The sequence below is a fragment of the Xenopus tropicalis genome, chromosome 4 (genome assembly GCF_000004195.4).
Source record: "Xenopus tropicalis strain Nigerian chromosome 4, UCB_Xtro_10.0, whole genome shotgun sequence".
NCBI classification, from domain to species: Eukaryota; Metazoa; Chordata; class Amphibia; order Anura; family Pipidae; genus Xenopus; species Xenopus tropicalis.
Window position 1 is genome coordinate 123336130 of NC_030680.2, and position 107047 is coordinate 123443176.

Here is a 107047-nt window from a genome sequence, read left to right on the forward strand (position 1 = left end):
GAAATCAGGTAAGAACACAGTTCAAATGAAACTAAGGTGTCTAAAGAGTAAATCAAAGACATGGTCAATATTCAAGCAATGGCCATGGGCAGTAAGTGGTCACTGTAATCAGGAACCAAATAATCAGGCAGAAAGAGCAAATTATACCACACCCAGGAACTAAGTAAGACTTAAGCAGTCATCGAACCAGGATCCTTAGATTTTTTTATTTCAAATTTGACACCAAACCTCAAAGTAATGACGTCACGCACCTGAGTTCTTCCATATAATAATGACATTGCAGCCATGGCTGTCACCATCTTTGGACTGGAGAATGGTTAAAAGTCTGACAGCTATTTGACTTATATGCCTAGTGCCCAAGTGTGGCTCCCTTGTTTGCAATTTAATTCAGAACTACAGAAGTGTGTCTGGGTAGCCTTCTGTTCACTTAGGATGTCTGAGAAGCCCTTTGGTGTCTCTGTCCTGAACCTGCTCCTGACTTGTTTTGTTGAACCCTTGGACAGCATATTCCAAGAAGGGCCAGTCTGACCGTCTCTGCTTAGATGGTACACAGGATAAAGGCTTCCTTGACTGTACTCTCAATCTCAGTTAAAATACTCCCTATACTCTTGCAATGCCTTAATGCCTAAATTATTTGGAAGGCCGCCGCCGATTGTAGTACAACATCAGAGAACCCAAGGGTAAGAGCCAGTGCTTTATTGGCTGGAATGCCATGTAACAGTGTAAGCATTTTAACTGGATGAGGACTTTTTCTTCTAGGTCTAAGTAAGAATGAAGTACATGAAGCTGCACTATACGGCCCACATACTGTTCTGTATAACAGTGCAAAAGAAGTCTGTTTCCATCAAGACACTAATGCTACAATATGGAGTTCCAATTCAATATTTACAAATGTTATTTAATATTCGTCTGTCCAACAACATGCATTTTATCTATAGTTTTTTAACTGGCCCAGTCATGCAGCTCTGAATAAACTAATTTGCCAGAATGAGAGATTTCGAATTTAGACGAGAAAATCAGGGACCTAAATCACACAAGTGAGAATGGGGATTCCATTTAATAGGAAAGAGATATCTTACAATAAATAGTGAATTACACAATAAAATGTGTGAAGATTGTAAAACACTGATACGTGATGAGTGCTGTTAACACACAGATTTTAGGGTTGCAGCATTGATAGTACAAGAAAAGTGTTAATCACTGGAGGGCACCATTCTGTAAGGCACAATTATAATTACCGACCCCGGGCCAGCACCAGCGGGGTACTATTCTATTGAGCACTGCCATCTTTGTTGTTCTGTTGCGCCAGGGATCCCTTGTGGCTACCCTTGGACGTGTGCATGCACAGTAGACTACAGGTTTGGATTTTACTCTAAGTTCCAATCATTTTCTGCCGGCCATACACACTGCCCAGGGCAGCCACAAGGGATCCCTGGGACAAGAGACAAGTTGGCATATTCTGAATGAGCAATGATCGAATGAGAAAGCAGGGAAAATATTTGTTCCAGCATTTCAGCATCTAATTAACCTGCATTGCATTTATTATTGTGGGTTATTGATTTGGTGGGGTGTTAGAGCTCAGTGGTGCTGATGAATTCTACCATGCCATAGAAGAGAATGGTTTTCGACATTTTAAAGCAGTCAGTAACATTCTGACAAATTGATATACTGATCTGATTTGATAAATGTGCCACATTGTCACTTTCTGTACTGTCAGGAATTTGTTGGGTAACTGAGCTAACTGTTACTGAGATTAACTTCTGGGAACCCTTTCAGATTTGCCCCTAAATTTTTAAGCTTTCAAAATTGCTCATGCCTCAGTCTTGTACGCCTCCAAATCATCCTCATGGGTTACATGCAACTCCCACGGAAAGTAGTTTTTTGCCCGAGGTGGCCGTTTCCCCCGTGTAATGAGAAACTCCATGTCACTGTTGTCCAGCAGCCGGATCAGCTCTCCATCTTTGTCTCTCATATTTAGCGCTACCTCAGCATCAGGAAACTGGTTTCTGCAAGAGAACCTATAGTCAGTATCTGATCAAACAGTGACAGTGTCAGGCATTCCGAAATAGCAACTAAAACTCTATTTTTTATAATTGGGTAGTTTATGTTATTTTATAGATTAAATGCTTGCAGTGTACTTACATGTGTATATGGTATTTGCAGTAAGTGGCATTTTGGCCTGATAATTTCTCCTTGGGAGGTGGGTTAAACTTCTTCATGCCAATTATTTATAAGCAATTTATTTATAAACATGTTATAGTATATTCTAACAAGTCTATCTGATAATATTCTAACAAGCGTTTAACTTGCATTTCATGTTTTGTGTTTTTAATGCGTTCGAAAGCACTGAATATTACCTAGATAATTTGGCTGGAAAAAAGCCAATAGTATACGATGTTAAACACTCCAAATGATCCCCAGTGGATATATACACATACCATACAGAGCTATTGACATACTCACAGTTATAGATATTAATATACTGTACATACACATTCATATCCAAAACTGTTTCTTTTAAGATTACTAAAACCCTGAATATTATGATTGTCCAGGAGTCACCCAAGCCAGTCCTAAAGGTATTAACAGAATCTGCCATCCCAATATCTCCACAACCTCATTGCCCATACTAAACTGTATGTTCAATTGTTCTAAAAGTCTAAAGGGGCGGCCTTTTCTATGTATAAAAATGATCTCCCACTATCTGTCTATAATGTACTTCTCAAGAGTAATCATATCCCCTTGCAAGCATCTTTTTTCCAGAGAAGACAACAATCTATAAATATAAGTCACTACTATTGTCACGCTTGGTATCTTAAAACCCAGAATTAATGCCAAGGTTTCAGAGCTCATGTTTCTGGCAACAGGTCAGTACAGGCAGCGAAACAGCAAAGTTCAATGAACAGGCAAAGGTCAGGAACACTAGATCAGATAGGAAGCGCATCCAGGAACTATACAGGATAGACCAGGTTGGGCAATGGTAAAAAGTTTGTGGCTCCTTTAATATCCCAATTTTGCGTACGCATGTAAGGGTGTGCCCGAGTGAGTGCTAATTCCCTGGCATAGGTTTTAGCTATTGTAGAATGTCTTTTTGCAGATTAGCCTCTAGGTGGCAGGGTTTTGCAAGTTTCGCAAAATTAGGTGTAATGGAGCCTCCAGCCACTAGAGGGAAACAGAGGGCAGAAAGTAGATAAGCAGAGTACCACACCCAATTCGGAGCTTTTTGAGGACAGATTGGCAGGATAGACAGAGAAGGTTTTACAGTGAAAAGCTCTGTGTTTCAGGCAGACAGTTTGTTTAGCATGGGTAGCCCACATCCCAACCAGGAGTTAGATGGCTTAGGAGCCTTGGCTATGCCACAGTAAGGCTTGAAGTGTCAGTGTTGGGAATAGCAGAAAAGGCCCTTGGCAAGGGATGCCACCAGAAAATTCCTGTTCAGAGAAGGGCAGAGGGGCGTTGGAGGAATGCCGGACTGTCAAGCGGACAGGTGGGGAGTGAGCTCCCAGCGGGGGTGACATGGAGGAAAGCTAGTCGGAGTAAAAAGTATGTGAGGGATCCATCTATGGTTGGGGAATTTAGTTGCATTATGGTGTAAACCTATATGTGTTGCCCTGTGAAATTGAATGCTGATATGTACAGTACTGTTGGATGTATGTGACTGGCTGGAAACCTGAATAAATAAATCCATATGTGTCGCCATTCATCTATCTGTGCTACATGCAATGATGTCACAATGCAGCACATCATAACCCACATCAGAAATAAATACGCGTATATCCGGCTTGCGTGCCAGCAAACACAGAGAACGCCAAAGACTTACTAGGTGAGTGGCTGGTGTCCCTGCTGGCGAGGCAGTGGGCGTTACCACCACCTCACCATAGCAACTCTATTCAGCTTGGTACCTAACGACTGCCAACTTTCTTAAACCTTTCTGCATAATCTCTCTGCAAAGCAGCAACATCTTGCATGGACCTCACAGTTTTACACAATTTAGTATCATACTAATTCCACTAACATTGGTCCAATTAGAAAATATTTTGTAATCTATCCTTCAGCCAGTTCTCTATCTAAGTACAAATATTATATTCCAGGCTGATATTCCTTAATTGAATCAGTAACCTTTTGTGCGGTACTGTATGAAATGCTACAGCAAAGTCTAAGTAGATCACATCCACTGCCATCCCAATGTCTAGGTATCTGCTTACCTCCTCATAGGACAATTTGTCTGGAAAAGTCTGTTTTGCATAAACCATGCTGGCACAAATTTATAGTATTGAAATTTATTTCAGCATCTTACCCATTGTTATCCCCTCCAAAAGATTTCCTAGGGCTGATGTCAAACTAACAGGCCTATAGTTTACAGGCTGAGAACAGCGGCACCACATTAGCAATTTACCAGTCTCTCAGTACCATGCCAGACCTCAAGGAATCCTTGAAAATTAGATAAAGTGGTTTGGCAATCTAAGAGCTGAGCTCTTTAATGCACTGGGATGAATACAATCATGTCCTGTTTACTTTTATGTTCTACTCTATTTAGCATTAACCATCAATCTATTTGATCTGTTAAAAAGGAACCCTGTATTAAATGGTTTCTCAGTTATTTTAATTAAAGAAAAATATTTTCTCGGCTTTTTCCCTACTTTCATTAACCACTTTTTCTTTCTCTGATACCAGGGATCCCACACTTTGTTGCTCATTTTGTGTATGTATATACAGTATGTATATATTCACTCTTCACTGCAATGGCAATTTCATTATCTATTTTAGCTTGACTGTTTTTTACATGCTTCATTGCCCTCCTTGTACTAAGGTTCCTATTCGTCCCTGTTTCAAGGGGATCGCACCTCCTTGTACTAAGGTTCCTATTCGTCCCTGTTTCAAGGGGATCGCACCTCCTTGTACTAAGGTTCCTATTCGTCCCTGTTTCAAGGGGATCGCACCTCCTTGTACTAAGGTTCCTATCCGTCCCTGTTTCACGGGGATCGCACCTGTTTCAGGAACTTGGTCCCAGTGGAAAAATGCACAAATGTAAGTGTAAAAGAAAACTGACAAACTTCTAAAACCACAAAGTAAAGAAAGATCTTACACTTTTAAAACTACAGCTGCCATTAACATCTACATGAACTCGGCAGCTTTTTCTTTTGTCACAGTTTTGTCGCATAATAAATGGCGAAAAAATAAACTTTTTTCCCTCAACAAAATCATATTTTTGCGCAAAAAAATATGAATCGTGAAAAACACAGGACCTTTAGCAAATGCCCCTTTAGTGTCTTAGTCACTCCCTTAGAGAGTTGTCTGCTACATATTCTCAGAGGAGACCATGTTATGACCCAAAATTCTTACCCACACTAGTGATTCCATTCGAATCCCACGGCCCTACCTTCTCTGGTTTGATGGTACATGTATATTGTGTGACTCCAGTCAGTTTATCATAAATGGAGATTATTTTAGATGAAATAAAAGGCATGAGATATACCTGATTAAGTCTAGCAGCTCTTTATAAGAGGGGCATTTCCCCACATCTTCCTCTAAAGAAATGTCTCTGTGAAAAAAATGTACGTAAATTACCGTATATAAAAACATATTGTAGGTAAAGGAGGAAGATAATGAAGATTTTACAGAGCCCATTACCTGATCAGGCATCTGTCATGGTCATGAAAATAGCAACGCAGCAAGCTGACCTGATACAGCAATTCTGGGAGATTCTTGATTATTCTCACAAATGATGCTGGGAAAATACCTGTCCTGTTACCCACAGTCCCCTGGCACAGAATAAGCACATACCTGAGTTAAGTACATAAGCACAAGTACTTACATGTATACAAATTCATATGGTCTTTCCATACTCACAGTTAACCATATGAATAGGTAAGTGAAAAAGGTTATACTGTATATGTAGATGTGCAGAAGCAGGGAGATAATATGAACCTTTTTTAATCTTATCTTTGTGTATAGCCTGGCCAAGTTTGCATCTTCACATAGTACAGGTATAGGACCCGTTATCCAGAATGCTCAGGACCAAGGGTATTCCGGATAAGGAGTCTTTCTGTAATTTGGATCTCCATACCTTAAGTCTACTAAAATAAAATATTATAAATAATAATATAAAATATTATTTAAACCCAATAGGCTTGTTTTGCATCCAATTAGGATTATTTACAGTATATCTTAGTTGGCATCAATTACAAGGTACTGTTTTATTACTAGAGAGAAAAAGGAAATCCGTTTTAAAATTCTCAATTATTTGATTATAATGGAGTCTATGGGAGACAGGCTTTCTGTAATGGATTTCTGGATAATGGGTTTCCGCATAAGGGATCCCATACCTGTATGCTGTAACTGTGCAAGCTGGCCCTTTCAGTGGAGAAATAACATGATGGAAAGTTGACTGAAACAAGTAGTATACACCCGTGTTCATGGAAAAAAAATAGCTGTGACAGCTGGTGGGGCCAGATAAATTTTAGACCCGGAGGGAAGACAGCAATATTTGGGCTGGTAGCAATTACAAGTTGTCCAGAGGGGGGTAGTTTAATCAATTAGTTGGACAAGGATAGACTTATAATGATAGCCCTGGAGCCCTGATACATCACTACGTAGGTAGTCTGTGGGCTTTCACTCTGACTGGTTCCTTACCCATACACCCACACCAACCTGTAGTCCAGGGCTACTCACTGCAGCTGGAGCACAAGGAAGGATAACAAGTCAGCTCCAGAACTGAAAGAATTGGGGGACATCTGGGACATTATCTCTACAAAGCCACTGTGCCTGGCATCAGTACAGTAGAGATGTACAATATTTCTGAAACCTAATCCATTATTATTCCTGAGCCATGATTGACACATAGACAGCTTCTGATGCAATAAACTATAAAAAAGACTAAAAAAGATTAGGTGAATATTTACATTGACCAGAGGTAGATTTGATGCCACTCTTACCTCCAGCCATTCTCTGTTGACCCAACTCAAGAGATATATAAGGTCACCACACTTTAGATTTAGCTCCATAGGTGCATTCCCCTTAAAATCAAATAGCGCCTGACAATAGAATAGACACAAATGTGAAAAGATATTAATGCATACACAGAGAACAGTTGTGCACTTTCAGTTTAATTATAAGATATATGTGACTAATTATGTTTTACTACCTTCTTCTTTTCATTTCAGTATTTATGGAAACCGAGGAGTGTGCCCATAAACATGACTTTTATCACACAAACAGCGAGAAATAAGGGATATTCCTACCTCTGCTCTTGGTCTGTCTACATCAGAGATGGGTTGGGAGTCTTTTTTGCTGGGAAAAAAATGCAGTAAGCAGAAATCATTAGAAAACAAAAAGTGTCATGACAAATCATGGGAAAATATCTATTTTGCTAATAGTAAAATATCATCTAACATGGGTAATTACATAAAAGTGTTATGTACGTTAGTACGTTAAATTACGTTAGAACTCAATAGAAATGATGACCGGCAGAAAACAGAAAATTTGCTTTGCATAAACCATCTACTCTGTCACCTTTCATGCAAAATTGATAGATATCAAAGCAATTCCTTCTCTTACCACCATCTGTATGGGAGATTATTTAATGATCTGAATCATTAACGTTTCATCTCATCAACAGATATTAGTCAAGAAATATAAGTATTTGGCCCAGAATGTAAGGATGATAGGTCAGTTCATAAAATATTTGATGGGTCTAACCACAAGCATAGGACAATAGCTAACCTATAACTCGTACATTAACTTACAGTTTGCGTGTCTGGGGACGTAGTCTCCGCAGGGCTCGGGGGATCCCCTCGCTATCAGATAATGTCTGGTAGTAAAACATCCGCAGATCTTCATCCAATAAGAGCCAAGTAGGAGAGTTCAATAACCCCTAAAAGAAAGCATATTCTATGAGTGAAAGCCCATGTATTATCTCATTTCTGATGGAAGATAGGTGAAAATGGGTTGGAAGATAATGAGCGCTATAGTTATAGTTATAGATCTATTATCCCAAGTGCTTGGGATCCAGCTTTAATGGACAAGGGTTTTTTTCTGCAGTGAAGCACCACAGCACATGTGTTTATTCCTTAGAGAAACTCAGACAACATGGACTTATGTTGGGTTATTGAAAATTGTTTACATCGTTCATGTATAGTTTATAGTCTTATAAAAGCAATAAGAGACAAAGAGCTGAAAACTGCTGATTTAAACAACACATTTTAGTAAATGGTATGGCTGGGTTTTAAAGTATTCTGTGTAACTAGGGTTCCAGATAATAGATCCCATAGCTGTTGTAAATACAAAAGTGTATAACAAAGTACACTGTAAAACTATGCAATGTTGCAAAAATACCTTGGGTAATGATGAGCGGTAAAATGATGAACAGTAAGCAAATATAACCGGTACTAAGGGAGATCACGAATGGAATGCAGCAGGAATACCATACCTTCATGTAGCCATTAAGAAGGGGGATGCGAGTCTCTGCAATGTCTTTCTTGTTTCCAACAAAAATCTTTGCTGCAGGACACAGACATGAATTTATTGAGTTGTACCCCCCATGGGTGCACAGAGGAAAATGTGTAACAAATTGTGTCAGGTTGTTCTACTTTTATCTGAGAGTCTCAATAGATGGAGGGATGGAGGCTCATCCCTAAGTCCTTGAACAGGCAGAACACAACAGAGGTCATTGTGAAGGTACCAGAAAGTAGAGGCTACAGACATTCCACCATTGGGCAGAAGGGGAGAAAGTTTCCCTGCCCCCTGTAGTTAATATTCCCCTAAGGCTAGAGACTGCAGGAAACATCAACATGACAGTCAAGAAGTGGAACAGTGATACTCACGCGGCAGTTCCGGAAGGGTGCAGATGTACGGGGCAATGCCATTGTCAGGCCCATAGTTTTCTTCAAGCTTTGCGTGCAGAGTGAAGAATTGGCTGTACCGCCGGTATATAAAATACTTACTGCTGCCTTTCGTTTTTACTTCAATTACAAATGTCTGACAAAGGAGAAGGGACATCGTATTGAAAGCATAGCAATGGGCAGATTTGTCACGGGGAGTGATCAGTGGGGTCAATCAGACATATAAACAAATAAACATAGCCCACATATGTAATAAAAGGCAGTAAGTTTGCCAAGGAGCTGTAACCAATAGCAACCAATAAGATGTTTGCTTTTAAACAGGTGACCGGTAAATGCTTCCTGCTGATTGGTTGCAATGGAAACTGCTCCTGGGCAAGTGCCTTTTATTACACAACCCCCTAATATATAGCAATTAACTATACAGTAGGATAAGGGGGCAGCTGTAATAAGTAGCTTTAAAAGGTTTATTAGGAGGTTTAGGGAAATGTGGAAAAGCCCAATCAGTTGCAAAGCTGAAGGGGTGTTACAGTAAAAGCTTCATCTGATAGCAGGCCTGCACTGGGATTCAAAATAGACCCTGGCATTTCAAGTACACAGAGGCCCAAACTGCCTCCCCCACCAACCCAATAAATAGTGAGTGTCTGTGGCATCTTACAGCAGCCCCTCTGGCATTTGCCAGAACCCACAGGTTGTCAGTCCAGCCTGCCTTGTAGTAATCACCATCCCAAATTTCAGACTTGATTTACTGGTGACTTGGGTTCCTTCTGCTTCTGGGCCCATGTCCAAGCACTGTACATGTAATTGATAGATATGGAAATCACTCTCTTGCACCCCTTAGTGCTCTTGCACCTCTGCCCAGATGGGTAATAAATGCCATCCATTCTTACTTTGAGAAAATGGAAGTAATAAAATAAGCATTATGGAACAGCTGAAGCTAAAATGGGATTATATGTATCAGATCAAAATGAGCAATATAAAGAGCAGTTGCAATGTTGTTTAGTGCAACAGTTCTCATAAACTGTACACTTGCCACAGGGCTAGTATTTTACCTGTCCAACCAGTAAATTCGTCACTTGGTGCTGGTGTTATAAGTGGTTAAGGGAAATATGAAAGGCCCATATTTAGTTCCAGAAAAGGTGGCAACCTTAATTACATGGCAAAGGGGACTATTGAATGGTGTTTATCATATTCTAAGAGAGTGTTTCATGTGAATTAAGTGTTTGGTAGGCGTTTAAAAAAAGGAGTTTGTTACTCTGTTACTCCGCTGTTGCTCTGTTACTCTATTACCCTGATACTCCATTGTTACTCTGGTGCTCTGTTATTGCTCTGTTACTCTGGTACTCTTTTACTCCGATGTTACTCTGGTACTCTGTTGTTGCTCCATTGTTACTCTCTACTCCATTGTTACTCTGTCACCCTGGTATTCTGTTGTTACCCTGTTCTTTCTCTGTTACTCCGCTGTTACTCTGACACCCTGTTGTTACTCTGGTACTCTGTTGTTGCTCCGTTGTTACTCTGTTACTCCATTGTTGCTCTGTCACTCTGGTACTCTGTTCTTGCTCTGTTACACCGCTGTTACACTGGCACCCTGATACTCTGTTACTCCATTGTTACTCTTGTACAATTGTTACTCTCTCTATTGTTGCTCTCTTACTCTGGTGTTACTCTGGCATGCCACTGTTAATTTGATGCTCTGTTGTTACTCTGTTACTCTGTTGTTACTCTTATACTCATTCTGTTACCCTGATACTTTATTGCTTTGATACTCTATTGTTACTCTGTTGTTGCTCTGCTACTCAGTTCTTAGCTGTTACTCCATTGGTACTCTGATGTTCTGTTATTGTGATACTCTGTTGTTACTCTCACACTCTGGTACTCCCTTTTTACTCTGTTGCTCCGTTGGTACTCTGTTACTCCATTGCTCTGATACTATGCTGTTACTCTGGTACACTGTTACCCTTACTCTAATACTCCTTTTTACTCTGTTACTCTGATGCTCTGTTGTTACTCTGTTGCACCACTGTGCTCTTTTACTCTGATACTGTGTTACTCTGTTGTTACTCTGGTATTCTGTTGTTACTCTGTTACTCCATTGTTACTCTGGCACTCTGGTGCTCTGTTACTCTGCTGTTGGTCTGATACTATTTTGTTACTCTGGTACTCCGTTGTTGCTCTGGTATTCTGTTACTCTGATACTCGATTGCTCTGATACTCAATTGTTACTCTGGTACTCTGTTGGTACTCTGGTACTCTGTTGTTGCTCTGGAACTCCGTTGTTACTTTGATGCTCCGTTGTTGCTGTCACTCTGGTATTCTGTTACCCTGATACTTTATTGCTTTGATACTCTATTGTTACTCTGGTATTCTGTTACTCTGCTGTTATTCCATTGTTGCTCTGGTACTCTGTTGTTACTCTGTTGTTGCTCTGTAAATCTGTTGCTACGCTGATACTCAGTTGTTACTCTGGTACTCTGATACTCTGCTGTTGCTCTATTACTCTGTTATTACTCTGGTACTCAGCTGTTACTCTGGTACTCTACTACTCCGTTATTACTCTGGTACTCTGTTGTTGCTCTCTTACTCTGTTACTCTGGTGCTACTCTGATACGCCGCTGTTACTTTGATGCTCTGTTGTTACTCTCATACTCTGTTGTTGCTCTGATACTTTGTTGTTGCTCTGTTACTCCGCTGTTGCTCTGTTACTCTGATACTCTTATAATCTATTACTCTGACATTCCATTGTAACTCTGATACTCTGTTGTTACTCTTTTACTGCTCTGTTACACTATTACGCTGATACTCTGTTGTTCCTCTGGTATTCTGTTGTTACTCCGGTACCCTGTTACTCTGATACACCATTATTTCCCTGTTATTCCGTTGTTACTCTGATACTCTGTTGTTACTCTCTTACTACGTTGTTGTTGTTCTGATACTCTGTTGTAACTCTGTTACTCGGTTGTTGCTCTGTTAGTCTGATACTCTATTACTTCAGTACTCTGACATTCTGTTGTTACGGTGATACTCTGCTGTTGCTCTGTTGCTCCGTTGTTACTCTAATACTGTTTTTACCCTGTTACTCTGATGCTCTGCCGGTATTCCATTGTTACTCTGGGACTCTGGTTCTCCGTTGTTACTCTAATACTCTGTTGTTACTCCATTACTACTCTGGTAGTCTGTTGCTACTCTGATACTCCATTGGTACGCTGGTACTCCGTGTTTACTCTGGAACTCTGTTGTTACTCTGATACTCTGTTACTCCACTGTTACTCTGGTGCCCTGATACTTTGATACTCTGTTGTTACGCCATTGTTACTCTAACACTCCATTATTACTCTCTTACTCTTACTCTGGTGTTTCTCTGATACTCCACTGTTACTTTGATGCTCTGTTGTTACTCTGTTACTCTGTTGTTGTTCTGCAGTTATAACTCTGTTGCTCTGATACTCTGTTGTTACTCTGATACTCGGTTACTCAGTTGTTACATCGGTGCTTGGTTACTCTGGTGCTCGGCTGCTACTCTGTTACTCCATTGTTACTCTGGTACTTGGTTGTTACTCTTATAGTCTGTTGCTACTCTGATACTCTGTTCTTGCTCTGTTACTCCGTTGTTACTCTGGTACTCTGATCCTCTTTTACTCTGATACTCTGTTGTTGCTCTGGTACTCTGGTACGCCGTTAATACTCTGTTACTCTGCAGTTGCGCCATTGTCACTCTGTTGTTCCGTTGCCACTCTGTTACTCTGGTGTCACTCTGTTACTCGGGTGTTACTCTGGTACTCTGATGCTCTATTGCTCTGATACTATGTTGCTACTCTGGTCATCTGTTCCACTTACTCTGATACTCTGTTGCTATGTTACTCTGTTTTTACTCTGTTACTCGGTTGTTACTCTGATACCCTGTTGTTACTCTGTTACTCTGTTGTTACTCTAAAACTCTGTTGTCATTCTAAAACTCTGTTGTTACTGTGGTACTCTGTCGTTACCCTGTTACTGTGCTATTCTGCTGTCACTCTGTTACTCCACTGTTACTCTGATACTCTGTTGTTACTATGTTACTACATTGCTGTCCTGTTACTCTGGTACTCTGATACTCTACAGTTACTCTGTTACTCCGTTGTTACTCTGGTACTCTAGTACTGTGTTGTTGCTCTGGTGCTCTGTTGTTACCCCATTGTAACTATTACTCCAGTGTCACCCTGTTGTCACTCTGTTACTCCGGTGTTACTCTGGTACTCTGTTACTCTGATGCTCTATTGCTCTGATACTATGTTGTTACTCTGGTAATCTGTTCCACTTACTCTGATACTCAGTTGCTATGTTACTCTGTTTTTACTCTGTTACTCTGATACTCTGCTGTTGCTCTGATACCCTGTTGTTACTCTGTTACTCCATTGTTACTCTAAAACACTGTTGTCATTCTAAAACTCTGTTGTTACTGTGTTACTCCGTCGCCACTCTGTTACTCTGATATTTTGCTGTTACTCTGTTACTCCGCTGTTACTATGTTACTCCACTGTTACTATGTTACTCCATTGCTGTTCTGGTACTCTGTTACTCCGATACTCTGCAGTTACTCTGATACTCCGTTGTTACTCTGGCACTCTGTTACTCTGTTACTCTATTTTTACTCTATTACTCTGGTACTCGGAAACTCTGTTGGTACTCTAATACGCTGTTGTTTCTCTATTGTCACTCTGGCAGTCTGTTACTCTGGTTCACTGTTGTTACTCTGGTACTCTTTTCTCAAAGCACTGGGGAATAAAAAATAACTATTGGCACATTCTAGAAAACATTTATTTCGTTACTTATCAAATTCATAAAATAGTTATAATAAAAAAAGAATTTTCAGTTGCATAGTGGGGCACTGCTATAGAGAGAATCATGCCTTTTCTGACAACAGATGGTAGAGAATCTGTAATAAAGTATTAATAATTTACAGAGTCCTCCCCAAACTCCAAAATATTGCTGAATATTAAGACAATGCAGCTGCTGTATTATATTAATACATATTCTTTTGGCATGAATATACCCCATCTCTGCCATACAACACACACATCACTACATGAATGTTCTTCTTATGGAGACTAGTCCAGGCTTATGGAGGGAAATTAATGTCATAGATCTTCATCCTTGAGGGTACAGGGATATGAATTAGCTGAAATGACTACATGGGTTGGTCACAGAAACCACAGAACTAAAGATTCAACCTGAAGAATTTTTTTTTTTAAAAACCAGTAAAAAAAATGAATGTCCAATTTCTTTTTTACTAGTTATTAAATATGGTATTCGGAAGCCCTCAAACAGAAGTGACCTATTGAGCATGTTTGCTGGAAGAGATACATTCTCCTCCCTATAAAGTGAATTCACAAAGGTACATTTAAATGTGTTATTGCAAAAAACCCTCAATTTTATCTACAGTTATAGAGTTTTTATACCATCTTCACAGATGCCAGTATTTTTAGGAAGCCATCCTGAATTAACCCTCCTGCCCCTCACCTGGTCACCTGCAATTACTGTACCATCATCCATTTTATTGAAATATATAAAATAATTACCCAAAATCCTCACGCTAAGTAGAGCAGAAAGGAAAATTGGGGTGCAGGAATGGGCAGGACAGAAGGAGACAAGGTGCACCCAGATCATTTGCATCCATGTTGGCATCCTTGCATCCTACATCATTGTTTAGCAAACTCAGTACTTTTGAAAGTATGTGTCCTGTGTCCACAGTTTAATACAATTATAGGATCTATTATCCAGAATGCTTGGGACCTGGCATTTTCCACAAATGAACCCAATAGGATTGTTTTGCCCCCAATATGGGTTCATGCAGCTTAGTTACCATCAAGTCCAAGGTTCTGCTTTATTATTACAGAGAAATGGCAATTATTAAAGAACAATCAGAAATAATTGCTTCAAATGTAGGGTGTACCATGCGTCTCTGAGCGCAGGGGATCTACCCCATTTCAAAGCTGCTGTCCCTGAGCCAATTTCTCCCCATTGGCAGTCCCATTTATAGCTGAAGGCCCTGTGAATCCCCTGGATCGTCGGACATTCAGACAACTTAGCAGGTCCTTCGGCACAAAGGACTTCACTAAGCAAATTGGCCAATTAGGAGCCAGGAGCAGCACCACATTTAATACCCTGTAAAACGTTACGTGCCTCCCTGATTGGCCAATTGTGCCACAATTTTATTCTAATAATCTTTATTACTCCTTGCGCCACCTTTCTGATTTCAGCCACCTGTAAAATCTGTCCCCACCCATAGAACTACTGACTAGTGTGACCAGATCGCTTGAAAATTTAGGAACACGTTTAGAAAATATAGCCAACAGGACCACTCTGGTTGCAGTTAAATTTAAATTACACATACCATTATGGATTTTATATTTAACAGCATCAATCATGGGGTGAGACCAAATGGAGCAACAGAAGGCAATCGGTTTTGTGGAATAACAGATAGAAAAATTGTTAGTGGTACAAAGAGAAACAGTGGGAAGTTATGCGCTTTGGGGCACAGATTCTCATTAACACATGAAATTATTACTGTGGCTAATGATGCTGTATTGTCATGGAGACATGGAAATGGATGAACTCACATAGTACAAAGAGAAGCCTCTCCTTTCCTCCACGTCTGCAATATGAGCAAATACAGGAACGTCTTCTGGTAACTGCTCAAAATCACTAGGAAACAAAGAGAACATTGAACAAACACAGTAATATTAGATTAGATCAATTCAGATTAATAAAGGGGTTGACCGCCTTTAAATTATCTTTTAGTATGGCATAGACAGTGATATTCTGAGACAATTTGCAATTGGTTTTCATTTTTTATGTTATTATCAGTTATTATCAGTTAGCTTTTTGTTTTGCAGCTCTTCAGCATTGAATTTCATCAGATTGTAAGAAAAACATTATTTATCAGCCATACAGAAGCATCTGAATAATGCCAGTGTAGCATTTTTTATCATTATATACAGAACATATAGCAGCATCTTCAGCACCTACACCTCCATCTACTGTAAATCAAACACCATGTGTTGGGATATTGGCGCAAGTGAGCTGTGACCTTTATACATGCCATTGACCACCTGTTAAACCCAGGGCTCCATCTGCGCAGTTTTTTAACTGACTGAATAGCACGCAAATGGATGGCATCTAAGCAAGAACCCCCATGATGCCCGTTCTGATATGAATTATGAGTGAGATGTACAATAGACACAAATTTCTGTGCCAATGTTATCACATTGCTTTTGGTATATGATATACAGGTATGGGACCCCTTATCCAGAAACCCATTATCCAGAAAATTCAGAATTATGGAAAGGCCATCTCCCATAGACTCCACTTTAATCAAATAATTCACATTCTTGAAATTTTTTTTCTTTTTTGTCTCTATTATGACAGTTGCTTTTATTTGATCCCCACTAAGATATAATTAATCCTTATTGGAGCCAAAACAGTCCTATTGAATTTAATTATTGTTTAAATAATTTGTAAGTAGGCTTAAGGTATGGAGATCTGAATTACAATAAGATCCCTTATCCGGAAAACCACAGATCCCAAGTATTCTGGGTCCGATAGCAGTGACCAGAGCTCCCCAAGCATTCTGGGAATAGTCAAGTAAAAACCCATAATAGTTATTGCTTCTGCATACTGGTGTCAGACCCTGTGATATATTAAAACTTTTTAAACAGGGGGCCAGTTCATGGTCCCTTAGACTGTTGGGGTCCTCAAACTACGCCCCCCCCCGCGCGCGCGCGCGCTCCCTGCTACATTACCAAACTACGCCCGCTCCTGCTGCATGCTCAAACTATGGTCCGATACCCGCTGCGTTCTTTTGCTCCCCGCTGAGTTCCCCCGCAACCTGTTCCCCCGCTCCCCACTGCATCCTCCTGCTCCCTGCTGTGTCCTGGCGTCACGTCACCCCAATGAGGCAGACAGGTAGTAGCCAGGATTGAGGACGCAGCAGGGACCAGGTAAATTACCTAGGGGGGGGCAGATCCGGCCCGCAGGCTGTAGTTTGAGAATCTCTGTTTTAGAACCTCAGCATGAAGTCTAGATTTGCTCAGCACCTATTCTACCTAAATCTAAAAAACCCTAGTGGTGAGTCTCACTGTGTAGGATATTTCATGGAAATGGAACATTTTAACAGAAAATGTTGTTTCTTTCCCAGAATGGTCACAGTTTTGCTTGAAAAGAATTAGAGGCTTTGGTCACTTGATCGTGTGATTATACTTTACCCGAGGACGCAGCTAAATATTGCAATTGGCAGATGATAAGGTGCTATATATTGTGGTCACGGTCGCCATGATAATTCACTTGTCGTACAGTTGTGTAACTTACCTTTCATCCCTCAGCTGGCGTGGAAGGGACATTGTCAGATTCTCTGGACTGGAGAGGAAATGCTTTTAAAGTCCTGCTTCCTGGCAGCCAGTTATTGGCACCCACCTGAGCCAAGACATGGGCAAACGTCATTACCTTCTATTTTCTTTCATAAAATGGGAAAAAACACTTAGGAGCACATTTACTAAAACTCTAACATTTCTCATATCTTTATTTTTAAAAAATTAACCAAACTCATTTCCACAAACGTCTGACATTTACTAAAAAATCCTAACGGAAAAGTCCACATGGGAAACAGTTGCAAAAACTGCAACCTTCTCGTATTGTTGCATTAAGTGTTGCAAAAAAAACAGCATCTGAAACCTCTAAAGTAATTTTAGCTCCTGTTTTGCGGAAAAACCCGCCAATGGCAAAACGTGGAAAATTCGCTATGAATCCATGCCTGGCGAAAAATTTTGCTCATCACTAAGCACCATATACTTCATGGCATACAAGATATTTAGGGGTATATTTATCATGCTGTGTAAAAAGTGGAGTGAAGCATTACCGACGATGTTGCCCAGGGCAACCAATCAACAATTAGATTTCAACAGTTAGAAAACCAAAGTAAAGCATCTGATTGGCTGCTATGAGCAACATCACTGGTAATGTTTCACTCCACTTTTTACACAGCATGATAAATTTACCCCTAAGTGTCCATGTCTATCTTCAACACCCACAATTATAGTTCCGTGCCAGATTTCATTCAAAATGGACACTCAGACAGTAACTGGAGCCAGGGAGTAACAGAGATGTGATCCCATAATTCTGTGCTTTGCTCATTATAAGGTTTCTAGTAATAGCACCTTTGTCTGATCTGTGATATTACCCATAGTCATTAGTCTGAGCAGATAATACAAGTCAAGTCATATCTACAGAATGCTGAGCCTACAGGAAGCTGAAAAAGTCCCTGTAAGTTTATAGTTATAGGGCTGCCTCTGTCTGCAAATCTGTCAACTGGGTCCAACAGAATGGAGTATTAGTAATGTGACTGCAAGTTTACCCCAGTGTGCATTAGCAAATAAGCACCAACATGTCTACAGTGTGCTCAGATATATCAATTATAGCATTCTCTCTATCTGCATTTTTTTAGCTTCACAGACACATTCCAATCACACCTGCAATAAACTGCTACAGAGACAGTCTGACCCCACTAGCAAGAACCTGCTACAGAGACAGTCTGACCCCACTAGCAAGAACCTGCTACAGAGACAGTCTGACCCCACTAGCAAGAACCTGCTACAGAGACAGTCTGACCCCACTAGCAAGAACCTGCTACAGAGACAGTCTGACCCCACAAGCAAAAACCTGCTAAGGAGACGGCCTGATACCACCACTAAAAAGCTGCCACAGAGACAGCCTGACCCCACTAGCAAGAACCTGCTACGGAGACAGCCTGATCCCACTGGCAGTAACAAATCACATAGAGAGTGTGATGCCATCACCAATGACCTGCCACAGAGAAAGTCCAGTCCAGATTCAACCAGCAATAAACTTCCATAAAGACCTTTGATCCCACCAGCAATGACCTGACATAGAGGCAGTCTGATACTTCCAGCATTAAACAGACACAGAAATACTCTGATACCGCTAGACCGATAAAGTCCCACTATAATGTTTAGCCCTTTAAAAAAAACATCTGTATGCCCAGTAATCTAACCTGTGACAAAACGATAAGTGCCAGCGCCAAAGAGTCAGAGAGTGTAATGTGGATATGATGGGTGCAATTCCCTGTAACTCAAAGCTCCTGTTGTGGCTTCCGTGGCTCCGTAATGACATACTGTACTTTTGCTGTTTCTTCACAAAGGGGAAGTTGAATTATGAAAAGCAGAAGGAGAGGAGCAGGAAGTGGTGACAGTTAGAGCTAGCCAATTAGGCTCAGGCGGCTACGACGTGACATGAAAATGCTATATTTCAGTTTCATTACAAATAAAAGCAGTGACAGGGTTATTTATATATATTTATATACGTCTCTTGTAGAGTGCCAAAGCAACCAATACAGTTCCAGTTCAAGCATACTAAATATAGCAGAAATGAAATGCTGTTCAGTACTGGAGTTTTATGTTATTTTTGGGAAAATTAAGTTGAGTTTTTACAGCCAATGAAAGTGAGAAGACAACTGTGTTTGGCAGATGGTTTGTTCAGACACGACTCAATTTCACATTTTCTTATTAGTAGTAGAGATCAGTTAGTGGCAAAAGGCAAGTGAGGGTAAAGGAGAGTCAAGGTGAGGCAGATACAAGGTTGAAAGAGGGGGCATAGGGCAGGCAGAGTATGGCACACACAGGCAGCATATGGCAGGCAGAGTATGGCACACACAGGCAGCATAGGGCAGGCAGAGTATGGCACACACAGGCAGCATAGGGCAGGCAGAGTATGGCACACACAGGCAGCATAGGGCAGGCAGAGTATGGTACACACAGGCAGCATAGGGCAGGCAGAGCATGGCACACACAGGCAGCATAGGGCAGGCAGAGCATGGCACACACAGGCAGCATAGGGCAGGCAGAGTAATGCACACACAGGCAGCATAGGGCAGGCAGAGTATGGCACACACAGATCTGAGGTGTGAACAATAGAGGGGCTTACATATGTGAACAATACAGGGTCTTACTGCCTGAATCTGAGGTGTGAACAATGCAGGGGCCAGTTAATCTCAGTACTGATACCATTTAAAGCTTATGCAAAGGTAAGCAGTCAGAGCAGCCAGACAGATGGGGGGCACACAGGGGGCCGCCAGTTGGGCAGCCCTGCATTATATCATTCCCATCAGTCCCTGCCCCAGAGGAGCTTACAATCTAAGGTCCCCATCACATTCACACACTAGGTTCAGTTTCATCAGTAGCCAATTAATCTACCTATATGTTTTTGGAGTGTGGGAGCAAACTGGTAGAAATACAAACATACAGACATGACCTTTAGTTTCAAATCATTTCCCTCCACTCTATCCCCAGCAGGATAGGGACAGAAGGTGCAAATATCAAAAAGAGATTATGGAAAAAAAGTATTTAAAGGGGATGTGCACCTGATAATAACATTTTGTCTAATGAAAGACAATATAATTCCAAGCAATTGTCCAATAAGCATTCATTCATTATTTATTCATTATTTGTAAATGTAATTAGAAAGTAAAGCTGCTACGTATATAACTATAGGAATGGGCTGCTATTTTTAGCAGATAAACATTGTAATAACATTATGCCTAAAACCACTGGGCAAAACTATGCAGCCCATAGTAATATTAGCTTGCTGTTTGATGCCCTGAAAAGATTAAATGGAAGCTGTAACAGACATCTATTTTATGTTGCGAATGAGCAACATATGGCCTGAAATGTCTAACTCCTAATGTAAATCATAAAGACGCAAGCTGCCTACCAGAGCTGGGGCTCCGCCAGCAGTGCCATTATGCAAACACATTCCCAGGTCTGTATTACACAAACACATGTGCCCATTTGCAAAATATCACTATTGCATTATTCATGCCAGTGGCCAATAGCAGTGAGCCAGTCCCACAAAACCTTATGTTTCACACATTATATTATCCCCGCTATTAACCATTTAATATCAATTTATCGGTGAGGGCAAATAAATAGTAGTAAATTTTGTATTCATAATCTTCTTTCTATTAAACCTCAGTTATTTTTAGTTTTCTAACCAGTCTTGGTTCAATGGGATAATGTCATAACTGTATTTGCTCCTTTTGCAACCTTTCAATTTTTTGCTTTGAGACAGCAGAGAAGTAAATGCTGCCTGCTAAATGGTTGCTCTGGGTTACAGGAATGGTTTGTAGTGTGATCTAAGTATCCCATGTGAACGTGTAAAGGAAAACCAATGCAACACTATTCATACATTTCCCTGGATCCTATATATTCTGGTAGTACAGTCAGGAATTACAAAAGGATGCACTGGGGCCCAGCGACCTTGCTGGTCCCATGGATCTCATGGAAGCCCAAATAATTACACAAATATAATTATTATTATTATTATTATTAACATTTATTTATAAAGCGCCAACATATTCCGCATCGCTGTACAATAAGTGGGTTTCATACATTGGACATACAGAGTAACATATAAAGCAATCAATAACCGATACAAGAGGTGAAGAGGGCCCTGCCCAAAAGAGCTTACAATCTACAAATAATTCCAATTCACCATAGACTTTTACTGTTAACTATAGAATGCATTATAGAATACATAGCAAGACAAGGGCGGGTGGACAGTTGCAATTTTCAACCAGGGCCCTAGTTCCATATTGATGCCACTGGGTATAGTTGGGGAAAGAGAAAAATCACCCGTACTCAGCAATCACCTATAGACAGATACACAGGGAAATCACATTCTATCTACCCTTTCGTTCATGCCTTGATTTTGTCTTCATTTATGTCTTGAATTCATCTCAAAAACTCAACTCTAGAACTAGACTGAATTTCAAAAATACAACTCCGATTGATTCTACACAACCTCGCCAGCTATTAGCTGCTGATTATTTTATAATCAAGTTTTCTAGTTATTTGCGCTTACAAGTTACATTTACAAAACATAGCAACTGCATTTTTTTATACCGAGGAAACACTACATCACAGCGAAAACTTCAATTTGAATGTTGATAAATCGTGGAGGCAGATTTACTAAAACTTGAATTTTCTAATTTTTTTTTAATTCAAATAAACTCATTTCCACAAATGTCTGACATGTATCAAAATAATGGAACTGAAAAAGCATGTACAGGGAATACAGTAAGTTTTGGAAAAGTCACGAAAACTGCCTGATAACTGCGACTTTTTCGTATAGGTGCACAAAAAGGAGGGACATCTGGCAATAACTTCTACATAATCTTGCCAAGTTTTAGATGGCGTATTTTCGGATTCAGAATTGTCGCAGTTTTGTTGCATAGTAAATCTTAGAAAAGTTGCAACTTTTATTCATCGACTTTAAGCACAAAAACAATGTGGGCATTAGTAGTACTGTAGATGTATTGTGTGTGTGTGCGTTTCCTAAACCATTCCAGCATTGCATCACTTCCCATTGCACAGGCTTTCTCAATAAACTTTCCTAGAAAGGGATGATTTCACACTGGCACGTAGCTACAGTTAGCTCATGTAACATGCTCATCCGTTTATGGCTGCTTTATATACTATAGAGTGCCACTCTGCAGTAGAAACAATGCAAAAATCCATGTGAAAACGTTCAAGGAGGTTGGAAATTTCCTCCCTGCCTTTTATAAAGCCCTCATATCCATACATACAGATGGACCAACATGCTTGCTACCGCCAGTCAATGAGGATTGGGTCCAGGCAGCACAAAATGGTATTGAATTGCTTTTTGGTGTGCTTGGGGACCCACATATATCCACCTTAGCTGGGAAGAATTGGGTGCTGCTTCAGATGGTCAGTTTGATAAGGCCTTTCAAAATCAGAGATGTTGGAGTGGGTACGATACTACATTGGATGCAGAAGAACTATCTTTCTTTTCATGCCAAGATAATTGACCACATTTATATATACAGTAGCTTAATTTATATTTTCATGCAATGGTAGAGTCTTATTCAACACTACTGTACTTTACCAAATCATGGCTCTCCATATGGTGTCCATAAAGGTTTATAGTTAGTTAAAACCAAGACCAAGGCTACAGCATGGTGTGCTGGGATTGCTGACCACCTAAAGCAATGAACATTGCCATCTAAGAGCTAAGAGGCAAGGGAAATGAGATTACCCCTGCTTGTTTAGCTAAAGGAGATGCAGTTCATCAGTGTTGAGGCTGCCGCACAGAGATGTGACAGTGACATAAACCTCTAGCAGGAATATAAGCAGGAGCTCAAGTTTCTATTGCAACATGAAATGATCCAGCCCTGCAGTAGAGGATTCCACTTTGGGAATTCCCTTAGGCCTGTGATCCTGTTACTCCCCTAAATGAAAGGCACTTGGCACCGGATCAGCTCGTCGCCACCCAGCACAGTGCTGAGTTAATGTGTCGAAACAATATTTTAACACCTCTTCTGCCAGAGGTCTTCCACATCATCCACTACATGGAGAAATGTTTTTAATATTATGTAATATACTGCCGCTGAAATGAAACATCACAATAGAGTCCCATTTTCTCCTTTTGTTTTTATTATTCCCTAAATTTCTCACGCTCTTGAGTGCCTAGTTCCACACCTGTCGCATTGCCATTTGTGGGCAGCAGATGGAAGCAGAGAGGGAATTTGGCCACAGGCAGTGTCTAAACTGCTGAAAATGGGAAATTTAATCAAAGTGCCCACCTAGATCTCTTAGCCACACACTGGCAAAAGAGCGTGACATATGCAGGCAGACACAATATTACTAATCTATGCAAACTGTATTACTAACACGCACAGTAGTAGATTGTTGTACTGTGTTAGCCATAGGTCAGAAGATACTTTTTGTGGTAATGTGATATGGTTTTTGGCTAACTGTTACATGTAAAAATGCAAGCTTTCGAGAAAAAAATGACATCTCTTTATCAGGTATGATGTTACCAACTAGCACACACATACACTGTGTCACGTACAGACAGGAGAACTAATGCAAACAGCCACAGGACACTTAATATACACAGTATAACCAAAGCAAACAAGCACTGAATATAGCATTGTTGCCTGACAGATCAGACCTCTGATAGATATCACCATCTCAAATATACGCAGGCAGACATGCATTAAGGTTAAGTGTCTCAAAACCACAAAGAAAGGTTAAATTAGGGGATGACAATGAAGCATCAGACTAGGGTGTGTGAGGCTAACCAGGCTTCTACCCCAGCGGCCCCCACACCCCGCAACCCGTCTGCCCACCCACCCACTCGCTGACCGCCAACCCCTTTCCCCCAAGTGTACCTTATGCAATCTTCGCCATGATCAGGGGATGAAGGAAGCAATGGCAACAGGGCAGCAACCATTCTTGTAGGTGGGAATTGGGTCTAGGTCAGACATGCCCACTGGGTTTTTTACCACCAGACCAGTTTTTTAGTCCTCCCTTATTGATAAACATAAATAACCTTCTGCCTCTGGTTCTACAACTGACTGACGCCATCCCAAACCTGCACATAAATAATAGCAGTGTACAAAGATTACTTTGGGGAGAAATCAAACAGAACTGAGCTCATTTGTTCTCATAGAGACTCCTGAGCTAAGGATACTCTTGGCCAAAGTTTGGAACTTCAAGGAGGAACTTGAACTGAAAAAGTCTGACAACCAATGCACCGGCATGCCTGGCAGATTATACCCTGGCATACCTATCTGGCAAAACATATATATATACAGGATTAAATTTGTCCTATAATGGAGGAACTGGATTACAGCAGTAATTACGTTCTTGTAGCTGTTTTTGTAGCTGTGGGTCAGGAGCTCAGTGTGGCTTGCCTGGAACCTTTGCATGTGTTTCATTGTGCAAAACTGGTGCTACCTCCTCACCAATTCTCCATCTCAAAAGGGAACTTGTTTAGTAAACAGATTTTAAAGGTATACTGTGATGGAAAAATATGTTTTAAACATATTTTTTTATATTTAATTTTGAAATTTCACATAGGGCAAGCCATATTCTTCATTTTTCAGAGTGCCACAGCCATGTGACCTGTGCTCTGATAAACTTCAGTCACACTTTACTGCTGAGCTGCAAGTTGGAATGATATCACCCCCCTCCCAGCAGCCGATCAGCAGAACAATGGGAAGGGAGTAAGATAGCAGCTCCCAGTAGATATCAGAATAGCACTCAATAGTAAGAAATCCAAGTCCGGCTTGGGACTCCTCCAGTTACATGGGAGTAGGAGAAACAATAGATTACCTGAAAGCAGTTCTAATGTGTAGCGCTGGCTCCTTCTGAAAGCTCAGACTCAGGCACAATGCACTGAGATGGCTCCTACATACCAATATTACAGCTAAAAAAATAATAAAACAAAATTTTAATTGGTAGAGTGAATTATTTGATATGTAAACAGTGTAATTTAAATATAAAAACTATACCATAAAGATCATGACAGTATCCCTTTAAACACTCGTGGTAAAAGCATACAGCCCTGAGATTATCTATAGCAAGTATTTATTAGTGTCCTCTAAGCACCAGGAATATGAATGGAGAGCTTACAGTTCATAAATAAGCATTTACTGCTCAAAAGCACAAATCTACACATTAGGCCCTGTGGGTTAAGGCACACTAGAAAAGGCATTGGTAATAGTATGCAAATCCATACGGAGCAGAGTAGGGATAATGGAATATGCTGAGCTGTACACGGCACACAGAGAGCAGCTGAAGGGCAAATGAATAGGACGCTGATGTAGTCGGTGTTCTCATTTGCATTTTATCGCCATGAATTCTGTAGTGCCGATTACTGATTGATCTATTACAATGGGATCTGAGGGAGGCATAACTGCAGTGTTAAGTTCTGTGCATCATTTTTATGCCTAAAGCCTTCTATACAGCACCATGCTCTTGTGTTGCAGGATATTCTAGCTTTTAATTATACGGGTTTCATGAAAAGCTCTAAAGGCCATTACTCTTAAAAACAGCAACCAATTAGCAGCCTGTCACCAAACCTCCCCACTCCCAAACAGCTGCAGTACTAGCACAGAAATGGGGATAATTTGTCAGAGGAAGAAGGGGAAAGCAGGACCAAGAGCTCTGTTTATACAGGTACAAAGGGATCTGACTGCTTCCTACAGAGGGGCACAGAATGCAGCCTATGGGCTCCATGTAGAACTAGAAGGAAATATTATCCTGGCCCTGGGGTAAGAATTAGTGCTAAAACATCATAGCCCAGTTCTGCTGCTTCTCTTTATAAATGATTGGGAAGTTCATTTATCTGAATAATGAATAGCATGTATTATTGATTGAGAATATATGTGAGATGTATGACCACAGGGCGGTCGTACTAAAATGGATGAAAATGTTGCACATATGGATAATTAACAGTACTTTCTTCCAAACCTTGTATTTCCATATAGTTGTGCTAAGTGTCCCTGTGTCTGTCCAGCAGGGGAGCTGAGTTGAGGAACCCGCCTTAGGTGGCCTCGCCCAGCAAGTTACCAGGGGCGCCAGAAAGCCACTCCTGATCATTTAAAGAGCCGCAATTTTTTAAATCAGAATTTTGGTTCTTCTAGTACAGAGAGAGCTATTGTGCGCGCTGCACTAGCGATGTGCCCCCCCCTCCCTCTCACGGAGGGTGGCATCAACTTGGCCACCTTAGGCGGCTAGGGCGCTGCCGTCCAGTCTACTGTTGTCTATTGTCTACTACAATTGCACCTTTTAACACAGGAGAACTCCTTTTCCTCATTACCTTTTACTTCTCCTTCCCTCTCGCATCTAGGCAGGCATGATTCTATGACCCCCAGCGCTTACTTTTCCTGCGCCAGAGGTGGGGCTGCACAATAGCGCTCTCTGCACTAAAAGAGTTTAACAGCCACTGGCAGTTTTCAGCTCTTGGGGTTCACACTGGATGAATGGGTGTATTTTAAGAAATTAAAGATAAATACATGGCAATGAATTGCAAATGCTACACCCCCTTAATATTATGAAATATATTTAAAATTCAAGTACAGGAATGAACCATAGGCATAAAATAATGTCTACAGGCTTTGGAGTCACTGTAATGGGCAAGATGGGCACCTGTGTCCCTTTAGGAACTATTTGATACTAAACAGATATATAGGCATTTCCTTATCTGCAAATATATTGCTTCCCCAAACCTTATCATTCAACCAAGGACCTTTAAAACTGTCATGTGGAAAGGGCACTTGTTTTTCAAAACAATAAACCTGCTCCAGCATGGCTGCAATGGTCCCTGTGCAAGAGCTTCATCACAGTATGTGAGCTTGTCTCCTTGCAAAATACACCCCAGCCTAAAGAGGACACAAACTGAATCCACATGCTGCATGACTGATTAGCAATAATTTAGATGCAACCTATGTGGCTTGACATGAAGCAGTGCAATGCATCATTCATCTTAATTAATTTCTAATTAACCCAGCAGGATGTGAATTCAATAAATGTCTGATTTTGATGTGGGAACCACACCGACATTCCTGAAAGCCCCAGTGTGCCTACCATAAACACTGCACACCTCTTTCCCCTTCCAGCCGGAAAGAATATTCTCCAGCATTTCATTTTACCTCTAAAAATAAAGGAATTTTACAAATTAATTTGCAATAGCAATGTCACATGGGGCACATAGACCACAGCTTGCTTCCCTTTCACATCCACTTTAGATGAGAAGGAACCGATCTGAATGCCCTTGAAAGTAATGGTGGTCAAAATGTCTTATTTGATATCAAGATAAAATGATAGTCTGGCTGCAATTAAGGTTTGCAGTTTGGCAGGTTATCATACATCATTGTTTTTAACAAGCAGAAAAAACTTGCCCTCTGGACATCATCTCATCTCATCTATATATATATATATATATATATATACAAGGTGCAAACTTTGTACCCAGTCTTGTAACCTGTAGTAACCAAATCATTTTTTTTTCAAAGAGGCTACCAAAGCTAACTGCTGATTGGTTGGAATGGATGACTGACCAACCCACTAAGCATCAGTGGTACAATGGTATAGCTTTTCATTGCATGAGAATCGCACCAATGTTTTGCTTAGCAACAAGCTAAAAAGAAATCAGCTACTGGGTGGTGGAAAATGAAAGGCAGCCTATGAAGAAGAAATAGGGCAGTGCTTGTGATCACTATAGCAAACCAAAAAAAATACACTTTTGTCTTATGAAAGAAACAATACTTTACAGCAACTTTGCATTATACATTAATTATACATTTTATATGGTTTTAATGTTATATTGCTATAGAAAACAGCACCCCTGTGTCCCTTCCTATTCTTTGCCTTGGTGTTTCAGATGAGAGGTGCCTCAATTAGTTTATCGTCTAATAGTAATGTCTAGTAATAACCAAGTTCTTTTATTTCTGGGACATTACCTTGGAGGCACTGGGGAATTTGCTATAAGGAGCCATAACATTTTGCAGAGGCAGCAATAACTACAGGCATGACAGTTTTAAGATGCAAAAGGAAACACTGCATCTGTACCCAGAATTGCTAGACATTATCTGCATCTTCTTCTCTGTATCCTGGGATTCTGCATCACCTTTCAAGGCAAGTCAGGATGCTTTGCTTGTCAATGTTCCTCCCGCCCTAAGGCTCCTTTTAAGGGCCTCTCCTATCTTTTGGGCTCCTTAATCCCCAACTAAATTTATCAGCACCCGCCGTGTGGCCAAGACTGAGTCTAAATTAAAACTTGGAGCCATTGGAAGCCCAGATCAGGTGTAACGGTATGTCTAGTAGCCAGGGAGATAGCCTGACTCTGGGGCGGACTGTAACAAGCTCCTGGCTCATAAGTGTCTAGGTTTTTAATCTGTCTCTTTTACAAGAGGGAAAAACCAAGATATATATATATATACAGAGAAAGAAACACTCACACAAACATATATATGTATATACACAAGTCTATTTGTATACAGGTTGTTTTGAAGCTTTTGGAAGCACATATGCTAAGCCTGTTCAGACATGTTTCTGACAATGCTGCTACTTGCAATTAACAAGCCTACTGGATTTATTTCCGTCACTAGTGCTTCCCAGTTTAGCTCCAGATTTGTTACTGTGATGCAACATAAATTCTCAAGTCATGCACTATCTGCGGCTAGGGTTGCCACATCAGCCCTTTAAAACGAAACATCTGTAAAAGGCTCATGTTGTGCGGCTGTTAGATGGATGTCGGTACTGCTGCATAGAAATGTCTCAAAACTAAGAAAAATGCACAAATGTGGTAACAAGGGTTAAATATTTATAAATGTACAGTATATAATATATATATTACACAAGAGCCATGAATACCCTGTAAAATATATCCTTATAAATGGTGCTCAGTGCTTAGTGATGTCAACAGTTATTTGACATCAACAGTGATCAGTGATGTAATTTTTGTCACATGACTCACTATAATTAGTATATTATAATAAATAAGGTACCCCCTGTTGAAAAATATGATGATATTAGAAGTCACAACAGGATGCACAGAAATCTCCAGCGTGCCTTGAACCCAGTGCTCTGTATGTAAGCAAAGTTCAGATTTGGCTGGGCGGCCACTCCTAGATTTGTGCTGCCCTAGGCCCCGGCCTTTGTGGCCTTGCCACAGATACAGGTCTGTGCTTAGCTGCTGTTGGATGCCTTAAAGGAGAATGCAAGTCAAAATGTAAAAAGCATACTGCCCAATAGTCCTCCTATTGTTTAGTAACAACGCCACACTTTTGGCTCCCCTAATCACATATTTACTCAGTCACACTTACTTCACATTTTCTAGAACAGGCAGCCATCTCTAAAAAGTTATTCTCCTTTCCTTTCCCTCCTTGCTTCATACTGCACATGTGTTTCATTCCCTCCCCCCCCTCCCCTCTGCCAGATCCACTTCTGATTGGCTGGTGGGCATGTGTAGCTCAGAACAGGAGACAGGATCAAGTTACACACATGCTCAGAGAATAGGAAGGCTGCCGCTGGCACCTACAGGAAGGGGAGAGAGATTTCAGTGATGTCACTGTAGTCTTCACACTGCTGTAGGCTGCCAGCACCATATCTCAGAGAAGCAAGCAGGGATCTGGGAATTTAGATATGCAGTAAGTACTTAAAAAGAATGCCTTTGGACTTACTTTTAATTTATATTAACCTTTAATTGTCCTTTAACCACTGTGTGAGTCCCCAGTCACCCGGAGTGCAGTGTGGGTCCTGGGAGAGACTGTGCCAGAACTTTAATATATAACAGGGGTTCCCCAGTGCAGGGTTTATATAGTTGTGATTGTATTTAATGCTTACTGCATTTCATTTCTTTATATAAACTTATCTTTGTTACTACAAATTGTTTGTGATTTATTTTTCCTAGTGGAATTCCCCTGAGGTGTAGGCAGTGCTGTTGTATATCATTACCTGCCCTTAACCCTTCCATGTAAGAGATAACACCCAGCAACTACCAGTACAACAAGGAAACATGCAACTTTCAAGCCCAGGTTGGGCTCTCACAGAGTTAGCGAGGTATGATGTTGTTGAATTTGAACTCTGGGAGTAAATAATTAATTGACAGCAGTTAAACAGGTACTTTTTATATCACCGATCTGCACTAAAATTGTAATTGCTCCACCCCCTGCCCAGACATAGAAAATTCAGAAGGTGACAACACAAATAGGGAGACACAGTGGAGGTGAAGCAGCAGAAATAAATAAATACATGAAATTACTGAGGCAGCTGCATGCCTGGTGCATATTTTCATAAACATACAGGCAGAGACAAGACATGAGTGCATTTATACCCCCTTACTCAGCATGAGTGTAATAAACAGGGCTTGTGCTGGGCATACTTTTTACCTATTGTTAGAACAGGTGGGTTTTTGTTATTTTTTTAACTAAACAGGACAAACAGGAAAACTTAAGCTGTTCCATGTTTGGTCCTTGCAAATTAGATAACAGCAGTGTATGACCCTTTCCTTTCACCCTTTGTTGTGACTGTTTTGTTAACAGAATCCCATTATGCAGGGGATTATCTGTGCACAGGGAATCATCTACCAAATTAGACCAAACATGGAAGTGTTTCAGTTTCTCTATTTTCCCTGTTTTCCCTGTTTAGCCAAGAAAAAACAAAAAAACCTGCAACCAGTGCATTGGGTCATCCGTGGTCCATCCATCCTGTTTTGTGGTGCCAGCTTAAAGGACCCTAAGGAAAATAGGATATCTGCTTTTCCTTAGGGTCCTTACAGTTGGCACCACAAAACAGAATGGATTCATTACTTGAGCATTGCTAAAAGGAGAGGAATGATATAAAAATGATATACGCCATCCCATTCAAATAACTCCATACACATAGGAACGGCCATCTCATTTCTAACTGAGTATAATTTTAATTATATTACTTACTAGAAAAATAGGCTTTCTTTTAACATTGTATTGGTGGTGGTATATTTTATGAGATGTGAAACAATATCCCAGTGAGATATATTTTTGTGTGTACATTATATATAGCACATAACTGACTGAGAGGCATTCAGAAGTGTCTGTTCCCCACAATAAGCAAGGAGTTAATGAAGGCCATTATTTTGTATCTATGAATGAAGTCATCCATTAGCTGAGTTGTGTTTAACCATGCATGCTTGCACAAGCTCTTCTCCACTTACTATAGGTAATTCCCTCATCGATTTCTGTTGCAAATGATGGATGTTATGGGACCTGCTTGTCCATGTTTGGAATTCATTACACAATGTACTATTACTGGTGGAGTTCAGGACTCCTAGAGGATTCCAATCACGGGGGCAGAGAATGTGATTATACCAACAAAGCACAGAACACCCACTTATGTGCCATTCTTGTCGATTTGGCCTTATTGTCACTCTGGACACCAACCAGGACATTAAAGGGATTCATTATCCAGAAACCCATTATCCAAAAAAGTTACGAATTACAAAAAGCCTGTTTCCCATAGACTCCATTTTAATCAAATAATTCAGATTTTTAAAATGTATTTTTTTTTTCTCTGTAATAATAAAACAGTACCTTGTACTTGATCCCAACTAAGATATAATTACCCCTTATTGGGGACAAAACAAGCCTATTGGATTTAATTAATATTTTATTGTTTTTTTAGTAGACGTAAGGTATGGAGATCCAAACTGCAGACAGACCCCTTATCTTCAATACCCTTGGTCCTGAGCATTCTGGATAATGGTCCTATACCTGTATTTCCAACCAGTTATGCAACTCATGTTGGATATTTTAATCCTTTCATTCATTACTTTTACAGCAAACATCATTCTTCAAAACAAGTACACTTCAAATATTCTTCCACATCAGAACATTTCATATATGGGTATGCGATTTGTTATCCAGAAAGCTCCAAATTACGGGAAGCTCATCTCCAATAGGCTTCATTTTAAGCAAATAATTTTAAAACATATTTCATTTTTCTCTGTAATAATAAAACAGTAGTTTGTACTTGGTGGTAACTGAGCTGCATGAATCCTTATTGGTGGCAAAACAAGCCTATTGGGTCTATTTAATGTTTAAATGATTTTTTTTAGTAGACCAGGTATGGAGACTGAAATTACAGAAAGACCCAACTGGATAACTGATCCAATACCTTTGTATGCATGTATGTGTTTATATGCTTGGATACAGATATGTGAGGGGTAAAAAGAAGGTAATTTCCCATAAAGTTCCTTTTAATCAAATAATTCAGATTTTAAAAATGTATTTCCTTTCTCCCTGTAATAATAAAACAGTACATTTTCTTGATGGTAGCTGAGCTGCATGAATCCATATTGATGGTAACTCAATCCTATAGGGTTTATTTAATGTTTAAATGATTTTTTTGGTAGATATAAAGTATGGGGATCCCAATTACTGAAAGACTTCTAATCCAGAAAACCCCAGGATCCATGCATTCTGGATAACAGGTCCCATACTTTTAATCCTATTATTGTGCTGTGACAGGGCTAAAATCAAACTATAAGCAATGCCTATGTGAGGTTATCCAGGGTGAGCAAATGCACACTGCAGCACTCCCTGCCAAGTGATATAATAATAACAATGCAGCATTGCACACAGTTTGCAGGCCAGTTTTTAGCATCAGAAAGACTGAATTTAGCAAGGCAAAACTAAATTACTGGGGCTCCATTATTTATGTAAAATCTGACTTTCCAGCCTTTGGTCCTTCATCTGTTATGAGACTGCAGTTCCCAGCATGGATGATTATCACCCTAATTACAAATGAGTATTTGGGCATTTCTCTGCAAACCAAGAATCAGCCCCATTTGGCATTAGCCCGGGGCGCTGTGCCATTAGGCGGCAGCCCCTAACAAGTTACCAAAAAAAACACCTCATGCGGCATTAGGGCTAGAAACACTGCTGCATAAACCTAACAAACTAGCAAGGCAGTTGCAAACACCCGTGTGGAAAAGAAGCTAGCTGGCAAGCAGTTTAATTATGATTTATACAGGTTTGGGGTTACTGACAGGATTTACCCCCAGAGGCTTACGCGGTAGGGTAAAGTATATAAAAAAAACCTCAAAGTAATAAAAAAATGCATACACATGTAGTGCAAATGCTTCTGATTCACATGCTACAACCCTCATTATCTTTTGTATTGGTAAATGGTTGTTTTGTATTTTACTTGTATATTTAACGAATACACCGATTTATTGTACATTTCTGCAGAATATGTCAGTGTTTTATATGATATACGTTTTAATAATAGTAGTAATTGTGTATAAGAATATAAAACATAAATACAGGCATGGGACCTGTTATCCAGAATGTTTGAATAGAAGTGTTTTCCTAATTTGGATCTCTTAAGTCTAAAAAATAATTTAAACATTAAAAACCTAACTGTTTTATTATTACAGAGAAAAAGGAATATATTTATAAAAAATTACATTTTTCGATTAAAGGTGGATCTATGGAAGGTGGCCTTCCCGTAATTTGGAACTTCCTGGATAACGGGTTTCTGGATAACGGATCCCATACCTGTGCATTTGAGATGAACCTTACTGTATAGACACATCTCCCCTGTACGATTAAAATACAGATTTCTGTGCTATGCTGCAATGCCGGTAAGAACAGTTAGATTGATAAATAATGCATGTAATATGTATATACTCTTTTAATAGCTGCATCCTGGCAAGAAAATAGATAAGGTTTCATTTGGCAGACATTAGAGACAAGCTTTATTAGCTCTCAGAATCCTGAAGTGTATTTGTCCAGGTATACTGGTGTTAACAAAAACAGCTCTGTAGCTATAAAACCTCTTGGGGGTAGCGCTGGCAATCAAATATAAGTGCTGTTTCATGTTCCATACATTGCTCACTCCATGGTGCTCAATAAACAAATAAAAGTTTTCTGCATTGGGGTACCAAGTTAGTGATTACAATCACTGGGGGTGCTGTATATTTGCTGAAACTTTCCTTCTCCATTAATAAATTGTAAATCATTAGCCTATTGCGGCATAAGAATTTCTTACTGAATTGGTGTGTGAATGGTGCTACCTATGACATTAGCCTTCAATTCACTAGGTGCAATTTGCATGTGTAAGTGCCACACAATACAGGAGCCCCAGGTGTTACTTCCAGTGTTCCCTTGTGTCTGTGTGCACCGATAATCTATTTATCACCCTCACAAGAACCAAACATGGAGTAGCTTCTCCTTCAGTTCCCGTTTGCCCTGTTGAGCTCAAGCAATAACGAAAAACATAGATTTTTAGTGATTAAAGAAGAATTAAAGCTGAAATCACTGGGCGGTGCCTAAAATGGTAGGCACCCCCAAGTGATTAAAATTGCTTACCTGATACTGTGGGCCAGTGCTCCTGTTTGTTGAAATCTGCACCAACCTGGGGTATTTCTACAGAAGAATCTCGGCGCCATCGTCTTCTGATTTTTCTGCCTAATCTTCCCTCCAGGCCAGGCAGGCGCATGTGCAGAAGAGTGCAAGCTTGCTTTCCCTGGGGAAAAGAAGAGAGAAGAGGGAGAAAGATCGCTCCGAATAACTTCTGTGGAAATGAATGATTCAACATCTCTGTTAAAACAATAGAGAAAAAGTATAACCCTATTCTTTTCACTAGAACAAGGAGTATACTGCCCCTTTAATAAAAGATGATGTCCGGACACTTTCACACATTTATTTAATATAACCCTCACAGGTGTTTAGAAAACGACTACACTTTTTAAGTCTGTGTAATTTATATAAAAGCACTTTTTACTGGCATATGCAATTTTTCTGTTGTGGCAACTTTACTAACTTTTTAATCTACAATGTGACATAATATATAATGTTGAAGTTCAATCTTAAATAACACTTAATGGGGTTTTGCCAATATTGATGATGTGGATGTGTTGGTGAGTGTGCAAATGTAATAAGAAACTGTTCAGAGTTCATGAAGCAGTATTTTGCCCACTGTTCCATCAATGATTTATAGCTCTCTTCCTCCACTATTGGCTGGACATAGCTTCCTTACATAAGGGGACTCAAAAAATTTCAGGTTACTGTAACTGGGGACTGACTGGCCGTATCTCTTTTAAAGGAACGGTATACACCCCTTTTTAAAATGTCCTCAACAATTAGGGTTTCTGCTGAACAGACCTTTTGCCTATTGTTATGATTAAGAAATATCTATGGTTTCTGGTATTTCTAACACCAAACAGTATTATATAAAAACCAGTTTCACTTTACCACTTTAGCACTTCCTGAAAGAGCTGATAAAACTAATTACCTGGTTACTGAGAAGGCCTCTGGTATTGAGCTTCCCCGAACCGACTGCGCCCTTAACAGTCGTTATAATTTGATTGTTTGGCCCCAGGGCCAAAGGACTGAATTAGCCTAAGTTCCCCCGATATCGCCCACCCGTAGGTGGGGATATCGGGAGAAGATCTGCTCGCTCGCCAACCTGGCTGTGACAGACAGGAAGATTAGTCGCCGCGTTGCAAATCTCCCTTGTTGCGGGCGACTAATCTCCCCGAAATGCCATCCCACAGGCTAGGATGTAAATCGCCGGTGGGATGGCATATGGGGCACCGAAGTTTCCTCTCAAGGCAACTTTGGCAATTCCGGCAAATCACACCGCGTATGCCATCCCACTGGCGATTTACATTCTAGCCAGTGGGATGCCATTTCGGGGAGATTAGTCGCCCACTACTAATCTCCCTGTCTGTCACAGCCCTAAAGGGCGACAAATGTTCAGTGAAAAATAAAACAACTTTCAAAAAAACTTTTAAAAACAACTTTTAAAAACAAGCTTTAAAATGGCAACAAAATTAGGAGAATATGGATTTTTTAACTAAAAGGAAAAGTATAATTCATTTTAAAAACAAGTCTTATTTATTGGGCTTTTAAGTGTTTTTAGGTGTATATTGTCCCTTTATGAAACACACTGCACAGGGATGTTATTCCTTTTCATGCACATTACAGCCAGCAGCGCACACAGCACTATATCAAAAAGGCAGACTAATTATTGCAAGTGTAATCCTGGACTTATAACCTGCCTTTTACAAGTAACTACATTTTTTATGCATTTCATTTTGTTCTTAGCTCCTCCTTTCCTCTTAATAAATGGTGCAAAGGGTAAAAACCCTATGCAAGTGAAAGTGCTGTGTGTGTGAATTTGTGCTGTGTGAATCATTTACAACTTTGTTAAAATTACACCTATGGTATTACATGGTGTCTCTGTGATTAGCATTGCTGCTTTGCAGCACTGGGTTCTCAGGTTCAGTTCCAGCCAGGACACTATCTGAAAGAGAAGTATGTTTCCCCTGTGTCAGGATGGGTTCCCTCCGGTACTCAATTTTCCTCCGACATTCCAGAAAAACACACAAAGTTTAACTGGCTCCTGATACAACAGACTATAGATTCTATTTAAATGCATTACGGACTTTAGATTTTAAACATAAAACAAAGAATAACTTACAAACATCTTCTCATAACCTTCAAAGCCCTTCATTCCTCTGCGCCTCACTACATCTCTTCTCTTTTGTCTCCACACGTTCCTGGCTGACTCCCAACTCCTCTCAGAGCAAATGCTTGGTTGTACCCCCCAGTACTATTTCTGTTTCCTTTCTGCCGATCCCTGAATTTCTCCAGAGAATCCTCCCTCAGTGTCTTCAGAACTAAACTCTCTAAAATACTCTAAAGACTACCTCTTGGGGCACTAGCATAGCACCTGAACTGGGAACTGGTACTTATACTGCAGTGTCACTGACCTGTAACCTGCAGCACTAAATGCTCTCCTATTTGTGTCTGTAAGTTACCCTTCCATTAAGACTGTTAGCTCTGCAGGGCAGGGACCTTCCATCCTCTTGTCTCTTGGACACTTAAGCTCTGGGCAATCTAGCAACTGTATTGTAATTATATGTCATTATTTTAGTGACCCCCTGTTTGTTCTGTTAATTTATTTTTTTGCTGTACAGTGCTGCAAACATAGGTAGCGCAATATACATAAAATATACATACATACATGCAGGGATTCTAGGGAATGAACTGTATATAAAAAGCACTGCAGAATATGTGGGTGCTATAAAAATGAAGGATAATACTAATAAATTACATAACTTATGGCATTGGGTGAGGGATATTTTGCATGTTTGTATTTTAATTCATTAATAAATATGATCCATAGTTAAACACTCTAGCAGAGAGTTCATTACAGGTGTGGGTACTTACAGAATAGCGAAATATAGGAGATATTGATTTTAGAACAGTCAGGGTGATTAAGAAAATAATTTCCTGGACATTATATGATCAATCAAATAGTCTTGCCCTTTACTCTTGCACCTTGGACGGGAAGTCATAAAAAGTTTATATGTCACTAAATAAAGAAGAGATAAAAAGAAACGCCTGTGAGATCTGTGCCAGATTGTTTAATCTATTATTGGTAGATGGGGAAACACTATGAACTATTTATCCTATTATTAACACATGGGAACAGGCCATAATTTATGGCTATATAGATACAAATGTTTCTGGCAAACAAGACATTCTGGGAACCAGGTTAAGAACAAGAAACACCACTGAAACTGCAGTAAATTGCTATACTTTAAAGCTGTCTACAGCAATATAAATCATGTCCTCAGTTTATTATATTGTATTCTCCAATGGGCCATTCCACAATTGCATTTAATTCTATTGCATTAATAATGAACAGGTACTATGTGTATGTCTGTGATACGTAATCACCAAGTGAGCTTAGGTTTACAATACAGGATTCCACCAATTCTTGGATCTGAGAACCATACCTGTAATATCAACAATCTTATGTGTGTGTCCTGTTTTATTCATTCACTAGTCCTGGCACGATGCAGAGAACAGGAGGGGCAAGTGACTTGTGGTTAATCCATGGCATTTCCATTCCTAGCCGCATTCATGTTCACCATTCAGGACAGCAGTCTGCCTCTTTCAATTAGAATCCAAAGAAAGGCAAATACAAAGGGCAATTTCCCATTGCTGTTTAATTATTCGATGACATTTCAAATTGAAAAGCAAGTCCTTTATAAGTGAATGAAAGCAAAGTAATGACCATTATTGATAAGTGAATTCCAGGGAATCTTGAAATTGTGAATCATTTCATTAGGAATCCAAGGAAAAGTTTGGGTAAAAAAGAGTACCCAGAGCTGTGACTTTGCATTAAAAAAAATAGCTGTTTATAAAAAATATACTTCAGCCGTACTTGCAGGTTATGGTCTGTATTAATGTATTCCAGTATATCCACATCTTGCAAAAGCTGTTTCATTTGGGATATAAGTAAGGCCCACTCCTGTCCTGGTTGCCTTGCATGATGCTGTATAGATATTCTTTGAAACCATTAAGCTGCTGATTAAAATGGTTTTAAATGTCTCAGTATGAGTCTCTGTGTTAATTTAATCTAAAAGTACAAATAAGCAAGCTAGGGGTCTTCCCCACCCCCACCTTTTAGTTTGCAGACAGATTCTCCTTTTCCCAGTCCTCCTTCCTCCTATGGCCTCAGACGACCAAGTCCAGGAGCTGAGCCTCTGCCAGGCGTATTAATAGAGTTTCTTGATGAGTTACTTGTCAATAAACATGATCCCTTTCCTGCTGTCTCAGGGTATCTGACACCAAGGGACCAGGATGAGAAGGTTGAGGGGATGAACCTTCCCAAAATAGAACAGATAGATAAAGTATTTAAGAGGGAATTCCTCCTCTGGAGCATCTCATCGTTGGCTTTTGACAGTCTCCCGTCAGCCCTTCCCACGGATCCTGATCCATCCCTTAGTGAGTACCAGCGAAGGGGCATAGGGTATAAGGTAGATGTAGGAATTGACACATTCAATGATTTTGTCTAAGGCTGAATATTGACAGATGAAAATCTCAGGCTAAAGTGGAAAAGGAAAAAGAGATACCAGAATTACCCAAGACAAAAATGGGTAACAGGTACTAGGTATTATTTGGTAGATGATGTGATCATTATAGCACCAGTGATAATAATGGCGCCTCCATGCTTACTAGCAAGAATAGATCTTAATGGTGATGTTTTTCTTGTGAAATGGTGTGCTTGAAAATGAACCAAGGAGAGAAATAAAGCTTTGAGAAAGTGCAAAAAAATGGAATAGTAAATGTTGGGAATTAATAGGACTAATAGGACAAATGATTGCTATCAAGAGGATTGTGTTTAGATCTGGCACAAAGATGGTAGATCTCTTTCTGCAGCTGCAATGGGTAGAAGATAGAACATTCTGTCATGTCCCAGTGCTAAAAAGATACACATTAAACACCACTATTATATAGCACATTGGCATCTCTGTTTGTGACATAGCTGCCAAAGGCTTAAGGGGCCAGAAGTACCAAAAAAGAAAGGGGTTTGTATGAATTTAAATGTAATGTTTTGTTATCACTACTTTAGAAGCTTTAATATAGTTTTATAGTATGTAGCAAAAGGGGATGCTATTCAAGCTCTTTTTGAGCTATTTGGAATACATTAATCTATTTAGAATACATCGCTTTAAAGGAACAGTAACACCAAAAAATAAAAGAGCTTTAAAGTAATAAAAATATAATGCACTGTTGCCCTGCACTGGTAAAACTGGTATGTTTGCTACAGTAACACTACTATAATTTATATAATAAGCTGCTGTGTAGCCACGGGGGCAGCCATTCAAGCTGGAAAAAAGGAGAAAAGGCACAGGTTACATAGCAGATAACAGATAAGTTCTGTAGAATACAATAGTGTTTTATCTGTTATCTGCTATGTGCCTGTGCCTTTTCTCCTTTGAATGGCTGCCCCCATGGCTACACAGCAGCTTATTTATATAAATTATAGTAGACTTTCTGAAGTAAACACACAACTTTTACCAGTGCAGGGCAGCAGCACATTATATTTTAGTTACTTTTATACACTTTCATTTTTTGGTGTTACTGTTTCTTTAAGTACATTGGTTTAAGTGGAAATAAGCAAGGGTCACATGTCAATAGTTCCCTACATAACTGTAGGACGAAAACATTGATATATTAAATTGAACAGTTCATGTTAAGAAATATATTATGTTAATATGCTAGACAGACATACTTTGTACATTGTTTCACTTCATTGTATAATTGGCTGTTTAAATTTGAAGTCAGTGTTATTTGAATGCATGTTGCCTTTATTATTTAAGAGAAAGGACAAGTATGGGATCTGTTATCTAGAATCATAACATCCAGAAAGCTTTAGATTCCATGGAGTCCTATTTAAGTACACAATTCCTTTTTTTACTGATTTACATTTCTGTAATAATAAGACAGTACCTTGTACTTGATGATGGCTATGAATGCATAAATTCAAGGTGATCCTGTCCTGTTGGGGTTTTACATTTAAGTTTTTTGTAGCCTTAATTAATGGTGCTCCAAAATATGAAAATATCTTTTGTCTGCAAAAACCCAGGTCTCCATAATTCTGGATAACAATGTCCATACCTGTATGCCCCTAACTAATCCAATTAAGTCTGGAAAAAATAAGTTACAATGGTTCCTTTAAGCATTTCTGTTTTGCTGCATGTTTTGAAAATGGCCTCATTGGCAACCATGATGTTTCAAGAATGCATGATGTACTAGTTAGAACCTACAACTTGCACCTGTATATTCAATGGTAGGGCTTTAATGAGGACAGTAAATAAAAGATATGTGATGATATGAAATGATATGCGATGAAAATGTGTTTATAGTTCTCCTTATAAACACATAATATGTACAGGCAGCTGGAGCACAAGCAATGTTAGAGACTGCAGCTGGAATAGTAAGGTACAAGGGGGGAATAAAAAGCAGACTGAACATAGAAGTTAATGGGAGACTTCTGTGTCGTTTGACAAAGGGTTCAAAGTTAAGTACAAGTCTGACAAAACTGAAGAAGAGGACAACTGACATTGGGGAGGAATAGGGTAGTGAATCTTGCCACAGAACAAGGTGCAAGCCGGGAATATATTCGGGAATGTGCAGAGAAGTAGTGTTGTCAGTATTGTCATACGGTTTTGTACATGACTGTGATACCAAAGTCAGAAAAGTATTTGGCGAAGTGGAGCAGCACAAACTCATGACTGGTTTATTATCCTGACAGTAGATATATCAGTGTTATATAAGTATAAGTGTTATACAATCTTTCTAGGTAGGTACTTTTTTTCTAAATTCTACAAATGTATTGCAAAAATAAACCAGGCACAGCTATATTTATATTGATATTTGTGTGTAGCTGGAAACAAGGGAAGAGCACTTTGCCGTTAGAAAAAAATTGTTGGCTTTGACAAGTTGCTCTAATTTAAAATGCTGACATATACTGATAATTTAATGGTTTCTTGTGGGCCAGGAATATGGATATTCAGCTAATGTAATTAGAAAGCAAAATATATGTCTTTATATATAGTTTGCTTTAAATAATGGCAAATGAATGAGCGAGCAATGGTGACTCCAGAAAGCAAGTAAAGATGACAGATCGATCGGTGTTAGACATGTTGATAGATGGATGAGCTAAGGATCGTAGAACAAAACACAAATAGTTCTGGACTAAGAATGGAACAGAGCAGAATGACTAAACTAAATATGGAGAAAAACCAAGCACAACTGACTTTACTTTAGATTCTGAAATCCTAGAAGTTTTGGGGCAGCCAAAATCTAAAGGGGGGCATAGCAATTGACTGGGTGTGAATAAAAGGCGGGTATAGATTAAATTCCCATTAAACATTGTCAGCTGGCACTCTGTGAAAGATCTGAAGAGAATGCAGTTTGTAGTGAAAGCCATAGCATAGCAAAGGAGGAGTTGGCAGTATATGTGAGAGATTGTCAGGGTGGCAAAAGGGCAATGTCGTGATTTGGATTGATTTACGAGGCTTTTCCCCATTGCAGATGTCTGGAGGGAGAACAGTGCCTGATGTAATCACTTGATAAATAAAACTACCAATTCTGCGATTTGTTTATGTATTCAGAGAAGCAGTTCATACCTTAATATGCATACGGGTAACTGACAACATTGCTTTGCACCATGTTCCCACTTAGTCCCTGTGTTTGACCAGTCACTTGCAAGGTTGTTCTGGCTCCTTAAAAACTTCATGTCTACTGATGGATTGGTTCTGATAAAGAGATAAAGCAGGTGCCTAAAATAGTGTAGTCTTCAACTCTACCCAGTGGCGGCTCTAAGTGCAAGCACAGTAAAGTAATACAAGATATAAAAACACACATATAATAGAAAGGGCCCTGGGGAATATGAGTGGAAAGAAAGGCAGATGCTTAAGTGCTTTTACTGTGAGATACATCTAAAAGTCAATGATATTTACGATCTTCCCATCATGATGTTATGTATCATATTATTTGCTTAATAAAAGGCCACACGTGCAGCAGGGCATACAAAGTCTATTAAAGCCTTTGATCTGATTTAAATTAATTCAGATTAGATGTAATGAAAGAAAAGGATATACTAAATTCACTGATTAAACCATATGGCAGCAGATTGTTGGTGGCTAATGCTATTGCCTAAATGTAGATGCAGAAGTTTTCAATCTAATAAAATAATTTGTTTAGCAGCATTTATGTGATCTGTGTTATGGGGATCATAGGACACCTGTAAATTGGGTTAAATTGGGCAGTTTTAGTTTGGTTTGTCTGGGTGTTAGTATGTTTGAATCAGTCTGAACCAGGATCTGGTTGCTTACTCAATTCCAATTTCACACTGGGGAAAAGGTGCTCCTATAGAGGCTGTGTGCCCATGTGAATGCTTTGTCCAGGCAAAGATATAAACTAGGTGACTGCACTGAAACCGTGCAATGAAATCCCTGCTACTTTACACATACCAGATGATTTCCACACATATTAATTATAGAATGCTATGCACTCTCTTGTGTGTCAACTGCTACAACAGTTTCTGCATCTGCACCCTACTTGTATATTACCCCCATAATGAATTTGGCCCTTTGATTAGACAGGCATCGTCACAATTTCATTCCCTTAGTACTTACTTTGCCCATAATTTCTGCACAGGTATTTTCTGTATAGATATGTCTTTATTAAACAACTGGTTTTGCTGTTATTTCATCCCTAGTGCCATTTTTTATTAACTGGCAGTCTGATAATTAGTAATTGTTTAGCTATAGAGCATGACCTCTTACTCTATTACTTCTCTGCTCTATAGCACATGCCCCCTGAACTTTAAATCCATTAGTGTACCTGACACTTTAAGTCATATCTCCTCTCTCTGATCTTTTCATTTACGCTATGAATATTAAGGACCCTAAAGCTCTCCTAATCCATTTTCTACTTAAAATAATAGACTATTCTATTAGCCCGTACATAAATCACATTGACAGGAAACAGTTAAGATCTTGGAATAATTTAGTATCTTTAACCCCTCAGTATCATATTCAGCAGAGCAATATTTTCCATCTGCAATGGGTGAGGAGATGTTGGCATGGGTGTATCCAGCAAGAGCAAGATGACCAATACCTGAAATATGTTAACACTGTTAAAACCAAATATAACCAACCAAGAAACCTGCTGATTATAACCAAAGCTATGGTTGTATCACTTTGGTTTTGCTTATCAACAGCACTTTTTGTGTCACTATGATAAAAAGTTTAATTACAATCCATAGATGCAAATAGAACAAACATATGTGGAAACTTGAATAAGCCACTAACCTTTAAAAGAGGTGCCCTAATCTCAAAGGAACAGTTCAGTGTAAAAATGAAGCTGGGTAAAACAGACTGCGCAAAATAAAAATATTTCTAATATAGTTAGTTAGGCAAAACTGTAATCTATAAAGACTGGAGTAAGCAGATGTCAGAACACTACTTCCTGCTTTCAGCTCTCTAACCTCTTAGTTAGTCTGCGACTTGAGGGGGGACGCATGGGACACAGTTGTTCATTTAGTTTGCTTTTGAACCTGACCTGCATGTTCACAAACTAACTGAACAGTTATGTCACATACAGTATGGCCCCACCTAAAGTCACTGATTGACTACTGACTGCTAACAGCTTAGAGGGCTGTAAAGGAGGAAGCAGAGTTCTGGCTATTATGTTAGACATTTGCTCACTCCAGCCTTTATAGATTACATTTTTGGCTGATTAACTATACTGAAAACATTTCTTATTTTGCGCAGTCTATCTATTTTCCCCAGATTCATTTTTACAATAAACTTTAAAGCTGAAATACTTGGCAATTATCTCTTCAGAAGCAGACGTGAAAAGGCCCTAGTTAATGCAGACAGGCTTGTGGAGTTTCACTGTGTAGATTTCATTATCAGCGAGTGAAAAAAAAGCACTAGAAGTGGAGAAAACTTGCTGAGATTCTGCTAGTTCCCCGTATATCTACTGCTCACATCCAGATGCTTCTGCCAGGGAACAGTGCATGAGGGATCTGTGCCAACTCCATAAAGAGAAGGGGAAAGCTTACAGTTACCAGCAACACTGGAGGGGCGGGTGTATGCAGAATACCCAGTGTTCTGCACAGTCAGCAATTTGTTGGAGAAGAACTCTCCAGTTGGCAGAGACCTGCAGTACAGAAAGACCTTTGGCATTTCTCATAGCTCTGAGTCACTGTCTGTCATCTCTCTGCTTATCCAGCAGAAGACCACTGCATATGCTATTTGGTTTATGGTTTTTCTCTTAATACATCATGGCTAGTCCATATATTACATTCTTTGCTGTCAGCTTTCCATGTGGGAAATAGCCGCATTAGCCAGAATTTCTTCTCTAAGATTATGCCTAATTAGATTTCATTTTAGTTCTCTTTCAAAAGTACTCTCCGGATATAAAATAAAAAAGCAATAAAACAATGTAAAGCTGTATAATTTGCATGAGGAAAATAAAAAATAATACAAAAATGGAGGGATCTGCATTAAAGTAATTTTAGCAAGTGTAAAATGATCGTTCTTTTTTTAGTATCCCAAATCTGTAGGGTCAAAATCACCCTTTTTTGCCCTCTGTGAATCACTTAAAAAATGTTTTATAGACCAAAATCCCCTGAAGTGTTTGAACTGAATCATGAGCTGACTTGCAGAGGGAAAGCGTATTAGCCCCCCTCATATATGTTACTAAACATAAGGCTGACAAAATCACCCATGTGCCATTGCCCTAAGTCTTCCCTAAACTTCACCTCTCTGCATTGTTGCAAATTTTATATCACTTACTTTCACCTTTCTATTGTGTCATAAACCCCAGTCAAGAGGCTAGATTGCAAGCTCTTTAGGGCAGGGCCCTCTTCACCTCTTGTATCGGTTATTGGTTGCTTTATATGTTACTCTGTATGTCCAATGTATGAAACCCATTTATTGTACAGCACTGTGGAATATGTTGGCGCTTTATAAATAAATGTTAATAGTAATAAAATAATAGCAAGAGGTGTGGCTTAGTGGACCAAGAGGAATGTCATAGACATAGGGTGATGTTTGTATTTGGGGACTTTATCTACAGATTCCTTCATACTATCCCAGGGCCAGTTTCATGTAAAATACCCCAGAGCACAGGGGAAGGTAAATTTAGTTCAGATTTAATACATTTAATTACATAATACCCCAAAACACATCACAAGATAAATACAGTGCCAATTATATACATCCCAGAACATGACAGGATACACACAGTGTCAATTACATATTAACTGTCCCCACAAAGCCTGATAGCATAAAAGCAGAGCCGACTTAATGTATAACACCTCAATTCATCCTTTGTTGTAGGCAAATTCATTGCTGTTGGTCTGGGAAGGTTTAACCTCCCCACGCCTTCATTAAAATCTGTCCATGGGCATAGTGTAATGTCACTGGTTGTAGAAAATCAAAGGGGGTTGCAGCATAGTTGTTGGGGTTCAATAAAAGATAAGTCAAGCTCCATTCTTGGCTAAAATGGATTCCTATATTGTTTCTAGACAATTGTGGGCAAACTCTTAACGTCCTTTTTTTGCCATGAAAAATTACATTTTCAGATGAAAGTTACCCATCCCCTCAGACCACAGTATGTCTACAGTACAAGAATTTCATATATTAAAACATTTTACCTTTTTATGTAAATGAAACATATATTTGACATTAGTGAGACATAAGGGTGCTGTCTAGTTCTTTGAAATTTGAAGCAGTTTCTGTGTTCTCCCAGGCAATGTGATTTGCCATGGCTCTGCAAGAGTTAAATGCTGTATGAGAATTAAATAAGGCTGACATTGATCCTAGACTTGAGTTTTGAGTGCTGCAGTGTAACTAAAGTGGAATATTTATGCAGGACAAGGAATAAACTGATGGAAAATAAAAGATGCAAATCAAACACAGGGAAAATTCAATCAATAATGGCTCTCCGTGGGAAAACAAGAACAAAAGAATTCAATGAAACTGTAGAACATTAGCATAATTCTCACAATAACCGCTGCAGCAACGAATGCGTTAATACAGCCTATAGTGTTTCTGCTGCTTTTTCCTACAAATCACTGGCCTAGTTCATACTGCACTACAGACAGTTGATGAGGTAAAACTGGTGCATGCTCAGATGACTGGCATAGTGCCCCATGGCATCCAGCCAGTGGATGCATCCTGAGCCGGCCACCCCCTCCCTCACACTTTATCACGGGATGTTGCGTGTATGCAAGCAGCCGCAGTCAAGTCGACTGCCCCAAGAAGTGATGAGTCCAGCAGAACCTACTCTGCAACTCAGTCTGTCTCCTTCTTCTGCAGATCCAGAGCCGCAATGTCTATGACTGATGTTCTCGCTGCTGCTGACATCAAAAATGCTTTGGGGGCCTTTGGAGGTAAGAAAGGTGTGCTTGTCTGAATGCAAGAGGTGAAGCAGAAATACAAATTATTCTGATAATATATACCTATAAAAGTATAGACTTACTGTTAAATGGCTCAACTTTACTTACCAGTTTCTCTAGCTGATTTGGCATAATCTCTAGGGGGGTACTCAAGGTTTTTTTTTTTAATGCTGTTGGACTACAAAAAACACATGAACTGAAGTTATTGTATTATCCAAAAGAACATGAACTGTAGTTACTAATTCCCCAAATAAGCTTAACATGCAGTGCTTGTATTCTATAAATGAATAGGAATGCAGTTTTTGTATTCTCCAGAAGAATAGAAATGCAATTCTTGTATTCTCCAAAAGAAAATGAATGCAGTTTTTGCATTCTCCAATAGAATAGCAGTGTGGTTCTTGTATTCTTCAAAGGAATAAGAATACAGTGCTTGTATTTTTACAAAAGACAAGGAAATGCAAAAAGAAGAACCTGAAGCTACTTGGAGTTTGCAGATATATCCATATATAATCTAATTCTACTACTCAACCTTGTTTGTACGTTTGTGCTTTACACGGCATCCCTTCTCCCCTCTCCCCTATCATTATAATTTATAATCTTCATTTTCATTAAGCTCTCCCTTTTTTATGCTACACATTCTCCTCCATATGCAATAGCTATACTTTCTTCCATTACATTTTTCATTGTCTGTCCACCCCACAAAGCCACCAATTTCCCCAGAAATCTGCTAAAATAACAAAGGCAGTAGCCACATAGAATACACATAATATAAAATTTCTGTGTAAATATTGTTTATCTGTATTATTATTCCAGTATTATTATGTACTGTGGTTCATACTTGAAGATGATTACAGAATCGGATCTTACAAAGAACGGCTGCTGTCCAAAGTTCTGGAGACCATATTGTGTATTAAAGGACCGGTAACAACCAAAAATAGAAAGAGGGTTGTATGCATATAGGTATAATTTTAAAACGTGTTTTCCTAAGAAGAACTACTACTGTTTGTAGGTTAAAAAAAATGCTTTGTAGCCATGGGGCAAGCTATTCAAGTTGAAATTGGACTAAATGGCTCAGTTAAAGAAATACTGTCATGGAAAAGCAAGTTTTTCTCAAAACACATCCGTTAATAGAGCTTCTTTTTTCATAAAACACAAACAGGTTTTTTTATATTTAATTTTGAAATTTCACATGAGGTAGCGATATTCTTAATTTTCCAGGGTGCCACAGCCATGTGACTTGTACTCTGATAAAATTCAGTCACACTTTACTGCTGTGCTGCAAGTTGGAGTGATATCCCCCGCCCCCCCTCCCAGCAGCCGATCAATAGAACAATGGGAAGGGAGCAAGACAGCAGCTCCCAGTAGATATCAGAATAGCACTCAATAGTAAGAAATCCAAGTCCAACATGGGACTCCTTCAGTTACATGGGAGTAGGAGAAACAAAAGGTTACCCGAAAGCAGCTCTAATGTGTAGCGCTGGCTCCTTCTGAAAGCTCAGACTCAGGCACAATGCATGGAGATGGCGCCTACACACCAATATTACAGCTAAAAATATACATTTGTTGGTTCAAGAATAAAATTTTAAATGGTAGAGTGAATTATTTGCTATGTAAACAGCGTAATTTAGAAATGAAAAGTATATAAAAAAATTATGACAGTATCCCTTTTAAATTGTAAAAAAATAGAAAAAAAATAAAATAAAATAAACCCTTTTCATTTAATGGCATTACCGGTCTTTAAATATGTATCATAAAACAAAGCATGTTAAGCATACAAACAAATGATAGGGTGACAGACTATGCATAGAGTTTACATGACCCAAGTCTAGTAACCCATAGCAATCAATTTTGTTTCTGAACACCTTACCAGCAACTGGTTGGTATTTGTTATTAGATCATTCCTCCCACTGTAGGTAGGATTGCAACCTGTATCATTAACCTGGTATTAACATCTATATTACTTATCTATATATATATATATATATCTATATAACTTATCAATTATTTACTTACAAGGGTACTCTCAATTTCGGTTTTGCTGGCCACTGGTCTTTGTGGTCATTCTATCAACTTGCAAGGCTACATTATGGTGCCTGCCCAGCCTTTCTTTGCACTCAGTTCTATTTTTAATTCTTCCTGATCGATCCTCTTCACCATTAAGATCTATGTATTCTCAATCTCTTCAGCCCCTGACTCATTTAACCACAAGAAATTCTTTGAGTTGTGTGGCCTGAAGAAAAAGAGCCCTGACGACGTCAAGAAAGTCTTCCACATTCTCGACAAGGATCGAAGTGGATTCATAGAAGAGGATGAACTCAAGTGGGTTTATACTTAATTTTTGCTCAATTTTCCCAAAATTATATTAACAAATACGTCACAAATTAAACAAACAAAACAAAATCATTGCAAATATGACTAAGCGGGTATATGTATGAGATTTATTAAGGGATAACTGAAGCCTAAAAATGATTATAGCTAGCAATACCGTATTTTATGTACTAAACTTATTGTACTAGCTGAGCGGTTCACCAGCCCTATAACAGTAATGATCCAGGCCTTCAGAGTTCATAGGAGCTCAACATCTTGGACCTTGTTAGCCCATCTTTTTCCTGACAGTAACACTGCACAGCTAAGCTTAGTGGTTGTTGGAAATCATCAACTAGAAAATTTAATTAACTTGTCATTGAAGATGGTGCTACAGGGCTGTTACATTTAGTATACACTGGTTTCTGAGCATAAAAAGTAATGTGAAATTAGCCTTGAATTGCACAGTTTATATTCTATATATACAGGTATGGGACCTGTTATCCAGAATGCTCGGGACCTGGGGTTTTCCGGATAAGGGATCAGTCCGTAATTTGGATCTCCTTAACTTAAGTCTGCTGAAATATTAAATATTAAATAAACCCAATAGGATTGTTCTGCCCCCAATAAGGATTAAGTATATCTTAGTTGGGATCAAGTACAGGTATAGGACCTGTTATCGAGAATGCTTGGGACCAATGGTATTCCGGATAAGGGGTATTTCCGTCATTTGCATCTTCATACCTTAAGTCTACTAAGAAATCAATAAAACATTAATTAAACCCAATAGGATTATTTTACATCTAGTAAGGATTAGTTATATCTTAATTGGGATCAAATACAAAGCCCTGTTTTATTTTCACAGAGAAAAAAAAATCAATTTTAAAAATCTGAATTATTTGATTAAAATGGGATCTATGGGAGACAGGCTTTCCGTAATTTGGAGCTTTCTGGATATTGGATTTCCGGATAAGGGATCCCATACCTGTACAAGGTTCTGTTTTATTATTACAGAGAAAAGGGAAATCATTTTTAAAAAATTTAATTATTTGCTTATAATGGGAGTCTATGGCAGATGGCATTTCCGTAATTCAGAACTTTCTGGTTAATTGGTTTTATTTACTACATGTCTGTAGTAAATAGAGGCAAAGAGTTGAAAATTAGATGGAAATGAAGCCAAAAATTATATAAAACTCAGAACTTTCTGGTTAATGGGTTTTATTTACTACATGTCTGTAGTAAATAGAGGCAAAGAGTTGGAAATTAGATGGAAATGAAGCCAAGAATTATATAAAACATAAAACTTTTAACTGTATCTACCAAACTGGAGGGGATTTGAAAAAATATTTGTTACTTCTGAAAAACAATATTATAAATGAATTAAAAGAAAAATAAATATAATATTCTGTGACATGAAGGAAAAGGACAAAAAAGCCAATTAAGTTACAAAAAAGCCCTGAAATAATATTATGAGGAAAAGACAGGGCAGGGCTCTCTTTATTTATTTTCTAATTATTATAATTCTAATTATTTGTAGATTGTAAGCTCTTTTGGGCAGGGCCCTCTTCACCTCCTGTATCAGTTATTGATTGCTTTATATGTTACTCTGTATGTCCAATGTATAAAACCCACTTATTGTACAGCGCAGCAATATAAATAAATGTTAATAATAATAAGTATAAAAGCCAATTATTTTGCATGGTGGGAGCACTAAATTTATTTTTGCCTGGCAGAATCTAGTTTTATTCAAAATACAGCAGCTGTTGGATCCTCCATTGCGTTTATATAAAGAGAATGACTGTTTCTGTCTGCAGGCTCTTATTACAAGGATTTGCCACAGATGGCCGTGCTCTCTCTGATAAGGAAACCAAGGCGCTCCTTGCCGCAGGTGACAAAGATGGAGATGGCAAAATCGGAGTAGATGGTACGTGTATTAGAATATAACTGGGGTATTAAATCAAGTTTGGACTTCAGAACTTTTTCTTTCAGTAGAGGATTAGGAGAAAAATAAAAACAAAAGGGGGCAGTTAAAAAAAAAAACTGGTAAACATACACGTGTTTCACACATACTTACTTTATTAGTCAGTGAAATATCAGACAGGGCCATGAAATGGAGTTATCATAATACAAAGGAACTTTATCTGCTTTTAAATTTTAGTTCTGTTGTCAAAGGAAAACAATATGTCCAAACCAAATACTTAACCAACAGCTAATTTATATAATTAAAGTGATCTTACCATATTGCATATACAAATCAGTAAATAATGTCCTTTCCCATCTTTTACCTTGAGCCACCATTTTATGACTTGTGTGAGAGAAGTGTGGGAATAAGGTATAGCTCAGTCTATTTTTGGGCTGACAGAACCCCGCTTGTATGTGTGCTCTTAGTTAGTGTTTCATGAGCCATTTCTATAGAACACATATGGAATGTTTATTTGTATATTCTTGCAGAGACCAGCAATATTCGGGATTATAGTTTCCCTTTAATGTTACTAAAGCCTCATATTCCTCAGGCCGTGCTTTCATAAATCTGAGTAGCTCTTCTTAGGCCCTAATGAGTGCAAACTCCCACTGGCAATAAGACCATTGCCTGTCACCAGTGACAGATTGCACTGTATGCAATTATGTGTTCAGGTTTAAGGAAAGCATCGCACCATACAATATACTGAATTTGACAGGAACACTTTTGTAAAATGTCCTCATGGTGTTGAATCCCAAAAACATGGAGCCTCAACTAAAATCATAGTACATATTGACGCTATGTTAAAATGATTTAAAATACCACTGCAACCCTGACCTGCTACGGGGTCCCCAAGTGCTATCTACTTATATTGTAGGAAACAACAGGAGTCATTTAGGGCACAATAGAGAGCTTGAGCCCAAACATGCTTCTGCACTTCCACATTGTTGCCAATGTATCCAACATGCATCTTAAATAGAGCACAACTGCACCTATTGATGCTGGGGAACTCTGGACCTACTACCATCCTGGGCCTGGCAGCTCCAGAGTCCCCAAAGCAAGTTGCATCAACAGCTGCACAATCCCCACTCTAAATAAAATTCTAGATGCAACTTGCACCCCGATTTACATGAAACTGCAAGCACAATTGTGTCTTGCATTATGCTGCCTTATGGGTTAAACATGCCAATTTGTGACCAAAACTGCACTTTGCACATAGCACTTGTGTTTAGGGTTGCCAACTTTTTTTTGGTATTAATACCGGCCTTTATTTTGGGGGCAGGCAGTAATGTTACTGGGGGATGGGAAAAAGGGCAGGCTAGGCAGGGGAATGGGTGGATGTGGCAGGGAAATTGGCAGGTGGGTGAGGATAATGGGCAGAGGTTGGCCTCTATATAAAAGGGGATGATATGCCACGGAAAGAGTCAGGAAAGGAAGGGTATTACAAGTAGGGTTGCCACCCTTGCAAATTTGCTGGCAGATATAGTGCTAGTAAATTTGTAATACTGGCACTGGCCCTAGCTGGCGACTTGCTGGCTAAGCCAGTAAAATACCAGCTGGGTGGCAACCCTACTTGTGTTCATAAATATTCCCCCCATGTGTTCCTTTGTAACAATATATTGTAATGTACTGTTGATATAATAATATTATATATTACAATACATATCTATTGAGATTCAAATTGTTCAATGTGTGAAAATGTGGACAATGTGTATGTGGAAGGGGCTGTAAAAATCAAATGCTTTGCTGGATTTTTACGTCAACTTAAAAACGTGGAAAGTTATAAAATTGGGGAAATACTAGAGCGACGGGGGGACAAAACTGGGTGGCTCCCAGGGGATCTGGGGGAGTTGACAGGTATGGTGATTACTCCTGGCAGTTAAGCCAATCTTGTGAGGCCCCAGTGGTATGTAGCATGTAGTTTGCTCCCATACCCCTACAAGGTTAGTAAACTATACACTTAATTATATGTAAAGAATCAATTGTAACAAAGCATAGTACAGCATGCAGAGATCTCTTTTGAACCTATTATAGTATAGAGCATCTGTACTGCTTCCAATTATCGATTCCTTTCTGGACTGGCTTTTGTTTTCTCTTTGAACAGAAAATGATTGTGAACTCTGTTCAGCAATTAATATACCACAAAACAACCATAAGCCTCATTTGTGCATGCATCACAGTATTCCCCGCAATGCAGTGTTGCGAGTTGCCATGTGGTATTTGTGTGTGATTCTTTTGCTGCAAGTCTGTTGCAGCTATTGATGCATCACGCTGTGGCAAACCTGGAATTACCAACACTTTTAGAGTGCCAGTATCTCCAGGCTTTCTCAGTGTCAGTAAGTGCACTTGCACATGATTTCTCATGGCAGACTGGGAGGCCGCATTGGCGATAGCTATATGGAAGAGAAAGAAGAGTGTTACGATGCAGGTACCGTTAATGAATAGCATCAACAGGCACAACATTTGCACCCTTTTAAAGGAGACATATTGGAAAAAAGGGAAAAACCCTAATATTGTAGACAATTATGAATAATATGCTGGTTTCCCGTTGTGCTTAAAATTAATCCAATCTGTAAAAATGGCTCCTTTATTGGAGCTCCCTATAGATCCTCTCTCTTCTCTGACCATGTTTGAAATGAAGAGTGGGCGTGTCGTAACGGTCCCTTCCAAAAGCACAGTAGGAGGGGGAGAGCCAATCACAGCCCTGCACTCACACAAGCAAAGACAGGCTTCAGTTCCTTATCAGGTCAGCCTAGCTGCTGATTGGTTCCTATCCTACAGTGCAGGGTACGGAGGGCCGCCGGCCCCCCAGCTCATCCAGAGAATTCAGCCAGCAGGAAGTAGAACGGGTGGGCGGGACTAGTGAGGTTTTGGTGGAATTTCTCAATAAATCAGTCTGAAACACAACTTTTTAAGCACAATCCTTCTATATCTAGAGGAGAATAATTAATTGGTACATTCATAATTTTTATAGGATATGTCTCCTTTAAGGAAGCATAAGGAAGTAACGTTAGCTTTAAGAAAGACATCCTAGGAGCCATTTAGAATGAGTGCTAGAGTTCTAAATCATACCTCTGAATAATATGCAAGTTAAGGGATAGGTAAGGGATGGGTAAGGGACATGCCTCCCATCACCCGCACCTTATGAATATAGAATAATGTATAAATAAAAGAATACAGACCTGGTGCTGACTCCTAGGCATGGTGCTTTATGCAAAAATCATAGCTGCTTGCATTTCTCAATAAATGACCCCTCCTCATCTTGTTAAAATATCAGCATTTTGGCTATTAAATTAGAAAATTTTTGATGCCTGGATTAATAAAGTCCTAATAAATTGCCTTGGGGTTTGTTCATCAATTTTCCAGTGAGTGCAGGAGGTGATTAAAGTGACAAGAGTGCAGCACAATAGTTGAGACATTTATCTTTTTTACTGGAAACATCTTGATTCTTTTATCTCACAGTTCTTACTGAAACAACAATGTGGTTACAAAAATATCAATTTCATATTTATTAGTTATTGTTATTTTTTATGAGTGTTTTAGATACCACAATTTAATTGGTGCCAGTGTGGAAAATAATTGTTCAGTTTACATCTGGGATTACTGATTCAGGTGGGTAATAGTGCTCCCTGATCCTGATGCTCAAAAAAGTCAAAAGCATTCAGACAATTATCAGTTCATTAGGAATAACTTCTTGCAATGGCAGCACTGAGAAGAGGCTCCACTGACTGGCTTTGTGTCATGAGGTAGAAATGCCATTATTAAAGAGACATTGTACTGGCCAGTTCTGGTTTTATTTGAAAATACAGGGTACTGTTATATAGAAAAACTCTCAAGCCTGACAGATACAGATTAAAATCTATTTCTTTACAAAGCCAAGCAAACCACATCCATGTATCTCTTATATAAATCATTATTTACTAAATACAATTAAAATGCAAAAAGAAAAAATAGCGGTGAAAAATCCTACTCAAGATCCTATTAGATCTAATGTCCAGAATGCTTGGGACCTGGAGTTTTCTGGAAAAATGGGTTTTCCATAATTTGGATCATCATACCTTAAGCCTTCTAAAAGACAGACAAACATGAAATAAACCCAATAGGATTGTTTTGCCACCCATATGGAGTCATGTAGCTCAGATACCCTTGAGTACAAAGAAAAAGAAAATCATTTTTACAAATGAGAATTATTTGTACAAATTGGACTCTATAGGAGATCACCTTCACATAATTCTGAGCATTATGTAATAATATATAATAGGTTTCCAGAAAAGGGTTTAATACCTGTGTATAAGAACATCAACATATGTATGTGATGCTTGTCTGCGTTGATCTGTCTTTGTGATTCAGATGTGTTAGTAATTCTCACCAGTATTACTCTGCGTGAAAGCTTGTTTGTATTAATTAAAGACTAGAGATTAGATTAAACGTGAGTGCTGATATTTCTCCCAAGTTTCTGATTAGAAATACCAATTTAACCAAAGGAATCAATGGTTCTTTGCTATAAGCACACGTCTTGCGTGCCTGAGCCTTATGAAGGGTTTCAGCTAACTATCTCAGTGATTCAATGATCTTCTCAACAGCAAAAGACCATTTATAAAACCTTGAGACATTTTAAAAATAACTCTAATTGGTACTGACGCATACCTTATCTTCTATTTGATGGCATTCCATTTCCCCCCAATATAACGTACAATGCAGAATGCTTCCATTACCTTGGATAAGTCTGTTGTGAAATAAATCCTTTCATCTCTCCCCCCGATCACAAAATGTCATTACTTTTGATCTCCTATGAATAAAAAGCAGCGCTGGACTGTATAGTAAGAATGTTTACGAGCACTATTAAATCATGACAGTGGGATGAGCCTGGTTTTTGATTGAGTTTAAAGCTGGAAATCTCATCTAGTCCTTATACTTTGGAGAAGGGATTAGGAAAATGAATTTCCAACAAATATGTGTCTTGGAAACTGCTGACATATATAAATATTCCAGAAAATGTTTTAACAAGAATGAAAACTATGCTATTGATCAAATAGTCATTTTTTTTCATTTATAACCCCCACCCCCATATTATTTGGTATGCACTAGTAAGTTTCTATGAGCTTTACCTCATAAAAATAAGAAACTTCTAAAGATGTAGAACCAATAAAATTCTGTACTGTTTCTGAAATAATCAGGTTATTCTTTACTATCCCCTCTCTGAGCAAACTGTCTGTCCCCATGCAGTAGGGTCAAAAGCAATGATCAAAGAATGCCTCCAATAGCAACCGAGTAACACCGTTACTATGGTGATGCGTGACTAAAGAAGGAAGAAATACACTGATTGGCCACCGTATATTACTTGCTCTGCGTCAATCTGTGTTTTTTTGCCTATTGTTCCTCCTTCTTCCTCCCCTTGCCTGCTGCCATCTGCACACCACAGTGCTGCGATTGGGTCAGAGGATGGAAGAACTTTTTGATCAGGCCCATAAACAAAGTTAGTATTATGAGTACTGGGCTAATGCACAGTATAGTAAACTCCCAAGAAGTAGTATGCTGAACAACTTCAAGTTGAACTGAAGAAGCTGTTTGGATGAGTAGTGAATTGTCTTCAATGATTACTCAACAAGTCCAGTTGCTCTACATTTAGTTATACTAGATATATTCTAGGCCAAATGTTAATGCTTGAATATGGCAAGACATGATTTATCCCCCGCCTCTAATGGTAATACCATGAAAAAGCAGAAATATTCAGCTAGGATTTCAAAGAAAGTCAGGTGTTTTACATGAATACCTTCTGTTTTTAGAAGGCTTTCAGTGCTTGTAAACAACTAGAAATTCTTCCAGCCTATAGTAGCAAATTGCCATATATTTAAGTATGCCTTAGATTTTGAGCTTGAGGCATATTAATGGGTACAGTAAATAGAGTTCCTAACTGTTTCATTGATTAACCTGTGTGTTTAAAGTATTAATCTGATCTCTGTTTTCTTTTTTTGTCTCCTCAGAATTCACAGCACTGGTGGCTGAGTCATAAACTGTTCAAACTCCATACCCCACCTGTGCACATTGCCCCCCACCCCCTTAGTCAACACTTTATTTATTGGTCCCATTTTATACTCCACCTTTGGTCCCTATCTACTGGATCTCCGTGCCGGAACAAAGTATAACAGCGCAATAAAGGGCAAAGCCACCTCAAAATCAAACAACCATGGCAATGTTCTTGACTCCACTTCTTAGAACAACCCAATGAGAGAGTGAGAGAAGGGCAGTTGATAATATTAGATTGTGCCTTCTGTAATAGACATTCCAAACACCTTTTTACCAACCAAATTAGTTGAAACATTTTCATACAATTAAGTGTCAGATTTTTAACTGCGGAAAAACTCGCCCACTTTCTTTTCATCCCTATGGTATTTTTAGAAGCATATTTATCAGTGGGTAAAAGCTTGAGTTCACCATTTTATATATACACGCTAGATCAGGGATCCCCAACCTTTTATACCCGTGAGCCACTTCAAATTGAAAAAGTGTTGGGGAGCAACAAAAGCATGAAAAAAGTTCTTGGGGGTGCAAATAAGAGCTATAATTGGCCATTTGGTAGCCCCTATGTGGACTGGTAGCCTATAGAAGGCTCTGTTTGGCTTTACACTGGGTTTTATGCAACCAAAACTTGCCTCCAAGCCAGAAATTCAAAAATGGGCACCTACTTTGAGGCCCCTGGGAGCAGCATCCAAGGGGTTGGAGAGCAACATGTTGCTCACGAACCACTGGTTGGGGATCACTGCGCTAGATGGTGGAGATGGTGCATGAGTTTTTCTATAGTGAGCTCTTATTTCACACTTTGATAAATCTGGCCCTAAGTGATTCAGCTTTTTCAGGACACACAATTGCAAGGCTTTTTGGACAAAAGATTTTCTGGCATTTTCTTTCCCTATGTGGGAGGTGATATTGTGTGGGCAACAAAACACCCTGTCTGACACTGAGCTGCGTCTCAGCTTCTCTTCGCCTGCATTTCAACTTCTCTTCTGCTGCCCATGCAGTCACACAGAATGTATATGCATAGTTTCAATCCAATATCTGCTCTAGGGGGCATATCTACTACAGTGTTTAAGCAAACATCACCAGTGATATTACCCATAGCAACCAATCAGCAATTAGAATTGAACAGTTACCTATAAGTTAGAAAACAAAAGCAAAGATCTGATTGTTTGCTATAGGCAACATCACCGGTGTACACACTATAATAAATATGCCTATGTGCCTGCACCACCCTGATTGGCAGCACAGAGAGCAGTGGAGGGGATTGCACAGGAGAGGTGGAGAGAAGCCAAGGCCCAGGCCAATGGCACTGTAGGCTGCTCTTCACCTTCCCTGCCTGTGTTTTAACCTTGAATCAGTCTTTTATTTATCAAAACAGCCACATTAACATATCTCACACTTAGATCTAGGCTTGCTTAGCCTTCTACTGATTCCACCGATGTATAATTAATATGTTCTATGATTCTACAATGCATAGTACATATTATGGGGTCAAATAATAAGGCACTATGGTTGCCCATAGCGACCAATAAACAGGTACCATTTACTGGTCACCTGTTTAAAGCACACATCTTATGGATTGCTCCTGGGCAAACTTAGTGCCTTTTATTTCATATGGGGGTAAGTGTTGGGAATCTCTAGTGACATACCAAGTAGTTTATGGATTCTATAATTATCCTCCTGCTGTGGTTTTTGCTTCTTTGCTGTTCACTGTCTGAAGCTCTAATCTCTCATCCTTATTCAATATTGCATGGTGCTTTCTTAATACAATATCACAAAGGACAGAAAACATAAACAGAAATAATATCTGAGAAAACACTAATATGAATCTGCAGCATTTTATAAAGTTTCATGCAAGGGCATTTTGGGGTCTTTTGATCAAGCAGAACCTGAATCAGTGAGATTTTATGCACCTACACATTCCCTCACCATATGGTGCCTGGGTAGCACATGCTGAAAGTACTGACTCATAGTGACCCACAGTAATCAACTGACTGAGCTCTCAAGCAACCCGTGAGCATTTTCTAGGAAAAGGGCTGTTAGCACAATACCAGTAACAGCTGAATTTGATATTTGTATTTATGTGTTTCTTACCCTTATTACTCTGCTACTATCTCAGGTCCAAACCTTAATGATTCCTCAGTTTTAATGGCAATCACCAATTTTTGTATGTTGTATGCAAGTATTTAGCTCGACATTCAGAATTTTCTTTATTTAGTCACCAAAACCTATTTTCTTGCTAAAATAAATTTCCAAGAGCTCCAAGCTACAAAAACACCATGAAAGCCATGAAGCCATTTGATGAGGATGATGTTGTTGTAACGCATTGCTTCGCACATATAAAAGAAACCAATAGACAAATATAAGGGGTCCAGGTGATGTGGCTGGAGCTGTATTAAGGAAAATCACAGCTAAAAAATAATGATGGTGGCCATCTCCCTGCAAATCTTGTTACGTGAGAGATAAACGCTAGTGGTAGAAAGCCCATGGCTATGGAGCCACCAACAAAGATGTTCACTTTTTACTTGGTTGGCATCATATACACCACTGGATTATATTCCCCTGGGTCCAGTTGAAGGTGGCACAAGAAAGAGCTGTTAACTGCTGGCACATATACTACCAAGTTGCCAGAAACGGATTTTTCTACCCATTCCAAGTCATCAGATACTTTTCCCATAGCCTCTGAGCTGTTAGTTTTTCCTTCCCAGCTTATATGTGGCAACTGAATCCTCACAACTTTTCCCTGCAGCAATGGTGTCCACAGAGTCGTAACCACCATGGGAGACCACCAGGGAAAAAAGGGTGGATAGCTGATTAAAATTGAGAGTACTTGTGGGAAAACACAAAAACATATGGGGATTAGAGGGGCATGAACACACAAGAGATAACGGGAGTCCAACTTTTTTGTTTTTTCTGTTCAGGATATCCCACTGCAGCTGTCAAAGATGGAAGTGCACATAAGGCACATGAGACACCACAAGACCCAACATTTTCATTGCCAGTCAATTTGCATAGAACTGCTGCCCAATAATCTCCTGTCAGTGGATTACATACCCAGAACCTTCTTTTCTAGTAAAAACACATTTCTGGGGTTCTAGGACAATGCCCAAAAAATCTATTCACTGGCTCCGAGATTTTTGCTTCCAAAGCTTGTATTATTGATTTGAGAGTATTCATTTTGAATCTGGTCTTATTCACAAAGAACTTGTCAGACCTGTTCTGCTTGGAACTATTGCCAGGTTTGAATAGAAATCTTTGGAATTTACCTATGCATGAAGGAGCTTGGATACAACTAGGCGATATGCCCTTGCCTTGACAGGGTGCCTGGGTCCTGGTGCAGGTGCAGGTCAACAAATTTTAGACCTAAGCCTGACCCTAACCTGCCTGTTTTGACAGCCTAGAGTCTGGAAGATCCACCATAGGCAAAGATGACCACTTCTTCATGTCCATGCCCTCCCTGAATAAATAAATTATGTTATGTTGGATCTTCCAATTATGTTTACACTAGGTAGGGTTCTACACCCTCTAGGTTTAGAGTCTGTAGAACTGCAAATATAAAAGGCTTTCTCCCCTTCTAAAAAAATTAGTCTGCCCCTTCATTGTGGAAGTTCCAGTTCTGTTCTCCTCAGACCTACCAAGTAGACCTTTCTGATAATTATATCAGATTCACCCCTCTGGGTGGACCCATCTGACCAACTATACTGAAGGGGAAGGTCGCTCAGATACCTGTGGTGGTACTGAGTCTTCCACTGGCCCATACAGTACTGTATTGGGTGGACTGGCTGAACCCCCTGCCCAGAGCCAGTCCTGGAAATTGTGCAAAATATGGGGGGGGGGGGGGTAAGGCATAACAAACCAAGGAAAACAAATCAGATAAAGTGAAATGAAAACACAAGCCCTGTGCTTTCTTAGGTCACTTAAACCTGAGAGAGGCAGGACACCCAGCCCGATGAATTGTGGTTTAGTGCCCTGCCTCCTGTGGTGAGGGAATAAACCCCATACTGCCTGTGTCCCCTTAGAAAGTGATGGAGAAATTATAACGATCTTATAGTTGTATAAGAAAGGCAGGATGAAAACAATGTTAATAAAGCTACACTAATATCCTCAGATTGATACCATGGTATCTTGAGAGAAGTAATACTAATTGGTTGATGTTGCATATTTGGAGCAACATTGCCCTCTAGTGACCACAAATTAATTGCATATTTCAGCTTCTCTTGTTTTTGAGAATTTCACGAGAGAAAGCAAGGCACAGATTCCTGTTGTACATAATTTCTCTCAATTTGATTATTATTGTAATGCTTTATAAGTCACATATTATTTGCCAGGCGATGTACTTTGAAAGTATAAGGTCATCTGTGGAGAATTTCCAAAATGATAGAGATGATAGAAATGCACTTATTATAACACCTTTCCATGGAAAATTCTGCCCATCATTAAGATAATAAAGCAGTTATATACAAATTTCTTATATTAAGTACGGGAAGTGAGCATGCTTTGGTGCCAATAACTAGATTATATGGTGGGTATATGGTATACTATATGGTGGGCAACACACAGCTCAGATACCCTAGACATTTATTATTACCCCACACATAGCTGCAAAAGTGCAGCAGCACCTGATTCAATAGAGAATGCAGTAAGGACCAGGGGCGGGCCAAGCCGACCGGGCGCCCTAGGCAACCGGGTCGGCCAACTCCATGGTTAGTCGGTCATTGCTTCCGCCGCTAATGACAAGCGGCGGAGGCAATGACAAATTAGCACTAGGGGTAGGCAGGAGAGGCTCCTGCCTGGCGCCCCTAAATCGTTGCGCCCTAGGCAGCTGCCTCTTCTGCCTACCCCTAGTTCCGGCCCTGGTAAGGACTGTGCATCACTGAACGCAACTATATGGAAGTGCAAAGAGCGCATTTTGATGCAAGTACCTTTAATGAGAGTGGTTTTATTTTGGGGAAATTTTGAAATACAATGTCATATTGTGGTTCTCCGGTTTTTATTCACTTTAAAGGGGGACTGTCACACACACATAACTTTGCAGCAGTTTTATTATGATTCTCTGGGACACTTTGCAAGCTCCAGCTCAGTGTACAAAAGAGTGGGTGTAATTTAACACCAATGTCCTCCGACACGTGCTTCCACCCACACCAGCCCACAATCCTTAGTGAGTCGCTGCCTGTGTGCAACACAAAGATTCTGGGTACTGTTCTAACCAATCACTGTGAGCAATGCATTAACTATATTCCTATTCAATGGGCAGGGCACGTATCTATAATGACCGACAACTGTAAATGAAAAATCTCTCTCCCATGCCCTACCTGAAGCAGTAATGACCTATAGTGACTTTGCCACAAATATGGGGAGAAAAACTCTGCGAAAAACACCCATTTAATTCAATGCATTTGGCATGAGAAAGAATGCCCTTTGACTTTAATGCATTTGGATTGAGTAAACACAGCAATTGATTTAAATGTATTTTATGCAGAAAAAGCCACAAAAAACACCCACTGATTTCAACGTTCTGCAAATTTCTCTGCGTTTGCAAATTTGTTTGCAGTTTCACAGATTTTTCAGTGAAGAGAAACAGGCCAGATTCGCTCATCACTTATGAACTATCTGTACAATAACACCCAGCAATCACACAGGAATAGTGTTGCGCTGCATGTCATTATATGGACTGGAAATCCCTGCCCACACCCCTGCTCAGATAGGAACACCCCTGCTAAGATAGGAACACCCCTGCTCAGATAGGAACACCCCTACTCAGATAGGAACACCCCTGCTCAGATAGGAACACCCTTGCTAAGATAGGAACACCCCTACTCAGATAGGAACACCCCTGCTCAGATAGGAACACCCTTGCTAAGATAGGAACACCCCTACTCAGATAGGAACACCCCTGCTCAGATAGGAACACCCCTACTCAGATAGGAACACCCCTGCTCAGATAGGAACACCCCTGCTCAGATAGAAACACCCCTACTCAGATAGGAACACCCCTGCTCAGATAGGAACACCCCTACTCAGATAGGAACACCCCTGCTCAGATAGGCAAGCACTGGTGCTCAAGGGGCCTGAGGGGCCCAAAACTTCTAGCTCTACTAGTGCAGCTGTGGTCACATGGTTATTGACAGCAGTGATTATGAAAAAATGCCACTCCTTTCATGCCCACATAGTAGCACTGAGCACCCATTTGTTCATTGCTAAAATAATGCACAAATACTGCAGTGAACTTGTGTCTAATGAATCGAGCACAGGATAAATACAGTACCGGCTCCATGTATAATGCCTTTACAGGACCCATGGTAGGATAAATACAGTACTGGCTCTATGTATAATGCCTTTACAGGACCCACGGCAGAATAAATACAGTACTGGCTCCATGTATAATACCTTTACAGGACCCACGGCAGGATAAATACAGTACCGGTTCCATGTATAATGCCTTTAGAGGACCCATGGCAGGAAAAATTTAGACTATCTCCATGTATAATGCCTTTACAGGACCCATTGCAGGATAAACAGTACTGGATCCATGTATAATGCCTTTACAGGACCCATGGTAGGATAAATTCTGACTATCTCCATGTATAATGTCTTTACAGGACCCACGGCAGGATAAATACAGTACTGGATCCATGAATAATGCCTTTACAGGACCCATGGCAGGATAAATTCAGACTATCTCCATGTATAATGCCTTTACAGGACCCACGGCAGGATAAATACAGTACTGGCGCCATGTATAATGCCTTTACAGGACCCACGGCAGGATAAATACAGTACCGGCTCCATGTATAATGCCTTTACAGGACCCATGGCAAGATAAATTTAGACTATCTCCATGTATAATGCCTTTACAGGACCCATGGCAGGATAAACAGTACTGGATCCATGTATAATGCCTTTACAGAACCCATGGTAGGATCAATTCAGACTATCTCCATGTATAATGCCTTTACAGGACCCACGGCAGGATAAATACAGTACTGGCTCCATGTATAATGCCTTTACAGGACCCATGGCAGGATAAATTCAGACTATCTTTATGTATAATGCCTTTACAAAACTCACGGCAGGATAAATACAGTACTGGCTCCATGTACAGTATAATGCCTTTACAGGACCCATGGCAAGATAAATTTAGACTATCTCCATGCATAATGCCTTTACAGGACCCATGGCAGGATAAACAGTACTGGATCCATGTATAATGCCTTTACAGGACCCATGGTAGGATCAATTCAGACTATCTCCATGTATAATGCCTTTACAGGACCCACGGCAGGATAAATACACTACTGGCTCCATGTATAATGCCTTTACAGGACCCATGGCAGAATAAATTCAGACTATCTCCATGTATAATGCCTTTACAGGACCCATGGCAGGATAAATTCAGACTATCTCCATGTATAATGCCTTTACAAAACTCACGGCAGGATAAATACAGTACTGGCTCTATGTATAATGCCTTTACAGGACCCATGGCAGGATAAATTCAGACTATCTCCATGTATAATGCCTTTACAGGACTCATGGCAGGATAAATACAGTACTGGCTCTATGTATAATGCCTTTACAGGACCCACGGCAGGATAAATACAGTACTGGCTCTATGTATAATGCCTTTACAGGACCCACGGCAGGATAAATACAGTACTGGCTCTATGTATAATGCCTTTACAGGACCCACGGCAGGATAAATACAGTACTGGCTCCATGTATAATGCCTTTACAGGGCCCACGGTAGGATAACTACAGTACTGGCTCTATGTATAATGCCTTTACAGGACCCACGGCAGGATAAATACAGTACTGGCTCCATGTATAATGCCTTTACAGGACCCACGGCAGGATAAATACAGTACTGGCTCTATGTATAATGCCTTTACAGGGCCCACAGCAGGATAAATACAGTACTGGCTCTATGTATAATGCCTTTAAAGCATACTTTGCACAATATATACAGTACCAGCTCTATGTATAATGCCAATAAAGAAGATAAGACAGGATGAATAAATTGCCAATTCCATGTGTTATACCTCTATCCTGTTTGTTGTAGGAAATTTATTGGGGATGGGGCCACCCCAAGCCTTCATTAAAATTTAGACAAATCAATTATATACTGGGGTATTGCACATGCACCACCTTTTACCTGAATAGAAAAATCTGAGAGCAGTTAACTAGTACAGCACAGTATGCCCATATTCAACTTTATTCCATGTATTTATAATCTACATTGGATATGAATTCTCACATTTTTCTGTAAAGGTGTACAATGTGCTACTGAGTCTGTATAGGCCTTGCTCCCTAGGTACAAAGCCTGGTCTCTAAAGGTCAACAAATTAATTGACAGGGCAGCCCTCTGTTGAGTGATTAATGTTCTTTCTGCATCCTCAGCAGCTTAAATTCACCACTTAACCAAACTCGTCTGGAAATAGTCTTATACCAGATGACAACGACATCTGGCATCATTAAACAAATATGGGACAGAACCCTTTTAATTTATCTAATTAGATAAACTGTCCTCATGGAGCCAAAACCCAATGTATGTAATCCAATAGATTTCACATTTAGGTAAATTCAGGGTTTATTTTATATATTTTGGTCAAATACAAGAAGTCCATCTAGGAACCCAAGTCATCTTCTCCTTACCTATATTGGCCGGTTTTCGGACCTTTATTGTCCCAGATTGTTACCACATGGCTTGTTCTCTTTCAGTTAGGGCGAAGACACACGCCGCGACTTTTAGTTAAGCCAGACTTTTCTCCCATAGACTATAATGGACGTCGCTGCAACTAATTGCTCACATATTTTCACACACAGATTAGTCGCTGCGAGTTTTTACAAAGTCACAGTCACTAATCGCCCAGGAAGTCCCTGGTCTGTAATCTATGTCCTGTGGGAGGGAGATTTCTAAATTGGCCCAGAGGTAGTACAACCAGTTCCTGTCCATACTTTATATGATGGGAGGATGCACATGGCTCCACCTTTTACATGGGGTGAATGTACTGAAAAGCCTGGAGCAGAAGGTAGTAGAATGCATAGAACATTGTAAGACAGACAGGCCAGGCTGGGAACAGGGCTGTATTTAGGTCCTTTGCCACCCTAGGCATCGGACCTACATACACCCCCTACGGCATGCATGTGACATCACATGCACCTACCGCGGCATGCACATGACGTCACTTCAACTGCGAGATCCGACCCCCTACCCCTCCGCTCCCCCATTTGTTTTTTTTTTTTAAATGTAAAAGCTAATTTATAGGCACATAAGGGCCACCACCCAAAACCTACTGCCCTAGGCATAGGCCTTCCGGTGCCTATAAATATGGCCCTGGCTGGAGAGTTAGTGGAGTTAGTACTACCAGGGTGTCACCCACCTAAAGTGTAGGTACAGTACATAGAAAGGGGCTATGGTCCATGCCTGAGAGGCTTCCACTTGAGGGAGTCCACTGTACTGAGGAGCTCCTGAGTGATGATAGTATTCATTCACAATTTCCTATTGGTAATGGGGCATGACCCTTTGTAAAACTGCTTGGCCTTTGCAATACCACTAATGACTCACTTGCCTCGTGTTGGTGCACTCAGGGAAGTAGCCCATATTGTTTGTTATTACTGAATAAAATACCTATATTTAAGAACGAATGCCGACAAAGTTTTTAAAGACCACCGTTTGGTCTGTACCCAAAGGTTTATATCTCACAGACTCTAAACCTGATGCACCCACAAGAATTTTTTACTCCAACCATAGAAACTGAAATGCCCCTATTAACGACCCTACTGAATGGGATAACACAGGTGGCAAGACTGAGACGTCCAATTAGCAACTATAAATGCTTAATTTTCATTTTCTCGGATCTGACAGCTACTGACGGTAGCCTTTTAAGCATGATGAGTTTATCCGCTGCTATACAAACCTCCATCAACACAGAATTGATCCCAGTTCCTAGAAACGGAATATCATTAGTAGGCTAAACAGGCTTTTCCTTGGAAGTTTTGCGCTAGCCAGAGAAAGCTCGCTCAATAATAGGGAAGAAAAAGCACAAATAAGCACAATTATCTGCCTAAATCGAGAGTACAAAGGAATGTAAATAATGAAGATTGCAATCAAATTCTCATTAAAACTGAATAATGCACAATATAATGTGAAGACATGAAAGCAAACAGCCAATGAGATATTTTTCCCCTAAAAATATAAATGATTCTGCATTGCTCTAGATCAGCTGTACATTGGATAAGATTTGCTTAGGCAAAAGGTTGGTCTTTAGTGGCATGTTTTCTTTCAACCTTAGCTACTACTGGGTCATTAACATATACAGACACAAGCTGGAATTTTTTTTCCCCACAATTCAGCCTTCTTTCCCAGTATTCTAAAATAATTGTGACTGCACAGTATATTAAATCCAACGCAATTGCACCAGATGCACCAATATGGGCCCAAAAGTAGAGAATAAGTTGTGAAAGAGCCAATTTTCACATTAGTAAGCATGGAGGAACTTCTGGTGTGCAACGTTAATAACAATATTGGTATATTAGTAGCACTTTTCTCAAGTCTGTAGCACCTATTGCTGCAAGTGCACTAGTGGAACATAGGAACTACCCTCTGAGTTTTTTCCCTATGCCCTGGTGGGCCAATCGGAACTAGAGTGCCCTTATGTAAAAGCTTATAGCAATCATAATGGATGGGTCATAATCTGCATTCATACACCACATAATTAATATATATATGTATATGAGGGATGCACTGAATCCACTTTTTTGTATTTGGCCGAATTCTAAATTATTTTTTGTAACCACCCCCTCTTTAGACCACTGCTGGACACTTATGGGCAAATTCATCAGTGAAGTTGAGGGGTTACCCCTCCTGTATGCAATTGGTATATGCACACAGACTGTATTGTACATGCCCCAATAGAATGCTCAGTATAGAGTGCAGCATCACAACTTACAACACAGCCCTGTCCTTACCACTTACCATAGGGCATGTGGTAAGGACAGGGCCCCGAAGTGTGCTGCGCTTTCTTCCAGGACGGGGGATGTCTACATGCCTCCCTCTGCTTTCCTCTATTGAATGAAAAGGCAAGGTTCCACAAAGCCTGTGGATATTTTCACAGTGCCTCCCGCAGTAGGCAAAGTGGAACAAAAAAGGACAACTGCAGTGTGACTGACCTCTTTGGGTTGCTATCTTTAGGGGAAAATGGGGCAGGTCAATTATTGACTAGGTGTCCTTGGGCACACAGTATTTTAATTGCAGGTGCAGCAGGGGGTGAGGGTGGAACACCCAAGTGCATGACAGGGAGCAGGCTTGGGTCGGTGGGGCCCACAAGGGACTGGGCCCAACAGGTTTTTTCTTGTAGTCCCACTGGCCCAGCCTGACCCTGAGCAGGCCAATTGCATCTGGGATGGCTGTAGAGGATCAGGAGTGGTTCTATGAAGTTAGGGGCAGACTTTGGGATGCAGAGCTACGACATGCCAGGCAGGGTCATTGAGTCCCTTAGACGCAACTGAGTTTGTATTCAATTTTAACATTCGGAACCAAACAGACCCTTGTGCCACGACACAATATGTAACTCGGAATAATTTAAAGAAAGAGTGTTCTAGAATGTGGTCCTTCAGCTGTCACAGAACAACTGAAGCACTGGATGGAGGTTACATGCTTACATAGAGGAATATGCTTCCTTGTCTTTATCCAATAGAACATACAGTAGAACCCCGAATTTACGTCCCTGGATTTAAAGTTTTCCCGCCATTTACACCATTTTGTTGTGGTCCACCAATTTGTATGCATTCATATGGGCTGTCTTCCCGGATTTTACATTTGTATTTCCCGCATTTTACACTGTTTTTAACATGCCTCGTCCTAGCAAATCGCTTCATTTTAATCTGAAAAAGGTGCTTACTTTAGGAAGCAAAGTTTCCCCTATGTCTTGCGATCGCAAGCGCCATCTTGGGAAGGTCAGCGTCACCACTATTGCCTCATAATACACACTGTGCATGCGCACCTATCCGGGAGCTTACAAACTATCGCGAGATTTGCAAAAGCACGGGGGAATTTGTGAATGAGCAACAGAAACACTTGTCCTTCATTAAAGGTACAAGTTACAAGGTGCAGATTTTTGTTTTAGCAACAATACAGTGCTGAGTTATGGATGTACATTTTGAAGTCAATGTTATGGGGTGTCTCTGTGTCAGCGTTACTGTAAGTAGCAATGGGTTGTCAGTGCTGAATGCTCTTTGGGTAGAAGGGGGGAAGGGTGCCTCTATGTCAGTGTCATGTAGCAATGGGGTGTCAGTTGCAAATAAAAAATGGTTCCTGTAGTTATTTCCTGTAAATAGCTTACATTTATGTGTCTTTAACACATTTCCCTGATTTTACATTTTCCTTGATTTTACATTTTTTTTCCATGGTCCCCTGAAAAACGTAAAATGGGGGTTCTACTGTATATAGAATATAAGATGCCTGCACCCCTGGCTGGAAGCAGCTGTTTGTAGGGGCAGATGGGGGGCATATAATGATATGACCAATTGTGCGTGTCCCTTCATACAGTCAGGGCCCTGGCAGATAAGAACTGTTCCAAAGTAAAACTATTTCCCAAAAAGTTCCCCTAATTGCAAAAGGATTGTCCTTCCAAGCGTGATTAAATCTCAATTAACACATGCTTAGCCTAAGGGAGCTATGCTGAGGCCCCGGCATAATACAAATGCTATTGCTATTATGGAGGGTGCATGTCCCACGGGAGACTTATAGTTAAACAATATAAACCGAAAACGAGCAAACAAATGCAATAAAATCAAACAGCTGTTAATGGCGACGTAAAAGTTTGCGGCTGAGGTGGGAAAAGCAGCATCTCCACTAACTACCATAAGTACCAACACAGTGTAATCCACACACACACATGAGGCGGGGCTTGGGCTGCTATTGCACGGTTCTGCTTGTCACTCACAGCTATGACCACTTCCTGTGTGAGAATGGACTGACACGCCCACCCCTCAGTTCAGCCTAGACACGGAGCGGAGTTGATGTCTCTGTAGCTCTGATAGAATGACATTTTTCAGAGGTAAAATGAGACTTAAATTTCTGTCGCAGTAGCTAAGGATGATGCACTATATCCACTTCCTGTTAAACTCATTTCTCCATAATTCATTTTGAATATGTATTGTGATTATTTGTGTAGATATATTAGATTGTAAGCTCCACGGGACAGGGACCTCCATCCACTGGTCTCTTTTATACTAATATAATGTATTTATTTTTATTATTGTATTGACCCAATAGATGTAATGTTCTGCTATACAGAGCTGCATGCATAAGTAAAATAAAAAATGTGCATATATTGCACTGAGAGTGCTAGGTTTTGGAGTTAATAGCAGGCTGGTCCGACACTTTTGTATTTAGCAGCAAAAACTTTGCTTTAGTTCCATAGGCGTGCTGCCTAAACAATGGCTAATCTCTTTGCAATTCATGTTGCTATGGGAGCAGTGGAGCGTCCCAAATACGGGGTGGGGATGAGGGCGGTACATAGCTTCACTCTAGTACTGAACTACAAATACCAGCCTCAGCTGTCTATGTTTTGTTACCAGTGGAATTATGGGAGATGTAGTTTGCAGGGAGAGAGGTGGGGAATGGCTTTATATATACACAAGGAGAAACAATCACGTTACCAAGCGATAGCAGTGCTTAGCATCAGCAGCGTGTAAGCGCATCGCTTACCATTACAGAAGGAATATTTCAGTCCTACACAGACTGTCACAGAGGTAGGTGGAACAGATAAAAGAAGCACTGTGTATACATTTTGTTCTCCTTTGCATTTTTGGAAATTAAACTGCTGTGGAATTACTGCTCCCTTCGTGGCTGTACCAGCCCTGGCTTTGGGGGCATTCTGGGAATGCTGAATATTTATATTACAAATGGCATATGTTCCTCTTTCTACAGGATTCTGACTGTACAATAAGATCTGTCTCAGCGATTATAATGGTGAAACTTTCAGCCAAGTGCATTGTAGCAGGTGAGTGCCCGAGATGTCAGGGCTGACCTTGGCAAAGGAGGGGGGACAGACCAGGGACCAGCACATGGTGGGGCCCTACAGAGAATCAGTTATAGGTAGGTAAAGTGGGGTCAATATGTAAGATTAAAGCATTCACCCAATATCAGTCCTATCAGGTAGCATGTAGGTAGGCTGGTAACCACGACTACTGTTCATACATCTAAAGAATAATATATCATGCAGTTGGGCTCAAGTGTCAATTATGCTAGCTGTAAGATCCTACTAATATGGGGTACAGCACACTTACTGTTTGGCTTATTTGAATGTACCCACACATTGCAAGAATAAAAAACTTTACACAGGGCAATACTCAACCCCTCCTTAAACAGAGTCAAGCTGGCCATACACGCACCAATGATGTTGTACGAAACCTTGTTTCGTATGATATTCGGTGCGTGTATGGCGTATAGACAAGACGACCAATATCGCAAAGGCTGCGGATATCGGTCGCCTCGTCGATTGCCCGATGGTCGCAGGAAAGATCAGAATTGCCACGTATATGGCCACCTTAAGGCTCACCAGAGAACCTTATGTCAACGGTCTGCTAGCAACTCCTTAAATATTTCCTTCTTACTGGGAATTATCTCCCTGGATTCTCCTGATTATCTGTGTCAGTAAATTTGGCATCTATCTTTTCCGTGACCCAATCTAAACTGCTCATTTGGCAAAGTCACCAAATGAGCCAATCTTTGCTCAATTTGGCCACCAGCGCAGGCCCTGACTGGCAATTTGTAGATACTGGCAAATGCCAGCGGGCTGCTGTAAAATGCCATAGGCAATCATTATTTATTGGCATGGTGGGGTTGCTGCTTGGGTCTCTGTGTACTTAAATACTAGGTCCTATTTTGAATCTGTCAGGAAAAAGCAAAGTCAGGTTAGAGGACCAATGATCAGTTAATAATTGGTCCCTGTGTTGGACAGGACCATGTCTGGAGTGGCAAGTTTGCTAGGTTTAATGGACCTTTGTATGGCCAACTTAACTTTTTCCTGTCTTTTTCACATTTTCTCACATGCTTTAACTTCCCCTAGACACCTTGTAAGATACATTTCTTTTTGAAGAAACAGTGTGAATGGAGTTAAGAAATAATGATCTATGCTCAGAGCCAGAGCCACCTGGGATTTTCCCAGTACCCTGACAAGGCTAGGTTGCAAGTCTGCTGCGTGTTCACACAAATAAGCATTTAGTAAGTTAGGTTAAAAAAAGACAAAAAAAGTCCATCAAGGTCAACCTTAATGCCTACATATAAACTGCCTAAATACTAGTTGATCCAAAGGAAGGCAAAAAACCACATCTGAAGCCTCTCTAATTTACTGCAGAGGGGGAAAAATTCCTGACTCTAAGATGGCAGTCGGACCAGTCCCTGGATCAACTTGTATTAAGAGCTATCTCCCATAACCCTGAATTTCCTCATTTGCTAAAAAGCCATCCAGCCCCTTCTTGAAGCTATATAATGTATCAGCCAGTACGACTGATTCAGGGAGGGGATTACACAACTTTACTGCTGGAACCTCTTTCTTCTAATCGGAATGGGTTCCCTCATGTCAATTTGAAGGACCTACTGGTAAATAAAGCATTAGAGAGATTATTTTATGATCCCCTTATATATTTATACATAGTTATCATATCACCCCTTAAGTGCTTCTTCTCAGTATAAACAACACTGACATGGCCATTCTTTCTTCACAACTGAGACTTTCCATACCCTTTACCAGCTTAGTTGCCCTTTTCTGTACTTTCTCTAACTGAATAATGTCCCATTTGAGCACTGGAGACCAAAACTGAACAGCATATTCTAGATGGGGCCTCACCGTGAATCTATACCCCTTTTAATACAGCTCAAAACCTTGTTTGCCCTTGCAGCTGCTGCCTGGCATTGCTTGCTACAGCCAAGTTTATTATCTACAAGGACTCCAAGGTCCTTTTCCATTATGGATTTGCCAAGTGCAGTCCCATTAAGGGTATAAGTGGCTGCATATTTTTACAATACAGGTGCATGACCTTACATTTATCCACATTAAATCTCATCTGCCACTTAGCTGCCCAGATTGCTAGTTTGTCAAGGTCCTGCTTTGCACATCACTTCTTGAATTACAGTATTGTTGCCCTTCATACTTACAGTTAACCCCATCTGCTTGCCCTCACATGTTCAGTCCCCTCTCTGCGTGTATGATGTATGAAATCAGGACAGAAGCAGCATGGCGGTCTAACTCCTCTGGACAAAGATACAGTCCTGCACACACCACCTTACACTGAGACAGCTGGTGATGGGGTATGGCCAGCATTTGAAGTGAAGGGTATTGATTAAAGCGCCCACCCTGACAGGCTGGCACCATGATTATGATACTGCCTTCATTATATTAAATGGAGTATGAATGATAGACAGTGCCACAGCTGTTATTGTCTTGTTTAAAATATCAGATACAATTATAATCAATTACAGTTGTTAAAAGAAGGACATTTTCCACTTCTTATAAATAAAAAGAAGAGCTGACTCTTAAGGCAAATGGTATATTTTCACTGCCAGAGGAAGATATGTCAATGTTGCCAGGATTGATGTAATGACTTAAATAGCATATGTCTGTCACTATACACAGGGCACATATAAGACAGAAAGCAAGCTGTTTCTGCTGAAATTGTCTGCAAGGTTGATCTGTCTTCATTGATTTTGTATTATTTCCACGGCTGTATTCATCAGAATATAGCCAAACTTGTTTATGTACTGACCCAAGTGTTAGTCAAATGAGCAGACACTTCCTTACCATCTAGGTATGGCTAGAATCTTCTCAACTACAAGGGTTGTCATCCTTAGCTGTCTTGCAGAAAATGATCCCATTGGACCAAAGTAGCCAAATAATCTAAGCCTGAGCTCCATCTCTTTGCATCTCGCAGCCAAACGTTGTTGAATCTGTGCATATGTGACTTCATCATTAAATGAAGAGGAGATTCTCTTCATTCACTGTTATTGTGTGCAACAACTTTCAGACTTTCCAAAACTGGGACTATGACAAATTCTTTTCTCAAACCTCACTTTAAAGTTTACGAAGTGTTGGCAGCAGGTAGATGTAGCTGTGGTGCTACCACTGATGTGTGACCCCTTCCACCTGGGATAAAATGAAGCGAATGGGCAAACACCATTATACAAAAGTGAATAATATTTATTGTGGTCTGCATTTTCCATCAAATAAGGTAGATTTTAGCCAGCCATACCACATCTGCAATCGCACCATTCAGCCAAGTTGGGATAAAAACCAATACATTGACTCTTGAAACAGGGACTAAATGTTCAAAATCTTTTCTGCGTTGAACTGTCCCTCTTTGCTTTGGAAGTATGCTGAGACATTAGAGTGGAAGCCCTGGTATTCTAGAGGAGAACCCTCCAGTTATTGACCTCTAGAGCTCAGGATCAGTGGGTGCTCAAAAGTCCTTTGCAGTGTAAAACATTAATACTGTGTCTACTGTATCAGTAACATTGACACTGTGCAGGGCCCACCGGGGCTGCCACTCCAGGGGCCCCCACACCCCTCCTCGGGGCACCGCTGCCTCCCCCACCGAGCATGTGTACATTATACTTATCTTAGGTGCAATCAGGGGAGGGAGCTTAGCTGTGGAGCACCTGTGGGAATCGGTATGGTCAGCCGACCCTGGCAGGAGCTAATAAAATGGGCTCTGACGACACAGTATCAGTGTTTTACACTGCAAGGGAATTTTGAGCTCCCACTGATACTGAGCTCTAGAGGCTTCTCAGTAACAAATTGCTCATGTATTTTACAAAGTATATATGAAGAACAAATAAATCGATTATCCATGACCATTACTTGCACAAGTCCACCAGCACATCTGGTGGGCTGCAGATTCATTGCAAAAAAAGGAAGTTGTGTCCATCACTATATTAAACCAGTGAGGCTGCAACAAGGCAAACAATAGGTTTTTTGGGTGTTTAAAAAAAAAAAAAAAAGCCCCTGCTGGCGGGGAGAGCTCCCAGTGCAGGTGGTCATGTTATTTAGCGTGCTTGCCCATAATGAGCAAGGCTTCCCACTCATTTAACATGCACATGCATGTGAGGTAGGAGTGGTAAATGCCACTCACCTGCCACACATGCGCATAATGAGGGAGTTGTGGCACTCGTTTGTTATGTGCAGGTCTGTGCCACAACATGGCTGCCTACCCCAGGAGCCCCCTCTAATGTGGGTAGCCTTACGGTATTAGCCCGCACCTCTGGTGGGGGAAATTATTTGAGGATGATTGGTGCCCTTGAATGATGGGTAGATTCAAGAATATGGTGACCTGTGCCATAGATCTGTTGGGGTACTGTGCCCTAAGTATTTTATTACGTTGGGGTCAGTTTAGAAAAATCTCATATATGTTCCCAAGTATATTCTTGTGTTAAATACCATATTTTTCGGACCATAAGACGCACTTTTTTTCCCCCTGAAGTGGGGGGGAAAAGTCCCTGCGTCTTATGGTCAGAATATACTTTAAAAAAATGTTTTTACTTGCCCGTGTGGTCTCCGTGCAGGGCCCTCCTCTATTCACCGGCGCTTAGCTCTGGCGCTGTGCGCATGCACAATGACGCGCATGCCCATACGCATGCGCGTCATTGTGCATGCGCACAGCGCCAGAGCTAAGCGCCTGTGAATAGAGGAGGGCCCTGCACGGAGACCACACGGGCAAGTAAAAACCTTTTCTTAAAGTATATCTGTAGGCTATATGCTGGTACAGATGGGGGCAATATGTTGGGTGCTGCTGGTACAGGTGGGGGGCAATATGTTGGGTGCTGCTGGTACAGGTGGGGGGCAATATGTTGGGTGCTGCTGGTACAGGTGGGGGGCAATATGTTGGGTGCTGCTGGTACAGGTGGGGGGCAATATGTTGGGTGCTGCTGGTACAGGTGGGGGGCAATATGTTGGGTGCTGCTGGTACAGGTGGGGGGCAATATGATGGGTGCTGCTGGTACAGGTGGGGGGCAATATGTTGGGTGCTGCTGGTACAGGTTCGCTTTTAATGCACATAAAATATTTTAGGACAGTATTTGTTTCAGAATCTTTTTTTCTTCATTTCCCTTCTCTAAAAACTGGTGCGTCTTATGGTCCGGTGCGTCTTATGGTCCGAAAAATACGGTAGTTCATTGTGGCTGAAACTGAAAATCTTCATTTTTGTATTTAGGCTGATGCCACACCAGGCGTAGGGCTGATTTTTTCGGCAAGCGGAAAAACGCTTGCCGAAAATTCAGCCCTACGCCTGCTACTTGTGCCTGCACCCGAATGAATGGGATACGCTCGGGTGAAGGCACAAGTAGCCGATATACGCATGAAAACGCGAGACTTTGCATTCTCTCGCGTTTTCATGCGTATATCGGCTACTTGTGCCTTCACCCGAGCGTATCCCATTCATTCGGGTGCAGGCACAAGTAGCAGGCGTAGGGCTGAATTTTCGGCAAGTGGAAAAAATCAGCCCTACGCCTGGTGTGGCATCAGCCTTAATAGTTCAGGTTTGGGATCTGTTGTTCAGTCATATTTGAAATATTTCAACAAAGTTATTATTTTTGACTGATTTCCTTTTTCTCTGTTATTATTTTAAACCGTACATTTTACTTTTAAGCAAAACATTTAAGAACCACCCATAGATTAAGTACATACAATAAATTTATGGTTATGGTTATTTATTTGTTATATGTTAAGAAAAGACTTAATTCAAAGAGCCCCTTTCTTTTCTTTACTTTGTAGACTGAGGCAGTCACAAGGTGAAGGTTATTATTCAAGGGTCTTAACTGCAAGAGAGAATCTGAAAAAATATATTTTCCGTTTCCCACAATTACTCTGATGCCCCAGAGAACTGGTCTAATCTATTCTATGCAGATTTACATTTACACCACATTCTAATTTCGCTATACTCAATGGTAGTCATTCTGCTTTCATTTTTCAAACAGCTACCCTCTGCACCTGATGGCATTGTTTCCTTGTATTGCTTCAGGGATTCTGGCCATACACGTTCAGATTTTAGTTGTCCTCCGACAAAAGTTCAGATATCAATCGTATGTTTAAATGCGACAATCTAAAACTAACATTCAGATTGAAATTGTAGGATAAAGTACTAAAAAAAAACATTGTGGGATGTTCTAAACATAAAATTATTGTCAGACAACAATCGACCTCCCGGAAATGCATTGTATGTCACCCAAGGATATAGTCAGATACTGAATACATGCAAAGATTTTATTGCTATCCAACCGATATTTTGTAACCTTTCTGAACAAATAAATGACCGATTGGGACAACAATTCAAAGCTCGCATATAGTCAGAAAATTGCACAAAACTATTTTTCGTACGATTATATCACTGAGTGTATGGCCAGCTTAAGTGATCTTTGGCAGGCTGTCAAGTCAGACCTACACAAGTCTCATTTTCCAGCTGTGTAACGTTTAGATAATATAACTCATTGCTAAAAAAAAACATGGTTAAAAAAAGGCAACAGTGCAACCCTTTCAAATTTTAGGAGAACTAAAGCTTAACAAAGAAGTTGGGGGTTTGGCAATTATACCCCATTAGCAGGGAAGATCTGTGCCCCCAAAGATGCCCCCAGTAGCCCCCCATATTCTTTTCTGCTGATTTCCTGCCCATGCTGCTGGCACTTACTGAGCTTAGGGGCCCACTCACAATATACTGTATATATATGATATAAATGTCACAATACAAGGCTGATTTGTACTCAGTTCTGATTAGTATTACATGGCATCTCTGAAACCAGCACAGTTAGCATTAGAATTACATCATGAGCCTTTTATCATAAACTTCTGTAACATGCAAACCTTAATTTTCTGCTTGATGGTTTGTGGAGATACCTAAGCTTAGCTTCTCAGCAGCTGCCCAGAGCACACTGAGCATGTGCAGTGTCACTGACACTTCTAACAGAATCCCAAATGGGGAGCTCCTGTACACAACTTTGACAATTTTGAAGGCCTAAAGCATTACTGTTATAGAAATGCTAAACCTTTAGGCTGGTTCAATAAAGGTATAGTGACATGTTCCAGTTTTTAACAGGAATTTGTCACTCTGCCTTCATAAACCCTAGCACTGCAATTTTTCTCTAATGAATGTGCTCCTGCCTCCCCCCAGTTTACCGTTTTCTGCTGCATGGCGTAAAGTTGAGCAGCTTCCTGGTTTACGTTACACTGTGGTGGCAGGGCAATGTTCTCATTGAGGCACTGTTAGCATTTGTCCTCCAGCCTATCAGAACATTGTCCCAACCCCAAGTGTGCAGAAGCTCATAAAGCTGTTCAACTTCAAGCTGTTCCGGAGACGGATACAGGTTAGTAAGGGGAGAGCTGGGGGGGGGGGGGGGCATTTCTACCCATGATGTTTTTTTACGGTTTAGTTCTCTCTTTTAATGGTTGAACTAGACAGACTATTGTGTTTTATGTTCTGGTTGTGTGTATAATGATAAGCGTGCAGTGTTGTAGCACAGAGTAAGTCGTCCATCAGCAAAGAATTGGCTTGTGTTATTTTCATGATTCATAGCACATAAAGGTAATTGTGATAAATGGAAAGCTCTAATTGCCTTAAATATATGCTTTATCTTTTTATTGACCTTTATTTTAACACCCCCATTTTTTGCGGCTTATGCCTTCCCTTTATATGAGATTATGCACCCTCGAGGGGGCAACAATAAAAGGGCACGGCGTCCATTTATTAAAAGCCTTGTGATAATACCACTGTTTACATGACACTTAAAGTTACAGCTACCATGTGGCCTCAATTGGTGGAGTAAGTGGCAGTGTTGATTATATACATTACCATATTATGTATAAAGAACACAATACTGCCCAACAGGGCGCATGATTATGTAAGGGAAGAAATTGCATGTCTGGAGTATGTTAGCTGTGAGTGCCATTAAACAGACTAGTGAGCAGCGGAATTGCTTTACCCATAATTACAGACCCCTGAAGAGTTTATTGCGCTTGTATTAAGAAGCCATTGAGACCTTTATTGGTACAAAGTGGAAGAAGGGGAATGTCCCTGGCTTTGCTACGTGATATGGCGGGTGGCTCTGTGTTTGTGCTCACCGAGTTGCATTTATGTTGGGCAGACCAGACAGTGTATAAAGACTAGGCACATAAAGTGTATTTTGCAACAGTACTATCAGCTGGGTTATTTGTAGAATATTCTAAGGGAGAATTTACAAGGAGGTTAGGGATGAGCATTGGTTTTGGTATTGAGAAAAATAATCAAATCTCTGCCTGATGAACAAGAATCTGCCATTTATAAAGCACGTTTAGAATCACCATATTATAAACATTGCTAATTTTAAGCAGGTACTCAGACAGACAGAGCCAGGCTAAGTCAGGGAGGTGCCAAGGCAAACCCCCAAACCATAGCTCTCCCCTATGCTTATCTCTCTGATACAAATGGCCTTCGTGTTTTGGTACTATCCAGCATGAAACGCATTCGGTCATTTGTACCCTTCACAATTAAAATAATTTTTTTTTTTTTTTTTACTATGCCTGTCTCTCTATTGATTCTTTGAGCGCCTTCTTATAAAACACATTTTATTGGATATTGTGTATCATTTTAAAGGGGTGGTTAAGTTAAATAATAATATGTTATGGAAAATCCTATTCCTAGAAATTTGAAATTGTTCTTTATTATTTATTTTTTATAGTTTTTAAATGGGAGTCACAGACCCCAGTACTTAAAAAAACTATCACTGAACTTACAATTTTATCATTTTTACTTTTTATTCCTTAATTTTCTTTTCAGTCCCTTTCTAATTCATATTTCAGTCTCTCGTTCAAACCACTGCCTGGTTGCTAAGGTAAACAAGACCTTAGCAACCAGACATCTGCTGAAATTCTAAATTGGAGATCTACTGAACAAAAAGCTAAATAACTGAAAAATCATAAAAAATGAAAACCAACTGCCAGTTGTCTCAGAATATCACTGCCTGTGTCATACAAAAGTTAATTTAAAGGTGAACCTTCAAGCTAAAGCCCAAGGACATGTGTTCCTCGAATCATATAGGGTGAACATTATTCTGCAATATTTCATCGAACAAGGTGAGAGGAGGGCTTGAGTATTTCTGCTGAGGAGGGGTTAGGAAATGGTCCCTGCGAATCAGAGACAGGCTCTAATGGTTTCCTCTCAATCTGAGGAATCGGGCATGTCTGTGTAAAAAATAAATCTATATATTTATTTCTGGCAGGTCAGATAGTGTTATGCACCATTTTAGCATAGCCCCAACTGAAGGAACTCATGTCAACAAGTGGGATATATTTTCCTTTAAGAGCTGAAATAAAATGTTTTGAGTGAAGGTGTGTGACATATGTTCCTTTGCTATCACAGGTGACACAACTGTGGGGAAAAGTACCCTGGTCCAACTCTTCCGGAGTGATGGGAGCCATTTCCCAAAGAATTACAGTATGGTAGGTCATGCCGAATAGAAATACATTGAATTTATGGTGGATATAGGCTGCAGGGTACCAACGGGATTGGGAAGTAGTGTCTGGGTTTCTGGATTTTGCATGTTGTTGGCGCTGTGTACATTTGATCACCAGTACTGACATTTTCTAAACTACAATGTCATTTTTTGCCTTGCAGACCACTAGCATGGAGGTTTCTGTAAAAAACGTTCAGATACCAGATACTGGAGATAGTGTGGTAAGGGTGCTTTTCTGATTTGTAAATATCGCTCCTGTAGAAAGCAGTCTTTTTCTGGCCCTTTCTGCACAGCTGGTTCTGACTTTTAAAGCAAAGTAAAAGAAGCCAGCTCTCATTCAGCCAAGACTCCCACAATGCTTTGAATGTGTGTTCACAGCTGGCTTCTTCTACACTGGTTGTAGTTTTGTTTTTTGTTTTTTTTTTTTAACAATTTTATTTTATTTTCTGTAGATTCAACAATTATTTTCCTTTGCAAGGTTAATCAAATAAGGGTTGGTTGGAGAATCGGAGACATTTGTGAATAGGGTTGCCAGCAAAAGCCAGACAAAGGTTGTGGGACCAGGCCCATATTTACCCATATAGGCACTTTAGGACCCAAGCTTAGGGCAGCAGCTTTAGTGGCGATGCTCTTGACTGGTGATATGGGAAATAACATTTTTAGCAGAATTTTTTTTTTTTCACCAGATACGTGCCAGCTACATCCAAAATGGATAGGGGGTACCTGTTTGGACAAAAAGTGACGTAATGCATCACTTCCTACCATGCACAATGATGTGGGGTAGGGGGGTGCGCTGGTGATGTCAGGGGTGGAACCGTGATGTCTGGGGCAGTCCAGTAGGTGGCAACCTTATCTGCGGATTGGAAAATATGGTTATAATATATTTCCCAGATGGTAGGGGTTAACAGCCTGGGGCAGCACAAGCTATTTATACCCACTTGGGTAAAGTTAATTTAACCATATATGCTCTGCCAGTTGGGCATTTTGCACAAATAATAATTGGGCCATAAAACATTAAGCCCAGGGTCACACCTCTCCGCTAACCTGCCTTTTCTGTTTTGTCCATTATGCAGTCTGTTCTGAGACTTCACATATAAGCCCAGCTCATTCCATTGTTCCTTTACAGGAGCTCTTCCTCTGCGACAGTCCTGGCAAAGCAATCTTTTATGAGGTGACGGAGAAGCTGGTAAGTCCCTCTGTTCATTCTGACAAAGCTACTGAAGCCAATCCCGCCGTGCTGAGTCTTACGCAATCCAATCTGAAGCACCTCGCACTATAAGGCTCCTGTCTTTTCTTACCTAATAAATGGTTAGGCTGTGAAGTATACAGCTCCTTTCTACTTGATCCAATCCAAAAATAAATCAGGCAGTTGTAATGCTGGTTCCATTTAAGCTCATGATTATGTACAGAGGTCATTTTATAAGAAACATTATTACCCTGATTTTTCCAATTATAATGGTAACCCACAATGTTTTCTTCTTCTTTTATTCCACGTTAAATGAGGGAAGAGAAAAGAAGAAAAGGGGAGAGTTGACACTTATTTCCCTGTGTAACCAAGGCCCTGGAGAATGCAAATCATTGCATGACTGTGCAAATATGAACACATCTCTTCTAGTTGATTAGTAAGGTTTTAAAGAACCCCTTCTTTTAGGGAATCAGTATGGCAGCTTCTGTCTTAGAAAATGAATGTCCTTAGCAATCAGTAAGGAGCGGCATCATGTTTTACAGCAGTGGTTGTTGGACTTTTTCAGTTCAAGCCTTTAATCAGGTCCCCCTTTTTGCTAAAAAGATACAGGTCATTTAGCTTTAGTTTTAAGAACAACAACAAAAAAGTTTTCCCCAATTGAACTCAGGTGTATCTTGGAGAGCAAGCAGGCATTCTCCCAAAATGTCACTGCAACTGACCTTCAGGTTGCCACCCACCTACAGTCTGCTGTACAGGAATAGAGGAGCGAATTAAGGAAACCCACTCCTAAAATGTACTTTAACATGGAATACACTTAAATGGGTAGTTCACCCATATAGAATGACCTATTCTTAGCAACTTTTAAATTGGTCTTTTTTTATTTATAGTTTTTAAATTATTTGCCTTCCTCTTTTGACTCTTTCTAGCTTTAAAAAGGGGGTCACTGACCCCAACAGCCAAAAACTATTCCTCTCTGAGGCTACAATTGTATTGTTACTTTTTATTACTTATCTTTCTATTTAGGCCCTCTCCTATTCATATTGCTGCCTTTTTCAAAACACTGCCTGGTTGCTAGGTGAAATTGGACCCTAGCAACCAGATACCCTCTGAAATTCCAAACTGAAGAGCTACTGAACAAAAAGCAAAATAATTCAAAAACTTCAAATAAAAAATAAAGACCAGTTTCAAATTGTCTCAAAATAGCACTCTCTACATTACTGGGGTTTAAAGCTCAGCTAGGTCAGAGCAATCCTGGGCTAATTCCTTCTGCTTTGCATATGAATAAGGATATCTCTACAAAAATGTGTTTCTTGTGGATCCACTTCCCTGGCTTTACATATGCTAGGGGGGAAAACTGGTCTGTAGTTGGGAATTTGACCAGCATACTGCCCTGCCTGTTCTTTAAAACCCAATGGGTAAACTTCAGCCTATAGGGCAGTGATCCCCAACCAGTGGCTCAGGGGCAACATGTTGCTCACCAACCCCTTGGATGTTGCTCCCAGTGCCCCCAAACCAGGGAGTTATTTCTGAATTCCTGACTCGGTGGCAAGTTTTCGTTGAATAAAGACAATAATAACTACCAAATAAAGCCTCCTGTAAGCTGATGTGTGCATAGAGGCAGTCTAATAGCCAATCATAGCCCTTATTTGGCTCCTCCATGAACTTTTATGATGCTTGTGTTGCTCTCCAAGTCTTTTTGCATTTGACTGTGTCTCACAAGTATGAAAGGTTGGGGACCACTGCTATAGGGTATCCCATATAACTAGAAATTTTAGGAGCAATCTTGAGCTTTCTTCCCAAAAGTCATTCTGAACCAAGGGTTGCCAAAACAAGCAATTATCAGCAGCTTTCCAGAGAGACTCACCTCTTCCCAGTCATTTTTGACGAAAGAGACTCCAGAGAATTGGTGGACTACTAAGATGTAGTAGAAAAAGGCATATGTTGATAAAAGATCCAATGTCTAATTCACTAGTACAGGCTAATTGAGTACTTTGAGGATAGGCAAGGATAAAGCTTCCAGAGTAACCAATGCATTTCTCACATGAGAATATATGGACAAACAGCGATGCATTTATGATTGTGTATAGAAATGTGTGCCCATCATTTACAGGATCCATGTGGGTACCCTATAATGGTAATTAAAATGAAAATATATGTTTATGGGGGAATGTAGGAATTAGAAATAAGATTTTTTTGTAGCATTTCTATTTTTAATGCTGCTTTCTCTGAATGCTCTTTTTCATGCAGTGGGACCAGCCGGGTGCCCTGTGCTTGGTGTTTGATGTCACCAATGAGAGCTCATTCAGTAGCTGCGCAAAGTGGTTGCAGAGAGTTAGAGCGAAGACATTCAGCCCTCAGCTCCCAGGTTGGTGCCAGAGAATGGAAAGTTCCTTTTCCTTGTGTAGCATGCATTCATTTCTCTCTTATTTTGTGTGTCGCTGATTGAAAGGAGTGAAAGGGCCTCAGGTACTAAAGGCAACAAAGCAAAAAACAGTTGCTTTTTTAGCCACAATGCAGTGTTATTTTGTTCCCTAAATTTCATTGTCACTACTCATCAGAAATGTTGCACCTACTGCCAGGCACGGAATGCACAAATGTGGGCATAAAATACGTCCTTTTGTAAATGTCAGACAAATTGACATCAATGCCACAATATTACAGCTTGCTTGTTGGTTAATGCAATAGAAACCACATACAGTATGAGACCTGGGAGCAGTGCAGTGTGGAAGGTTCCCTTGCACCTGTAGCTCAGCATGCTGCACCACATTTTGCAGTTGGTCTTCATTTTTTGTTATTTGTGTTTTTTTTTTTTTTTAAATTATGTAGCTTTTTGTTTAGCAGCTGTCCAGTTTGGATTGAAGTGGCTATCTGGTTGCTAGGGTCCAATTTAACCAAGCAACTATGCAGTGATTTGAAGGAGAGACAGCAATATGAATGGAGGAGGGCATAAATAGAAAGTAAAAAAAAAAAGTAACCGTAATGAAAAAAATTGTAGCCTCCCAGAGCAATATGGCTGCTGGGGTTAGTGAGCACCATGTGAAAGCTGGAAAGTCAGAAGAGCAGGCCTGGATTTGGGGAGAGGCCACAAAGGCCCGGGCCTAGGGCGGCACAACTTGAGGGCGGCATGCAGCCCCACCACACCAAAATTTTGAAATTTTGTTCTGTTACAGAGCAATGGGGACTTCTCCCCACTGCTCCGTATGCAAGTTCGGTCTTCCGCGCATGCACACGCACCCGCTGTTCGCACATGCGCACTCCTGGGGGCTGTTGTTGGATGGGGAGATGACCAGGGAAAATCCGGCCCTGCAGAAGAGGAAGACAAATAATTCAAAAAGTTTAACCGGAAGGTAAACCATCCCTTTAATTCCTTGCTCCTATTCCATTCTTCCAGTTGGCTAATAGTGTCTACCTCTTTGCTTTTGTAAGGTGTTCTTGTTGGGAACAAGACAGACATGGCAGGCCGCAGAGCAGTGGAAAGGGGGCAGGCAGAAGAGTGGGCAGCAAGCAATGGACTGGAGTATTTTGAGACGTCTGCGGTAATAATCTTTTCTTCTTTTCTATCTTTAAAAGAATAATCACACAGTCCTTCTGTAATAGGAGCCTGTTAACCCTAATGGAGCAGCCCATTGGCACAACTTGCTGTACAGCTAGGGACAACAATACAGTCACTGACAGTGACAAGACCAGACAGACTATTGCCTGGCTCTGCTGCCAGCCCCAATCCCCAGCAGGGAACGCTCCACAACAGGGCCTGCACAACTGTGCCACACCAGGTTCTGTCATGTGTTTATAGTTTTTTGGAGATTATTCTTATGAGGCATACAATATGGCACCTCCCGTCATATTTATCAGTGCAAACAATATGCTCTCTGCTAAACAGGAAGTTGGTCCAGAGAACCTTTGATTTGCCCCATACAATTAGGCAAACTCTGAGCAAATGTTGCTATATAGATATTTTGATGCAGGTCTGAGATTCTTTATCTAATGTCTAAGGAGAGCACCATAGTGCAACCTCTTTATTTACTTCCTCTGTGGCCACATCAGCAACATTCTGTTGTAGGTTCACGTGCGGGCCACACTACATGTCCTTTTAACCAAGATTTATTATTGAGAGAGGTGAGTAGGGTTGCCACCTGTCCGGTTTTGACAGCCCAGTTTTCATAAAGGCTGTCTGGGTCAAAACTGCCTGCCAGGTTTTCCAAATAAGGGAATCTGGACAGGACTCCCCTTGGATGACACGGTGATCAACCAATCACTGATCCCTGTGTCACAGCCCTGCCCCCTGACACAATAAGCCTGGCAACAATGTGTCACCAACTTTTCTTTGATGTCACCCACATGTCTCCTGTCATCATCCATCTGCTGCCCGGACTGTGGGATCCCTAGAGATGAGGTAGAAAAAACAATGGGGGAAAAATTCATACCCAGAAAGAATGGAACAGGCGAATCAATATGGGGAGGGGGGGGCTCTTTTATAAGCAACCACAAAGCATCCCACTCATTATTTTGGTGCAGGACACTGAATATCACACACTGTGCCATTCACAGCTGGTAGTTACAGTGTTCTTGTGGGTTGTTGCCAAACTCTTTGTGCAGTATTTCACTTGCACATTTTAAAGTTGTGGCCATGCAGTTGTTTATCCCACTCTTCCCAAACCATATTATGTGCAGAGCAGTGAAAGCAGGCCCTGGAGACATACAAGTTACAGGCAGTAGTCTGTAGCTCCAGATCTTAGTTTCTTATTAATCATAATTTAAAGGGAAACTATGCCCCCAGAATGAATGTTAAACCAACTTATAGTTTATGTAGGTGGTTAATGAAAGAATCTTACCAAATTTGAATATAATATATATATATATATATATATATATATATATATATATATATATATAAACATCTTTGTATGTAATTTGTATGTTTTTAGAGACCTATAGTTTCCCTTTAAACATTTAATATTATTGATTCTGATCTTGTGGTAAATTGCTCCTTTACAGAAAGAACTGGAAAACTTTGAGCAGCCATTTCAAGCACTGGCAAAAGCTTTTCATCACCTGTACCAGGAAAGAGTGGAAAACTTCCGGAGCCTGATGTAGGGTCATTACTTTCATCTGCAGTCACTGCACCTCTGGTACATCTGATGGGACAAATCATAGCTCTTGTGTATTTGGATGTTCTGCACCTTTGAAACTTTAATGGACAGTGTCAGAACCAGAGCAGAGAGAGATGAAGTCTAGAACCTATGACTGTCTTGCTGATATTCAGCTGCAAATTCCAGCACTCAGAAGGCTGTAAGTGGGATGCTGGAGACTGTAGTCAACAACAGATGAAGGGGCCACAAGTTCTGAATATCAAACAATTCATAAAGAATGCATCATTAGTAATGATTTTTTTATCTGTCTGGCTAAGGAAGGTTCAGGGCCCAGGGAACTGCCCTCTCTCAACGTTCTTTATCTCAATCAATGCATATTGAAATGATTTCATTACTATAGGACCACAATATAGTTACATAGTTAAGCTGGGTTGAAAAAAGACCATCAAGTTTAACCCTTCCAAGCAAACCCCAGCACACAAACCCATACTGACCTATCTATACACTCACATACAGACCCATACTGACCTATATATCCACTCACATACAGACCCATACTGACCTATCTATACACTCACATACAGACCCATACTGACCTATCTATACACTCACATACAGACCCATACTGACCTGTCTATGCACTCACATACAGACCCATACTGACCTGTCTATGCACTCACATACAGACCCATACTGACCTGTCTATGCACTCACATACAGACCCATACTGACCTATCTATGCACTCACATACAGACCCATACTGACCTATCTATACACTCACATACATAAACCATATATACCAACATCAATACTAACTGTATATTTCAGTATTACAATAGCGTTGGACATTATGCTTATTCAAGAAATCATCCAAGCCCCTCTTAAGGGGATTATCAGAATCTGCCATTAAGAGTGGCATTAAGATATAGCAGCTGTGAGCCCATATACTGGTAGTGAGTGGCAAAGGTGTATATTCGAATATGCTGTAGTGAAACTGTACTGAGCACAGTTTTGGGGCCATTATTAGGCAAATAGTACTGTATTGATTAAATTTTGTATCTCTTTCAAGAAATGTCATATGAATTTAAGAACTGGGGAGAAATGATGCTGTTTAAGCATGGGGATGCTGTTCCTTATTTCCGTAAGGTTATTGCATTCTAAATCCCTAAACAGAGAAGCTGGAAAGTGATTCTCACCCATCAGTTGCGCTGGCATTTCTGAATGCTTCCTTCCTGCGAGCTGAGCACCTCCCACATTTAGTGACCAGAAGATAGCCCCACCCCCTGTCCAACACACCACACAGAGAGAGGAAAGCAAGGTTCAAAGAGTCTGTTCTATGTCTGCGTGAAGCCAAACAAACCAGTGTAAAAACAGACATTAAAGATAGTTTTATGTTAAGCATTCAGTTCTGTTACCAGTATAACTGCAGCAGTCGGTTCTGTTTTTGAAAAGCACATTCCCACAGAGACTGTTGTCCAAACATCTCAGTGGCTGCTCATTATGGGGCTTGGCTGCTGGTACTAGAGATGTGTAGCATATGGCACTTTTGCTCCTGTTTTGGGGTATCTTGTGCTTCTAATTAAACTTAAGGAAAACAGGATGTTGATATCCGCCAGTCTCAGAGGATCAAAACCTGTTAATAAGAAAGCAGCACTTTTCTGTTTATTTCAGTTCAACCTGCCAGATTTGTTCTGAGCAGCAGGTAGAAAAGCCTATTTTGAGGCTTCCCAAGCACTCCAGTCAAGTGTCACTTAAAGCAAACTTATCATCTAGAACAGCGGTGGGAAACTTGTGCCTTTGTGAACATCAGTGCAGGCACTCCACGCGCTTGTCTGAACAAGTGTCTTTCCAAGTAGCCTTCTGTTTACTGGTAACTGCGCCACCAAAGAATCTTTCTCACCCACATCCCTTTCATAGTGGCCCTGGACAGGGGAATATTATAGAGCAGGGCCCCATCTCCAGTGGACTCTCTTGGAGAAAGTCATTCAATCCCTTATGCCTTATAGGGTGATTTTTTTATTAAAAGAATAAAATACATCCAGTGCAAGTCCTATTCATATGGCTCAGGTTGCTCATAAGTGGTGCATAATACACTTTTAAAGGAAAACTATACCCCCAAACATTGTAGTTCTTTATAAAAATATAATGCATAAAACAGGTCATATGTAAAACCCTGCATCATGTAAATAAATCATCTTCATAAAAACATACTTTTTTAGTAGTATGTGTGATCCTCCATAGAAAATTGCAATTTTAAGTTTAGTGGTGCACACAAACAAACTAAGGGCACACATACATGCTAGGCCCCATCAGCCAATTAATGGGCAAAGTTCTGTCTTTTACTCCCACACTTCTTCCTGTTACAGTTAAAGATGCATTGTTTCCTGTCAGGTGTGTGGGCACACAGCCCATCACAAAATGGGGCCTCAAAGGAAAAAATGTGAAAAATGGCAATATTTACTGATATACTCAAGCTTGGTAAGATTCTTTAATAGGCTGCTTAATATGATATAAACTATCTGTTGGTTAAGCATTCATTTTGGGGGGTATCGTTTTCCTTTAGTATGATACATACACATTGCAGGTTTTTATAGCAAGGAAACAGAAAGATATTTTTTGGCTGGTGAAATGGCGGACTATAAAGGGGGATCTCATATCTAAAACTGGTGAAAGCTTCTACTGTAAAACTGTGATGACTGACATTAATACCATCTGGGAGCCCCTGGGGGGGTAGTTTGCACCTACTTCCCAGAAGTGTCGGCACACTTGCTATATAATTGTCCCATGCATATACAGTATATAAATGATGCCTTTATTTCACAGAAATTATAGGTACTGTGATATAAAGGTTTTTCAGTTTGTTATGGGAGATCACTTTATCTGCACTTTTATACTTTTTCCTGCTTTAATGAAGATGTGTGAATGATAGAACATTCTGTAGGAAATAAGTGCAAGTTGTATATTTTAACAAGCTGCATCTGTGTCTGTTATCCTGCTTGTTAGGGGATTAAGTCTGCTGTTAGTCCAAAGGCTGCCTGGAAAAGCCATATGTTGGAACATTCCACTGCCACTAATGATTAGCAAGAAAGGATTGCAAGAAGAAATTGATATCTGATATCTCTTCTGATATCTCTGTTTAGGGGTATATTTATTTCCCCCACAGAGGGGGAAAGAGTGCCCAGCTGGTGAATACTTTCCCAGTATAAAGCATTTTAAGGAGAACCAAAGCCTAATTAAAAAAGTATGGCAGAAATGTTGCACATTATGTTTTGGGGTTCTGTACCAGCCCAAGGCACCCACAGCCCTTTATCAGGGAAGATCTGTGCCCCAAAGATGCCCCAGTAGCCCCCCATCTTCTTTTCTGCTGATTCCCTGCACATGCTCCGTGCTGCTGGCACTTACCTGAGCTTAGGGGCCCACTCACAATATACTGTGTATATAGAATATAAATGTCACAATGTAAGGCTAATTAGTAAATAATTTAGATTATTAATGTGTGAAACCAGTGCAATTTGCATCAGAAATGAATAATCAGACCTGTAGCATCAGCTTCTATAACAGGCAAACCTACTTTTCTGCTTGATAATTTTCTACGACCCCTAAGCTTAGCTTCCCAACAACTGCTCAGAGCCCACTGAGCATGTGAGTATTGCAGACACTTCTAACAAAATCCAAGATGGTGACCCCCCTGTGACAACTTTGAAATGCTATATTTCTCTATAGAATGCTGCGGTGCCATTGGTCAGGCTTTTAATGATGCTGTGGCAGTGTCAGAATCAAGGGCCCAGTTGCACAAATATTTCTGAGCACAGCTTTGACTTTTCAAATTGTGCAATTGGGCCCTTGATTCTGACACTACCACAGCATCATTAAAAGCCTGACCAATGGCACTGCAGCATTCTATAGGGAAATACGCAGCAGCCATTTTGGGTAAGCACAACGTGATGTCCATCTATAGATCAAGGGCCAATATCTTTTTGTGTTTGTCAGCATTAACCTAGAGACTCATTTTCCCATGATGTGTAAGAAGAAGCGTAAATATTATGGAGGTCAGTGTACTGCTTTGCAAAGAAGCGAATTAGAGCTAACTTGGTGGGTGACACGTGAATTGGATTTTACCCATCTTAGAGTTTTTAAAACCACAAATGTCTAGTCATTTATTAAAAGACCTTATATAAAAAAGCATGAACAAATAAAAATGTGGAGAAAAACAAAAACACGAAAACCTATAGTTACAATTTGCCTAGGACACCTCCCACTGACTTCTACATGACACCTCCCACTGACTTCTACATGACACCTCCCACTGACTTCTACATGACACCTCCCACTGTTTTCTACATGACACCTCCCACTGTTTTCTACATGACACCTCCCACTGACTTCTACATGACACCTCCCACTGACTTCTACATGACACCTCCCACTGACTTCTACATGACACCTCCCACTGTTTTCTACATGACACCTCCCACTCACTTCTACATGACACCTCCCACTCACTTCTACATGACACCTCCCACTCACTTCTACATAACCTACATCATGTCTTTTTTTTGTGTTTTTTTTTACTTAATAAATCACAAATCTTTTGAGGTTTCCTGTTATTAGTAAAATTCACGATTTTTAGCGCTAAAAATCCACAATTTGTAAAACAAGCTAGTAAATGGGCCACTTGTGTGACTGGGGAAGTAAGGGTAGCTGGGAAGCACTGGCTGGGATGGGGTCTGGGTCAGTGGGGACCACTGGGTTTTTTCTCTGTGTCCCGCTGGCCCAGCCCGACTCTGTATGTGGTAAAATGTTTGCTTGGCATGAGAGAAAGTAGTACTGGGAAATGAAAGCATGAATTTGTAGTGTAGAAAGCCTGCCTGTATATAATCTAATTGTTGTACACAGAAACTCTGAATATCCTGTAAATTGTACTATTGTAATTGGTGCTTAGTGATGTCATCAGTTATAATCGTTGCTTAGTGATGTCATCAGTTATAATCGTTGCTTAGTGATGTCAGTTCTGTCACAGTTTATGTCGGAGTCCCATCTGCCTCCTGCTTTTATATGGAACTGGTCATGGAACGCCTCAGTGACTTATAATATCCTTATATTTTACAATACATTATTCACTTTTTCCATCTGATCTATGTAAATATCCCATATATTTCTTTCCCCCTTTAGCTGCAGAATAAGACTTAGAATTTCCCTAGGGCAAAACTATCTGAAGAAAGAAATGGATCCCAAAGCAGGCATGTGCACTGCTTACCCCCCCCCCAGCACTAACCCCGCAGCTCTAACACCCGCAGCACTAATCCCCCAGCACTAACCCCGAAGCACTAACCCCACAGCACTAATCCATCAGCAATAACCCCAGCACTAACCCTGCAGCACTTACCCCGCTGCACTAACCCCCGCTGCACTAACCCCAGCAGCACTTACCCCGCAGCACTAACCCCACAGCCCTAACCCCTCAGCACCAACCCCACAGCCCTAACCCCACAGCACTAACCCCAAAGCACTTACCCCACAGCACTAATCTATCAGCAATAACCCCAAAGCACTAACCTGCGTCAGCGCCTATGTAAATGAAAAGCGCAGGACATAAAGCAACATGAGCACCAGACAAACCAGCAGTGTGTCCATGCAGTTAAACAGTATATAGACTAAAAATATCATTTGTTATGTGAGAGGCACAGAAACACTGAAATTGTTATTTATGAGCCTTGCAAAATGCAGTTTCCTATGGGAGCAATATGTACTTTGGCAATTGTTTTTCTTTAACGGATCAATGTTTTAGTAACCGTCTGCCAACCTTGACAGTAAGATAAAAGGAGAACAAACCCATCCATTTATACCTCTCTCACAAATACTTACCTCACCCGACACCCAGTGCTATTGGCCCCCCCGTGTGATGTCATCAGGATTAAATGAGACTGTAAAGTTAATCATATCGCCGTTGAAACAGAAACATGCTGTCAGGCTGATTTGAGAGTTGCAGTTTAACTCCAGTTGGGTCTCCAGGCGGGATATCCCTGAATTAACCCTGATCAGAGGGTCGGCACATTTGCACTTCATCTGCTGATGGGCCATGTCGGCCAGTGCTTGATGCATCTGCAGATGTGAATGTGAAGAGGGGCCTGCAGTTCCAGTTTATCAGGCTGGTGGCCAATTGACTTCCTGTATTTCCAAAGGCCTTAGGGGTCATTTACCGTGACTCCAGAGCCCAAAGTGCCCATACAAGAAGCACTTGTGTCCAGGGACATGTTGTGCTCTTCACCCAGCACAAAGGTGCACAGCTCAGCAGCAGTGGCCACAAGGCAGCCCTGTCTATACCCCCTGCCATAGGGCCTCCCCAATCAACCCCTTGTGAATTCAGTGCTTCCGAATGGAGGAGTGCTAGGACCAGCGGCCAAAGGTAGTGACTACAGGGCAGGGTGGAAAGTGTGAAAAACATAGTGATGGTTTTTGTACTTTGCACCCTGCCCCACCATCAGGAAATGAACCCTCCTGTCTTCTCTTATTCTGATTCTATATTTAAAAAACTAAATTATTAAGGAAAAACGTCTGGCCTGGTGCCACATAACCTCCATCCCACCACATGTGAGTGGGGGCATTTCTAGGGCTTGATAAAAGCTTATCAAGCTTGATAAAAGGTCTTATGTGACCTGAAACGTTGCTGCTGTTGTTTGCCCCAAAAAACTTTGCAATAAAGGCATTTTAATCTACAAAGACAAGAGGTGCTGTTCCTGGATGTGCCGATGGAAAGTGGCCATTGCGGAACCTGCACTACTTCTAACTAATCACAAGGCTTGGTGCTGACTACTACTCTCCAAATTGTGGAACATTACTGGTGTCATGCTCTTACTCACAATCTTTTATTTTCATGTGCACCTACACAGAGAAATCCATGTTAAATGCATGTAAAAAGATAAAAAAGCAATGGAATACATTGATACACTCTGCATGTGATTAAACAGCCCCAACATTCATACGCCTGTGTGCAAGGGCCCTAAATATTTTTCATTAATGAATGCTTATTATTGATTTCAGACATTTTACATGTCATGTGTCAAGAGTGGAAAAATCTTGAAGGGCAAAATTCTAAAATCACTACGTTTGACATAAGCCTGAAATTAAAATTTTTGTATCTACCTCCTGGACCTGTGGGTTGATCAGTCAGATTATTAGTCAATATATGGCCACAATAAAGAAGAAGTAAAGTTCAATAAATAACCAGTCTAGACATTCTATGCCTTATGTTTACTGTCAGTTACTGAGCTGATCAATGCAGATTCATATTACATGGCAGCAACCAGTAGAACCAGCACATTAAAAATCAACCCGGTAGCTTCAGCTTCTATGACTGACGTAACCTCGTCAGGTTTTGATGCTTTCCGTGACCCTGAAGCTTAGCTTCTCAAGAGCTGACCACTGAGCATGTACAGTGCCACTGACACTCAAAAGATGGCTTAACAAGAAAACAGAAATTTGGCAGCAGCTGAGGATGTAATCAGAGGCCTGGATGAGGATCATGACTGTTATAAGGTGCTGAACCTCTGAGTTGGTACAGTAAATTCAATATATAAAATAATAGATTTTGCATGCAAAATAACCCTAATGACCCAGTGTGTTCCTCTGCACATTCCCAGGAATATAAAGTGACTACAAACCCCACTTAGAAATAGGACACACTGTATTTTCCTTTAGAGTCTGTATTGATTTTTGCCGAGCTGCAGTGTGCATCCACAGTGTGCAAAGCAGGCAGTCCTGGTGCATTACCGTGAAGGGAAAGTGACACTAGCAGGTTACTAATAAGGGAGCCAAATAACATTATCCCAAACTGTGGTCATTCCAGCAGCATGATAAGCATCAGAGTAGTCACCTTGCATTATTAAAGTCTCACAGATGTGGGAAGCCAATAAACCATAATCCTGATCATCAGCAGCAACCAGTTACCGGCTCCCTTGTTCCGCACATACCATTAGTAATCACTTACACAAGGCAATAACGGGTACATGGTTGTACTCATCACTGACTGCCTTTTGCTGGCACACTGCAAGGTTTCATTATTGGCACGCTGCCTTCATGTTTGCAGATTAGTTCTCATTGCAAATGGCTTGTGTCACTTATTTGGCTCCTCTGAGGAAAGCCGATGAGTTTGGCCCCAGTGGAATGTATAATGCTACAGTCTCAGGGTAATTCAGACAAAGGGTTTATTTAATTCATAAATCTGCCAGAGAGAGGCTTAATGATCATCCATGCCATCTATGAGGGTTGAGATGCTACCTAGGTTGCAATGGGAGTAGCTACCTTGTGAAGCTTTCAGTGTTAACATTACAGAGGTAGATTGGAGCAGTGCTCACTACCCCTCTACAGGGAAAAAATGAGAAGATTTTCTACAAGAGGAGACTAGCCATGAAATTTAGCCTCTGGCAACAGGCTGGTAAACACCTCTGCTAGGCAATATAGTTACTCAGCTTAAAGGTTGTTGACCTTGAATTTCCCTCTAGTATGTTATAGAATGCCCTTGTGTTACCAATTGTTAAACTGGTCTTCATATCTTGTAGTTTGGAATTAGTTGCCTTCCTTTCTGCCTGTTTCCAACTTTCAAATGGGGGTCACTGAGCCCAACAGTCAAAAAACTATAGCTCTGTGAAGATACAACTTATATTAATAATATGGTGTACCTTACAGGCAGACCATTAATTTAATGGAATTTGCGTTCTTTGTGCTGAGAAGTAAGAGCGCATACTTTCCCTAAGTATTGAAATGTACTAATTACAAAATTAGCCCATCAAGCTCATTCTGGACTCTGACCATAATCATCCATAAATACATACTGTTTCCTTTGACATGGTCTTCATTATAGTGCAGCCTTTACAGAGTAGTCTGTTAGCCTTTGCCCCAGGAATTCTGCAAATTTATTCATTCAGTATTGTGCCAATGACAATACACAATATTCCTATTTAGTCTGTTTTTCTGTATAGGACACCTGTGCTGTTGCTGCCATCTGCTGTTGGGTGCTGTTGCAGCAGGCCAGAGAAATAAGGCCTCAGGGTATGTATGTATATCTTTATTAAAAAAGCACTACTTATGTACACAGTGCTGTACAGTAGAATACATTAATACAAACAGGGGGTTATTAAGATAATAATAGATAAATACAAAGTATAACAATAAATACAAATACAGTTTAAATAGAATTGGAACATGTATATTTGTAGTCTAGGTTAGTACACTCTGGATTAGTCATATAATAGCTAATGTTGTATATTCCCTAGCACTAGCATCTGTCAAAAGAGAAGGAGCAGGGTCTCAGTACACATAGTGTGGTATTAATCCATCTAGTCAGTGGTATAACTACAGATCAGGGATCCCCAACCTTTTTTACTTATGAGCCACACTCAGATGTAAAAAGTGTTGCTGAGTCACACAAGCGTGAAAAAAGTTCCTTAGGATGCAAAATAAGCACTGTGATTGGCTATTTGGTAGCCCCCATGTGGACTGCTGGCCTGCAGGAAGCTCTTCTAGGAGTAAAACTGTGTCTCTCTACTTCCAAAACTCAGGAGCCAGTGGTTGGGCATCACTGCTATAGAGGAAGCAGACCACGTGGTCATGGGGTAGTTTTTCTCTATAAAAAAAAACCCTTCCCCTGCTCTTCTTCTTGAAATATTCGCAAGCAACCCTTGCTAGTCTCTTGGCTGGGGTTTTAAAATTTAGGATTGTGTTTCCTAATATAAATATTATGGTCTTTTTTGTGAGAACCTTGTTGAGCCATTTGGATACCGTGTCCCAGAATGTTGCAAGTGTTGGGCAGGTCCAAAATATATGTTAACTAGTTCCTTCCACCGAACCACGTCTTCAGCAGTCGGGTGAAGCAGTGTGGGGGAATGTCTTTGTAGTAGCATCGATATGTGTGATACCATCTCAGCTGTATTTTATAAAATTTTCATTAATAACAACACAGATAGGGCTTTTGGTTGCATTTTCCCACCTTCTTTGCCTCCTGGATAAGTCAGTTATTAGCACCAAGCATATTTTCCCAGTTACTCAAGTGTGGATGTGAATTTAGGTCTATTGAGTTCAGAAAATACCACTTGGAAGTAAAACCTCCTTGTGTCTACAGAGCACTGAAAGTCCATATCAGGGAGTTTACCCTGTGGGAAAAAGCATACACCAAAATACCTCATTCGAAGGTATCGAAACCTAGAGAGGTTGGCTATTTTGGAGTCCGAGTTATAGTTTTTAATATGTTTGGTTTTTTTTGTTCCATCAGTATAGGAGATGACTCTAATGGGCGTACTCAGTGTAGATCCATCATTAATTCTTCAACTCAGTCCTGGTTCCCTTTCCTTATGATAAAAGAGTCATCAATAAATCTATAGTACCTTATCAGAGCTTGGGGATGTGATATATTGCTGCTCTTATGTAGATGTACAGTGAACCCACTGTGGGTGGGAAATAGAATGTATATTCAAAGCAAAAATTCTTACATGCTAAGCAGAAGCAGCTACATTGTAAATCTATTGGTTGCCAGGCAGGTCAGGTGGTGTAACTGAGATGCTCTATTACAGTGGTAGTGTAAACGGCAAATAACATAGGAAACATCATATTGATTACATTTATTGCAACCTTAGTGTAAGATGTTAAACTCAGATGGGTGTAAAGTTATTTCAACTTGTTTTCTTTAGTGACTATAGCAAAAAGGGAAAGTTGTGCCCACCACTAAATTTTAAACCATAGAAGCATAGAACAACCAATCAGAATCATTTTCCTATTGACCAATGAAAGACAGCTGAGGATACTGAGGATACAACACAGAAGTATATAGTTACAAAACAAACGTCCTTATTTGTTATACCTGATTAAACTAAATTTAAACATATTGTGCAGCTAATAATAGTGGACGTTATATGAAACAGGAAACATTATATTCAAGGTTCATAACATAAGGTTGTCTAGTTCCTTTATAGAATTAATCATATATGATATTGCCACCCCTGAAAATGAGGGTTATGCTTTCAATACCCATATTCTCAGCAATAGGCATGAAATGCATAAGGATTTGGTTTTTTTTGTTTGGCTTTTTTTAGTGGGGATTGTTTCTTTCAAAATAAAATTTTTAACTACACAAGTTGGTAGGGATGGTCCAGTGCATGGCAGCCTGCTGTTTTCTCATTTACTTTCCATAAGTTAATGGTCTGGGGAATATGCACCTGGATACTACATTGTATATAGGAAGTTAACACCTTAATATACTGTACAGTACATGGCCCACGAATTTCCTGTGAGTGCTCAAGTGTGGAGCTGTTGGGCTTGGCTATGTGTAAAGGTGGCCATACACGTAGCAATAATGATCTTTCGTGCGACCATTGGTCACACGAAAGATCGTTCCCACCCTCTACTGACGTTCAGATATGAAGGTGGAACCAATAGAAATTCTACATCCACCTGCCGATTTAGCCCTAAACGTAGATTTTGCTTGAGCGCCTTCAATGGCGCCCAATCAAAATCTTTTAACCCGGCCGACCAATGGGATGACCGATATCCACAGCCTTTTGAGAAACCATAGGGGCACCGAATATCACACGAAACGAGGTTTTGCGTGTGTGTATGGCCGGCTTTAGTCGAATATGTCAGTTGTGGGTATTTAAATACAAAACACAGAAAGAAATCGCCAGCGCTCTTCTCTTTCTCTGTGGGTATTTGAATGTAGCTTGGAGTAAACTAACTTTCATGTTTTCAATGCAACAAAAGAGATGTTCAAGTGGAATTCTGGGTGCACTTCAGATCTGGCTGGAGCCTTGTTAATTATTGGCATATGGGTACTGGCAAAGTTTCACAGAAAGATGGCAATTCTGCTGGAATAAAGCAGCCAGGAAGAGCCTGAGGCCTGAGCCTATAAACAATGATTTTTGGGAGCTGTGGTTCCTATTGGTGGTCTATAACTGATCTACTATTAGATATTACATGACCCTATCCAAGCAAAGAGTAAGTAGGTACAGCAAAGCTAGAGCTCTATAACAGAGATCCAATAGATAGATACCATACAGCCTGACTGCACAATAGGCCAGAGAAACAAGGCAATGAGAGAGCAAATATTTAGCTGCAAGGTTTGGTGTCAGTTATTTTATCTCCTATAAAGGTGGCCATACACAGACACATTTAAGCTGCTGATTTGAGTCCTTTAGACCAATTCAGCAGCTTATGTGCCCTCCCTGACCTATATCTGGCCAAAAATCGGGCAGATATTGATTTGGCAGGTTTGATTTTCCTGTTGGATCGTTCCGACGGCTCCTACATCCATCATTGCAGTTTGATCATTTGGCCCTAGGGCCAAATCTACCCTCATAATATCAATTTGTCACTTTGCCTGTTGTATTAAACTGCTTCTTGAAAGTGCGATACCTAGTGGTGCAATAATAATAATATCTGGACTAAGTTAAATAAAGTGCTGTGAGAATACTGTATCTAAAGGTTAAATCCATCCACCCACTTCAGTGATAAAGTTCCATCGTTTCACAATGGCGAGCCACTAAATTCTTGTGGAAGTGGATGCTTCAGGTTCTACATGAGGGGCAGTTAATTATCAGGGCTAGGAAATATAATACTGTTAAACATTTGAGTGTTATATTCTCATTATTTATTGTAGATATGATGAATCAGCAGAAAATAGGATTATTAGGTATTAAAAATGCTTTCACAACTTTTTAAAGGAAGGAATCAAGCCCCTTAACATTTCCCTAATCATATAAATCTTGGATTTGTCTGACCAAAATCCATTTTCTCATTCAACTTTATAACCTCCTGATGCCTTGTTATTTAAGTATTCGGCCCCCTTGAACTTTTCCACATTTTGTCACATTACAGCCACAAACATGAATCAATTTTATTGGAATTCCACGTGAAAGACCAATACAAAGTGGTGTACACGTGAGAAGTAAAATTAAAATCATACATGATCCCAAATATTTTTTACAAATAAATAACTGCAAAGTGGGGTGTGCGTAATTATTCAGCCCCCTTTGGTCTGAGTGCAGTCAGTTGCCCATAGACATTGCCTGATGAGTGCTAATTACTAAATAGAGTGCACCTGTGTGTAATCTAATGTCAGTACAAATACAGCTGCTCTGTGACGGCCTCAGAGGTTGTCTAAGGCTGATGCCACACCAGGCGTAGGGCTGATTTTTTCGGCAAGCGGAAAAACGCTTGCCGAAAATTCAGCCCTACGCCTGCTACTTGTGCCTGCACCCGAATGAATGGAATACGCTCGGGTGCAGGCACATGTAGCCGATATACGCACGAAAACGCGAGAGAATGCAAAGTCTCGCGTTTTCGTGCGTATATCGGCTACATGTGCCTGCACCCGAGCGTATTCCATTCATTCGGGTGCAGGCACAAGTAGCAGGCGTAGGGCTGAATTTTCGGCAAGCGTTTTTCCGCTTGCCGAAAAAATCAGCCCTACGCCTGGTGTGGCATCAGCCTAAGAGAATATTGGGAGAAACAACACCATGAAGTCCAAAGAACACACCAGACAGGTCAGGGATAAAGTTATTGAGAAATTTAAAGCAGGCTTAGGCTACAAAAAGATTTCCAAAGCCTTGAACATCCCACGGGGCACTGTTCCACCGATCATTCAGAAATGTAAGGAGTATGGCACAACTGTAAACCTACCAAGACAAGGCCGTCCACCTAAATTCACAGGCCGAACAAGGAGAGCGCTGATCAGAAATGCAGCCAAGAGGCCCATGGTGACTCTGGGGGAGCTGCAGAGATCTACAGCTCAGGTGGGGGAATCTGTCCATAGGACAACTATTAGTCGTGCACTGCACAAAGTTGGCCTTTATGGAAGAGTGGCAAGAAGAAAGCCATTGTTAACAGAAAACCATAAGAAGTCCCGTTTGCAGTTTGCCACAAGTCATGTGGGGGACACAGCAAACATGTGGAAGAAGGTGCTCTGGTCAGATGAGACCAAAATGGAACTTTTTGGCCAAAATGCAAAATGCTATGTGTGGCGGAAATCTAACACTGCGCATCACTCTGAACACACCATCCCCACTGTCAAATATGGTGGTGGCAGCATCATGGCTCTGGGGGTGCTTCTCTTCAGCAGGGACAGGGAAGCTGCTCAGAGTTGATGGGAAGATGGATGGAGCCAAATACAGGGCAATCTTGGAAGAAAACCTCTTGGAGTCTGCAAAAGACTTGAGACTGGGGTGGAGGTTCACCTTCCAGAAGGACAACGACCCTAAACATAAAGCCAGGGCAACAATGGAATGGTTTAAAACAAAACATATCCATGTGTTAGAATGGCCCAGTCAAAGTCCAGATCTAAATCCAATCGAGAATCTGTGGCAAGATCTGAAAACTGCTGTTCACAAACGCTGTCCATCTAATCTGACTGAGCTGGAGCTGTTTTGCAAAGAAGAATGGGCAAGGATTTCAGTCTCTAGATGTGCAAAGCTGGTAGAGACATACCCTAAAAGACTGGCAGCTGTAATTGCAGCATAGTTACATAGTTACATAGTTACATAGGGTTGAAAAAAGACCAGTGTCCATCAAGTTCAACCCATCCAAGTAAACCCAGCACACCTAACCCACACCTACCAATCTATACACTCACATACATAAACTATAAATACAACCACTAGTACTAACTGTAGATATTAGTATCACAATAGCCTTGGATATTCTGATTGATCAAGAACTCATCCAGGCCCCTCTTAAAGGCATTAACAGAATCTGCCATTACCACATCACTAGGAAGGGCATTCCATAACCTCACTGCCCTCACCGTGAAAAACCACCTACGCTGCTTCAAATGGAAGCTCCTTTCCTCTAATCTAAAGGGGTGACCTCTGGTGCGCTGATTGTTTTTATGGGAAAAAAGAACATCCCCCAACTGCCTATAATCCCCTCTAATGTACTTGTACAGAGTAATCATGTCCCCTCGCAAGCGCCTCTTTTCCAGAGAAAACAACCCCAACCTCGACAGTCTCACCTCATAGTTTAAATCTTCCATCCCCTTTACCAGTTTAGTTGCACGTCTCTGCACTCTCTCCAGCTCATTAATATCCTTCTTAAGGACTGGAGCCCAAAACTGCACTGCATACTCAAGGTGAGGCCTTACCAGGGACCTATAAAGGGGCAAAATTATGTTCTCATCCCTTGAGTCAATGCCCTTTTTTATACAAGACAGCACTTTATTTGCTTTAGTAGCCACAGAATGACACTGCCTGGCATTAGACAACTTGTTATCAACAAAAACCCCTAGATCCTTCTCCATTAAGGAAACCCCCAACACACTACCATTCAGTAGATAGTTTGCGTTTATATTATTCCTACCAAAGTGCATAACTTTGCACTTATCAACATTGAACCTCATTTTCCAGTTTGCTGCCCAGTTATCTAATTTTGTCAAATCGCTCTGCAAAGCGGCAGCATCCTGCATGGAACTTATAGTTTTGCACAATTTAGTGTCATCAGCAAAAATAGAAACAGTACTGTCTATGCCCACCTCCAGGTCATTAATAAACAAGTTAAAAAGCAAAGGCCCAAGGACTGACCCCTGCGGTACTCCACTAACCACACTGGTCCAATTAGAAAATGTTCCATTTACCACCACTCTTTGTACTCTATCCTTCAGCCAGTTCTCTATCCAATTACAAATATTATGTTCTAGGCCAATATTCCTTAATTTGATCATTAACCTTCTGTGAGGTACTGTATCAAACGCTTTAGCAAAGTCCAAGTAGATGACATCAACTGCCATTCCAGCATCAAGGTTCCTGCTCACCTCCTCATAAAAGGCGACTAAATTAGTCTGGCAAGATCTGTTACGCATAAAACCATGCTGGCACAAACTAATAGTATTGTGAACTGCAATGTATTCAAGTACCCTATCCCTTATTACCCCTTCCAAAAGTTTTCCTACTACTGATGTCAGACTAACAGGCCTATAGTTTTCAGGCTGAGAACGGGATCCCTTTTTAAATAACGGCACCACATTAGCAATCCGCCAGTCTCTTGGCACCATGCCAGACCTCAATGAATCCTGAAAAATTAAGTGAAGAGGTTTGGCAATCACAGCGCTCAGCTCATTTAATACCCTGGGATGAATCCCATCCGGCCCTGGACCTTTGTTTACCTTTACATGTTCAAGTCTCTTTTGAATTTCCTCCCGAGTGACCCACGCGTCAGTAGCTAAATTACTAGAACTGGGCATATTACAAGGGAAGCCTTCATTATCTGGCTCCTCAGATGTATAGACAGATGAAAAAAAGGTGGTTCTACAAAGTATTGACTCAGGGGGCTGAATAATTACGCACACCCCACTTTGCAGTTATTTTTTTGTAAAAAATGTTTGGAATCATGTATGATTTTCGTTCCACTTCTCACGTGTACACCACTTTGTATTGGTCTTTCCTGTGGAATTCCAATAAAATTGATTCATGTTTGTGGCTGTAATGTGACAAAATGTGGAAAAGTTCAAGGGGGCTGAATACTTTTGCAAGCCACTGTATAACAGACATTCAGATCACTAATCTGGTGATATAGTGGGGTTTCAGTTCACAGTGTTCAGTTCAGCCATACATTCCTAAAAACAGTTTTGCTGCTCTTAATCTACCAAAATCTAAGAATTAAGATGGCCATACACTATAAGATCTGCTTGCTGGGTGATAATGGAGGCAATATTGGAGTAATTAGATTGTTTGGCCCCATTGGAGCGAAGACCCCATTAATGAGCGATGCAGTCTGCAATCCGATGGGAAAATCAAACCTGCCTGATCGATATCTGGCTAATTTTGGACCATTTATTAGTCCGGTATGCCTGGCGGGGGTCCCCATACAGGGGCAGATAAACTGCCTAATCAGTCTGAAGGACCCAAATCGGCATCTTAAATCTGCCCATGTATGGCCACCTTTAGATTAAGAGACCCAGTCCTGGAACACTATGATGGATGTACAATGAGATGATTTTCAAGATGATTGGGTGATGTATCAACTGTTATCCCTGTGGTTAAAAATTCAATAGCACTATAATTTTAAAGGGGCCAAAATGCAATCACACATGCAGGAATTGGGGTAATTGGTTGAGAGGAGGGAAGGTTAAGAAATTAATGAGTGGAAGCATTTGTCTTTGGAAACAGAGGGACATGGGCCGATAGTTACACCACCGTAGAGATCTACTGACCCCATTTCTTGCTTCTTGAATCATATCATTTTATGATTAGGGTTCACGATCAGTGATCTTCAGTTTAAAGCTAATGTCAGACGAGGCACCTGGTGTATATTTTCGGCAAGCTGAAAATCGCTTGCTGAAAATAGCGCCATCTGCCTCCTACGTGTGCCTGCACCCGAATGAATGGAATACGCTCAGGTTCAGGCACATGTAGCTGAAATCCACCAAAGATACGAAGTCTCACGTTTGGCGGATATTGACTACATGTACCTGCACCCGAGCATATTCCATTCATTCAGGTGCAGGCACAGGTAGGAGGCGGATGGCGCTATTTTCGGCAGGCAATTTGCAGCTTGCCGAAAATATACGCCAGATGCCTCGTCTGACATTAGTCTTACAGTATCCCTCCTACTAAGTTTAGCTCTTTTGGAGATAATGAAATCTTTTTCAGGGTATAACAACAATTACTGTAGGTGCATCTCAGGGATTCACAGAATAGGCTCCATATAAAATTCCTTTATACTTTTCAGATATTTGTTGATGTGTTGCCTATTCTGTTAGTGTCTATTACAGTAGAAGCTATCTGATGTATCTCCCTGAATCAGTTGTACTGGCTGATACATTATATAGCTTTAAGAAGGGGCTGGATGGCTTTTTAGCAAGTGAGGGAATACAGGGTTATGGGAGATAGCTTTTAGTACAAGTGAGGGAATACAGGGTTATGGGCGATAGTACAAGTTGATCCAGGGTCTGGTCTGATTGCCATCTTAGAGGCAGATTTATATACATTCTGATTTTATTTTTTTTAAACCATAAATAAACCAGTTTCCATGAAAACCACAATTGCCTAGTCACTAATTTAAAAATCCTAATTAAAAAAGCACAAAATAATTAAAATGTGGAATGAAAAAAAATACATTTTCATGGTTTTTATGTTTTCCTATGAATCTTTGTAGACTTACAAATGAAAAAAACAAGAAAACCTTTAAAACCACAAATAAAATAAAGATTTGCCAAGCACAGCTCCCAGTGACTTCTACATGACCTTGGCAGCTACGACATGGTGAAGTTTTGTATTAGTGTTTTTCATTGTTTTTACACTTAATAAATCACTTACAATTTGTGTGGTCTTTTTACATGAGAAAATCAGGTAAAAACATGAATCGGGAAAAAAAAAGAAAGAGTGGGGAAGGAATATTTCCCCCTCTGAGGCAAATTGCAGAGACTTCTTTTTGCTTTCCTTTGGATCAACTAGCAGTTAGGCAGGTTATATATAGGCATAAAAGGCTGAACTTGATGTACGTATGTCTTTTTTCAATTTTACATACTATGTAAAATTGTCTGGTGGCCCAGACCCAATCCCTGTCATCACTCCCCAGCCGCCGGTGTCCCACCCTGATGCGTTTAAAGTAAGTTTCACTTACGCACTCACAGGAGGACATCCTGCGGGTGGTGGGGGCCCCTGTGGGGGATGCGGGGCCACTGGGGGAGTAGCCCCAGTGGGCCCTGCACCCCCCAGTCCGACCCTGGTGTACTTTCATAGTCAGAGCTCAGCTACAAGAGCCATTGGTCCTACATATACAAGGAAAACTTTTAAAGAAATGGCAGCTTGTAGAACATGACGGGGGGGTACTTGGTGACAGGGATTACTCAAGGAGCGCATTTATACAACAGCCTGTCCATTCATCTGACCTGGTCATCATGTTCTTCTGTACCTATTTTAAAATACCAATGTGAACAGCTAAAAGCTTTTATACAGTTTAACACCCCCAGTGGGCCCTCCATGTGTAACGTTAGCCTTGGACACTCTTCTTCCCAGTTTTAACAGCACGTTGCTATTTTTCCAAGTTACAGGAATACTGTTTGCAAAAGTGTTGGATTTCAGAACACTAATCTGTAAGAATTTCAGAATAAATCAGCTCATAATGATTGAAGTGATCATAGGGAAGCTAGTAGTTAGTTTGTAAGCTAAGGTAGGAGGCAAGAGGGATCATGAGGATTCCTCCTAAATTCAGTAAATACAATCAGTTTATTTGCCATGTATAAGATATAATCATTGAGTGTATAATCATTGATCAACATGCAATTACATTTGTGTGTTTCTATTAAAGACTTTTTTTGCAATGTCTGATGGATCTGCCAGTAGTAAGAACTGGAAACCAACACTACAAAGAACCCCGTTTGATAAGTGCAAAATAAGGAGACTGTGGGATCTTGTGCATGATAACTCTGATGGGATTAGAGTTTTAAAAAGTGACTTCACTGATATGATGCAAAATCCCTGCACTGGGATTCATAACAGGCCCTGGCATCTGAAGTACACAGAGGCCCCAAACAGCCCCCCACCAGCCCAATAAATAGTGACTGTCTATAGCAGGGGTCCCCAAATTTTCTTACTCGTGAGCCACAGTCAAATGTAAAAAGACTTGGAGAGCAACACAAGCACTATAAAAGTTAACTGAGGTGCCAAATAAGGGCTGTGATTGGCTATTAGGCAGCCTCTATGCACACTATCGGCTTACAGGGGGCTTTATTTGGTAGTAAATCTTGTTTTTATTCAACCAAAACTTGCCACCAAGTCAGGAATTCAAAAATAACTACCTGGTTTGGGGGCACTGAGAGCAACATCCAAGGGGTTGGTAAGCAACATGTTGCCCCCGAGCCACTGGTTGGGGTCACTGGTCTATAGCATCTTACAGCAGCCCCTCTGGCATTTGCCAGAATCCACAGATTGCCAGGCCTGCCATAAATTTTCTTAAGACCTTGGAAGCCACAGGCAAAAGGCTTCAATGTTACCTTTTTTTTATAATGGGTCTACTGGGTCTGAGCCCTTAGTCTGGGGCCCTTGTGCCAGTGGCAAACCTGCAGTCATCATATCATTT

General features: G+C 40.4%; 3 protein-coding genes across 5 annotated transcripts; 2 read left to right on the forward strand and 1 right to left on the reverse strand.

The window, feature by feature from the left end:
* Window positions 1–681: 681 nt before the first annotated feature.
* ncf4 (neutrophil cytosolic factor 4) lies at window positions 682–38708 on the reverse strand. Of its 2 annotated transcripts, XM_031900132.1 has the most exons (12): window positions 37986–38708; window positions 34546–34702; window positions 17184–17288; window positions 15437–15521; window positions 8823–8976; window positions 8429–8499; window positions 7746–7873; window positions 7242–7290; window positions 6936–7034; window positions 5632–5762; window positions 5477–5542; window positions 682–2006 (listed from the first exon to the last, which is right to left on the reverse strand). In XM_031900132.1, the coding sequence occupies exons 3-12, from the start codon at window positions 17213–17215 to the stop codon at window positions 1811–1813; spliced, it is 1011 nt and encodes a 336-aa protein (XP_031755992.1). In that variant the 5' UTR covers window positions 17216–17288; window positions 34546–34702; window positions 37986–38708; the 3' UTR covers window positions 682–1810.
* A 188-nt stretch (window positions 38709–38896) lies between these two features.
* Window positions 38897–57407, forward strand: pvalb (parvalbumin). The gene is made up of 5 exons (XM_002934220.5): window positions 38897–38979; window positions 46878–46951; window positions 49144–49276; window positions 51076–51185; window positions 57206–57407. The coding sequence occupies exons 2-5, from the start codon at window positions 46891–46893 to the stop codon at window positions 57232–57234; spliced, it is 333 nt and encodes a 110-aa protein (XP_002934266.1). The 5' UTR covers window positions 38897–38979; window positions 46878–46890; the 3' UTR covers window positions 57235–57407.
* A 12864-nt stretch (window positions 57408–70271) lies between these two features.
* ift27 (intraflagellar transport 27) lies at window positions 70272–88390 on the forward strand. 2 transcript variants are annotated; one of them, NM_001142001.1, is made up of 8 exons: window positions 70272–70297; window positions 71173–71245; window positions 80622–80701; window positions 80877–80936; window positions 81842–81901; window positions 84149–84266; window positions 85328–85437; window positions 86897–88390. In NM_001142001.1, the coding sequence occupies exons 2-8, from the start codon at window positions 71212–71214 to the stop codon at window positions 86993–86995; spliced, it is 561 nt and encodes a 186-aa protein (NP_001135473.1). In that variant the 5' UTR covers window positions 70272–70297; window positions 71173–71211; the 3' UTR covers window positions 86996–88390. The 2 variants fall into 2 exon arrangements, with proteins under 2 accessions (NP_001135473.1, XP_012816132.1); XM_012960678.3 differs by lacking the exon at window positions 70272–70297 and adding an exon at window positions 70893–70994 and having other exon boundaries at window positions 86897–87273.
* Window positions 88391–107047: the final 18657 nt, after the last annotated feature.

Coding starts and splice junctions, on each gene's coding strand:
- ncf4 (XM_031900132.1), bottom strand. CDS start 17,215: ATGTCCCTTCCACGCCAGCTGAGGGATGAAAG. Junction 7,291..7,745: donor CGTCCCCAGACACGCAAACT/GTAAGTTAATGT, acceptor TTTTTTTCCCAG/CAAAAAAGACTCCCAACCCA. Junction 2,007..5,476: donor GAGCTGCTAGACTTAATCAG/GTATATCTCATG, acceptor GTTCTCTTGCAG/AAACCAGTTTCCTGATGCTG.
- ift27 (NM_001142001.1), top strand. CDS start 71,212: ATGGTGAAACTTTCAGCCAAGTGCATTGTAGCAG. Junction 80,702..80,876: donor TCCCAAAGAATTACAGTATG/GTAGGTCATGCC, acceptor TTTGCCTTGCAG/ACCACTAGCATGGAGGTTTC. Junction 84,267..85,327: donor ATTCAGCCCTCAGCTCCCAG/GTTGGTGCCAGA, acceptor TGCTTTTGTAAG/GTGTTCTTGTTGGGAACAAG.
- pvalb (XM_002934220.5), top strand. CDS start 46,891: ATGTCTATGACTGATGTTCTCGCTGCTGCTGACATCAAAAATGCTTTG. Junction 46,952..49,143: donor TGCTTTGGGGGCCTTTGGAG/GTAAGAAAGGTG, acceptor CAATCTCTTCAG/CCCCTGACTCATTTAACCAC. Junction 49,277..51,075: donor ATAGAAGAGGATGAACTCAA/GTGGGTTTATAC, acceptor TTCTGTCTGCAG/GCTCTTATTACAAGGATTTG.